The following is a 117,332-nucleotide window of genomic DNA, read 5'->3' as shown; positions in this document are numbered from 1 at the left end:
AAAGCTTCATGAAGCAGTGTTTTAAAATCGCCCATCACTAGATATTGTTGAATAAAGTCATTATTTTGCTGTTGTTTGGCGAACAAAAAGAATTCTCTTCATAACATTAAGGTTGAACCACTGGATTTACATTAAGGTTGAGCCATCAGATTTCATCAAAAATATCTTAATTTGTGTTCTGAAGATGAACGAAGGTCTCAAGACGAGTGTGGAACGACATGATCGTGAGTAATTAATGACAGAATTTTCATTTTTGGGTGAACTAACCCTTTAAAGCAAGGTTAACACTTCATTTTCCAAGGTTAAAGGCAGTGCTAATACAATTGCTTAACCCAGGGTTAAAACTGGCCCTGAAAGAAGCCCTTTTATGTTATATATGCGTTTGTTCTCATTTCTTTATGCAGTTTACAGATTCATTTTAGAAGGTTCTTACGTTCTAAGGCTGTAGCAGTGTTATAGTTTAATTTTTATCTGTAGAAATATTTCTGGACAATGCGATCTGCAGGAGAAAGCTCTTGCTTTGTAGCAGCAGTAATCCCTGGCCTTCCAGAAGATAGATCTACGTTAACAGAACCTATTAAACGCACACTTTTAGTCTTGCAGTATAACATGACAGTGAGTTCATGTGTAGAAGGACTGCATGTTTAACCAAAGTTAGTTAGTTGAATTACTCACTTAATCCACATTTAATGAGATGCATTGAAACACACTGTCTTCCTAGTGTCAGCTAAAACAAAAAAAAGAAAAAAAAGAGCAGAAAAATGTATGCATGTCTTAATTTAGTAATTTACTCATAGGGTCACCAGATTTAGAGCTTCTGCATGAACGGATGAATCTGATTGGTAGGCTGAAATCTGGAGGCGGAGCATCAGGACATATCGGTGTATGCGAAAGAGGCTCTAAATCCTCATCTCCCATCACACAGATATGTGTTTGGCCGTCATCATCACTGGCTCGTGTGACCGCTGTGATCACGGCATGTGTTGACCCAACAGTTTCCTGTGAGATGGTCCAAGTCATGTCTCGTGTTTTAGTAAGTTGGCCGGAGTGCGTTTGCCGCAGGGGGGCTTCTGGGACAAGGCCAGGACACGTGCCAGTGCGGGAAGAGAGCGAGAGAAGGATACGATATTATTGCGATCTTTTGCACAAACTCTTTGAAACATCTTGTACAGTGTCACTTTTTAAAACTAGTGCTGTTCACAAAATTGTTTTTATGCATTTTTTTTAAATGTTTGACACTGTATTTTATACAATGCAACACATAACAGCAGGTTAGAATGTTTTCTTCCTTGGGTATATTGGTATGTATTATATTTATGCTGTATATTGTGAATATTACAAGAGTTAATGCACAACTCTGTAAATTAATAAAGGACAGAATGCTTAATTTACAATGTTGCACAAGATTATTTATGTGAAAATCACTTTATTTCTCTGAGAACCTGTGGAAAACCTAAATGAGACACTTTTTATGTGCCTCCAGTCTTCATGCTGTGGCCATCTTGGTAACTTTCGGGGACAGTACAGCTCCTTTATAATAGGCAGAAATGGGGAAAGACCAAAACCGACTGCCAAATTTAAATGTCAGTAACATCCAAAAGGGATCCAAAAATATGATCCCCTAGTAAATTATTCCTGTTTTGCATTATTTTCTAATTTACAAAAAGGCATCCTAATTTAATGTGTCCTAAAAATAGTGCAGTATTCTTATTCATAATAAAGCATATCTTTGTTTCACATTTTTCAAAATCCTAAAATCTTTTATTTCCAGGTTTACACAAGTTTTGGATGTCTGCCTGCAAATCTGCATGCATGTCAAATCACCACTGAAATATGACAATAATATAATAGATTTGAACTCTATTTAACTGTTTAAACTAATGCACATTGTAGAGTAAGAAAGATCAGGCGATGTTTTTACCAACAAAGAGTTTTGCTTGTTTAAAGCAAGACTTCCGTTCCTGCAGTCACACATGAGTGTTTCTCAGCATCACACACTAAGCAGCAGAGCAACCCCTGCAAGAACCCATTTCGATGGCCTCTCTCTGGTCTTAAGGCTGAAGGTCCAGATATACGTGTTCGCACGCAGTTTGGTTTTATAGACGGGGCATTCGTAGGTATTGCGCGTTTCCTGGCGGTCGTTCGGGATGGCTCGTACCGCTATAACAGGCATGCTGGGAGTCAGTTCCTTCAGACGTGCTTCTGCGATTGTCCCACCCTGAATATCCCAGCGTGCACCTGCAGTCACAAACACTGGCTTTAGAATCAAAAGCACCTAAATAACTCAGATAATATAAAAAAGCATTTTGATTCGCTGAGGATTCTGACTGATGGAAATGATACAGACCCTCCATGTAAAGGCCATAGATGTAGGCTCCCTCTCTGGCCGGCTGGTTAAACTCCTCTTTGAACTTCTTGGTCACATCCACCGTCAAATTCATCTTGTCCAGCGGCCATTCGTTCTTACGTGCCAAACTCTGCATCACGGCTACAAAGGCAGGGAGGGGGGATGGGGGTTTGGAAGAAGTTGCATAACATTGATCAAAAGTGACAGTAAAGACAGAATGTTACACAAGGTTTCTATTTTAAAGTCCCCCTGTGGTGAAAATCAAGTTTTTAATGTTCAAATTCATGTTGAGTATTTTCTGTTTAAAACTGCAGTGATCTAAAGACAGTCTCAAAAACACGGTTTGAAATCGCTGCTGTCTGTGACGTCATAAACTACCTTGTAACCAATCATGTCAACGTGCTGGTGGGCTTTAGCATATCATTAACTATGATCGCTCTGAAGCAGGGGAGTCTCGAGAGAATGTATCCTGGTATATTTTTCTGTTAATATGAAAAATCGAGTAGATTTAGCAATATAACAGGTGTATGATGTATATTACGATGCTATGATGAACTATATGCCTTTTCCACTGACGTTCTGAGTTGTTCAAAGTGTTTGTAAGGATACTGATTGTTAGAAAGCAGCTGTCTGACTCATAAATGGGAACCTGGTTTATGTAACATTATCAACACATTATAAGTTGTTTGATAACATATATTGCTTTAATATATAGCCACAGCAATATCTCTATAATATATATATATGCCCCTTAATGATCAGAAGAGACAAAAACAACCTAACATTAAAAAATAAAAATCACACCAACCCCAAAATTTAGAAAGGTAGTGTATATCTATAATTTTTTATTAGCTTGTATGTGTGTTACTGCACCTGTTAGAAAAGACTGAGGGTTAAATAAACCAGAGATCCAGACCACACTAGGCAGAGAGAGATCATGAGTCCAGCTATCTAACTCTCTACAGCGGAGCAAGACGTCGTTATACCTGATTGGACACACACACAGACATCACATACACATATTGGGATAATAAAACAGTACAGCTGTTATATAGATCCAAAATTTAGTGAGTATAATATCTATAAAATACCTACAATACAATATAAGCTCTCATAATATTCAGTTCAATTCACATTTATTTGTATAGCGCTTTTCACGATACATATCGTTTCAAAGCAGCTTTACAGGAAATGCATGTCAACATTACAATTTAGAGTGATCTGCATTATCGCACGTCCTGATTTTGCTGAGTTAGATCCGTTCCTGGGTCAACATATTTTGTTGATCCTGGAACAACATCCTAGTCTGAAAATTTAGTCTTAACCCTATTCCTACCCCTAAACCTAACCCTACCCATAAGTTATCCCAAAAATCAGAGGGAAATGATAGATGAATAACACTGATGTAGAAGCACCAATTCATCATTTTAAGCCTAAACTTGACATAATCTGTAAACTTGTCCCTCAAATCTGATTGGTTGATTTGAATGTTGTTCCAGGATCAGCAAAAATGTTGACCCAGGAACATGTTGAACTCAAAATCAGGTTCTGCATCTGTTATCAGTGGGGACCAAATTATGTAATAATAATAATTTATAGAAATGTATAATATCCAGCCAAGACAACAAAATTTACTAAAACTTTAAAATTAAAATAAAAACAGAAAATATAAAAATAAAATCTAATAAAACAATATAATAGTATATCAATGATGCGAATACTGCTCACCACTGTCCGAGGCTGTATATAGAGGGGTAGGCCAGTCTGGTCCAGGTATCGGGAACATTATCAAAAAACAAAGCTGTCTGTATCTGCTCCATCTCTGATGAAATTGCCAGCTCTCCCTGCCAGAGAAAATAAGAAAATAAAGTTTAAACTAATAATCAAAAGCCTGGTCTCGCAAACAAGTAGAGGCCGTGACCAAGCAGATTTCATAAATCTGAAATCAGTGCTACCACAATACAATCGATAAACTGACACAGAAAAATTCCAATAATAGCACACCTTCAGCCCCAGGTCCAGCTCTTTGAGTGAGCGTCTTATTTCATTGAGGAGCATGTTCATACGCTCACACTCCTGGAAACACACCAGAATGTAGGGCGAGCGTTCGGCTGTTTTGGACGTGATGTCAGACATGTTGTACTCCTCTGGTAGTTTCTCCAGGATGTCATCCAAGATTGTCTTAACCTGAAACCGCAATGGTTTAAACCTTTGTACAAAGCTATCCATTACCTCAACCAATGATCTGCACCCTTTCAACAGCTCAGAACCAGACCTTCTCTTCAGTGGTCTGTGAGGCTCCTTCACCCATGTTGGCGTCTCTGTACTGCAGCTCCAAAAGAGTGTGGAAGAGGCTGTCTGACATCACTGTAAGAAACTCAATCTCAGCGTTTGGATGAAGCCCATAATGCACTGGGCTTTCGTGGGGCAGCATCTCATCTATGTACACATGATAGCCTTGGTAATCCAAGTTAGAAGGCACAACCAATCCTGGGGCCAGTGACAACTTCCTGTCAAACTGGAAGGACAATGGGAAAAGTGTTAGTTTGTGTGTTTGTGAGATGATTTTTTTATCAGGAGCCAAAATAAACGGGGATCAAATCAAAAATCAAATTATACTAATACAGATAAATATTTTCATGTTTTGGCCAATAAATGGAAGATAATAAAATTCAATAGTAATACTTTACAATAAGGTTCCATTTGTTAGTATTACTTAAAGGCACATTATGTAATTTTCACCACTAGAGGTCGCTTCTTCAAAACAGGCGTAGCTTGATGATGCCTTGATTTCGTGGAATCATGGGAGGTGTTGTCTTCACGTCTACAGCCGGTGGAAAAGAATCTGACAGGACTCGGGCAGAAATCATACTCATGGATGAGCTGATGTATTAAAGATTTTTTAATAGGTGTGGCTGAAAGCCATTGGAGCGGAATGAGGTCGCTGGAGTGACTGCAAATGAGAGACGAGCGCAACACACGGCTCGTGAGCAGCGGAACTTTTATTACGCCGCAGACGAGTGCTTCTGTTTCTTCTGATCATATGTATGTGGGATAACGCAGCACTGTTTATCATATTAGATACATTTGAGTGTTGAAAGTTGTTATTTTGCTACTCTGTGCGTTCGCTCGGCAGCTGCTGTGAGACACTTGTTGCACACTACAGTAAGAAATTAAGAAAACAAGATTTAAACAATAAGACTAACTGTGTTGAGCTATATAACAATGATTAGTTTTCTGTCGATGAATGTATCCAGACAGTTGCTCACGTATCTAATAAAACATAATAAAGAGTCTTTGGTGTTTCCATGGTTTCTACAAAATAAAACCAGAAATCAAGGGTAATGTGGGTGTGATGTCATTGATGGGCGACACGGACACGGTCTGTGTCCTGGTTAAAATTGTTTATTTCTCTGGATTGAACCATTCTTGGAAACATCTGGGATATTATAAGTACACAAGTCAACAAAATATATAACACTGTTCTAGTGGTTTTTGGATATTTTAATCCAAAAATCTTACGTATTGTACCTTTAACATGAGCTAACACTGAAAAATACTTCTAAAGCATGTATTAATCATAGTTAATTTCAACATTATTAAAATCAAAAGTCATTAATATTATTTAATGGACCTAAGCATGTACTAACAATGACTAACTGTAGTTTATTAACTCGTGTTAACAAAGATACATAAATACTGTAACAAATGTATTGCTCAATGCTACTTAATATTAGTTAATGCAAACTAATGTTAACTAATGGGACCTTAATGTAAAGTGTTGCCAATTCAATACTATTTTGTTTTAGTAAATTTAAAATACAACACTAAAAACTAAAATCAATAATTTATAATGCTAAAAATGAATTTGTAATGTAATGGATATTCATTTTGAGGTTTGCTAAAATTTACATTTAACAGTGTTAAATTATCAGTGTTTTGAAAGATTCATTTTAAGTGATCATTAGACAACAGTTAAAGTAACTTAAAGATACATTAATTAAAAAAAGTAATAATTATATTTTATCAATATATAGTCCATCCACACTAAAAACTAAGATCATTTTAAAAGCTAGAAGTGGATTGAAGCATCACAACATTATGTGCATTATAAAAAATAGATAATCCTTTGTAAATGTACACCAACATGCAAACTTAAACGATGATTCTTTGTCATAATATATAGTGCTATTTATTGATATTTTTGCTATTATCTAGCACTAATTTAATCTAAATCTTAAATTAAGTGGATAGAGTCCGAAAGTAAATATCCCACATCAGCTGATAAATATCCAATATGGACTGATCAATCAAATACAATATTACCATGCTGACTTGTATTTGACTACAGTGGTGGTACCCTTGTATAGTGTTTTTCCAGTCATTCAGCGTGTGTGTGTGTGTGTGTACCTGATTAGGTTGCATGTACTCTTCCAGGTAGGTTCTGCATAGTCTCCTGTCCCAGTCATCAGTAATGTGACCTCCATACATGATCTCACCAAACAGGTAACGAAGGTCTTCCCATGGTACCTGGGCAACACAAGTTTGTTAACATACACACTCTCTCACCATATTAGTAAAATAAACATGTTTCCACGTTTATATCAGTTACCAGTACATGGAATCAATACATTAAGATTACACTTTGTTTAAATTAGTAGATGTAGTGAAACCTCTTGAGATTTGAATGGAGAAGTTTGTTTTCTGTTAATTAACAGTTAATTACACACCTGTGAGTTGGCTTCTAGGTAGTTGTAGAGCACATTCACTGATATGGTGAGATCCCCTGTGTTAAAAGGGTACTTCCTGTTCCAGCCCTGTGGCCCAAATTTCCTTCTTTCAGCCACACACGCATGGAAATAACACAGAGAGAACAGGATGGTCTTAAACTCCTGCTCACGGGAACACTGGTCCAGAATGTCCTGCACACATGGACACACACAAACAAATTTGCATGTAATCAAACGAGTTCCTGTAATTCAGTGTTCTCATTTGACTTAATCATACACATAAGCAAAGATTTTTGTGTTACATCTCATCCTAGACAAGTCCGAAGCCTTACAAAATTGTGCTCTTTTGTTCGTCACAGCCTATCAGAACATATTTGATGTTTAAAATACAGCTATTTAAGCAGGATTTTGGACCAATAGCATTTCACTGTGGGTGGAGCCACCAGCACAGCATGATAAAAACAGAAATGTCACCCTGAGACATTTATTCATGTTGTTTACCTGATCAAAGTTGTCCAGAGCAGCATGTAGGTTGGCCAGCATGCCTGTGGGTGGCTCGTTAGTGATTTTGATGGAATTTTCCAGAATTCCCTGTGGAATGATGTGTTCCTGTGGAGTGGGAGAGGGTTCTGCACTCATGAACACTCGGTAGTCTTGGTGACTGTTCTCACAGCAACATTCGAGAAGCTTCTCTAGACTTCCCAGCCACTTTGCCACCAGGTGAATGTTCTAGAAAAAATGCATGCACTTGCATAAGGTATATGCATAAAACAACCGAAATATACCATATACAGATAACATACACACAGACACACCTGTAAAATGACCCAGTGGCCCTCTCTAGAGGCCTTTTCCATGGCAAGTTCAGCCACAGATTCCTGTCCCTGTCCCAGAGACACATTATGGAGCTTCCCCAGGTCTATAGTGAAACCCAGCTTCTTCCCTAAACACACAAAACATGCACAGAAATACACACAGGCTTTCTTCAGTCCACACACTAATTTTTCTGAACTACAGTCTACGGTTTTACTGGGTTATGCATAAGATAAAAGAAGAGCCGGTATGAATTTTTACCCAGGGACTCAACATCTTTTAGGGGGTCCACTCCAGGGGACAGGATGAAGAAAACAGGGGAAGCAGGGCCGCACTCTTTGAAAGAACGTGCAAACTCCATCTTCCTGCTCTCGGTGTACTGTACACCTAGTTTCTCTTCCACAAAGTTCCTACACACACACACACACACACAGGCACATTTGTTTTTGTTTTCATGATGGGGACTTTCCAATGACTTTTATTCTAAGCTTATCCTAACTCCACCCTAAACCTAACCCTCACAGAACCCTTAATGCATTTTTAGATATCCTCCTGAGAACCAGGGGAAAAAGTTTTGTGAATTTTTTTATTTTTATTTTTTTATTGTCATTACATTGTTTGGAGCATAAGAAACAAATATGTATATATACACACATATAATATTGTGAAATATTATTACAATTTAAAATAACTGTGTACTATTTAAATATATTTGACAAAGTAATTTATTCCTGTGATGCAAAGCTGAATTTTCAGCATCGTTACTCCAGTCTTCAGTGTCACATGATCCTTCAGAAATCATTCTAATATGCTGATTTGCTGCTCAATAAACATTTATGATTATTTTCAATGTTGAAAACAGTTGTGTACTTTTTTTCTCAGGATTCCTTGATGAATAGAAAGTTCAAAAGAACAGCATTTATCTGAAATACAAAGCTTCTGTAGCATTATACACTACCGTTCAAAAGTTTGGGGTCAGTAAGAATTTTTATTTTTATTTTTTTGAAAAGAAATGAAAGAAATGAATACTTTTATTCAGCAAGGATGCATTAAATCAATCAAAAGTGGCAGTAAAGACATTTATAATGTTACAAAAGATTAGATTTCAGATAAACACTGTTCTTTTGAACTTTCTATTCATCAAATAATCCTGAAAAAAAATATTGTACACAAATATTTTGTACAATTGTACACATTAAATGTTTCTTGAGCAGCAGATCAGCATATTAGAATGATTTCTGAAGGATCATGTGACACTGAAGACTGGAGTAATGATGCTGAAAATTCAGCTTTGCCATCACAGGAATAAATTACTTTGTAAAATATATTCAAATAGAAAACAGTTATTTTAAATTGTAATAATATTTCACAATATTACTGTTTTTTACTGTATTTTTAATTAAATAAATGTAGCCTTGGTGAGCAGACGAAACTTCTTTTACAAACATTAAAAATCTTAGTGGTTCCAAACTTTTGGACTGTACTGTATATATATATATATATATATGGGTTTTCCCATTCAGTACAATGCATTTATACGTTGTACCTAATTTGTATAATAATGTGTTTTTAGGGCAACATGTAATGAAAAAGAAGCATAATAATGGGAGTATTAATTGGAAACATTTTCATAAGAATATCTAATATTTCATATTTCATCCATTTTTTTTCCATATTCACTCCCTTCCCTATTGTCTCCCAAAATGCCTCATTTACATGCTTTAAGTCCTGGTGTCCACTACAGTGTAAGCGTATGAAACCAATGTCCTATTTCATAACAGAAAGTCATATTCTGATTAGAAGCCCCATAACAATTTCCTGAGATGATGATTTATGATAAAAAATTTAAAAATTAATCAGATTTAAATGATAATTACAAAATATCATATTCCCATGAGAGTGCTAATTCATTTTAAAGGCCAAGGAGAGGGAGTTATGGTGAAACCTCCAAACATTTGGTATCTCTGAAAAGCCCTTAATCTGCTCTTTACAGGACATCCATAAAACTGTGACATGTACATGGTCAGTGAAATTTGCTAAAATATAATGTCCACTACAGTCAAAAGTCTATGCTTGAGTCTCAGGAGGATTTTAAAACATTATTTAGTGTGATTATTAACAGGTCAGTCCAAAAATGAAATTCTGTCATCATCCAGTCCTCGGGACCCACTGCTCTTCACATTTTGTATGTCTCTCTTATATGACACACTCAATTCAGTTCATGCAGGCTCTCCTAATGAGCTGAAGATCTAAATCAGGTGTGTTAAATAAGGGATACATACAAAATGTGCAGAGCAGTGGGTCCCGAGGACTGGAGTTGAGAAACACTGGATTATTGTACTTTATAATGTGTGATATAAGTTTCAGTTGTCTGGACTTTCAATGGATGGACAAAAAGCATAAGAGAATATTTAACTCCATGTGTGTTCTGAAGACGAGCGAAAGTCTAATGGGCTTCAAACGACATTTTAATTTTTCGGTGAACTATCCCTTTAATCTGTTTCCCTACAATGTTTCATTCTGTCTTTATTAAACACATACTGCATCTCATAGACTTACCGGACAGCGTACGTCATCCGGTCGGGCCGGAGAGCCCTCATAAGGATGAGTTTCTGAAGCGAACTCTTGCTTTTCCATTCCTGAGGGAGTTTCTCTTTCTCCGGACACTCCGACTCCACCACTTTCTTCCAGCGTTTGGGGGAACCCTCGATGTCGCGGTCCAGACCACGGAACTCATCGGTGAAGCTCATTGCCTGAAGGAAGACAGCAGGAGTGTTGCAGGTGATAACTGACACCTCCTTGAGCACGTGTTTGTGTGTGTGTTTCTAGGTTTGTGCTTACTTTAACAGCACTCCAGGCGGTGTTGGAAAGGAAGTCGACCGGGCTGACATAACTATGGTCAATGTTGAAGCGCAGCAAGAAGTCCAGCTCCCGTGGATCCACCTCTTTACTCATTAACAACAACTGATACACAAAAACGCCACAAAAATTATGTCAGAACAAAAAAAACACACCCATCCATTATAATGTGTGTGTTTTACCCAGACCGTTAGAGTGTTTAATGACAGTAACTGTTGGTGTGTTACCTGAAATGTAAGCTGTGCTGCGAAGGTGAGCTTGTCTCTCTCAAACAAGCCTCTGTTGATGTAATTAAATGTAGAGAAGGTGATACAATCTATCAGCGTGTTTACACGGGTCTTTACATCTGAAGAGGCATCTGCGTTCTGCACTGCCTTATGGAACACAACGTTAAATGCCTGCAGAACAAAGTTAACACAAACACACACACACACACACACACACACACACACACACAAAAGCAAAGTCAATGGAATTAATGAAACAATAAAATGAATTGATTTCCCTGAAAAGCGTGAGACTGATTCTGTAGTGGTTTTTTTGAACATCACAAACACTATATCAGCCAAGTTGAGTTAGGAGAGGGACTTTGTGGTGACGATAATGGCGCACAAATTACACACCTCAGCTTTAAATATTTCCAGGAAGACCTGAACACCTGTCCTACAGAATGCACACACAGACACACACAAACAAGGCCACACCTTGAGGGAGAACTGGTACATGGGGTTGATCTTGTTAAGGTCATTGATGATGAAGTAGAGAAGGGATGCTCTGACAGCCACGGCCCGGTAGTGTTCACGAGCCTCGTTAATCTTCACCTCATTAACCTTCGCCTCCAACACCTACACAACACAAAAGCTGAATCAGACTGAGAAGAAACAACAACTAAAGAGAGTGTGAGAAAGGGAAAAGAAAACTCTAAATCTCTGGCTTGTCTAATGTTCTAGGGAATGTGGTTAAAAACCAACAATAATAGCTCTGTCCCGAAGCTCAGAGCGCCTATCAACGCTCCCAACAATGAAGACTGTTCAAAATTATGCTACATTATACAATACTTTGTTTGGGCCAATCTGTGACCACAGAACTCAAATATCACAGAACTGATGTCTATTACTCACAAAGTTCTCCACATTACACATAAATAAACATCATGTTTATTTTGTATATTGGCTAATTTGATTATTTTTTTGTGTGTAGTTCAGCAGGGTGAGTGCTGTGGGAGATGAACAAGGCCGCTGGAGCGATTGCTAATGAGAGACGAGCGCGACAAACGGCTCGAGAGAAGCGGAACTTTTATTATGTCGCAGTCGCCGCTCTCACTTCTTCCGGTCAAGTGTATGTGGGGTAACGCAGCGCTTTTTATCATATTAGATACATTTGAGTTGTTGAAAATTAAAATGCCATATTACTGTTACTAAAAATAAAGCTGCATCTGATTATGCTATGATAGCTACTTGACAAAATATTGTTTTTCTCTGAGGCATGGTGAAAACATGCAGTCGCAGAAAATCAAGAAAGGAGCATTAAACAAGACTAAACGTGTTGAGCTATGTAACAATAATTTATTGTTCTGACTATAAATGTATCCAAACGGAAATCGAGAGTAATGCAGGTATGACGTCACTGATAGGTGACGCATGGACATGGTCTATGTCCTGGTTAAAAATGCTTATTTAAACATTCTTGGAAACATTTGGGATAATATAAGTCAACAAAATATATAACACTGTTCTAGTGGTTTTTGAATATTTTAATCCAAAAATCTTACATATTGTGCCTTTAATACATCCTTCCTGAATGAAGAAAAAAAAATTGACCAACCAAACTTTTGAATGGTAGTGTAATCTAATCCCACAAAAGATTTCCTACAAAACCAGTGCAGAAATGACAAAATGTCAGCAGATTCTATCTGATCCTACTCTGATCTTAAAGGGTTAGTTCACCCAAAAATGAAAATTATGTCATTAATGACTCACCCTCATGTCGTTCCAAACCCGTAAGACCTCCGTTCATCTTCGGAACACAGTTTAAGATATTTTAGATTTAGTCCGAGAGCTTTCTGTCCCTCCATTGAAAATGTATGTACGGTATACTGTCCATGTCCAGAAAGGTAATAAAAACATCATCAAAGTAGTCCATGTGACATCAGTGGGTTAGTTATTAGTTTTTGAAGCATCGAAAATACATTTTGGTCCAAAATTAACAAAAACTACGACTTTATTCAGCATTGTCTTCTCTTCCGAAATCCTTTCCACTGAATTGATTCCATTGAATCCTTTCATCTGTCGGCGTTGGTAATGCACTTTTACGTCGCCGTGGTTGTTTTTGGCGATTAGGACATCCGCGACATGCACACTTACGCACCATTTTAAAAAATATAGCAATACCAAAATACAAACAATGTAGAATAGCTTGAATACAGCGTGCGTCTCCCTCAGACTGTGAACAAAGCTTCTTCTTCTTCTTGTTTTACGGCGGTTGGCATCCAGCGTTTTGGTGCATTACCGCCCCCTTCTTGTTCAACGCCGACAGATGAAAGGATTCAATGGAATCAATTCAATGGAAAGGATTCCGGAAGAGAAGACAATGCTGAATAAAGTCGTAGTTTTTGTTATTTTTGGACCAAGATGTATTTTTGATGCTTCAAAAACTTCTAACTAACCCACTGATGTCACATGGACTACTTTGATGATGTTTTTATTACCTTTCTGGACATGGACAGTGCACCGTACATACATTTTCAATGGAGGGACAGAAAGCTCTCGGACTAAATCTAAAATATCTTAAACTGTGTTCCTGTCACGATCACGTCTGTTCCTGTCACATCCCGGACTACATTTCCCATGATCCTCCATTGCTTATCACCTGCACTCACTTCACAATCACTCCACACTAATCACCACACCCAGCTGCCACACATTACCTGGACTATAAAAGACTCATACACACACCACCTCACCGCGAAGTCTTGTTGCCTCTGTGTACAATTCCAAGCGTTTATATCTTGTCTGCCTGTTTCCCGTCTACGATCCTGTGCCGCCTGTCCTGATCTTTGCTTTGTATACTGACCTGTGATTGATATCTGCCAGCCCTGACCCTCTGCTTGTTCCTGACTACGATTCTGCCTGTTCCTTGCTGTACCTGTTTGCTGTTATCTGACCCCTGCCTGTACGACCACGCTCACCTTTTAATAAAGCTGCAATTGGATCCCTGCCTGAGTCCCCATTCGTTACAGAAGACTTCGCCACATCAAGATCCAGCAGCTTTTCTGAGCATGTCCAGCCTCAGCATGGATCCAGCATGGTGTCTCGTCAGCCTGCGTCAAGGTGATTGTACCCTCGAGGCACATATTCAGAAATTTTTGGATATTGCCTACCTATCTGACCTGCCGGACTGTGCCCTCATGGACTTTTTTTGTTATGGATTAAATGAACCATTAAAGGACTATTTGCTTACCAATGGTCCCCGAGGGTCGTTCGTGGAATTCCTGGACTTTGCCCTGTTAACTGATGGTTCACGTTTTACTGTGGCTGTCGCGGAGGATTCCGACACCATGGTAAATCACGCAATGGCCGCCGCACCAAGGAACACGCACAAAATGGCGGCTACCATCACAACAGCAACAGTTCACGCCTTCGCTGATCGCCCAGAGCCACGTCACATCTCCGCTGATCGCCCAGAGCAACGTCACGTCTTCGCTGATCGCCCAGAGCAATGTCACGTCGTCGCTGATCGCCCAGAGCCACGTCACGTCTCTAGATCAGTCAGGGAGCGGAGAGGACTACGTTCCAGTGTGGCTGATCCTCCGCTGACTTCAGCTCGAGCGGCTGGCATTCCGAAGCATCTGCCGGACGCTTCGCTCTCAAGCCTGCCGGTCGCTTCGCTCTCAAGTCCGCCGGACGCTTCGCTCTCAAGCCTGCCGGAAGCTTCGCTCTCAAGCCTGCCAGACGCTTCGCTCTCAAGCCTGCCGGAAGCTTCGCTCTCAAGCCTGCCGGACGCTTCGCTCTCAAGCCTGCCGGACGCTTCGCTCTCAAGCCTGCCGGATGCTCGGAAGCCTTTCAAGAGGCCGCTGGGGGTCCGGAGACCACTCCAGAGGTCTATCCTACTCTGCCCAGGCGCCTCTCACTGCCAGCACCGCCTAAGCTTCTAGCCCTGCCAGCGTTGCCTAAGCTACTTGCTCTGCCAGCACCGCCCAAGCTTCTAGGCCTGCCAGCGCTGCCCAAGCTCCTTGCTCTGCCAGCGCCACTCAGGCGTCTTGCCCTGCCAGCATTGCCCAAACGCATGGCCCTGCCGGCGCCACCCAAACCCCTTGCCCACGAACCCACTACGGACCCCGTTGAAATCCCCAAGAACTTTTTTGGGGGGGGCAGTATACCCAAGGGTGGGGAGCTTGTGGGTGGGGACCATGCCCGGCCACCTTTGGACTGCAACTTATTATGGCCATTAATGGACTCTGACCCACCGTGGTCATCTATGGACTCTAACCTGCCGTGGTTGCCCAAGCCACCTAACCTGCCGTGGTTGCCCAAGCCACCTAACCTGCCGTGGTTGCCTAAACCACCTGACCTGCCGTGGCTGCCTGAGCCACCTGACCTGCCGTGGCCGCCTAAGCCACCTGAACTGCCGTGGCCGCCTGAGCCACCTGACCTGCCGTGGCCGCCTGAACCACCTGACCTGCCGTGGCTGCCTGAGCCACCTGACCTGCCGTGGCTGCCTGAGCCACCTGACCTGCCGTGGCTGCCTGAGCCACCTGACCTGCCGTGGCTGCCTGAGCCACCTGACCTGCCGTGGCCGCCTGAACCACCTGACCTGCCATGGCCGCCTGAACCACCTGACCCACCGTGGCCGCCCGAGGCTCCTGACCCTCCATGGCTGCCCAGGTTCCTGGATCTGCATTGGGGATCTCGTTCCTGTCGACATGCCAGTCTCCAATGCACCCCCCCCCACCCCCCCACCCCCACTTCACAATCACTCCACACTAATCACCACACCCAGCTGCCACACATTACCTGGACTATAAAAGACTCATACACACACCACCTCACCGCGAAGTCTTGTTGCCTCTGTGTACAATTCCAAGCGTTTACAGTCTGCCTGTCTGTTTCCTGTCTACGATCCTGTGCCGCCTGTCCTGATCTCTGCTTTGTATACTGACCTGTGATTGATATCTGCCAGCCCTGACCCTCTGCTTGTTCCTGACTACGATTCTGCCTGTTCCTTGCTGTACCTGTTTGCTGTTATCTGACCCCTGCCTGTACGACCACGCTCACCTTTTAATAAAGCTGCAATTGGATCCCTGCCTGAGTCCCCATTCGTTACAGTTCCGAAGATGAACGGAGGTCTTACGGGTTTGGAACGACATGAGGGTGAGTCATTAATGACATAATTTTCATTTTTGGATGAACTAACCCTTTAAGGATCCGTTAGAAGGCACATGCCTACAGTAGTGAGGCAGCTCACAGAGCTTATGTGAGTCAGTGAGAAATGTGAATGTAAGAAATGTTGGAGGAAGGAGAAATGTTTGACATTGATTTCCACATATTTGGTTTTCCAGGAAAAATGGTTGAAAATATACAAACCTTCATCTCAATCTCAGCAGCTGTATGTTTAGTGCTCTCGAGTTTCTCGACCAGAACGTTGTCTCCCAGGAAGTTATTCTCAGCCGCGGAGAGACGTGTCAATAACTCATCCTCAAGCTGCTTTAACTCGATTTTAAATGTGTTCTGCTGTTTAGTCAGCTCTGACTGCAGACACACACAAACACACACAGATAGCTGTCAGTAACACTTCACTCAAAAGCTTGTTCAGGTCTCACACACACACACACACACACACACACACACACCTTCAAATGTTCGAGGTCTGGTCTCTCCAGGCTGACCACCTCCGCGAGCAGCTGGTCCTCGAGCCCGTCCCGTGTGACAGTAAAGTTGATGAGGGTGGTCTGGGCCTGGATCTCAGGTTTATAGTGTGGGTTTGCCAGCTTAGTGTGCAGAATCAGACGGAAGTCAGGATGAAAATAACATTCCTTATCCCCCACCTTAATACATCTGCAGAGGGGAGAAAAGAGGCATGATGAGGCTAAGATAAATGTTTGTTATATTGCTATAGTTTCGCTATATTGATACTTTTTGTAAATATATTTTGTTGTGTTGTGCTGGTCTACCTGCCCTTCTTGATGGTGTGTCGGCCCAGCAGTGGATCAATAACTGGTTCAATTGTCTCCTCCAGGTTCTCAATCAATACAGGCTCTCCTGAGACCACGGCCTGTTCAATCACATCCACATACCTGCAGCAACACCGACACAGAGTAAATTAAGTTTCTAAAATAAATGACAACACTAAGACAACATGAAATGGCATTAGCAATGCATTTACTTGCATTTTTTAAGTAAAAAGTTATTTATATGGAGATAATGTTGGACAGGCTTTGATTTTATCCATCAGGATTAAATCCATCAAATGTACACAGAGACAGTTATTGTATTTTGTTGAAAATTTCCTATTTTATTGTGCACAAAATCTTTATTTAAAAAACTTATAATAATTATAAATATTCTAAAAAAATATTATGTAATAATTATAAGGTCACTATTTTCACATTGTGTGAAACCTCTTGGGACGTAATTTCTGCAGTATGTTCACCAACCGCTCACCCCTTCTGGCTGAGGTTAATGACCTTCAGGCTGTTGCCATAGCGACTCTTGAGCCACTTGATGCCCTGCAGCTGGGGGTCAATAAGCAGAGGCCAGCGCTCACAGTTGGTCAGTATCGTGGCATTCTGAGTAGATATCTTATCACCTGGCAAGCCCTCGTTATTCCACTTAGCAATGGTGGCACCATCTGTTAACATGGAAATGGGATCTAAGCCCTCAGTCATAGGGATGGGCACCTGAAAGTCATCAGGAAATAGAGAAAGAGAAGATTACAGATTACAATTTTATACTAATATTTATATCTTTATAAGAGATAGAATAACATTCTGTTATTGAATGATGGAGAAGGGCCCTCTACAATGGACCTGACAACAAAGTTGCCGCATTAAGCACACTTTTCCACCGTTGGGCCAAACTGTTCTCATTGCTTAACCGTTCCATTCCGTGCCGATCCGGCCCAGCCGGTACAGATTTGATTTGATTTTCCACTGTGAACAAAGCTCTTTGGAATGTAATACAAATGCATCGGTCGTTGCCTTGTATGAGAGTTTACAGACAGTATGAGAGTTCCGCGTTGCTATTTACATTTCCCATCTTTCCAGTTGCATTTTGGAAATTAAGATATGGATGTCTAACAATTTCCTGTGCTTGAAATATTGCACGTCTACCATCTATGCTGACATTTTCTGTTGCTGAAAGGTTGATTAACTCTTTTGTCTTATAGACTAGTAACTCTTCTCTGTGGAGTTTCCAAATCTTGTATTAACAAACTTAAATATCTGCAAAATTCGGCAGCTAGAATTCTATCTGGGGCTAGGGTTGTTGACCATATAATCCCCGTTTTGGCATCATTGCATTGGCTTCCTGTAAAATGCTTAGAGAAAGCATCTTTTAAAGGTGCTATACAAAATAAATGTATTATTATTATTATCAACTTGTGTTTACTTCACTCAAATAGAACAGGCAACAGACAAGCAATCAGTCTTGAGTGAGTGAATGAATGAATGAGGCATTTATTTAGCGCTTTCAAATGTACTACTGTACACCCAAAGTGCTTTATAATCATATCCGGAGATCCCTCCTTAATCACCACCAGTGTGCAGCATCCACTTGGATGATGTGACAGCAGCCACAGTACAACGGCGCCAGTGCGCTCACCACACACCAGCTATAAGTGGAGAGGATAGAGAGAGAGATAGAGCCAATTTAATGGATGGGGATTATTAGGAGGCCATGATTGGTAAGGGCCAATTGAGGGAATGTGGCCAGGACACACCGGGGTTACACTCCTACTCTTTACGAGAAGTGCCATGGGATTTTTAATGACCACAGAGAGTCAGGACCTCAGTTTGACGTCTCATCCGAAGGACGGTGCTTGTTACAGTATGGGGTGCTAGGACCGACACAGACCACAGGGTGAGCGCCCCCTGCTGGCCTCACTAACACCTCTTCCAGCAGCAACTTAGTTTTCTCATGAAGTCTCCAATCCAGGTACTAACCAGGCTCAACCCTGCTTAGCTTCAGTGGGCAACCAGTCTTGGGCTTCAGGGTGATATGGCTAGTGGCCATAAGTGTCGATGTCACTACACGCCTTCTACCAGCTCGTTTCAGCACGGTTAGATAACCATGCTGAAAATTCCAGGTCAAGAATGGTTTGTAATCGTGCCATGCCATGCCAAACCAAGCTCTAGAGGAAATATAACTGGAACCATTCCTTACCATTCTTAGAACCGTTTGGCCTGATGGTGGAAAAGCGGCTAAAATTGATACTCATTTCACAAACAGGTTAGCCAATTATAACATCATAAGGTAGCTGGCATACAATTTGTAAAGGCTCAGTAGCAAAAACATCCTGTTTAATTCTAAGAGAGAGTAGTAGTATATTCCCTTAGATTTAAATGATTTTTTTTACATTTATTTTAATTCAGTTTCCAAATCTTGTATTAACAAACTTAAATATCTGGTTATTTAGCTAGAATTCTATCTGGGGCTAGGGTTGTTGACCATATAATCCCCGTTTTGGCATCATTGCATTGGCTTCCTGTAAAATGCTTAGAGAAAGCATCTTTTAAAGGTGCTATACAAAATAAATGTATTATTATTATTATCAACTTGTGTTTACTTCACTCAAATAGAACAGGCAACAGACAAGCAATCAGTCTTGAGTGAGTGAATGAATGAATGAGGCATTTATTTAGCGCTTTCAAATGTACTACTGTACACCCAAAGTGTTTACACCCAATTATAACATCATAAGGTAGCTGGCATACAATTTGTAAAGGCTCAGTAGCAAAAACATCCTGTTTAATTCTAAGAGAGAGGGTTAAAATGGTAACAAAAAACTAAACATACATTATGAGTGGGAAAAAATAAAATGCTAGAAAAGTGTCAACATAAATTATTTACTTAAATAAAGTACCCTGTTATTTTATGTAAAGTTTACACTTCAGATTTTTTGCATGGTATTTTTTTTCTTTGCATGTTCACTTGTGTAATAATTTTGTAGTATATTCCCTTAGATTTAAATGATTTTTTTTACATTTATTTTAATTCAGCATTTATTTCATTGTACTTCCCACAGACCCTAGAGGTTTGCAAACCGCCCCTTGGGAATTCCTGGAGCAAGATATGGGTTTTTACAACTGAATGCAAAGGATAAATATGTTTCAAGTCCTTGCACTCTATTCTGATTGAGATTTCTGAACTTGAACAGGTGAAACAATACACATTTTTAGCACCACAATATCATTTTGATATGGAAACAATAACAGAAAATCAGTATTTAAGATAAACAGTTTCACAATCACACACACGTACCTTCTGGGCGCGCAGGTAAGGCATCCAGAGGTTATGGAGTAACTCCTCTCTGTATCTCTTTGAGAATGAGCCAGCGTATGAGATGAAGGCTGCAGTGAGGAGAACGTCTCCACACAGAGTGGATTCCTGCTCGCGGTACTGAGCCACAGAGTGAACCCAGCGTACGTTTTCTGACTGAAATACGAATGCATTTTCATAAAAAAACATTTTTTCCTGATATGGAAGATTTAAATAAATGATTCATCTCTAACAGCAATGCACATTTGGTATGCCTCATACAGAAATTTACCATATCAATGGTAGATATATAATAGTTTTTACAATAACCAACATGATGACTGGTTTATAGCTGCATGTATAGTAGAGTTTTATATTTAAAATTAGTATGACAACATACACATACAAATATTGTCTAAAAGTGTTGTATTCTGACCTCTAAACCCTTGACCAGGCGGTTGGCCAGCTTGATGGTGTTGTTGGTGCGGTTCACCTCATCCTGACAGCGGAGTTTCTCCGAGGTTGCTTTTTCAAACGCAGCTTTCAGTGTGTCCAAACTATCATCCAACTCCTCCACATTTCAAACACACATTTGACATTATACAGTGCATCTTTGTAAAACACTGATGGGATATTGTGTTGGAGAGAGAGAAAGTGAGAGCAAGCGAGAGAGACTTACAGCCAGCTTCTTTCTGATGACTTCTAACTTTTCTGCAGCCTCAGCCAAGTCAGCGTTGGCCTGAGACAGACACATCCTCTTCACCTCCACCTCACAGAACACCTAATTAAACCCAAACACATATTTAAACACACAAACACAATACCAGAACGTTATACTCTGGAGTTGTTTAAGGAGCACTGGATTGTACTGGAGATGGATGATTCTTCGGCAAAACAAAATTATTGGCAGACACTGAAGGTCAACACTTGAAGATTCAATAATAATCACAGGTGACAATAATAATAAGTCTCTTAGGCTCACCAAGGCTGCCTTTCTTTGATCAAATACAGTAAAAACAGTAATGTTGTGAAATATTAGTAATAGTTTTCTATTTTAATACATTTAAAAACATTTTTTTTTTTTTTTTTGTGATGGCAAAGCAGAAATTTCAGAAGCCATTACTCCAGTCTTCAGTGTCACATGATCCTAAATGCTGATGTGGTGCTCAAGAAACACTTATTATTATTATCATCAATGTTGAAAACAGTTGATCTCCTTAATGTTTTTGTGCAAACCTTGATAGTTTTTTTTTTTCTTTCAGGATTCTTTGATGAACATGAAATTCAAAAGGAGGTACATTTGAAATATAAAGTTTTTGTAACTTATAAATGTCTTTACTCTCATGTTTTAATGCATCCTTGCAGAATAAAAGTATTAATTTCTTGCAAAAAAACAAAACATACTGACCTTACAAACCATTCATACAAACTTATGAATGGTTGTGTATAAATCACAATAGACATACCAGGTTCTATATTAATTCCAATTAAATCAGTTTAATAGTTATATATACTCAGTTGGGTGGCGTTGAAATGTTCGTCTATGTTGTTGTATAATTTATTGACCTGAACAAATTAGCAAGTGTTTACTCACATACGTCTGGACAGAACAGCATGGAGGAGAGAAGCAGAAAAACACACTGTAAACAATACAACCACAAAAACTCAATGATAATAGAGTCATACACACACAACAATACAATCTCACATAAGACATTAGCAGCACTCTGTTACCGGTCTTTAGTAACTGAAATCACACTGGCAACTTTTGAGTTTTTGTAGTGTTTATATAGATGCATTCATTTTAAAATCTTGCATGTTTAAACTTGGTGTAGTTACTACTTCAATAGTTAATAATTACATATTACTGCTAATTATAAATAGTTATTAATGCAATTGGACTGCACTGGATCTGATTAATTATGATGTTGTAAGGAGCAGAACCTCATGGAAGCGGATGATGTTAATGACCCAGGCACAGAGACCGGCCGCTGCAGAGGATTTCAGACGGACAAACTCTGGATTAAACTCTGGATCACTCAGATACTCGTCTTTGATCACACGCACTGTGGCTTCAGGGATATGTTCTTTATCAAAATTAACCAGCGCCTGTAAGAAGTCATCCACCTAAACACACACAGAAAGAAAAGGAATAAATATACCCAATTTACCTCTTTGCATAACCTGTCGAGTTACAGTATACAGTAGTTTCGCTACCAAATAATTCATACATCTGGACAATCAATATGCCATTTGACAACTTCAATACTCAACGTTCGATGAAAATTTTTGTGCTCCAATTTGGGCAATCTGAGTACATTTCAGCCTTTTGCTTATAGATGGAATATGAGGTAAAAACCAGATTTCAAGAACATGGCTAAAGTTAAATGTCAGAAACATTTGCAAATATGACTCATGGAAACCATGAGAATAAATCTTAAATGTCAGCTCTACACACACTCACTTTACTCATGACAACTTTAGATGCTTTCCAGCTGCGGTCCTTTGGGATACGGCCGGCAGGAGCCAGCAGCACCAAAACAGCTGCAGACACATTCGATACGATGGCGGGAGGATTGGGAAACGTCCGCAACTCTGTTAGATTCAGCTATACTCAAACACACACATATGCAAACACAATTACTCTGGACAAAACCAATCAAGTCTGCTCATCAAAACAGATCTTTTGGATTGTGAATGAGAGGACAGTTCAATACAGAAGACAAAACACACACTCGTTAATCCCCAAACTATAGTTAAGTACATATATTCGCTAGTACACACCCTGTTGAGCGTGTTGAGCGCTGCATTAGCTGCCTGTAAGGCCGGTTCTGCTTTCGCCAAATCTGCTTCAGTCTCCTGCTGCTGTTTGGTCACTTCTGCTTGGATTGCTTCTACCTGATATTGCAATCATTATTACACATTTTACAATAATTATTATGATATTTACCCATCGATAGCATTTATTAATATAAAAAAACAAGTACGGGGAATTATGTGATATTCTAATATGGCGATGTGTGTGATTTTGTGCATGAGGGTGGGAATATCTGTATGTGCATGTCTCACTCTTTGCTCCTCTGCATCTGCTACGCTCCTCTCCTGACTGAGTTTTTCACTCTGCTGGCCAATTTTAGCGATGAGAGCTTCAGTATCAGTATTTCTTAGCTGCAACTCCACTTCCTGTGTGGCCAATTTAGCCTTTAGATCCTCCACCTGAGAGAGAGAGACAGATAATGTCCAACTTAAAGCTCTAGGACTGAGAATATGGTGTAACGATTAGGTTTATTTAACATTTATTTTAAGGTTAAATTTAATTTTTGCAGCTCCTTCAGGTTGACCTGTGATGCAGTGTTCAGTAGTTTATGCAAGCCGTTCTCCAGACGTTCCATTTTCTGTCTCAATTCTCTTCTTTTCGTGCCCAGCAGGTTGCCGTAAAGTTTCATGAACTCCAGGAAGCTCTTGGGTGTGGTGTAGTTGAAACGTTTTTCATTCTGCTGATACTTTACGCTGACTTCATTCACACTGGTGTGAGCGAACGAGATAAACTCACTGATGGACACTCTCACCTCCGGCTACACAAAAGAAAAGCATGTCTGGGTTAATGAATTTACACTACAGTTGTTTAATGTTACAGATTTTTTAATGTTTTAGAAGTCTCTTATGCTGACCAAGACTGCATTTGTTAGATCAAAAATAAAGAGATAGTTCATCCAAAAATAAAAACAAATTATCCCATGATTTACTCACCCTCAAGCCATCCTAGGTGTATATGACTTATCTTCTTTCAGACACACACAGTCAGAGTTATTTTTAAAAAATATCCTTGCTCTTCTAAGCTTTATAATGGTAGTGAACAGGGGGCATGATTTTGAAGCCCAAAAAAATGCATCCATCCATCATAAATATAAGTTAATAAAGGCTTTCTGAAGCGAAGCAATAGGGTTTTTTTAAAGAAAAATATACATATTTAAAACGTTATAAACTAAAATAACTAGCTTCTGCCAGATGACCATACACATATTGTGCAAGTCGAGTAACCCCTGATGCGATGTATGACGCAGGACATAGGAGTAGCTTAAGCTTAGACGCCTGTCGAGGTTTAAACAAATAGGGCTGTGCAACAAAGTCAAGCTCCTCTTCTCTTACATCAAAATCCTCTGACATTTCTCTAAAAAATTTCCCATTTTAGACGTCTAATTCCTGACTGTTGTTTTGTTTTGCTCTATCTTCTGCGCATCTGCATTCGTCGGGTTATTTTTCTTACAAATACCAATTGCTTCGATTCAGAAGGCCTTTATTAACCCCCTGGAGCCATATGGATTATATTTATGATGGATGCATTTTCTGGGACTTCAAAACACGCCCCCCGTTCACTACTATTATAAACCTTGGAAGAGCCAGGATATTTTTAAATATATCTCTGATTGTGTTTGTCTCTATATATATACACCTAGGATGGCTTGAGGGTGAGTAAATCATGGGATAATGTTAATTTTTGGGTAAACTGTCCCTTTAAAGGTGCTAAGAGGATGTTTTGTTTTATACATTTTTGCAATATTACTTGAAACTGTCTTTACTAACTGATAAAAGACTATTTATTAGGTGCACTGAAAGGAATAATATTAATATACATCATCTGTGCACAAGGTAGGGCCTTAAAAACATCAGCCAATCGTTTACGCGATCATCGCATAAACGATTGGCCATCTGGCTTGTCAATCACTGCCATGACATTCCTTGTGAAAGACGTGCACGGATTGGCCCTCTGGCTTGTCAATCACTGTCATGGCGTTCGTGCGCGGATGCGCGTTCCAGTAACTTTCCACACTCCACAGGCGCCGCATGCAATGTTTTTGTCAGGAGACAGGAGTAACAACTGCAGATTATGAGTTACCTGCGGTGAGTCCGACATAATGAATCCACTAACATGACACAGCGAATGCCGGTGGTAAACACTTGTGTTCCAATACTCGTGCATGAGTTTTGGGAGGCGTTCCCTCGAATTGAGCTGTGAAGGAGGGGGGTTGTTCTTACACATGCGCTCATTTCAAAAACTCACTAACAGTCTTTGGTTTCTCAGTCGACGGAAAGATCCTCTTTAGCACCTTTAAGTCGCAGTTTTTAAGTATATACAGTACTTATCAATCACAGGTGAAATACATCCATTTAATGCACAAAAGTATGCAAATTAGAATGCCACTATGGTTTAGTTATTTTATGTATATCACCCTCGCTGTCCCTTGACTGTTACCTCCAGGTCAGAGATGTTTTGTATAAAAGTGCTGCTGACGGACTGCAGTGCATGCTGGGGCCAAGGATGGAACCAGTCAATGGAGGTACAGTTCACAATGGCCGGAAACTTCCGTGCACGTGTACGAAGAGTGAAGCCAACCGGAGAGAAACACAGCACCACCTACAGTGCAGAAGGGGCATGACATTCACATATTCATACATCATATATACTTAGAATACAGTTTTCTTAATAAGGAAACCAACCTTGAGCTGCCTGCGTATACGATCAATGAAGAAGTTCCAACAGTTTTCACGCGTGTCCAGCAAACCAAGCGCCCTCAACTCCACGCGAATAGAGGTGATGATCATATCAACCTCTTCCTCACTGAAGAGGTCAGGTATGTCCCCTACAAACACATATATAAACACAAACACACTGAGAGCTACTGTCAGGATTCAGAGGAAGAAGAAAATGTGAGAGGAGTTTGCATTGCATACCTGATGCTAGCATGTCGTTGATCAGGACCAGGAATCTTTCATCAGGTATCTGGGCATCTGTGTGCAGGAAGACTGTGCCGATGTTCTTCACTCCCACTTTTATGTACAATGCAGCGATATCACTCTACAAAGAAAGAAATAAGGATAAAAGTAGGACAACTTTTCACAATCTTATTAAGCTTCAAACAAAAAGAGATCATTGAAAGGCAGTGTGGGTGTGTTACCCTCAGGTCGCTGATGCCATAACCCTTCCTCAGTGTGATCTGAAATACTTCCAGGATGCTGAGAAAAGCAGCCAACCGACAGAGACTCTGTTTCCCACTCCCACCGACTCCAATCAGCAAGGCATTCCCCATAGGAGACTCAAGAATACGACTTATCCTACAACTGCACACAAACACGCACATATTACGCTCACAGATTAGAGCTGGGTGATAATATGGTTTACATTTTGCAGTCATACAAGAAATCAGGCTATTGAGATTTATACTATATACTGTAGCATATCGCCCTACGCAAGTATACTGTACGTATGCAGATATAGTTGGGCATACACTACCGTTCAAAAGTTTGGGATCGGTAACATTTTTAATGTTTTAAAAAGAAGTTTCGTCTGTTCACCAAGGCTGCATTTATTTAATTAAAAATAAAGTAAAATTAGTAATATTGTGAAATATTATTACAATTTAAAATAACTGTTTTCTATTTGAAAATATTTGAAAATGTAATTTATTCTTGTGTTGGCAAAGCTGAATTGTCAGCATCATTACTCCAGTCTTCAGTGTCACATGATCCTTCAGAAATCATTTTAATATGCTGATTTGCTGCTCAAGAAACATTTATTGTGTACAGATGTACAAAATATTTGTGTACAATAGTTTTTTTTTCAGGATTCTTTGATGAATAGAAAGTTCGAACGAACAGCGTTCATTTGAAATATAATCTGTTGTTACATTTTAAATGTCTTTACTGTCATTTAATGCATCCTTGCTGAAAAAAAATATTAATTTCTTTAAATTTCAGATAAATGCTGTTCTTTTGAACTTTCTATTCATCAAGGAATCCTGAAAAAAAAGTATACAACTGTTTTCAACATTGATAATAATAATAAATGCTTCTTGAGCAGCAAATCATCATATTAAAATGATTTCTGAAGGATCATGTGACACTGAAGACTGGAGTAATGATGCTGAAAATTCAGCTTTTCCAACACAGAAATAAATTACATTTTATATTATATTCCAATAGAAAACAGTTATTTTAAATTGTAATAATATTTCACAATATTACTGTTTTTACTGTATTTTTAATGAAATAAATGCAATCTTGGTGAGCAGACAAAACTTCTTTTAAAAATATTAAAAATCTTACCGATCCCAAACTTTTGAACGGTAGTGTACATATACAGTACAGTCCAAAAGTTTGGAACCACTAAGATTTTTAATGTTTTTAAAAGAAGTTTCGTCTGCTCACCAAGGCTACATTTATTTAATTAAAAATACAGTAAAAAACAGTAATATTGTGAAATATTATTACAATTTAAAATAACTGTGTACTATTTAAATATATTTGACAAAGTAATTTATTCCTGTGATGCAAAGCTGAATTTTCAGCATCATTACTCCAGTCTTCAGTGTCACATGATCCTTCAGAAATCATTCTAATATGCTGATTTGCTGCTCAATAAACATTTATGATTATTTTCAATGTTGAAAACAGTTGTGTACTTTTTTTTCAGGATTCCTTGATGAATAGAAAGTTCAAAAGAACAGCATTTATCTGAAATACAAAGCTTCTGTAGCATTATACACTACCGTTCAAAAGTTTGGGGTCAGTAAGAATTTGTATTTTTATTTTTTTGAAAAGAAATTAAAGAAATGAATACTTTTATTCAGCAAGGATGCATTAAATCAATCAAAAGTGGCAGTAAAGACATTTATAATGTTACAAAAGATTAGATTTCAGATAAACACTGTTCTTTTGAACTTTCTATTCATCAAAGAATCCTGAAAAAAAATATTGTACACAAATATTTTGTACAATTGTACACATTAAATGTTTCTTGAGCAGCAGATCAGCATATTAGAATGATTTCTGAAGGATCATGTGACACTGAAGACTGGAGTAATGATGCTGAAAATTCAGCTTTTCCAACACAGAAATAAATTACATTTTATATTATATTCCAATAGAAAACAGTTATTTTAAATTGTAATAATATTTCACAATATTACTGTTTTTACTGTATTTTTAATTAAATAAATGCAATCTTGGTGAGCAGACAAAACTTATTTTAAAAATATTAAAAATCTTACCGATCCCAAACTTTTGAACGGTAGTGTACATATATATATAACTTTATATAAAGAGATGTCTTTTCAACGAAATAAAAGCCAAACAGGTATATAAGTATATTTTATAAGTATAAAAGTATAAGTATATACTTTTAATATATTTCTCAGCGATAATATAGATTACAAATGAGGTGCTCACATTTCAGAAAATGTCAACTTTTTTGATTGTCAACTTCAGAAAGTCAAACTAAATATTATATGAGCTGTTTTATGTTTTATTTATAATGTTAAAAAATTATGTTAAATACAGTTTAAAACCTGAATTGTGTGATTGTTATTTTCGAGCAGGCTCACATGTGTTGCATGGCTTCCTCAAACAGCACCAGATTCATGTCCGAGTGCAGCTCATTGTAGTGCTCAAGAGCATCCATCAGGGTCTTCTGAAGCTTCTCCAAGTCAGTCACCTGTGCATAACGTGGCTCGCCCACACCATAAGCGAAATGAGAGTAGATCAATGGCTGGTTGATAAATATAGACTCATCTATACCCTACACAGAGAAAGAAAAAGAAAGAGCAAAAGATCTTTTTAGATAATTGGTCTTCCAGTTCACAGGTGACCCCACCTGGGATTTAAAAAGTTCTGCTCACCTCAAAGTATCTCTTGCCTGTGTCTAGCAGAATCTTGTTGAACAGCTCAACGTCTTTCTCCTCCATCAGTTTGTCTGAGTACACACGAGAAGACTCATGGAGCCATAGGTGCACCAGGTCTATAGGGTACCGCACATGCTCTGGCAGAGCGAAGAGAATTCCCTACACACACAGACAAAATATAAGAACACAGAAAGCATGTCAACACTAATGTGTATAAAGTGGCCACAAAGTAGGCCATAGTTCCATAGACACACACCTGGAAGATGTTAGAGATGTCTCTGAGGTTGAAAATGTAGTGGAACCGAATGGCTGTGGGCAGGAAGTTCTGGCTCATTTTCTGATGCAGACAAATGGCAGCCTGGACGAGTGTGCCGACCATGCGACTAACGCCATAACTGTAGCCACCCTGCTGGAAATGACCACTCAGAATACTGCTGTATATAGTGCTCAGAGCCTCCGCACCAGGGAAATGTACAGCAAACACTGAAAAATGCCTCTGCCAGGGGGAAGAATGAAGATAGAAAGAAGTGGAGAATGTAAAAACATGGCTTTTCTAATGAAATTGTAAGGCAGGCTAACTGTGCTTGAGGGTTTCATGGGAGTTGGTATTTATGGTTACCTATACTCTACTTTTCAGTATTGTGCTGGACTTGTCTGAAGCCTTAAACACACCAAATTTTCCTTTACCGACTTACAATGGGGTGCCTCAGGGTTCAGTACTTGACCCTCTCAATTTCTCGATATATACACAACATTACTGGGCCCTACCATCTGCATTTTATTATCACAGCTACGCTGATGACTTATCAATAATAATAGCATCCAGGTAAGCCAGGAACCAGGAAGCACTGTTTTCCTACAATATCTGAGCATGCTGCACAACTCCTTGTCCAATTCATGTCTACACTGGATACTAGACTGTATATGTATTGGTTGTTATAATTACATATAATCAAGGTTGAAATATTGCTATGGTTACTTTCAGATGAGGGCTGGATATGTATTGGTTGTTATGGTTACCTGTAGCCGAGGGTTAACTGAGAAGCTTCCTGCTGTTGGGTTCATGCAAGTGATGTACTGACAGTTATGAATCTCCTTGAGGACTAGTCTCTGACGGTCATACCTACAAAATAGAAACATTAATTTAATCAAAAGCACATTTAAAAACTGTAAATGTTTCATCAACATGCTTTGATGCACATTTTCTCATACCAGTGGGAGTAGTCCAGGTGCTGTCTGATAAGCGTATGAGGCTGAACAGTGCCATACGCATCTACCTCAGGCATGTTCAGGTCGTCCACAAAGTAGATGAGCTTCTTATTACCAGGAGGAGCAAAGTTCCGCCCTGCCTTCTTCTCCAGAGGCTTCTCCAGTACACCTACAGTGGAAATAATGCCTGTAATTTGTATGATGATGTCCTCCTGCATACCTTGCAAATGTGTCCATGCATTGGCATGCATAAATCTGAAGTGATTTTTTTTAAAATACTGCCGCAAATGTCTCCGTTAGTGTCTTTGTGTTTATGAGAGAATATCATGTGTACGTAAACAACTGTCATCATCTTACTCACGCTGTAACATGGCTGAGGTTGTGTAGTAATTGAACGGTACTTTGGCCACCATGAATTCTTCTTTAAGTTTAGAAATCTTATCCCAGACCAGGATCGTTTTCCCTACACCAGCATTTCCTACCAACATCACTGGCTTCCCCTTCTGCAGAAGCAACTCAATGAAGTATGTCAAGCAGATCGTCTCTGCCGATTGCACCAACACCGTCTGTACACATGAACACAATTTTAAGAGGTGAATCTTTGCAGCTCTTTGATTATTTCTGAATTTTGGTTGAACTGTCCCTTTTAGACTATGCAGGAAATTAAACTGTGTTTTATGAAAACAAAGTATATAAGACAGACCATATTTTCTGTATTCTGTATTTATTTTTTTTCGTAATTGACCTGCAAAGGGATGTCGGGTTCCAGCTCAAAAGGAGGTGTGCGTTCACTCCACGGAGTGAACCGTTTGGTGTTGGGGTCGATGTAGTAATCAAACACTGAACCCTGAGAGGGAAACTTCACAGCTCTCATTTCCTTACACCACCAACGACTGAACTCTGAACGATAGTCTATTAGCTGACAAGAGCCGAAGCACAAAAACAAAGATAGAGTATCACAAATATAGATCATCACAAAGTGATGTGTGGCTTATAGCAAACAGTGTTTATGAATTTGCAGACTAACATGGTCCTGGAACAGAGCTCCTCCAAAGGCCCACACACATGCAAACACAAAGTAGAGCTCATAGAGCTCACGGGGAGAGTCCGGAGGGGTGTTTTCATCAGTCAGCAAGCAGTCCAGCAGACAGCACAGGGTCTGATGCATACAAACAATAGGCACACATTAAAGGAACAGAAAAGTTTGGCTATATATATTTTATATGTAGCCTATGTATGTTGGACTGTGTGTCTCTCACCTGTACCATGCTCATCTCAGGTATAGGTGTGATCGTCTTAAGGTTGCATCTGACCTGCTCCAGACAGTAGGGTACATACTTATCAAACAATATAGTGAGATTTGCTCGCTCAGATTGGGCCTGACGGGTGTCTATCCAGCTTGTCACATACCTGTTAATTAAAGTGAGGGGTTGAGTGTCTCAAACACAAACTGTAGTATTTGATAAAAAACCTAGTTTACCGCTCAAAAGACCCCAAGATCAGTAAGATTATTTTTGTAATAATTTAAGTTTTTAATGCAAGAATGCATTAAATTCACCAAAAATTACAGTAAAGAAATGTATAATGTTACAAAAGATTCCTATTTAAAATAAATGCTCTTCTTTTGAGGTTTATATTCAACAAATAATCCTGAAATGTGTCACGGTTTTAACCAAAACTGTTTTCAACATTGATAATAATCAGAAACGTTTCTTAAGCATCAAATGATTTCTGAAGGATCATGTGACACTGAAGACTGGAGAAATGGCTGCTGAAAATTCAGCTTTGCCATCACAGAAATAAATTACATTTTAAAATATATTAAAATAAAAAAGGTTATTTTAATATTGTAACAATATTTCAGGATAATATTTTTACTGTATTTTTTATGAAATAAAGGCAGAATTGGTGAGAATAAGAGACCTCATTCAAAAACATTAAAAAAATCTTACAGATTCCAAACTTTTGAACGGTACTGTACATTAAGATTGAAATTGGTTTCAGAAATGGGTCAGTGTCACTCACGAACTCCAGCCCAGATCCTGAGGGTTCACGTAAAGAATTCCAGCCCTAGATACTGTAGCCGGTGTTGCAGCCTTCAGGTGGCTGATCTCAAACAGCAAACGCATGGAGGGGGTCAGTGATATCCGCTCGTTACTGGCCAAGGTAAGCACCTAATATATACACATCACATACACACATAAATAAATATAAACAATCACACAGCACACACATTTATGGCACTATTAAGTCATGACAAACAACCTTGTTATCATCCATGACAGTATTCAGTGATTCAATCCACATGGGGTCGATGTCTCCATCTAGAACAATCCACTTCGGTCCATCATGAGATATGGCAGAGAGTTCTCTCATAGTGGAAGAAAACAGACCTGAAACAACCAAGGATCTGTGATCACACAAACACACCTTCTCGCACATTTTTATACACAAACAAAGTGGCCCCAAAAAGTATCTGAACACTTAAACCACACATAAATATATATGAAGTTTATTGCATTAAATACCAAAATAACTGTTTTCTATTTTAATGTTTTAAAATGTGTATAAATGTAATTTATTCCTGTGATAGCAAAGCTGAATTTACAGCATTATTACTCCAGTCTTCAGTGATCTTTCAGAAATCATTCTAATATGCTGATTTGGTCCTCAAGAAACATTTTATATTATTATTGATGCTGAAAACTGTGCGTAATATTTTCTACATTTATGTGATACATTTTTCCAGGTTACTTTGATGAACAGAAAGTTCAAAAGATCAGCATTTATTTGAAATTGAAATCTTTTGTGACATTATAAATGTCTTTACTGTCACTTTTGATCAATTTAATGCATCCTTGCTGAATAAAGGTATTAATTTCTTTCAATATATTTTTTTTTACTGATCCTAGACTTTTGAACGGCAGTGTTTGATTTAAAACATTTATATCAAATGTTTAGATTTAAAGGTGCCGTAGAACATCTTTTTAAAATATGTAATATAAGTCTAAGGTGTCCCCTGAATGTGTCTGTGAAGTTTCAGCTCAAAATACCCCATAGATTTTTTTTATTCATTTTTTTAACTGCCTATTTTGGGTCATCATTATAAATGAGCCGATTCAGCGCGCGGCCCCTTTAAATTCTCGTGCTCCCCTGCCCCCGGAGCTCGCACTTGCCTTAAACAGCATAAACAAAGTTCACACAGCTAATATAACCCTCAAAATGGATCTTTACAAAGTGTACGTCATGCAGCATGTCTAATCACGTAAGTATGGTATTTATTTAGATGTTTACATTTGATTCTGAATGAGTTTGATAGTGCTCCGTGGCTAAAGCTAACATTACACACTGTTGGAGAGATTTATAAAGAATGAAGTTGTGTTTATGAATTATACAGACTGCAAGTGTTTAAAAAATGAAAATAACGACAGTCTTGTCTCCATGAATACAGTAAGAAATTATGGTAACTTTAACCACATTTAATAGTACATTAGCAACATGCTAACGAAACATTTAGAAAGGCAATTTACAAATATCACTAAAAATATCATGATATCATGGATCATGTCAGTTATTATCACTCCATTTGCCATTTTTCGCTATTGTCCTTGCTTGCTTACCTAGTCTGATGATTCGGCTGTGCACAGATCCAGACATTAATTCTGGCTTGTCTAATGCCTTGAACATGAGCTGGCATATGCAAATATTGGGGGCGTACATATTAATGATCCCTATTGTTACGTAACAGTCGGTGTTATGTTGAGATTCGTCTGTTCTTCGGAGGTCTTTTAAGCAAATGAGATTTATATAAGAAGGAGGAAACAATGGAGTTTGAGACTCACTGTATGTCATTTCCATGTACTGAACTCTTGTTATTTAACTATGCCGAGGTAAATTCAATTTTTAATTCTAGGGCACCTTTAAAATAAAATCAGATTTTGCCCCTTTATGAATTAAAGGTCCTCACCATGTTGTTTATTTCAGATCTTTATGGGACATATGGTTCCTCATAGCAATAGACAAACGCAACACACACTCAAAAGTTTAGCGAAACAACCGCATATAAACACATACACACCACAGCTGACAGCTGTCTACAGAGATGAACTTCAAACGAAGAAATTAAACCACACTCCCATAAACACACACACACACACACCATCTTTCCACTCCCGTGTAGCTGGGTGCAGGAAGCCAAACAGCTCATCAGTGGTGACAGCTTTAGGGTTGATGTCAGTCCAGATGGGCTTCAGTTTCATGTTAGAGTAGGTCTTATGCAGTGTCTTCAGAATCTGGCCCGTAAACAACCACATAATTCAACCATAAATAATTAGTTTACTGAAACAGCAACATGACCCACTCAACACAATTGAGCTGGCTAGTATAGGCTCTCTGAATATCATGTATTGTGTATGAAAAACGACAAGCAGCAAATTAGTTAGAAACTCAAGAGCTCATCACAACCTCATTTATCTCTGTGCCTTTCTCTTTATTTCTTCATTGGACTGACCTGACTTTTTCCTGTTCCAGGTCCTCCCACTACAAAAACAGAGTGTCTCACTGCCAACAGCTCCTCCAGCTGGGTCACCTGAAAGTAGAAATGGTGATAAGAAACAGAGGGGGAGAAGATTTACAACTAAGGGGTATCTATATCCAAAACCATGAAATGTTAAAACATTTAAACATTTCTCACATGATCCGACACACATACCTTGAGTATGAAGTTCTCCTCTGGCTGCAGGTGGAGTTCAGAGACTGACTGGCGTACGTTCTTCTCAAGTTCATGGTCTCTCTTTCGTGGGATGTCCAGAAGAGGAAAGAGATCACTTATCAGACCCAAAAATATTGGCACGTCACTCGTCACAACCTTTGGCAGGTTAAAATCTCGCAGAGCACGCATCAGCACCTGAAAAACACACGTACACCACATTGCAGAACAAATATTACTGAATACATTTTAAATATAAAGCAGAGAAATGTCTAAACTACAATTCCCATCAGCACCTGCTCTTCAGGGCGGCTCCTGTCCTCCCTCTTCAGTGACCCAGCAACAACCAAGACTGACTTGATGGCCCTCAAGCCCCAGTCATAATGATCCTACAAGAAACAATGATCTTGTTTAAAAGATCACAGTGGTCTAAAACAAACAAAAGCAATAAGTGTATCAATAAATGTGTGTGTACCTGTTTGGAAAGCAGCTCTTTGCAGAGCGTATAGAGGCTGATGAACTTGCGTGCGAGCAGACGTGCTTCTATAAAACCTTCAGCCACCAACATGATCTCACAGATTAACTCATAATCAGGAATCACCATGGCACATGGCCTGACACACGGGGACAGAGTTCATGTTTAAAGGACACCAAATCTATTTTTCACAAAATCCATTATTATTGTCTATTTCATTCCATTCAATAGCATAACCAGAGCCTGAACCTGAAAAGTGCTTTGAGGTTTTCTGGTAGTTCAGTCCTCCCTGCATATCCAGGATTCAGAGTGATGAAGATCCCAACTGTTGTCCTCAACTCAATCTCCTCCCCCAGGAAGTGGAACCTAATACACAATGGAATGGAGGAGTATGAGATGGTTTGACATGTTATGAGATAGAATGGAATGGGATGGAAAATGAGAACGCACTGTCTGTGAATGTAGTGTCTGTGACACAGAAAGACACGCGCAAGCATCAAGTTCTCTTTCGCCTTCGAACAAACACTAACACACAGAATTATGCCAAAATGCCGTTTTGTTGGATATCCTCATAAAAGCAGTCTTAAATGAGTTAAATAACATCTTAAATGAACTTAAAGAGTTGTGAGAAAATGAGATGCACGTCAGATCCATGTCATGTTCGGAAGCGGCAGCTCTTAAAGTGACAGCAGCCTAATAAACCAGTTGCTGTGATGTCTGTCATTAATGTTAATCAAAAGAATAAAGGTAATAGAGAAAATTGTAGCTTTAATCTATATTTAATTTATAATTTATGCAGTGAAGACTGTATTTCTGACAATTTCTGTATATTTCCTACCTGTCCACATAAATTTATTATAATGGGTTTATGTGAAGATTGTTTTAAGTTGACTTAAATTAAAAGTTTTTTTTTTAAAGTCTAATAAAATGTTGAAATTGATAGCTTTTAGTTATACTGTAATATTGATTGTCTATAATTAATGTTTAAAAAAAATCTATTTCATAGAGTCAGTACCAATATTAGTATCAGTGATACTGGCCTTTATTCATAAAAAGATGTCATTAAACAAATATTTAAAATATACTGTCTTTAAGTTGTTTCTCCATTAATTTGGAGAGTAACTGTGAAATTATTACAAAATAAAAATATTAAAAACTAAATTTTTAATCATGATTAATCATGATTAATTAGTTATTTTAATCGATTGACAGCACTAAACAGAATGTGATGGAACAAGACACGATTGGATGGTATGGAATAGTGTAAGATGGAAATTGTATGGAAAACAATAGAATAGAATACAAGAGGGTGGGGCGAGATGGAATAGAAGAAGATGTGATAGAACATAACGTTATGGAACAGGACAAAATAGGATTTGATGATAATGAATTGTGTGAAATGAGCCGAAATGGAATGAGATTAAACTGACCTCTGTTTCTTGTTGCGGACTGCATCCTGAATGGTTTTTACCTGCACAGCAACCACAGACAGAACCTCCACCGAGATCCTGTTAAACTCATCGAAACAACCCCACACTCCCGTCTGGGCCAAACCTTTATAGATATTACCTATGGACTGAAAGAAGAAGGAAGAAGGAGAAAGAAACAATGCATAAAGTAAAGAGAGTTGTGCCAGTAGTGTTCCTGAGACCGATGTATTGTGGCCTGCACACCTTGTAGTCCATTTGCTCTGAGCAGTTGAACACATAGACCATAATCCCGAGCGATCGGCCCAGGTCTTTGGTGGTTTCTGTCTTGCCAGTTCCGGCAGGACCAGAGGTGGCGCCACTCATGGTGAGGTGCAGAGACTGAGTCAGAGTGATGTAACATCTGCGGGTAAAATGACCAGCATAGTCAAATAAGATCAGGAATAAGATTACTGCACAAATCGAATCAGTAACTATGCGTGACACTGACCGGTCAGTGAGTGGCGTTACGACCAGTCTGTTGGTGTTCCCTAGATACTCATATGAGAACTGAAACTGTGCGTCACAGATGTTGATGTAACAGTGCTTCTGCTGCTCATCCCATCTGTGCCGTAACTGCGACAGCCACGCAAACGCCTGTCCACTGGTCACCTAGGACACATGTCATCATACTTCCTCTTCCCAAGCCCTTATTTTAAGCAACAGAATACAGATTAAATGGTTTGATTACCTTCTGAGATATGAGTTTAGCGACTACATCACGAGCGTGGACATCAATAGTGCAGATGGTCATGATCTTTTGTCGGTCTCCAGGAGTGAGGTCACCCAGTAGCATGTGTATCAGAGAGTTCAGCTGACTGATCTACAGTCAGTTACAAACAACAGTGATTTCCTCAGCTATCAACATAAAGTGAGATGAGTTAGAATTTTTATATTTTTATTTACCTGTTTTCGGTTGTAGTCTTTCAGGGCAGTCTCAAAACCTTCCTCCACCCTCTCGAAGGCAATGCCCACATCTATCGCCCACCAAATTTGACTGCCAGTCAGTGCGACCTGAGAACCAGACACGTACAAATGCACAAACATGTAAAATTAATCTGTTAAATAATTGTTAAATTATTGCTTTCATATAACATTATTTCTTTATATTAAAGTATAGGCCTTATGCACCAGAAAAATCAATCTTTAGAATTTTGTGTTTGAACTTCTGTTTTTGTGCATCTTTGGCACCTCTGTCGAAGAGCAATTAGAAGGTAAAGTGGATCTACTTATTGTAGAGTTAACGAAAGTTATCATGAGCATTGTAATGTTTAAAGTGGATTTCATTAAAAACGTCAGTAGACCAGGAAGTTTTTAAAACGAGCGGTTCATTTATAAATCTGTAAGATCTTACCTTCATGCTGTGAAAATACAAAACAGAAGAGATAACACAATAAGTGCAGCACTGAAAAGGGGCGGGGCTACATAATGTCTTTAAAGTTACAAACTGATAGGATAGCAATCATAAAGAATTTTAATTCTGGTTGTGATTCCTTCTAATGATTATGATTTCTTTTATTGGTTCTTACAATATACAATGCTTAATACAATATAACACTTAAAGGATTAGTTCACTTCAGAATTAAAATTTCCTGATAATTTATTCACCCCCATGTCATCCAAGATGTTTATGACTTTCTTTATTCAGTTGAAAAGAAATTAAGGTTTTTGAGGAAAACATTACAGGATTTTTCTCCATATAGTGGACTTCACTGGGGTTCAATGGGTTGAAGGTCCAAAGAGCTCTACGCGATCCCAGACGAGGAATAAGGGTCTTATCTACCTACTTTTTAGAAAATGGCTGATGGTTTCTCTAGATAAGACCCTTATTCCTCGTCTGGGATCATGTAGACCCCTTTGAAGCTGCACTGAAACTGACATTTGGACCTTCAACCCGTTGAACCCCAGTGAAGTCCACTATATGGAGAAAAATCCTGGAATGTTTTCCTCAAAAACTTTCATTTCTTTTCAACTGAAGAAAGAGAGACTTGATCTTGGATGACATGGGGGTGAGTAAATTATCAGGAAATTTTCATTCAGAAGTGAACTAATCCTTTAATGCATTAACTCTCCTCAGCAGACTACTGCTAAAAAACAGATATCAAACTAGTTATATCAAAAAATTCTACCATTCTGGCATTTTTTAAAACATGGAACTAGTTGTGAATAACACTCCAACTATACAAATCATCTTTAATTTGATTGATCATACACATGAGTTATTATAATTATCTTTTTGTTTTCCTTCATGTTGAACAGCCACACTTTTAACATTAGATAGCAAGTGTATGATTAGATTTAAGCAAAGCTGCCACTGAAAACGGTGAGTTCAAAACTGCTTAAGTTTACCTCAAAGCACTCAAGTCAGTGAAATCATTAACTAAAATGGAACCAAACCCTCACTATCACACCTGTGCTGGGTAGTCAAACAGCCACTGATCTCGTGGCTTGTCTTCATATGCTGCCACAGCTTCAGAGATCTCCTGGCGAACAGTGGAACGCATGGCCTTCTCTAGAGTATTCAGCCAACACTCGGCCTGTTACATGATAGACAGACCAAACGTTTTTCAACTACAGCATCTAAAGATGAAATGTTGTGTATGCGTCATTGTGTCTCACCTGTCCCTCACACACACAGGGCTGTGAGAAGGGCACATACTCTCCCTCTCTACTGTACATTCCCAAGGCAACAGTTGTTTTGGCATCTGTGGCTCCATCATCATCCTCTTTAAAGCTGAGATCAGCCAGATTGTCAAAAAGCTTCAGAAGGTGTCGTGTCACCTGTGCACATTTGCAAAAAAATGCATCAACACACATTCTTTTACAGATAAACACAAACTAGACATTTTTTTCTTTCATTATTTAGCTGCGTGGTGCATTAATGTAGCAGCAACCTGTCTAGGCTGAGTTCCTTTAGAAACTATTTCCAGCAAGTCACTAGCCGAGACAAAGTAAAAGCGTGGAAATGTCAAACGCTTTGTCTCCAAATACTCAGCCAAAGCCTTCTCGCACACTGACAATCTGCAAAACACAGAAACACATCAATAAAATTATTCATGTTTTACAATAATCTATTACGGTGGAGTATTAAAAGGCGTTCACACTCACAGTGATTTGCAATGGCAAAGCATCCAAAAGTTCATTTTTAATGAGAGTTTAACACACACATTACCTTTGTTGAAGAGTCTCAAGTTGCTCCAAGAAGCCTGGCTGGTTAGTGACTTTTATCACATTATTGTTCTCCACGACAGTGATCATTAAACCCTGAAACAAGGTTTTGTGTTAATACATTTCTGATCTCCCTGGCAACTCATGCATACTCTGTCACAATACCTGGAAGTCCTGGTGGATGCCCTGAAACTGCTCTGCATCATGGGCCAGCTGGTTCCGGATGTCCTCAGAGTTGGTGAAAATACTTTGGAGGTGAGCCCATGTGCGCTGAACCACCAACCAAGTACCAATGACCAGATCAGCCACCACCAGTTTCCGCTGCCAGCCGCTCACCTCCACCATGAAATACTCCACATACTTACTCATGAGAATATTCTGCAGCTGAACCTGAGGATCACACATATACACAATGAAATTAACTGAATTGACCTGGACTGATCTGACATGAACAGATCATAACCACACCACACTGAGCTGATTTGGATTTGGACTGAACTAAACTGATCTGAACAGATCAGATCAGTTTGGTTCGATTATGAGCTGATCTGATCATAACCAAACTAAACTGATCTGATCTATATGGAATTTGAACTGAATCGAACCAAACTGAACTGAACTGAACAAATCAATTCAGATCAGATTGATCTAATCTGACTGAAAGTGAACTGAATTGAACTAAACTGATCAAAATTGAACTAACCTGAACAGATCAGATCAGTTTGGTTTGATTTTGAGCTGATCTGATCATAACCAAACTAAATTGATCTGATCTAAATTAAATTTAAATTAAACCAAACCAAATCGAAACAAAATTAACTTAAAGGGTTAGTTCACCCAAAAATGAAAATTCTGTCATTTATTACTTACCCTCATGCCGTTCCACACCCGTAAGACCTTCGTTAATCGGTTCATGTGAGTACAGTGGTTCAATATTAATATTATAAAGCGATGAGAATATTTTTGGAGCGCCTAAAAACACTGATTCAGGAAGCATCGGAGCACAAATGAATCAGTGTGTCGAATCTGCTGTTCGGAGCGCCAAAGTCACGTGATTTCAGTCGTTGGCAGTTTGACAAGCGATCTGAATCATGATTCAACAGACTGATTCGTTTATGCTCCGATGCTTCATGAAGCATTGTTTTGAAATCAGCCATCACTAAATAAGTCATTACTTAGTTTTTTTTGGTGCTCCAAAAATATTCTCGTCACTTTATAATATTAATATTGAACCACTGTACTCACATGAACCACATCACATGAACCGATTTAAATATGTTTTTAGTACCTTTATGGATCTTGAGAGAGAAAGTGTCCATTGCTCCCTATGGAGGCCTCACGGAGCTATTGGATTTCAACTAAAATATCTTAATTTGTGTTCTGAAGATTAACGAAGGTCTTACGGGTGTGGAACGGCATGAGGGTGAGTAATTAATGACAGAATTTTCATTTTTGGGTGAACTAACGCTTTAACTGAACCAATCAATTCAGATCAGATCAGATCAGAATAAAACCATTTGAACTAAACTGATCCAAATTGAACCAAACTGAAAAGATCAGATCAAAATAGATCAAAACTGATTTGATCGGAATTAGACTGATCTACATTGATCATAAGCAAACTAAATTGATCTGATCAGAAGAAAACCAAACTAAACAGAAAAATGTGAAGTGAAGAGAATGTACAGATTTACACTGAACTGATTTCAACTAAACCCAGTTGACTGATACAGGAAGTTACCTGGTTGTCCTCCAGGGTTTCAATGAGGTTCTCATTAGCTTTGAGCAGAGACGTTCCAGTACTTGTGTGCGTCTCATACGACAGAGACATCATGGACCATGTCTGCTGGATCTCACCCAGGATCTGTACACACAACGGATACATTTTATTGTGATCCTGAAATGCCTCAGAGTTTCTGAAAAATATTTTAAATCTCTCTACCTTCTCAATTCCCATCTCTTTGACTGCTTTGTCCACAATGTTCTTTACTTCTTCCTCCACACGGTGGAGCTGCAGCTCTAAGAGATCACCAAGTGTGGTGTTCTCATCCATCACAAAGCTCACCTACAGGGACAGGAAGAGAGGTTAGCTCCTTTCTCTATTACTCACATGATATTTATTAGGCATTAACAGGTATTCTTGATGTCAGATTATGGTTTGTGTTTGTTACCCCTGTTGTGTGCATGAGCTGCTGCCAGTGTCTCTCTCTGACAGCAGAGTTTTGAAGTTCATTGACAGCTCTCAGTGATGTCAACAGATTCTTAACAATGGATTCCAGACCATTGTAGACGTCCCACACACGCACATCTTTATCCAGAGTCTTCATCTCCTACACATTCACACACATATACAGGCACTGTTATTCTATGTGACAAAGTGACAATAAACAGACACTATAAGGCCCCATTTAATTTATCATCTAGATGTATATTAACAAACTCCTTGATAAATAATCAGAGCTTTTGAATTTATTTTTGTATATGTTCAGATACAGTCATTTGTCATTCACCTCATCCAACCACTGGTTCTGTTCTCATTTTTTGCATATGGTGAACACTGAAGACAGACAGAACTTTAGGATGTAAACTATACCTTAGCAAACCTTCTGAGCTCCATATCCATCTGTTCCACATTGATCTCCTTCCATGGAGTCTTAGTCCAGTCTGAGATGCAGGACTACATTACCCATCATTCCGAAGAGGAGAATATTGGGCCAACATTTTGGAAATTTCAACAAAGACTTTAAATTACTTTTTCTGTATGAGTGTATTCTGTGTAAGTGGGTTATTGTGAGTACTTTGTGCTGTGGATCTTGTGTGTAGTAAAGATTACCTTGACAAACATAACCATATCCCAGACTGCTTTAACCAGGATGATGTCTGACCGACACTGTCGAAGCTGTTTGTAGTCAGGGAAACTGACCTCAAACAGATTGGCTGTTTGTTGAAGCTTAGACATCTCACTCTCCAAATGAGCCACCGCACGATTAGTCTACACACAAATGCAGATAAACAAAGACATTTATACATGCACATTTATGTAGAATGTATAACATTCTTTTTTTTTTTTAATAAGCAAGCACCATCTGGGCTAGAACAAACATTTCAGCAGAAAAATAAAACCTATTTAAAACATACACACTCACTCACTCAGACACAAAATAGTTTTTTTTGTGAGAGCACCTTGTCGATGAGTCTATATGGCTCCTCCAGGCTGATAAAGAATATGGGCTCGGTGCGGAACTGTTCCCTGAATTCATGCTGTTTAACCTAGGAAACAAACCACAGATGCTAAACATCTCCACCCCTCTACATTCAGAAGGGCTCAACAATAAGGATTTTTCTGCTGTCTTGAACAAAAACAATTTTACTGGTCACACCACAAAAATAATACATTCTTTTTGAAACATATATTTATATTTTGTATTATTAATATATTCTATATTTTTGTACATTTCTTTGGATATTAAAAAATTATTTAGTATGAATTTTTTTTTTTTTAATTTGCAGTAATATCTGGAAACTGACCATCACAAGTCATTCTTGAAATGTCATGTTAGCCGGCTAGATAATGTTAAAAGGGATAGTTTACTCACACTCATGTTGTTCCAAACCTCTATGACTTTCATTCTTCTATGGAACATAAAAAGATATTTTGAACAATGTTGGTAACCCAACAGTTTCATCTCCCATTGACTTTCATTGTATGGACAAAAAATACAATGGAAGTCAATGGGAAATGAAACTGTTGGGTTACCAACATCAAGTCAAGTCAAGTCGCCTTTATTTATATAGCGCTTTTTACAATGTAGATTGTGTCAAAGCAGCTTTACATTGATAACTGGTACATTATTTTGGCTGCACAGCAGCTCTTAAAGAATAGTGTCAATGCAGGCAGATCAAAGCACTGTTGAATATCAAATGAATATCAAATGGTGGTGAACTATCCCTTTAACTTGGTAACATTTAAATCAACAGAATTTACATTACAGTAATACATTACAGAAAACCAAATGCATCACCAAAACAGGTGTAATTATTGCAATCTTAAAAAGCTTATTATGCTGATGACAGTGTAATTTTCTCTTCATAAGCCCTATTCAGACGGTAATTGTTTCTCACATGGATGTCCGTAAAAATCAATTTGCTTGGCACCTCAGTGCTGAAACTCACGTGTTCAGATGGCAATTTATTCAAGGTGGAAGTGATTGAACCCTGGAACCCACTGCTCACATTGTTGCATTATTGTCTGCTGTAAATAAAATGTAATAGGTTATGCTTGGAATAATACGAATGAATTCATATTTAATTTAATAATAGCAAAATAATATCCTATTTATTATGTGATTATTTCAATCGTCTTTTTAAAAATAGGAAAATAGACACGTTATAGTTTAAATGGTTTTCTGTCTTGCATTTTGTCATTTTAAATGTTGTTAATGCAGCCACTTATTTACATTATGTAAACAACGTAAAACTGTTTGGTTTATATTTTTAATGTATGTATTTGTATATAATACATTGTAAAACTGTATTGCAGTAATGGCCCATTTCAAATGTTTCTCTTTTTCCTTTCGCTGCGGTGGAGCGGTGATGAAATATTGTACTTGAAAATATTTCAGTAATAAAAGTGTACATTTTTAAAATGCATGCAAATTACAGTGAAGCGCAACAGTTATCGTACGGTATTTCGCAGCGAATTTTCACAGCAAATTTTGAATTGATCTCTTATTGTTAACTGGATTCAGGCAGCAATTGAATTACCACATGACCTTGGCGTTTGTCAAAAACAGTAGGTAATTCAATCAGGGATTTTACGTGGGTGGGAGAAAAATACTGACATTCTGGATTCAGACGGCAATAAAATCACAGACTAGCCCCTGTAGTAAATGTTGAAAATACCTTACGTCCCTATAAGAAACAATTACCGTCCGAATAGGGCTATAGTTTTATTGATTTCAGCCCCTCACCTCAAACCGAACACACTTCCTGCGGATGACAGCAACTTCATTGGACTGGAGAGGAGCAACCTCATGTTTTACTGTAAATGCCACCTTCTTAAGATTCTTCCATTTCTCCGGCAGTGACTGTGAAAACACATGGGCATGTGAGGTGGCAGTGTGTATAGTCAAGCAGCAGAATCAGATCCATGTAGGTGAAGTTACCTCCAACAGTATATAAACATGCTCAGGTAGCTGTTGGTTATAGGTTTTAAGCAGGTTTGAGGTAGCTTTGAGGGGTTTGAATTGCTGCTCTGTGCTCAGCTGGCGGTCTCTGATAGCCATCAGGTGGCCCATGATGTCCACCAGTTTGGCATAATCCCCATCGGTTACAGTCTTTGCCAACCCAATCTCTGTATTCTCAATAAATGATCCTAACTCCTGCACACTGAGACAGAGAAAGATGTGATTGGTCGCTCTGCATTATTATAATTGAAACATACATGATTTCCAATGCTTTGATTGTACGATTTATTAGGGAGGTTTTTCAGCAAAAATGTTCAAGAAGTGAATTTTAAGACAGTTTCTGAATAAATATTACCTGGCATTAACATGGTTCAGTAAGTGTTCCTTAAACATCCAGCTCCATTTTTTAATGATGTTCATCAGCGATATTTTAAAAGGTTTTATGTCCACCTGACACCAGCCACAGAATACTCTCTTCTCCTCTAATACACACACCTTCTCATAAAGATCCTCAAACTCACTGATCTAATGAGAAATAAGTGTGAAAGAGAAAAAAATAAAAGAGAACTTATAGTAGATCCATACATGCAATTTGTTTTGTTTGGTTTTTTCCCATTTCTGCCACTTGATAAAAAAAAATATTGAAAGATAAAGTTTAAAATGAAAAATAAAGTCATGTTTTTATACTGTGAAGTATAAAGTTTCAGTTGTGAGAAAGTCAAATTTTGAATAAAGTAGCAGTAATGAGAAATTTGCCTCCTAGAAATCTTCAAAAAGTCGAAATTATGAAAAAAAGTCACAATTACTGTTTTTTTTAAGTCTAAGATTAAAACAAGCTTATATATTTATAGAATTTATTTAAATGACACAAAATATTGTGTATTTTAATCCTCACTCCATGACTGACATCTACCTGCTCTCTGAAGTTCTGCAGTTTGGGTGGATTCTTTGGCAGCTCGTAATCTGCATAAAGCTCCGCCTCCTCTGCAGAGAGGGCGTGTCCATAGAGCAGAAACTGCCTCATAAACTCCACCCTGTCTCCAGTCCAGAGGTAACGATAGGAATCGAAGGAATGTTGGAATTCTTTGACCTTAGCAATGGCCCCACGTGCACGATATCGCACCAGCTGAGCCAACTCCGCCAGCTCAGGTATCTGATCTACATCCGCCTAGGAAATAGTTGACATAAACAACAGTCAGACTCGTTGTCTCATGAAGAATATTTATAAATCTTTCCAGGAAGCACTACTCATTTAGCCAGTTTATCAGGTGACAGGCTTGCATGACAAAAACATTTCAAATCATTCTCTGATAAAATTACCTATAGTTCATACACTGTGAACATGAACATATGTGCAAGACATGCATACAGATATATTGTTACATACCTTGTAAGTCTCAGACTGTTTGCTCTTGGCCACTCTTTTTATGAAAGAAGCCATTTTAAAAATATCTGACACCATCTGGTCAATGATATCATAGAAGTTGCCCTTCTTGGAGAGGTTGAGCGAGGGGTGAAAGGTCATGTCAGAGGTCAGTGTCAGCTGAACTTCGAACAGGGGATCAATGTGGAGTGCTGGGTCCGTGTTCTCAACCAAGTACTGCAGGGAACATCGCACAGCACTGCAGAACCCAGTAAGAATGTTTCTGTCCACATGTTCTGTGTAGGACTGCCAAGCCTCTGAGTCCAAATCAGCACCAAGCAGCTCAGCGTTCTCCTGAACGAGACAGAAAGAAAGAAATCATGTGAGAATCTACTATAAATACGATTACACTAGCAAAATAACAACAAATTGTTTAATAAAGTTGTTAATTTTTTTTTGTTTGTTTGTTTGTTTGTTTGTTTTTTGAGTACAAAAAGTATTCATAATATTAAGGTTGAACCACTGTAGTCACATGGACTATTTTAACGATGTCTTTACTACTTCTCTGGACTTTGAATCTTAATTTGTGTTCCAAAGATGAACAAAGGTCTTACGGGTGTGGAAATTTCATTTTAGGGTGAACTATTCCTTTAATGGCTTGTATATAAAGTAAAGCTGGGTGTAACATGTATAGTCATTTTTGGTTGTTTTCATTGTGTTTAGTTCCTGTTTGCCAGCGTTTCCTTTGCTAGTTTGTCTCCATGGTCATTGATTGAGTTATGCAGGTGTTTCTTGCTACGTTAATTATCTCTGTGTGTATTAGCCCTCAGCTCATTCAGTTCTTTGTTCCTTGTCATCAGTATCAAACCTGGTTGTGTTTTCTCCTACGGTTGTCCTGTGATTGTCTTGTGAATACTGTTGTAGTTCTCTCCTTTCGTCTTTGTCATGCGCTTACACAGCCATAGTGTGACACTGGAAGCAGTATGAAGATATATATTGTGGGGATGATATAAAGTGAATCTTAAGTTTTGCTGACATGTTAGAGTGATTAAAACATACATGAATGAGAAAGTAAACTGCAAAACATGCTTGATGTCAAAGTTATAAAGTACTACAAGCTACAAAATTTCATTTTTACTTTTGATTATTCAATCTCTATAGTATTTCTTACTTACTGTACCTGAAAAACTTAGCACTTTTTATTTCATTTGTATCTTTTTTAATGCCAATTCACACTGCACTGATAGACAGCGACAGCCACTAGATTACAATACATCACTTCTCAGACATTCCACTATCCGACAAATGACGATTCAAAGTGTTCAGCGAAAACAAGCGGAGACCACTGCCAACATAGGTCACCAGGACTAGCATACTGATCTGACAAAACCCGACAAACATATCTGTTGCCATTAGACGCCATCTGTTGTGGCAGTATGAATTGGCATTACTGTATTTGGCCTGTTGTTTGTTATTTGCATCTTTGTTCTTATTTTTTATTTTTTTTTAAATAACAAAGATAAAATAACAAACTATATTATGACATGTATTATCATCAATTTTTGGGGATAGTTACTTTTAAAAGTAACGCATTATAATATTACGTTACTCCCTAAAAAGTAACTAATTGATTTATTAAGTTACTTTTGCATTACTTTTTCTCTCCTGGACAGGGCTTGCTTTTTTGATTTTTAATTACAAAAGAAAAAGTTCTATTTTTGGCAAATGTTAAAGGTGCTAAAGAGGATCTTTTCGTCGACTGAGAAACCAAAGACTGTTACTGAGTTTTTGAAATGAGCGCATGCGTAAGAATTTCGAGGGAACGCCTCCCAAAACTCGTGCACGAGTATTTACCACCGGCATTCGCTGTGTAGTGTTAGTGGATTCATTATGTCGCACTCACCGCAGGTAACTCATAATCTGCAGTTGTTACTCCTGTCTCCTGACAAAAACATTGCATGCGGCGCCTGTGGAGTGTGGAAAGTTACTGGAGCGCACAGCCGCGCACGTCTCGCACAAGGAACGTCACAGCAGTGATTGACAAGCCAGAGGGCCAATCGTTTACGCGATGATCACGTAAACGATTGGCTGATGTTTTTAAGGCCCTACCTCGTGCACAGATGATGTATATTAATATTATTATGCACCTAATAAATAGTCTTTTATCAGTTAGTAAAGACAATTTTTAAGTATTATTGCAAAAATGTATAAAACAAAACATCCTCTTTAGCACCTTTAAGGCCCTTTCACACCAAAAGTGAAATGAATAAGCCTCAGGTTGAAGGAAATGCAAATTCACGCCTGTACAGTAGAGGGCGCAGCTCAAACAAACCACATTACTCCAGATTTCTCTCAAAACTGGGACAGGAGAGCTGTCAGTCAATACATGGGAAAACAAAGTAACTTGCGTTACTTACTTGAAAAAGTAACTCAGATATTTTGTTGTAAATGTAAAAGTAATGCATTACTTTACTAGTTACTTAAAAAAGTAATTACGTAATGATTACATAACTCGTGTTACTTGTAACACGTTACCTCTAACACTGATTATCATCCTGAAATAAAATTTCTATTATTGTGAAGATTTTGGTCATATCACCCACTCCTAATGTAAAGTATGGAACTAACTTAATATGGTAAAAAATGTATGTTATTTTAGGCAATGTGTAACAGGACCCCTGCTCTCTCAATCAACCAATGGTTCCTTGGCCATGCTTCAGAATTGTTTGTCCTTAACAGTGAAAGCAACACCTGCACAAGCTCATGAATCTTCTCTCCTGTGCGAGCGATGAGCGCGTACTGCCGCTTGAAGTTCTCCTCTACATCGGTGAGGTTGAGTAGATTGCCACGACGATTAGTCCTACGTGTAATGCAGGCAGAGTGACTGAAAACTCCCATCAGCCCCTGCAGTTTCTCCAAATTAGCCTTGCTCTTCTGCACACGCTCCGACACACCACGCACCAGATCACGTGTGCTACAAGCACACACGAGAGTACTCTTTAACATAAGCACCTTTACATAGTAGACCAATTATTACAAACATAGACTTTCTGAATTTCTGAGAATATATGTTATATTACATGTTACATTACATGAATGTTCTCAGAACTAGCTAACGTTCTGGCAAGGTTCTCTCAAAGTTATGAGCAAACGTTCTTCCAGTAATGTTAATAGAACGTTCATTCAAAGTTATCTGGTCTTTAATAGTGTTCTTAAGATGGTATTTATACATTGATCATGGAATGTTTTTTTTTTTTTTTCTGAATTGAATATTTTTGTTAGCTGGGTACCTCTTGATGTAGTCAGCGAGGTGCTCATCACTCCAGCGTAGTTCCTTTAACGCTGGCATTAAGGTACACCTCACTTCCTCCAGCTCAGACTGCACCAAACGCAGCTCAACAGCCAGGATTGTGCTGTGTAGTTTATTATGCCACTGAGTGATCTGGAGCAGAGTACTGGTGTACTAAACATGCACACAGAGAGAGAGAGAGGGACAAAAGAATATTGAAGGAATTTAATAAACAAAGCTGTTTTCTTGGCAAATATAAAGGAACAGATGGCCACACAGTCTCACCATGTGAAGAATTTCCCGCTTAGAGTATAGACTCACAGCAGCCTTGGGAATGTTGTGGTCCTTCAGGATTCCAAGATACTTAACTTCCCTCAAAACAGATGTCAACTAAAACAACCACATCACACAGCATGGAGAAAGCATGAGTGTTTGAGTACATGTGTGTTTCTCAGGTGTATTTTGGGGGACAAAATATTTGCGTGACAAAACGTTAGCTAAACCTTTAACTAAATAAATAATTTAGGGACATCCTACAATAAAAAAGTCTCCTTAGTAAGCAGATCTAGATAGCTTACTTGGCCAAATTTAAGAAGAATAGAAGTAAGTTTTTGAATGTTTCTTACAGCAGGGTTAAAGTTCACGCTGTAAAAGCTGCTCTCCTCATCCAATATCAGCAGTGGTTCATTCAGATGTGTGTGGCACAACTCCTCCAATCCAACACTCCAATTAGTGTAGATTTCTTCATCCATCTTATCCAGAACCTCCAATACACACTCACACACCTGCAACACCTGTTGTGCCTCAGGACTGTCTAATGGCCTAACACACACACACACAGTACAGCATAAGTTACATTATTAAATATGGCACCAAAAGCAAATGTATGTGTATTTGTGTGAGTCTTGTACATGTGTGATGTGTTTTTGTTTACATATGTGTAAGCTGGCTGAGGTTACTGCGGTTTGACAGGATCCGTTCTCTGAGTTCTTGAGACCATTTCAGGTTACCAGCCACGGCTGGCATGTTTTTACCAAGGACGGGACAGCCGTTCCTCAGCTGCACAGAAACACAAACAACAGCGCAAAAGCCAGTGAGTATGCTTTTAACCAAAGAAACTTGAAGTTGAGCGCCTTGCATATTAGCATATTCATATTTTGCGGTGTTATAATGTTAGATACAACCAACAGCCAGTCGCGTGCCTCCTATTCATGTAACGTTACTTTGTTTGTACAGTGGTGTTTTATTGCTGACTAAATCAATTATTTTGAATGAATGATAATTCATTGATTCACTGTTACAATGATTCACAGACAACTACTCATTTGTCGCCAACTACTGGCGCAACGATGTAACACAAACAGAAAAATCCTGATCATGCCAGAACTAGCCGTTATATAATTCATAACATAATCAAAAAGAGTTTAATGGGGGGTATGCAACACATAATTTTGGGCCGCCTTCTTCCAGATGAATGTTTTTTGTTTTTTTTTATGTTTCATAAGAAAATGAAATAATGCATTAGTTAACATTAATATTATTTCAAATAACACTGAAATATTTTATTAAGTAACGAAAAGGGTTTCAAGGTTTTAAGTTTAGTTTCAGTTTTAGATTATATTATAGAAAAATAAAATTTATATTTAAATCTGTGAATTATAGAAAGTAAGAAGTGAACATGAGCACGCTCTCGTGTCGTTAACTGCTATCACGAAAGAACAGGATGGATGGAAAGAAGCATCTGTCAGGAGCACAAAAGCAAAAACGTAAAAAAATGATGAAGACATTAAAAGGATGAACGTTCAGACGGTTCTCCACTAGAGGGCTCTGATCTGATCATTGAACCTTCAATGTCCTCTAGTGCCAAACAATCGGAACGATCTCAGAACCGCTGATTCGGGGGGGGGGGGGAAGATTCATAAAGCTTTCGAAGCTTCACAAAGCAATGTTTTGAAAGCACCAATAGCTACTAAAACACATTTTGAAATTCTCCCAAATTTCACTCTGTCATACAAATTATTAGTCATACAAACCCTCTCTCTCTGGGTGTCCAGCATGTGCTGACAGAGGTTTACCTCCTCCTGGAACATGACCAGCAGCTGAGAGTAGTTTGGAGCAAAAAGCTGGTAAACCCTCGGCCTCTCCAACAGAGTACCAAAGATCTGTAGGAGCTACACACACAGGTTTTTCACTGTTAGAGACTGAAAGAGAGGATTTTTGCAAACACACTTATGTAACTAAAGAGTAAAGTCTTGTGTTTGTGTTTGTCAGACTGTATGCAGTCTATTCATTCATTATGGAGCCTCTGTGTGTATGTGTGTGTGATACCTTAAAAGCAGACTGTAAGCCTGGGGAGTGTTGGAAGGCCAAGTTTATCACTGTTCCCAGTCTCTGGTCAAAGTCTCTGTTCTGTTCCATGAATCGATTATAGTCACAGACAAACTCCTAGAAAACACCAGGGAGAGTGTGATTGTACATATATATGAATGTAAGCACATTCACTACTGTCCAAAAGTTTGGGGTTAGTACGATTTTTTTTATTATTTTTTTTTTATTCGGTAGGGATGCTTTGAAAAATTGTCAAAAATGAAAGTATGACGTAAAGAGATTTCTAGTGTAATAAAAGATTTCTATCTCAAATAAATGCTGAATTCTTTTGAATTTTCTTTTCATCAACAAACCCTGGATGTATCATGTGCCATAGTTTCAACAAAAATATTAAGCAGCACTACTGTTTTCAACAATGATATTAATAAGAAATGTTTCTTGAACAGCAAATCAGCATATGCTATTAGAATGATTTCTGAAGGATCATGTGACACTGAAGACTGGAGTAATGACTGCTGAAAATTCAGCTTTGCCTTCACAGAAATAAATTACATTTTAAAATATATTATTAAAATACAAAACTGCTATTTTAACCCTTGTGCGTCACTTTAAAAAGTTACACAGAGGTCCAAAAAGAACAAAAATGTCCATGTCCAAAAACTGTCATAAAAATTTGAAGCTTTGGAGCAAGTTTGGTCTCATTTTAGAGACCCTTGGCAGATTATTGTTGAAGTAAAAAAAAAGTGAAATAAGAAAGACGTTATAGAGGATCAAGTTTATAAAAATGATTTTATATAAAATATATATTTTATGAAACATGTTGAACTCAAAAATTGCTAGAAAATCAAAAGCATAAAACTATGTGTTCCAAATTTGAGGTTTATATCTCAAAAAAATTAGCTTTCAGTAAGATTTTGTTTGGGCGCAGTACCAAATTTTCCCCATTAGATGCCAGTAAAGCTCCACTGGTACACACAATGGTTGGATTTGTGATTTGCAGTTACAGTACAGTAGAGTTATTCTCTCTCAAATATTACACACACACAATTTTTTTAATACATACATGTAAACCACACTCTGACATCCCTACCAAAACAACCACACAATAATAACTGCATAATTTATCAAATTGGCTCTATAATATGCATAAGCAGGATTTACTTTATAGGCCAAACCTGAGAAAATGGCACCACATTTGGTAAAAAATAGTATAAATTTTAAGCCTTGCCTACAGATGAAAGCCTATTAACAAAGACTGCATCATTTTATAGTTAAATGGCCCTGGGATTAAAACCTGCAGTTTTAATGGGTTTCAATGGGTACATTTTTGAGAGGAAATATTTTGAGTACCTAGTTATTAAAGGAAATGGGGGTGAAATAGTAAAATACTAGTGTAATAATAATAAAAGTGAGCCAAAATTTATGCAGTTGGCATTAACACGGGCAAAATGTCCATAAGGACGCACAAGGGTTAAATTGTAATAATATTTCACAATATTATATACCTTGTTGTTGTAGTCAAGTGGGTCATATTTGCTCTCTCTCAGAGTTCTCCAGCTGTCCAGGAACTCGTCGTTCATGCTGTACACCATCTCACTGAGAATCTTCCCTCTAGAGCCGCCCAGCTCAATCCGTTCCAGCTTTAGAAAGTCCAGAGCTGAGGCAAACAACTCCTGAAAAGAGCAACACAGTGATTAATTAAAAAAAAGATTTTATTGACTACCTCTAGATATTATAACAACAGATCATAACAATACAATATTACAAACTCTGTGTGAACAAGTACATTGGGCATTAATGTTTATTTTTAATATTTAATCTCGTCATGCTTGTTTCTTGCGCCAAATATTTGGATTTTTCATGGTTTTTTTCCCTGCTAAAGTCAAGAACAGAAAAATACAAAATTATTTATAATAGTTTTTTTTCAATGGGGATGGATTTGTGCCCACACACCTCAATCATGCGCAGTCTCTCCATGATGCAGTCAGTGCGGTGAAACACAAGCTCAGAGGGAAAGTCCCACGGTTTAACCGTAAGTCCTGGTCGGCTATAGGGTCCAGTGGGTGTCAGTTTGTCTCTGTGCTGCTGAAAACTGCGCTTGAATGTCCAAAACACCTGGATGGCCTTCCGAACCCGGTCCATACCCTCCTCTAACTCCATTTTGAAGAGCTCCTCAGGAATTAGATACACAGATGCCTGCAGAACCATATGTACGCATACACACATTATATGAACATCACATCATACAAAATAATTCAGATAAGAAGTTAATAAGAATTCACATAAGCAAACAAACAAAAGCACCTTGTCGATGAGTAGGTTGCAGAACTCTGTGAGAAGTGTGACGATGCGTGGTGGGCGGCAGTAGAAGTGAGAGTGTGTCCAGATGAGAGCGAGTGTGTGAAACAGAGTGGGAATCAGAGGCTCCAGATCAGTGAAGCTCCGTTCATCGAACGCAGCTATGGGCCGCCGTAAGGTCCTCAAGTGTAGGTCTATGTCCTCTGCCTCCATCACCGCTAGAAAAAAAAATGAGTAGAAAGTAGCTTTCATTTACCAGCCTAGATTTGACAATCTAGGGTCACACTGTTATACAAATAAAAACATACATATAATGCAGTTTACATAAATGTCAGAATGTTAGAATGAGAGCATCTGTACACATTTAAGATGTGATTACCATGGTTGACTTTTTGAATAATGTCATAAAAGGAAGCATAGTAACTGCTCTTGATCCTCCGCAGAATTTCCAGCACCTGATCAACTTTTGGGTTCTGCAGCTGCACAAATAATCCAGAGTTGGATTCGATTTAAATTCAGTCAATTTAAATGTTAAAATAAACATCAAATTAGTTGTAATAAATGACAATTGATTCACTTTTTCAGAAGGAAATACCAGTACTCGCATTAATATTGTAGATTTTTGGTAAACATTAGTTTGTGAAGTTAGATAAGTTAGAGAGGGAGAAAGAAAAAGACTGATTAAAACTCCACTTTAGAAAAATCATATAACCTAGATATTTGATCAAAGGGGTCCTTGATTATGACGTTTGAGCAAAAACAACATCTGCAAAGTTACGACGCTTAAAGTTCAATGCAAAGGGAGATATTATCATTACAGAAATCGCTTTTTAAGGACTACAACAAACAGCTGGTATATACTACAACGAGCTTCTTCCCGGGTTGGTGACATCACAAACCCCATAATTTACATAAACCCTGTCCCTGAGAACACGAAACGAATGGGGTGAGGCCATGTTGGGCTGCTTTAGAGAAGAGGAAGAGTTGTTGTAGTAGAGTGTTGTTGTCATGCCGTCATTTTACGCCGGAATGCTTCACAAACGAGGGTCAATTCAACGCTGGATTTGCACAAAAGACTTACATGACGGCACATGCTAGTCGATGAGTTGAATCAACTCCACAGCAACTACATAAATTTATCCACTAACCATTCAGAAACGTTCAGTTTCATTCTAAAAGTTGTAACTTCTTCCTGAGTCTCTCCATCAGTGTCGACTCCAGTTTGAACAATGTAAGGCTGAACACCGTTACTGACAATCCTCATTTTGGCGGCGTGAGATTCTCCAGCTTGGTTGTTGTTGAGCAACTAAAGCGCAAGCTGTTAAAGCTCCACCCTCTTCTGGAAAGGGGGCAGGGAGCAGCAGCTCATTTGCATTTATTAAAGGGACACATACCATAACGGTGTGTTTTTGCTCACAGCCGAATAGGGGCAAATTTGACAAGCTATAATAAATGATCTGTGGGGTATTTTGAGCTGAAACTTCAGAGAAACACATTCTGGGGACACAGACTTAGATTACATTTTGTGAAAAGGTGCATAATAGGTCCCCATTAAAGCCAGTCACAATTAATGTAAATGTTAGAATGAGGTCGCAAATATTACATACAATCACTGGGGTTTTTTTATATTTTGAAAACCGAACATTCATCTCCAAAGAATGGGAGATTTTAATACATTTCCATTTAGACGACAAAACAAGTAAAAAAGTAAAAAAACAAAGTAAAGATTGTATTTTTAATGAGTTGAGCTGAATTAACACTAGAAAATTATTTTTGTCTTGCAAGCACTAAACTCTGACTTCAGAACATTTAAAATATGTATGAAAACATACACACGACTTTATTTCCACCTGTTTCTGTATTCCTAGTAAGTTTTCTTTCTGTTTAGTCCAGAAACTGAGCTCCACTGTGGGGCCTGGGTGGTCCCCCTGGTGCAGGAGCTTAGACGAGTCCCGCTGCAGCACAGAGCTCATCAGTCGACACCACTGGATCACCATGGTCTCAATGGAGTACAGTAACACCCTGTCAATCAGACAGGAATCCGAGCTACACACACACACACACACACAGAAATGTTATATGATATCACAAACTAAAATGTTAGAAAAAGATGACTGAATGATTGACAGACACTCATTCACACCTGAGCTGTTGCTCGTCTTTTCTCTCCACACACAGTGGCAGGGGCAGTAGCGTTCGTCCTTGTGCTCGCCCTCTCAGTGTGACTGCTTCACTGCACAGATGCTCAAGGTGCCTGCAAATGTCCTGACCGACTACCCGGGGCCAGGCAGACTGATTCAGGGGACTTCCCAGCACTGAGACGAACACCTACACATACATGCACTCACTGGCTGACTGAGGATTTCTATTTAGAGTTATTATGATTTCACTCCCATCAAACTTTTCTATAGGATGGCCTACCTCCAATCAGTGTTGTTAACTAAAACTAAAACTATTAAAAATTTATTTTGTTAATTGAAAATAAAATATTAGATGAAAAAACTTGAAAAAAAAAACATAAATGAAAATGAAAAATAACTACTAGTTTAAATAAAACAAGCTGAAGTCAAAGTACTAATATATATATATATATATATATATATAGACATCATTTTTTTCCCCCCAAAAGCCTTAATAATATTAAAAAAACAAAGATATGACATCCAAATTATGTAAGGTAGTACAACTAGATTTCTTTTATTGAATCCAAAAGGTTTTAATCATATTTTGCTACATACAAGGGTATTTTAAAGATTTTGAAGTGTCTAAAGGTCATTTGGTTTAACCATCCAAAGGTCAATACAGTAATTTAATTTGTGATTAAAATATCTTAAAATGTAATAAATGTATATATTTTTTATGAAGGCATGATTTTATAACATCATATATCAACATAGTTATGGTATTAAAATTATGTGTAAGTTGCTGCTTTGTTATGAGAAAGAATGTCTGGAAAAATTAATTTCATTGATGTCATTCGAAGAAACCGAATATAAAGGGACCGTTTTGGATCAAGTCAGTATCATGTGACATCATTCAGACACCTGCAAAGGACCACATGGTCATGAAGCAAAGTAACCAACTCTCTCTTAATTATTTGAGAAATTCATGTTTTCACTTGGTCATACGCATGCCATGAAACATCAGGTCATTCGGTACAACCGCTATAAAACATGAAAAATATTGTAATATTTTGAAAAACTTGCACTAAATATAAAATGTTTGATTGTCCTTTTGCTAGCTAGCTATATATCAGCCTGTTAACATTGTTTGAAAATACCATCATTCTGTAAAACTGAAATTTTGGTTAAACCAAATGACTTTTTTGGTGACAAATTTTGTCCATCTTCTAAAAAATGACAAAAGCAGTGTTAATTGATTATAAAAACCACATAATCTTATTGTTAAACACTTAATAAAACTTCAAAATATATTATATCTCCATTATGTTTTTTTAGACTTTTAAAAACCTTATTTGTCAATGACCCATATATATATAGATGGGTCATTAAATGCTACACATATATATATATATATATATATATATATATATATATATATATATATATATATATATATATATATATATATAGATAAATAGATAGATAACTGAATTCTGTATAATATAATATAATAATTTTATTATATATTAAAATGATTTAAATGTAATTAACATGAATAATTTTCCATTCTATTCTAAAAGACGCAACAGGCCTGAAAGACTTCTGGTTACCTGAGAGATGAGCACAGGAGCGTGGTCCATGGGTTGTGCTGCAACCTCTCCAAGCCAGAGCTGGGTCCTGAAGGTGGTTTTGGAGATGACTCCCTTCTTTTTTTTAAGCACACACAGAAGCTTGGTCCTCCAGGAAGAGGAGCTCTTTGGGGAGGAAAAGACGGGTGTAGTGCTTTCAGAAGCGAAAGCACTCGAAACAAGTGATGACTTATTTCGAATACCAAAACCCAATCAGTGCACTGAACGTGAGAGACACTTCCAGAAGAAATGCTACACGGCATCCTAATGCCACACATAGAACAAAGCAAGGCAGGTTGATCTTTCTGTTAGTCCCAACATTGAAGATGAGCGTGTATTAGTGTATTTGATATACTCACCTGTTCATCTCCTGCATGAAGAGTTCCTCCTGGTCCCATAAACAAAATGAGATACTCTCGCCAGCCCTGGTCCAGGAAGTCAAGCAGAGCCCTCTGATTCTCCTCCAATCCAATAAAACGATTCCATTTGTCTGTTTTGAGTCGTAGAACGGTGAAGGCCTGTTCCCTTAGGAAGTCCACTCGCTCATCAGAGATGGCGCTCATCTTCACCTGGTCTGAAGGAACACGCACACCGGCCTCAGCCATGCTGAGAGACACGACAGAAAACAGGGGAACTACTCATGCCATAAAGTCCAGGGTAAATTGTCCATTTAAATCTACAAACCTAAAGACTTTATCATATTGTGGTATCAAATCTCTCACCTCTAGCAGACTTCTATTAGCTTTCTGAGTCTGATGTTTCCTGATGTTTTTATATCATCAGTATCTTTCCATCAGAAAAATGGATAATGTCCCACACACTGGGTTGTCCTTTGCCTCCTTCTCCAGTGGGGGAGAGAAACTGAACTCCTCCTGTGGAGTCAGGCCACTATGGTAACAGGGTCAATGGCTTTTGTGTATCTGTACCCACGTTGTGTGAGAGAAGCACACACCTGGTGCTAATGAAACCTGAGTGTGCACTGGAAAAGCCAGCAAAGGTATCAGGTGCACTTTTGCATAGACAAACTGCATAACCTGATACCCACACATCCAGCTGGATAGTTTAAGCTTATCTAATGCACCGTCGTTCATGTAATACACATGTATTTTAAAATTGATTCATAGTTCTGAAGCACATTCAGAAGAGAAATTAAAGTAACAGCAGCCTGTGGTGCTCACAAATTTAAAATATATGTGCTTTGCTGTCATTAACTAGAAGTAGCACACTGCCCTCTACTGACGCCAAAGTTTTATGTCCACAAAAGGTTTCTATGAAGAACTGACGTTTTAGTCCAGCACAATAGGTGGCAGTAAACCATACAATTGTACATACTCATAATCAGAGGTCAAACTGTAAAATGTAAAACAAAGGGGCCCATACAGAAGTCACAGAAATTAACACCATTGAGAAGGGGTTAAAACTAGGTGGTTTAAAATTCTTATTAACCTGTAATTATAGCATAATGAAAATCTATCCTATCAAATTATCCCTTTTTCATAGGCAAATTAATATTATTAGCTTGGTCCCTCATTTTTAAACACAATTTTACACCTCACTCATATATAATTTGGAATAATAAGGACCTATAAACATAAATCTCTTTTCTTTGATAATTGGTTTGAAAATGGAATTATTTTTGTATCTCAACTTTTCAATCAGAATGGTTCAATTTGTAATTATTCTGAGTTCTTAGTAAAGCATGAATTCCTGTTAGATTGTGGCTGATGCAGTGCCACAAGGAGTTCTTATGCTTTTTAAAGGGTTTTCTTTTTCATACTTTTGTCACTCAGTGGATCTATGTAAAACATTTGTAGGTAAACAGTGCCTTTCTTCATCTAAATAAAAAAACAATAAGAAAATTAGAGTCTTGTTTCAGGAGGAATCTGTTTCTATGCCATATATATGTAATTTCTTACTGGAATGGACTTGTAATTGACATTCCCTGGAAAAAAGCCTCACAAGTATCTGATAATTAACAAAATGAGAGAAATAACCTTAGTTAATTAATAGGTTTTACCCAGATAAGCGCTCTCTCAGAAGACTTAAGAATGGTATCAATATCCTCTGTTCTTTTTGTTTAGAGAAACCTGAAACTGCTTTACATTTATTTTGGAATTGCTCTCACACACTGACATTTTGGTGTGACATTTGGAACTTTATTAAATGTTATGTGAATCCAATTTTTAAATTTACATACAGAAATGTAATTTTTGGCTTTCATGAACGTGAAAAGAAAAATGATATTTATTTTATAAACCTTATTTTTCTGTTAGCCAAATATCACATTCATAAATGTAAATTTTCAAAGTGCAAAACTCTTTTTTAAGAGATGAAAGTGTATTTTGACTCTATTGAATCTTCTAAAAACCTGAAAGCTATGAGAACAGTGTCTGTGTTTAAGGACTTGGCACTTAACCTAGACTGAAAGACTGTTGGACTCTGGCATATTATTTTATTGTTATATGACAATGATGATAATTGTTGTTATGGTTTATTTTTTCAAGCATTTAATTAAAAAAAGTCACGTAAATTGAAGTATATTAATAAAAATAGATTTTCATATATTTAAATGCTTTAAATCTAAACAGAAGAAAATATATTTTATTCTTTATATGCAAATATATTTTGAAATATATATTAAAAGTATATTTAAATATTTGATGTTGGCTCATTTTTAATATTTTTCACATATATAAAACATGTAAATATATTTTTATTGGAAATATTTACATATATTTATTTACTTTATATGTAAATAAGTTTAGATATCCATCTATGTGAATGCATTAATTTGCAAAATATGTTCATTTCTAATATTTGTTAATATACTATTTTTCTGTATATATATGTAAATCTATTTTGAAACATATATTCAAATATTCAATTAATGCTCCTTTTTAGTGTTTTAACATGTGTACCTCCATATATGTAAATTCATTTTATATACATTTATAATTTGACCTTCCACTAATGCGAGCAGCCATCTTTAGAATTTTGTCTTTGAACTTCCGTTAGCCCTGTATATTTCGCTGAAGTGGGTTTACTTATTGTTGAGTTAACAAAAGTTATCATGAGCACTGTAATGTTTAAAACAGATGTCTTGTTTGGTTTTCCATGAAGGCACCTCACGAATCTGATTCGGACAGACTTCTGAGGCAGTGTAATGGTTTAATGATCTACAGCAAAATAGTGCGAGCTTTGATGATAAATAGGCGAATATTTAAGTACTAGGCCTACATTAGTAATTTCTGCTAGAAATTACATCAAAAGTGGAAAACAATGGTCAAAAACATACATTTATAAACAAACTGACCACCAACCGCAACTTTCAGACGCCATCTTTATTTTTTAACTCAACTGTCAGAATGGAAAGCGCGGGATTGTGGATATCCAAGGCAGCGAAGGATACATCTTTTTTATTTTTATTTATTTCTTTTTTATTCATGAGCATATTGAACATCAACAAAAAATCAGTCATAATTTAAAGATTTACAAACAAGGATTGAGATTACAATCAGTAAGTTAAAGGAAGTGTTTATCTTTACGTTATAAAACCAAAATCTTCCAGTAAGGAGTACAGATACAATGCTTTGGGATTTTTCATCCCTCTCAGTGTTTCCAGATATGCTCGAAATTCCTCTTTAAAAACCAATAATCGTGGGGGGGTTTTGAAAAATTTACATTTGTGTATGTAAAATTTCAACAAAAGCAACATATTATTTATTACATACCTTTTTATCCTTAATTAACAAACCACATTCACCAGTTTCCCATCCCATGACATTGTCAATCTGAAGGATACATCTATGTTGCCTTCAAAAATCGATCAGATGAAGGCATCTCAGGAGACGGGAAGTGAAGCTAACATTGGATTCGGACGTGCCTTGATGCCTTCCTACCTTGGAATGCGTCCTCCGAAGGCAGCATTTTTCAGTTTTCGGATGCAGCCCTCGTCTGTCACCTCTCATATCTGTCGACGTCATTAACAAGTACCCTAGTTGTTCAGTTCGGTTCCACACACACTGCGTAGTATTTTTGTAAATGCGGTTGTCACTCCCGTAAATTACTTAATTGTGTGTGTACATATGATTAAGAAACTGAAAACCGAATTTAGCTGCAGTGCAGTCAGTGTGTATGTGGCTAGAAGTAGTGGGCAGTACGTACTAAGTATATACTGTGCAGTATTCAGTATAGAGAAAACTACGAATATTCAATTCCAAACATAACCTAGCAGTTCTGTGAAATAAAACGAAACGAAAAATACTAGTGTACTTCTTACAGAATACTGCACAGTATAGACTGTATACTGCCTACTTTATTATAAACAGTGCGCACATTTGCAAACATTTTATACAGCTGTATGCTACAACAATGTTCAATTCAGTAAATAACAGTAAACTATTTTAGGTATCTCAGAAATAAAAATAATTATTTTCATTAAATTGTTAATTTAATCAAACTAATCCCGTTATTTAAAAGTGTACCAAAAATGTAATGTAAAAAATATGACAGCTGATTTACTTATGGGACATTCATCAGAATCATTTTGGGCACATTACATTGTGGGAAACAGTATACTCAGCTGAGAGTTCTCTGTTGTATACTGATTTTGGTTTCTTCAATGTAAGGCATCCAGGTGCATTCTGTAATCCAAATACTGTGCAAATAATAGAAGGCACTATGCTCTTTTTTAAAAGAAAGGAATTATGAGGTATATGAGCATGATTAATTCTCTCATTCAGTGCATACATACCAACACCAAAAAATTAAAGCATATACAAACTTGTAGTTATGAAGAGTCATAGGAAGGTTTCTGACTTTAATTGTTTTCCATTTGAGAAAAAAAAAAAAATTGTTGTACAAAAGTAACATCAAATTTTACACGTTTAAAAAGTAATCAAACGAGGAGTCTTTGATACAACAGAATCAGTATTAGACTACATAAATTGTGGCTATAAACAGCTTGGGGCTGAAGAAAACAAAAAAAAGAAAAATGGAAGATACATTATGAATGTTACAGAAATAATCTGGAGAGCAATAAGAACAACAATACAAGAAAAAGAAAGTTTATTACACGATTGTTTGACTCTGCCACCTGATGTCTTGTTCGAGTTGCATGTGGGCAGCAGAACAATGAAATCAGAAGATCCTCGAACAAGATCCAGAGGACACGTGACCGAGAGCGCAAAGACCACTAACATGACATCAAATAAAAATAAAAGCAAAGAGTGAAGACACATTTGGACGAAGGCCAGCCGAGAGGGAGGAGGATAAAAATGGACAGATCATGAGTAAGTCTCCCTCACAGCAGACTGTGTCCTTCTCCTGCTGTCATTCTCACAGAACAGTCTCACTGTCATCACTCACACACATCCGGGCTTTTCCGTGTACCATAACACAATCACACTCTCTCAAATGATCGTCCCCTGAACATATACATGAGCAAAAGTAAAAACACATGCAACTCCAGCATTTTATACTACAGATTATGATACAAAATAAGGCATTTCTGTGTATGTATTTTTGTATGAGCACGAGTTCTTAATATGAGCATGTGTGTGTGTGTGTGTGTGCGTGTCAGTGGAAACTGGAACCACGTTTAATGTCATTTTTTGCCTTGTTTGTACAAAAGACTGCTATTGAACATTAAATGGATAAGTCATTTTTAAAATATATATATTTATAATATATATATATATTTTTATCATATATATATAAAAATTGATAGTGAAAAGCAGACGAGCTGTGAAAGTGGGCATGATTTTTGGTCACTCCATGACCTCGCTGGCAGACACAGTGACCAACTGGAGTGGGAGGTCGGAGTTTGAAAGGAGGTCCTGGGTGCCAGCCTGTTGCAAATTGGTAAGGATGAGAGTGGCTCCACCCCCGGTGATGATGGTGTCCGAGGGGGCGGCAGCTTCTGTCTGACCTGCCCCAGTGTTGGAGTTTAGCCCTTTTTTGTTCTGGTGAGTTTTAATGTGTTTGGCCAAATGGTCGCTGCGCATGAAACGTTTCGAGCACTCTTGACACACAAACTTCTTTTCTCCTGAAAAACAAAAATAAAACTGTAAAGCCATGTCAACCTCTAGAACTACTACTCAGCCTATTAACCTGGAGAAGCAAACTAAATATACAGCAAGAGTTGGATGATGTAATTCCAGATCCAACACAGTCCCCGTGCCCATACCTGTGTGTGTTCTGCGGTGACGCTGGAGTTCGTCGCTGCGGGTGAATCTCTTGCCACAGTAACTCCACGAGCAAATGAAGGGTCTCTCTCCTGAGTGCCAACGCAAGTGAGCTCGGAGGTGAGACGTCTTACCGTACACCTTACCACACCCGGGGATATGACAAATGTGTTGTTTCTTCTTTCCCATACTTGAACCTCTGAAATTACACACAATTTTAAAGTGTTGTTAAAAAAAATAAATAAATTACACAACCGGCTGTAAAAAGGAACTTGTGCTTCTGCACTGACATGTACATTACCTTCCTCCAGCCTCTTTGCAGTTGGGGCAAGTGCAGGCTACTCTGCGTAGTCTTTTTCCCTCTTGGCCTGTTCCCTCCATATCCTCCTCAACCAACCGCACACGAAGATGTGACAAATCACTGGTGTTCAGGGTGGAATTTGGCCAATCATCTGACTCTGGCTCCTCTTTAATTTGAATATCTGCAAAAACAGAGAGAGAGAGAGAGAATCTTTAAAACGGACTCCAAAACAATTAAGAACCTCCCCAAAGTAAAACAACTGGCAGGTACATAATTTATATATAAAAAAAAAAAAAAAGACCAACTTAATGATTTAAGTTAAAGGATTAGTTCACTTTAAAATAAAAAATTACCCCATGATTTACTCACCGTCCAGCCATCTGTGTATATGGCTTTCTTCATCCAGATGACAAATGGGAGTTATATTAATAAACATCCTGACGTGTCCAAGCTTTATAATGGCAGTGAACGGGGCCAACGAGTTTGAAGTTCAAGAAAGTGCATCCATCAATCACAAACATACTCCACACAGCTCCCCCCCCGGAGGTTAATAAAGGCCTTCTGAAGCAAAGTGATGCATTTAAATATCCATATTTATAAAGTTATAAAGCAAAATATCTAGCTTCCACCAGACTGCCTTCGGTATTCAACTTACGAAGAAAGTGCAAGGCCTCTCGCAGTTCAAAACTCTTGCACTGTTACGCTTTTTCCGTAAGTTGAATACAGAAGGTGGTCTGGTGGAAGCCATATATTTTACTTTATAACTTATTAAATATGGATATTTTTCTTACACAAACGCATTGCTTCGCTTCAGAAGGCCTTTATTATCCCCCCTGGAGCCGTGTGGAGTACGTTTATGATGGATGGATGCACTTTTTTTGAGCTTCAAACTCATTGTCCTGGTTCACTGCCATTATAAAGCATGGACACATCAGGATATTTATTAATATAACTCAGATTGTGTTCATCAGGAAGGAAGAAAGTCATATACACCTAGGATGGCTTGAGGGTAAGTAAACCTAATTTTCCTTTTAGAGTGAACTAACCTTTATTCAAACATGGTTCCCACACCTTTGACCTTTCTAGTCATTCATTATTACTAGATAAGGAATTCAGAAAGATTCAGAAATGCACACAATTGTGCTTGCAAAAAAGCCATTTCAGTGAAGATGACATTTTTAGAGATGAGCATAATTTATTTATTTATTTTTTAATCTCTAAGAAGACTGTGTTTTCCTGCATACCTGAGTGGCTCTCTGTGTTCTCATCTTGCTGGTACTGACCAACGGAGTTGACCGTGACTGTCTGAAGGTTCGGGATCTGCCCCACTGCACCTGTGGTGCCAGTTTGCCCAAGAGAGAGGGTCTGCACTGGGGCGAGGGTAATTTGGGGAGATGAGACGCCACCAGCAGACGGCAGCTGCAGATTCTGCAGGTTCTGAACACCTTGAACCTGGAAGGTCTGCCACTGGATCTGGCCAGTGGGAGAGACGGTTTGAGCTTGGATCAGAAACGTACCAGCATTCAACAGCTGCACGCTTTGTAGTGTCTGCGCAGTTCCATCCGCCGCCTGCGCTGGTAAGAGTTGCACCACTGGTTCGCCGCCAGACGTATGGTTCTGCTGGATGTAAGATGGATCCTGCTGCCCAGCTGATACCGCAGTGGCTTGGGTGAGAACTCCAGTCCCATCTATCGTCTCAGGAAGGGATGTAGTCGTGGAAGAGGTGGAGGTTGGCACAAAGGCATTAGCGTTAGCGTCATTGGCGTTAAGTGGCTCTGTGCATTTGCCGCTTTCACCCTGGTTATCGCTTGTTGAGGTGGTGGGACCGGTCATGATGAGCTGCCCATCAGCGGTAACGCTTGTCGCTATGGTCTGAGCCCCAGCCAATCCCAGAGACTCGAGATCCACGTTACTCAAGCTATTTATCGGCACTAAAGTGATGTTGCCTGGCAGCCCCATCTGCATATTAGCGACAACCTGGCCCTGCGCGCCAAACCCTGAGCCGGCCAATGAGACTGTGGGTATTTGCTGCACATGCCCACTTTGACTTAGTAGGCCCTGAAGGTCATTAGCATTGGTGGCAATGCCTTGCGTTCCATCTGGAAGGATAGCAATGTCAGTGCCAAGCGTGCTTCCATCTGCAGTGGATGCTGCATAGCTTAGTGAAGCCCCATCCGTCCCCTGGAGCTGAGGGATGACCTGGTATTGCACCCCGTTAGCACTGGTGCCATCTACCCCAGCCGTCACAAAAACAGGCTGAGTCTGCCCTGCCATAGTCTGTAGTGGCACCACATATTGCCCGTTGCTGCCCAGAAGTCCTCCGCTGGGTACCTGCACTACTGCTGGCTCGTCTTTCACTGAACTCACAGGCGTTAGAACCTCCCAGCGATCAGAGGAGCCCGTTAACTGGATGGCCGTGAGGTCTGTGGTCTGCTGTGGAGTGGAGATAAAACTATTATATTAGTATAAATACTTCATGATAAATTTGACCATATACACAGACATTTCACAACATTTAGTCTAAAAGGTCCGTTCACAACAATATTCCATTTATAATAAACATGAATGCTTTAAATTTAGCATTACATTTTTTTTTTTTTTTTAATTTAGCAGTTATTCTGAAAGTTATTGTTATAGCTGTGGTGGACTTCACTATTCTAATACAATTAGAGCAATTATTAAAACTTTATAGATATAGTTATCATCCTTGGTGTTAACAGGCCTAAACAAAGATGAAAAATATGGAAATTGTGACAAGTCTTTACTACAATCCCCCAATGTTATAAAGACGTTATAAACCATTTATGCAGAAAATCCAATAAAGTATCAGACCTCAGTGAGAACAAAGTTGAAGCATGAAAAGGAACTTTTGACAATGAACATAGTACTTAAACTTGCAATGAAATTCAAGTGGCGACAGATCTTTTCTTCCGTATTGTGATGTACATCCAAATGTAACAGATTATCGAAGAAAAAAAAAGTAAGAATAAAAGTAGGACAAGAACTTGATTCCATCCATAAGTTTTTGCTTGAGATGTGTGTGTTGCACTCAAAAACGGAGGGAGATGAACACAAGCTTGTAAGAGTGGGGTTTAAACAGACTAAATGATTGGGAGAAGTCTGACGTTCACCCTGGATGCTCTATTTATGACATTTTAATTAAACATTAAGTCAAAACAGAAAAAAAAAACAGATGAAATGTTCACAGTAACATCTATAACATGCATTTAGAATTTGTTTTATTTTCATTTCAACCTGCATTTATTGTTTTAGGGTGTCATTCGGGGCTTTGGTTCAGTTGTCTATTTAATAGCAAACAATAACGTCTTTCAAGCTGTGCATCTGTCATAAAAGGCAAATAAATGATCCGAAATATTTCAAAAGCCAAGTGCACATGACAAAAGGTGACAAAGAGCTTCTGTTTGCCAGGTCTGTGCACGCAGCCGCTCCAGGGGGAATGGTGGAGCTGTGGAAGATATGTGACAGCCTGGGTAGGGGTGGAGGCTTTTCCCGGCGGAGGGGTCCTCCCCTATCGTGGGGGTGACCCGGGATCACCGCAGGTAAAGCGGGCAAGGCGACGGTGGCGAGTCTGTCCGACCCACAATGGGCGGGTTTAAATGGGTAAGAAAGTGGGTGGCCGTACAAAGCGAAGGCTCACAGGAAGTGTTCGACTTTTCCCCTATATTTAAAACGTGTGAACTTCACCAAAACACCACAACACCCCGCAAGACAGCGCCGGGGAAGCGAGAAACCAACAGGGGAATTTCATACCTGGTCCTGGGCGCCGCTGGCCGGCTGCAGAAAGTCGCTCTGACTGCTGTCCACGTCCAAGGCAGCCATTTCCTGCTGTTTCGCTGGCTGTTCTGGGGCTACGGAGACACAGCGAGAGAGAGAGAAAAAAAAAACTCAAAACAAATTCATGCTCAACGAACTCCCACCTCGAAAAGGCGGAGATTAGCCGCCAAACCGCCTGGAATTTAAACGAATCAGGCGGTTCTTGCTGCTTTCCCGTTGCCTGAGCAACAGTCTTTTCGAATGTTTACTTTGTTAAAGTGAGGCTAGCTGGCTAACGGTTAGCGTCGCTGCTGAGAAAGATTAAACACTGAGCTAGCTCGCTTGGCTAATGGCTCTCCAAACTCACCGGCGGTGCTGTGCTTCGATCGGGCTAAGTGTTACGTACCAGTCATAGCGTGAAAAGGTAAAAAATCGGAGGTTTATCTGTTCATTTAAACTCCCAACATGATTGTTTTAATCAAAGGCGGGCTGTGATCGGAGATTCGGGTCGATTTTTTTTCTTATTTTTGATTGACGGTGCGGGAAACACAAAAGGTGGGGCTTCGGAGATTACCAGTGAAATTTGCGTCACGTAAACGGAAGACCCGCCTTTCTTCTACGACGTGATTGGCTGTGTGATTCGACCCCATGGACACTGAGTGGTCGAAGCTTTACGTCTGTCAAATTCACGACACGAGCGTTTCCTGTTTGTTGTGCGCTTCGCAGATGCGGAGAGAGTCTTTGGAAATCTAGCTGGAATTGTTCACGTATGGCAGGAAGTTAGTTGCAACTCTGGTGGCCATTACACTGAAAGCGCTGCAGCAGACGTATTGTGAAATATTCAGTTTGTCACAATATTGTTTTACGTTCACATTCAAACGTTTCACGAAATATCTTTTATATTCCACACATGGTGAAAGATCAGATTGTGACATTTGCTATATATGTAAAATTAACTAGTTTCGTTTTATACCATTAGTACAGCCCTTTAGTGCCTGAGTTTACGTGTCAGTTTACCCACCTGGGTAAACAATGGTTTGCGGAAACAGCTGTGACTCCGGATGTCCTCAGGGCCCAACTGTATCATAATAATCACGCTGCTCATCTCACTCGTCGTACATGACACGTGTAATATATATATATAAAATATAGTTCTGATATTATTATTACTAACAATCCGAGAATACAGTTTGGGAAATTTCGTTCTCAAAGTTGAACTTCTGGATGTCCCTTGTCTAGGAAGAATAACATGCATAAAAGTTTCCACGTTTAAGTTCACATCCAATAAATAAATAAACTTTAAAAAAAAAAAAAAGTACAGTATAATGAGTACACTTTGAGTTACACATTTATTGCTGTAATGCACTGAAAAATATGATACCCAAATTTCTAAAACCTCTTGTTACTTTAAAGTTTGTAATAATATTATTTAGGATGCTAAATGTTTTAATAATGACTTCAATATATTCTTGCATAAATGGTAATTGTTTAATTTTATGGGGCTCTGTGGTTCATATGATAAATATTTGCTTCTAAAACTTGTTACTATTTACAATTAGAATAGATAAATAATGTTACAGATAAGAGTTCGGTATAATATGCTAATTTGAAAATAAAAAGGTAAAAAAAAAAAATAGTAAGATTTAAAATGTTACTAGTAGCTATAGTATTATTAGTATGTTATTAATAGATACTAGTAAAACTGGTATAGTTACAAGTCAGAAACAAATAGATCATAAATCTATAGATGACCACAGAGAATTGTATAAAGTAACAATTATTGTTAAGAAGAATATACAAAATATAAAAAAAAACAACTAGTCACTTTAAAGGGTTAGTTCACTCAAAAATTTAATTTCTGTCATTAATTACTCACCCTCATGTAGTTCCAAACCCGTAAGACTTTCGTTCATCTTCAGAACACAAATTAAGATATTTTTAATGAAATCCGAGGTTTTTTATCTCTTATAAAAAGCAACAAAATTACCACATTCAAGGTCCAGAGAAGTAGTAAAGACAAATAAATAAAGTTAAAATAGTCAACATGACTACAGTGGTTCAACAATGTTATGAAGCGACAAGAATCTTTTGTGCGCAAAAACAAAACAAAAATAACTACTTTATTCAACAAATTTTCCTCTTCATCTTTGAATAAAGTCGTTATTTCTCGTTGCTTCATAGCATGAAGGTTGATCCACTGTAGTCACATGGACTATTTTAACGATGTTTTTACTACTTCTCTGGACCCTGAATGTGGTAATTTCATTGCTTTATATGGGAGATAAAAAAACTCAGATTTCATCAAAAATATCTTAATTTGTGTTCTGAAGATGAACGAAGGTCTTATGGGTTTGGAACTACATGAGGGTGAGTAATTAATGACAGAAATTTAATTTTTGAGTGAACTAACCCTTTAAAATAGCTACTTGTTTGGGGCATTAATGTTTAAAACTTACTGCCATAGGCTTCTAACACAAGCCTCTGTATTCCAGTCACATCCAAATCTCTAATCTACCTAATAACATGTCAAAATAAGGATGGACAAACCACCGATGTCAGTATATCTAAACTAAAGGCCATTAAAAAGATAGAAGTAGAAAACAGTAAAACACACGTTCACTCTTTAGTTCAAGTTTCCAGCTGCGCTGCTTCAAGTCATGGACGGTTTGGCATTGATCATCTTTGGCGCTGGGCTCCTCCGTCTGGCATCCCATTTCACGACATGTCTTGGACTGCCAGTATAGAGATAGATTAATTTCAACATGCATAGTGTGTCCAAAGCATAAGACAAACAATTGGCAGAGTACTAGGCAGACTTTGCCCTTTAAAGCAATGTAATCATCCCTTTATGGATCAGCAAATTAATTCATAAAAGCATGCAGATAAAAGCTCTCACTGTCTTCAAAACAGCATATGCCCGGTAGGAAAAAAATTGTATGCTTGGAATATGCGTGGATGAGCTACATTTGCCAAAATGAGTAGTACACAATAGTGAAAATACTGTGTCCCACAATACAATGCCCAACTTGATCTTCCTTTTATTGTAGCCTATATAATGTCACTAATGGACAAAAATGTTTGCTAATTTAAAAATAAATAAATAAATGTAAATGCATCCTACGTCAATTGTGACTTAAAGGGATAGAAAATTTACTCACCCTCATGTTGTTCCAAACCTGTATGAATTTCTTTCTTCTGCTGAACACAAAAGAAGATATTTTGAAGAATGTCAGTAACCAAACAGTTCATGGATCACATTGACTTCATAGTATTCCATACCATACTTTTTCATACTATGGAAGTCAGTGGGGCCCATCGACTGTTTGGTTACCCATATTCTTCAACATATCTTCTTTTGTGTTCAGGAGAAGAAAGAACTTTGAGTAAATTTTAATTGAGAAATTTTCATTCTTGGGTGAACTATCCCTTTAACATTTTGTCTGTGTGTGGTGGTTGTTGGGTATTTATACATTTATGAAAGGTAAAAACATTGATTTTCTGATTAAATCTCAATTTTCATTGTTTATTCTTAAACATGCTTGTGAACAAAAATCAGTGACAATACCCTAGACTTTGTATAATATAAAAGACATATCCAGCCAGGGATGAATTTGGATTATTTCAATAATGTTTTGATGAAGGACTCATTAAATGAGAATCAAGACATTTTGGAAATCTCAGATTTTTTTTTTTTTTTTTTTTTAAACATATAAATGGTTACTTTTAGATGTTTTGTTTCTTACTAATCTAACTTTATAATTGAAAATGAGCACTTAGCATGTCATGATATTCATATTGTTTTTTCCCCTTCATCCTCTGTAAAAGAAAGTCTGTTTGACCTCATTCAACTCAAATCAGTTGCTACTAATCCAGTACTAGGAATAGTATAGCAAAACTGTATAATTATTTACAGTAATTGACTCTTGAAACTCAAAAGACTACGGCAATCCAACTTTATCTTCCCTGTTTTACTTGACAGCCCTAATTGGTTTGCAAAAACACAAAATTACAATTACCAAAAAAAAAGTAAAGGCCTATTCACACTCTGAATGAAACAACATCATTCACACCAATAGAGAAAGAAATACTTGTTGAGTACTCAATGTACTCCAGTACTTAGTAATGCAGTGCACCTTTGGTTGATCTACCATCCACTATAAACTGCAAAGACGACATCCAAAAGGCCGGCACACACCAAACCAACATCAACAAACGAGTGGCAACAAAAGCAGGCTGTGTTTGGGCAAAAAAAAAGTTGTGCGTGAACACACTGCAAAAACTACAGCTGACAACCAACTAGCATAGACATCCTGTGCCTGTGTGAGAGATAATAACTGTCCACAACAGCAGATGACAGTCTGTAAATTTATAAGTGTCTTCTTTGTGTGCCCTCTAGTTTTCATCATTTGCTTGCTTGGTCACAGCCAATCAGAGTGATCTCTTTTCCCCACGGCGATTCAACATGCTCCATCGGCCAGCAGTGGTCGATAGCCGATCGTCAGCTTGGTGTGTCCCGGCCAAAACAGAAACACTACTTAAACATTTGCATTGTCATAGAACAAAAGAATGATATACAACCACTGAAATATAATATATCGAGATCTGTGTATACAATTAATTAATGTCCTACCTACAACAACAAAAAAAAAGGAAAGAATTCACACTGACATAAATGTTAATTGGCAAAATAGCTTTCAGCCAACATGTATTTTCATTTTCACTTTCTTTTTTGTTTCACTTTCTGTGTGAATTGGCCATATACCTTAAGTTAAAACAGTATCAAAACTGTTTTATAAGCTCTTGATACAATTAAAAAACAAAGACAGCTTATTCTTTTCATCTGCATATTTTAGGTCATATTTTGATATCAAAAAGTGGCGTGGGAAAAGATTTTTATAGCTTAACTCTCCTGCTGTGTTCCAAAATTGGTCCTCCGTTTCTTTGACCTCCATTGGTTTCCATGCAATTTGCCAAGAAATACCAACACAAAGAAAAACACTAAAGAATCTTGTAAAACGGATTTAAACATTTACAGCTTTACAGACACTAAATAATAACTTAGTAAAAATAATATGTGAGAAATTATAGGTACTAACAGGTCAGTTTGACCCACATGTTTTTATGTTCAGAATTAGCACAGAAAATGTTATGAATACTTGCAGTGACTATTTGCACAACGGGGTACAAATAACTAGAAGTAACTATAAATAGCATCTAACATTATTTATACTTAGAATAAATAGTATTTATTGCTACTTGTACTTGTTTCAAAAAGCCTCTGTCGTCTTCTTGTGTCTGCTTATCAAACCCTTGTGAGGTTAAAATGTTTAAAATTGAATGTGGATCAAATTGAACCCAATACAACAAGTACACTAAACAAAAGAGAGCCTGGCAACTTAATTTCAGTATTAGTTGTTCAAAAGCACAGAAGGCTCAATCATGGGGCGTGGAAAAGTGGGAGGATACAGTCAGTCAGTGTGGGAAAGAACGTGTTGTTGAGCCGACAAAACACAGACTTAAAAGGGGAAACGCTTACCAGAAGCTGCTGATTCGGTAAAACTCTAGGAGATGATGTGATGGGAGTTGGTACCGCGTCTTGTTTAAGACTAAGATGACCGCCATAGCCGGAGTTCACTAGTCCGAAGTTTTCATAGCACTCCGGTTTAAAATGCAAGCTACAGACATACTTCCCATACGTGGAGACATTCAACCAGCAACCTGCCGCCTGCAGCCAAAGTCTAGCTCTGACAGGGTCACGGGGGAAGCCATGCAGTACCTTTGTATTATTGCATTGTGGATATAGACATTTACGAGTCATGTCTCTGAATGCTAACAGCGCCGATGTTTGAAAGGCCGCCACCTTTAATATAGAGACGTGCTGGTACTGATGACGTGAAATGCAGTCTAACCAATCACAATTCAGACTGAATTCCTCCGTTGGTAAGCCCACAGTCTCCTTTATAATAAAAGTAATAAAATAGTCTATCATTGTCTTAAATATTCGAGCAAATAATAATAAAATATAAAAAACTATATATAATGTAACGTGACGATTCACGTGCTTTAATGTTCTTCATACAAATTAAAGGGTCATGAAACCCCCTGTTTCAGCAGCACCAGTTTTGAAAAATGCTTCAACAAAAACAAAACAACGGCTTCTGGATTCAGCTTTATTTATTACTCTCATTAAAAAGTTAAATGCATTCAGTTTCACACAAATGCATGCTGCAATTCATCATCACATGGTTTTGTAAGCTAACCGTAATGACACAAATGCATATCATGTGACAGCTATATGATGTGCAACACACACCTCATCAGAAAATGTAGTTTTTAGTGTTTCAAGACGCTTTAAGCATATGTTCCGTACAAAAATTATCATAACGAGCGTTTAACTGGCACAAAATGCAAAACTGTTATGGTAAAATATACATACCGCCTTTGGAGGGATGGAAAAATCCTCAGGACTTGGTACCGCATCCTTGCCTAGACGCAAACTGCCTTCAAGAGCAAGGCCGAAGTCCACCTTCCTCCAATTGTCATAGCTCTCCCGGGAAAAATGCTTGCTACACACAAACAATTTCGACGTGTCAGTAGTTGGTGGCCAACCGACCGCCCGCAGCCAGAGTTTCGCCCGGGCAGCATCGCGGGGAAAGCCATGCAAGACCCTCGAACTCTTACACCACGGAAACAAGCACCTGCGACCCATCAACTCCTCCCTCAACTACTACGTGATCTTACAGTCTGACATGTCTGTCCTAAGAAATAATTATAGAATGATAATTATGAGACACTGACGCGTCATCGACGTACTATAATGATTTATCACGTCACAACCTGTGACGTCGACACGATGTAACGTTAGATTTTAAAACCGGAAGACGAAAATAGCGGTGGGAAGGGGAACTCAAAATAGTTTTCTACAATGAAACTACAGTCTTCTATAATGTCCAACACAAACACCTCTGTTAAAATTACTGAAAATATAGCTTTCATGACCCATTAAAATGTTTTGGAACATTACCCTGCGTCCAAATAGTAGATCAGCAAAGTGTCGAATGCCCAGAAATCACGCCTTGTGTGAATCACAATCCCGAAATTAGTGTTTAAGAACTAATGGTAACGGTTTGGCTCATTTATTTACTTGATTAACGAGACAAATTACCTGTATATGCTCATAGAACAATGTATTTGTGGTTTGCTTTGATTTAGCGTTTAAAGGTGCAGTAAGCGATTTACGAGGAACACCGTTGAAATCAACACCCAAACAAACACCCCCCCTACCCAAGAGAAACACGCCTCCCCTCATTGCTCTGCCCCTTAACGAACACGCTATGCAACATAACTACTATTGCATTACACTGCTCCATTACTATAGCTAATATTACAACAGCATGTCTTGGTACTGTGAAACCAATGTTACTCACGTATCATGCAGAAACAATGCAACCTCAGCGTCCATTTTCAGGCCTTCTCGTTCATTAAAGGATTAGTTCACCCAAAAATGAAAATTCTGTCATTTATTACTTACCCTCATGCCGTTCCACACCCGTAAGACCTTCGTTAATCTTCGGAACTCAAATTGAGATATTTTTGTTGAAATCCGATCGCTCCTTGAGGCCTGCATAGGAAGCAATGACATTTCCTCTCTCAAGATCCATTAATGTACTAAAAACATATTTAAATCAGTTCCTGTGAATACAGTGGTTCAATATTAATATTATAAAGCGACGAGAATATTTTTGGTGCACCAAAAAAAACAAAATAACAAATTATTTAGTGATGGCCGATATCAAAACACTGCTTCCTGAAGCTTCGGAGCATAATAAATTTTTTGTGTGAAATCCGCAGTTCGGAGTGCCAAAGTCACATGATTTCAGCAGTTTGGCGGTTTGACACGCGGTCCAAATCATGATTCGATACGCTGATTCATTATGCTCCGAATCTTTCTGAAGCAGTGTTTTGAAATCGGCAATCACTAAATAAGTCGTTATTTTGGTTTTTTTGGAGCACCAAAAATATTCTCGTCGCTTTATAATATTGATATTGAACCACTGTACTCACATGAACTGATTTAAATATGTTTTTAGTACATTAATGGCTCTTGAGAGAGGAAGTGTCATTGCTGGCTATGGAGGCCTCACGGAGCGATCGGATTTCAACAAAAATATCGTAATTTGTGTTCCGAAGATCAACGAAGGTCTTACGGGTGTAAAACAGCATGAGAGTGAGTAATTAATGACAGAATTTTCATTTTTGGGTGAACTAACCCTTTAAAGTCTCTCCAGCGCTGGAAAGCTATTCCAATATTAACACAGGTCCTAGCTCTTGCCTGGTCATAACACTTCTTTTTCCAATTATATTCCTCTGACCTTTTCCTTGTTGGTAACATCTGAGCTATCTCTTTCTCAGTCTAAAGCTCCGTTTCCACTGAAATTACCTGGAACAATTTGTCCGAAGAATTTCTTTCCCAGGAACTTTTTTCCCCCTCAGACCTATTGTACGGAGCCCCGCACATGACATGCAAGAAAAAAAACTAAATTGTGCGCACAATTTACTAATTCGTTCCCTCGATTTACTAAAATGTGCACATGATTTGCTATTTCGTTCCCTCAATTTATAAATCATAAGCATGATTTATGAATCGAGGGAACAAAATAGTAAATCGTGCGCACGTTTTAGTAAAAAGTATCGCAAAGATAGTCCGGTGACATAGGACTGCATGCGACTTTCCAGTTCCCGCTGGATTTCGTCCTCCGCATATAAGCCTGAACATCATCGTCAGTCCGTCGGTTGTATTTTTTAAACTCCATTGTTGATTCGAATAGCAAACAACTCTTACTAAATCTTACAAGCACCGCAACAGACTTTAAAAAACGATGGTTTAAATAAAATGCTGCGTGAACTGAGCCAATTAGCATGTTCAGCGCCCAAGTCCCACCCCCAAACTTTGAAAAAGTACTACCTCATGATCAGGGACTTTCTTGATTGGGAATTTTTTACCCCGAACTTCATTTAGACCCTGGTTCCTGCAGTCGAAACTCACCGAGTACAACCCCAAAGTTCCTAGTTCCTGCGGTGGAAACGCGGCTTAAAATTGTCCCGCTTGCTCACTCTCCTCCCCCATCATGAGTGTATACACCCCCTACTGCTGATTGGCTACAAGAGTGTTGTGGTGATCGGTCTGATCTACACAACAGACATCTAGCAAATATTCATAAAATTGTTTGTTTGGGTGTTTATTTAATTTTTTTAAACAGCGTTTTCTAGAAATTGCTTACTGCACCTTTAATTGCAAAATGCAGGCACAAAAAGACCAGCAGGACCTCTTGTGTTAAAACATACCAAGCCCAAACCGAGGATATTTTAAGAAAGCCCATTTTGACCCATACTTCTGAATTGTCACAGCAAAGCCCACTTGTCATTCAAAGTATAAGGCCACTCCTTCTTATGAGTACTTAAGGACGCAGTGTAGTACAAAGTCATAAATCCTTATATCATGTAATGCTACTAAATGAAATCAAGCAGCACATGAATGCTAAAAATTGCATTAATAAAAAGTATTTTTCCCTTCCCAAATGATTTCTGTATAGCTAATATATTTGCTTAAGTTAATCTCTATAAATGTGTTTTGTTGTTTTGCAGCAGAGACATCTGACTGATCTGGCTGAACATCTGAAATCAAAGCAGCACATACACAGTCAATATAAATGTGTTAGACGATTAGGAAAGTACCTTGAACAGAAAACACTTTGGTCTGAGGAAGTGTTTTATTAGAATAAACTGCTGTGCGACATGCAGCTTTTGTAAGCAGACCAGCCATTACGTTTATTTCAGCCATCAGCCAAAATAATAAAATAAAAAATAAACCACTAAGGTGTGATCGTTTTGAATGTTCCAAAGCCATAAATGAAGAGACGGTACATTCCATCCAACTGGCATCATGATGATTTCACTTCTTCTTGGGCTGATTAGGTGTGTTGAATTTGAAGAAGATGATGTCACCGTCTTCCACAATGTAGTTCCGTCCCTGTTGTCTGTATTTCCCTGCAGACTGCAAGTATTCGACAACATTATCAGTTTTCAACCTTTAACAATCCATGCTATTTTCTATGATCTTTTCAAGATCTTACTTTAGCTGCGTTTTCACTGCCTTCCTCCTTAAAGTCCACAAATTTCATGACTTCAGCCATAATGAAGCCTTTCTCAAAGTCTGTGTGGATCTTTCCAGCCGCTTGCGGGGCCTTGGTGCCTTTCTGTAAGGTGTTCAAACACATATAATTAAGAGGTGCATCAGTAATCATTTTAAAATATGTCTGTGAACCTGTGCTTTGCTTACCCTAATGGTCCATGCACGGACTTCGTCAGGTCCTGCTGTGAAGAAGTACTCCAGCTGCAAGGCTGCATACCCACACTTTATGATCTTAGTCAGAACACTAAAACAAAGAAATAAAAATTCATAATGATGTCACTACTGAGATTAAGCATGACCCAAAATATGATTGACTTTAGCATTTAGAGAATCATTTTAGTACTGTTGAAAATGCTTTTTTGCATGTGAAAAAGTATGAAGATTCTTAAATTCAGCAAAGAGAGCAAATCCTGACCTCTGTGTTTTGTTTTCCTCGCAATATTTCTGTTTCTCTTCATCAGTCATTTCCTGATACTTGCTCTCAAATCCCCCACTGAACGGGATGACCAGCGCACCTGGATCATGAGTGTCAACCCACTCCTTGATCTTCACCAACCTACAAAAGAAAAAACAGCAAATGTTTTTTGGCTCCCAAACTCAAATTTCCTGGGGACGGAAGCCAGTTCTCCATCAGGGACCAGCTGAACTGTTACGGCACAAATGTTTTTACAACCATGAATACATACAGTTATTGCTACAGTTGTATTGATCGACTCATCTCTCCATTATATACCTAGCATACTGCTCTACAAGTGTACTGTAGTAATGACACCTCAGACTGTATTACTTGACAATTGCAATTCAAGATCAAGCAGGAAGCCATGCCTTGAAAGGAAAAGTCCATCCAAAAAATGAAAATTCTGACATAATTTTCTCGCCCATATGTCAAATATCACAAAATATAAGAAAAGAAGATATTTTGAAGATGTTGGTAGCCAGTTTTGGTTCCCATTGACTTCCATTGTATATTTTGTCCACACAATGGAAGTCAAAGGGAACCGAAACCGTTTAAGAATGTTAGCAACATTCTTCAAAATATCTTCCTTTGTGTTCCACAGAAGACTGAAAGGTTTGGAACAACATGAGGGTGAGTAAATGATGACAGAATTTTCATTTTTGGGTGGACTATCCTTTAAAGAGGCCAGACACATCACTATCAAGCTTTGATGTAACAGGCAATTATTTAAAAGATATACAGCGCAATCAATTAACACATATGACATTTGTAAATCAATTTTGCCTCAGTTGAATGTGCAAAATAAAGTAGCTCGTGTAGCGGTGTTAAAACTAGAAAAGTGGGGGAAAAAATTTATTTGCAACCTGAATTCAAGGATAAACTATTTAAAAGGTGCAGTAAGCAAATTCTGAGAAACGTTGAAAGTGTTACCACAGTACACTTGTAATCAGCAGTAGGGGGCGTATCCACTCATGATGGGGGAGGAGAAAGAGTGAGCAAGAGGGAGATATGAAGACTTTAGAAAGAGAGATGGCTGAGAGACATCGCTTCAGCTATGATAAAGAGACATCCACTCATGCATTGCATGTTCGTGCATTTTGGGGGCGGAGCAATGAAAGGAGGGGTGCGTTTGTTTGGGTTGATTTAAAATATTGACAGTTTTTTCAGAAATCATTTACTGCACCTTTAACACTTGAAGGCGGCATGGCACGCTAGCCAGTAGATTGAGACCTGTTTCACATGGTCCAAAGGATGTGTAATCGAGGAGTGCAGGTATGACATCAATTTTGTAGGCCAAAACGCGGAAACGAGTTAGCATTTTAGCACTTCTGGTTCTATCATGCCGAAGTCAATGGGTTTTTTGAACTCGTGGGACAGTGGTGTGGTTTGTTTATCGCCTACCTTTAGCTTTTTACTTCTGGCAACTCTATTTAGGCTTCAAAATTCATAAAAGTTGTGTTCATCTGTGATCTTGATGGACAAAACATGTAAGTATCATAAACTTTTGTTGATCAAAGAGCTTGTTTTTTGCGATAATCCAAAAGCCTATGGAAAAATCCTATTGGGTTTTTGTCGAGGGACCAGTGTGATGCTAACTGCCGACTGGCCTACAAAGTGACGTCATACCTCACTCTATACCAGCACAGAAAGGATTCACTAACAGAAGTTAAACAGCTAAAATGTCATCTCACCATTTATTCTTTTTCCTGATGTAATCTTTCTCTGAGAGGTTAACCAAGTAGATCATTGGCTTGGATGTCAGGAACAGATACTTATTCAAGACCTCAATCTGAAAAACAATAATAAAAAACAGTTAGTGTATAACCAAAACTTAATCCAAGCAATTTCAGGCAGAGTATCGAGTGCTGCAGGTATGACATATTTTTGTAGGCCAGCCCAGAATGTAGCATCACCCTGGATACTAGAAACTTGCCAACAGGTTTTTCCATTGCCGTTTGAATTATTGCAGAAAATAAGCTTTGTGACCAACAAAAGATTATGATTCTTACACGTTTAGTTCATCAAGATAATCTTTACAAATTAACACATCTTTTATGAATTTTAGAGCCTTAATACAATCGCCAGAAGTAAAAAGCTAGGCAATAAACTACACCACATGACTTAAAATCATCACCACTAAGCTTCCGACAACTCTTTAAATCTTTACTTAAAATCTACAAGTTGGAAAGCTCAAGTTGAAATCTATTGCAAGAGCACTAGTATAAACATAAAACGGCTTTATAAGTGGACTAGTGAGTAGATGAGTTTTCCTGTTTGTGATGTCCACGACAATCTTTGTAGTCCCATTTAGCCACTTGGCATGAAATGGAAGTTGTGATATTCTTTTCCTCCCTACTGTGATTTAATACTTGAGTGAAACGGCTTCTTGAACAAAAAAAAATGTAGGGCAGGAATTTTGTCCAGTAAACACGTCCTCAGAGAAGATATACTACAGCAAGAGGGAGGGGAAGTTATTTTTTAATTAAAGATTACAAGGGCACACGAATTTTAAAAAATACTGATCTCCACGGATAAATCATTTATAATAAATACTAAAATATTCCATAAAAAACAAGAATTGTCTATTTTGATTTAATGGTGACTAACAACCGCTTTTATAAAAACACATAAAAAACATTTTATACAGTGGGTTATAACTGATTGTATTGTCAGTAATATGTACATGTTCATGTATTTTATGTCTTAGAATAAAACGTGACAATATCTTGAGCTTGTGTTAATCACAGACCTTATTTCAGACATTTAACCAAAAATCCATTCAAAAAACACATTGATTTGGGGCAATGGTCGTTTCCAGATTTTAGGACTCATTCCTTCATCTCTTTAACATTAAAAATAATAAAGATTTTAACCTCTTTGTCGTTCCATTCATGGTAATAACGGACATGTTTCTTTTCATCAACCACCCAGGACTTTATTTTACACATGATGTCCTGCAAGGAGAGAAAACACACACACAAAAAAAAGTCAGTGCATGTCTCTGCAGGCTTTCTGTTAAAGTACAAAGTAGGAAGAAGGTTTAAAAATTCTGCAGTGGTCAGATGCATACTGGGATATATAGTTCACTCACATATTCAGGTTTGAGTTTTTTGTCTCCACCCCTGACTGCGGTTTTCTCCAGCTTATCGATGATTGGCCCAATCATCTCTTCATCCTTCATCCTCAGCTCTTCGTGAATGATCTCAATATCCCTCACTGGGTCAACACAACCCTCAACATGGATAATATCTTCATCCTCAAAAGCTCCTACACAGAAACAAATATATAAATACAAATATATGGAACAAAACCTTAGGTTTCCCAGACATTTTGGCCAATGAATTGACACAACTTCCACAATATTTCCAGATTTATCCAGGATACATCTATTTGTATGTCAGATAATCATCATGCTGTAAATTTTAATTTTACTAAATCCATGTTTTTCATCTCTGGATATCACCATTTTTAGGTTTTTATCTGACACATATTGTTGAATTCTGTCTTTCTCACTCACACACACTTTTATTTGCAACTACATGGTAACTTACAGATAAAGAATTTCATAAAATACAAAAAATATCTTCAGAAATGGCAATCTACTCACGCGTCATGTGAAAGATGGAATCACAGGCACTGATGTGGGAGAGGAAGGCGTTACCTAAACCCTGGCCTGCGTGAGCCCCTTTTACTAAGCCAGCAATATCCACCACATTCAGAAATGCAGGAACCTTACTGGAGGGAAAGGTAAAAGAGAAGTTGAGATCATGTCACTGATGACTAGGAGCGGAAAGTGCTGATAATTGTATTATGTGTTATGCAGACATGCAGTGAGCACCTGGCGGGTTTATGGTACTGGCAGAGGAAGTCGTAGCGCTCATCTGGAATGGGCACACGGCTCTCGTTCGGGTCGATGGTGCAAAAGGGAAAATTCTCAGCCGCTGCCTGACTCTTTGTCAGAACATTGAAGAACGTCGACTTTCTGAAATCACAAACAAATTAACGGAGATAAAGGATGAAAACATGGATCACTGACATTCTGCTATGCATAACAAATGAACAAATATTTGATATATATATATAAGATATATTATATATATATGATTTTGGATGCAGCTTGGGTCTCATATATATATATATATATATATATATATATATATATATATATATATATATATATATACAGAGACCCAAGCTGCATCCAAAATCGTACTGTCTAGTATGTACTACATTTGGTTTAAAACTTACTTCACCATTTAAAGAGTAAATTCTAGTATGAATATGGGTAGTATGAATGAAATCTGGATATAGAAGTTACATCTGCCATACTGTCACGGTCACGAGATCTACCAGGCTTTATGGGATAGTAAAGTATACATCAATCGCACACTCCAGAATCTTGCTGGAAGTATTAAATCTGGGTACTTTTTGCCTACTGTTTTTTGAATACATAGTATTCATACATGCTACGTTTTTGGCATCCTATATAGTATGGAAGTAGGCATATTCGGACGTAGTTGCCATTCAAAAACCACTGCCCATCCTGATCTCATAATGAACCAAGATCATGAGTCATCATCCTTCTAATAATTATTTCACACAATGTAATGGGACAAGTTTGCACTAAGCACAAATAAAAAATGTAAAAAATTAAAAAGCAAAACAACTGTGGCAAGCATTCCCACTTTATCAGTCTGACACTATTCCTCCAGCAATGTCAAAATAGAGATACAGCACACATGCATAAAGCCAAAATGCCAGCTTGAAGTAACACGTACCCTACATTTGGTAATCCAACAATTCCAATTTTCAAGGAAGTCCCGAAACGTCCAATCAGGGGGGGTTGCTTTGGTCCATCTCCACCCTTCTTTGGAGGCATCTGTGGAGTAAAAGAATCATTCCCACTTTCAATTTAATGCATTACATAATTATCTGAGCAACTCAAGCAGTCACGCAGCTACCACACCTTTTTAGGAGCCATGGTAAAATATTATCAGTAACGTACTCTCGTGCAATATTACGAATGGAGTATATTTTGCATAATTAAGATCCGGTAGAAGCCACGCAACGTGTAACTTCTTCGCCTGGCTAACTGCAGTAACCAGTTGCCATTTCACGACAGTGAAACTAATGGCACCAGAATCCCAAAATAGCCCCCGCATTGAGTGTAAACTGACCGGCCTTATACACAGTAAGAGAGGCTAAATATATGCCACTCCCTGGACAAGTAAGAGAAGGCATATATCATTTCACTGCTAATAAATCCCTGCATCCCAGCCAAGTGACAGCCGGGTTAGTGGAGTTAGGGGTGCTTCATTACTCGATAGGAAGCCAACAGAGAGACACATGTGCCTCCAGAGCATCTATACCCCCATTCCCAATTCATTACTAGGTGTAGCAGGTTAGCATGCCGGTCATACGAAGGGGACAATATGCAATAAAAACAGACAATTTAAACAAAAATAGCACGTCTAAGCGATGCATATATAAATATGATAAAGCCTGCGCTTACATCACCTTGATATCACACTATATCTGTAAGCAGATGGAGAATTTCGCTGTGCTCAAATGAACACACGTTGCTACACACTCCGGCTGATGAAACGCAAAGAATGTCCATACCGGAAGAGTTCTGAATCCTCACATTGTGATTGGTCGAAGCCAGTTACGATATAATGACGTTAGGGTATGACGAAAACACATTTTGTGTTGTATACCTCATCGTTACATCCAGGATTAAGGACACTTTTTATTTACGATATTGCACATATTTTACCCTGCTAAGCACTTTCTAAGTTTAAACAAGGCATGGATGTAAACGTTTTTGTTTTGTTTATTGCAACCGGAAACTGTACCTCATATTTTCCAACATTGTCAATATACAAAGAGGTTATGGAGATAGAAACTTGTTATTTATAGTAACTATTTTAACAGCTTTGTTTGTACAGTCAGGGAATACAAACAAAGCTGTTAAAACTGCTTTTTAAAATACATTTAAGATTTACTATTATTTTGTATTTATTTTATATGCTATATATTGCTATATATATGTACACCTTGGCAGTTTTGCTATAATTGATGTCCAAACATTATTTGTGCTTTTTTCTCATAAACCTATATATAAAAAATATACACACATTATGTTTCCATGTTTTATGGGGACATTCCATAGACATAATGATTTTTATACTGTACAAACGGTATATTGTATCCCCTAACCCATCACAGAAAACTTTCTGCATTTTTACATTGTCAAAAAAACATTCTAAAAATAATTTAGTATGATTTATAAGCCGTTTTCCTCATTTGGACAAAAAAATAAATAAAATAAAAGGTCGAAAATACTTGTATTACTATCTTTGTGGGAACATTTGGTCCTTATAATATGTGACCCTGAACCACAAAACCAGTCATAAGTCACATGGGTATATTTGTAGCAATAGCCAACAGTACATCGTATGGATCAAAATTATCGATTTTTCTTTTATGCCAAAAATCATTATGATATTAAGTAAAGATCATGTTCCATGAAGATATTTTGTACATTTCCTACCGTAATTATATCAAAAATGTATTTTTGTAAGTGGATATGCATTGCTAAGGACTTCATTTGGACAACTTTAAAGGTGATTTTCTCAATATTTCGATTTTTTTGCACCCTCAGATTCCAGATTTTCAAATAGTTGTCCTATCAAACCATACATCAATGGAAAACATATTTATTCAGCTTTCAGATGATGTATAAATCTCAATTTCAAAAAATGTACCCTTATGGCTGGTTTTGTGGTCCAGGGTCACATATAGGGTTTACCAGGACCTCACACACACGCGCACACACACATTCTTGTACACCCTAACCTAGCCATCACAACTAATTGCCTAACCCGAACCCTTACCCTTAACCTACCTTTTACTCAATTATAACCTGATCCCTAAAACCAAATCTTGACCCTCAAACAGGCCTTTAAAGAGGTCTCAGAAAGTGAGGACCGGCCAAAATGTCCTCATTTTACTCTCTTGGTCCTCACTCTGATGGTCTAAATCTCACACACACACACACACACACAAATGTTTTTTAGGGTGGATCTAACATTGTCTTGGTCTGTCTTGACTATCAACATTTTCTTTTAGGCTGAAACATTGCCCTTTAAATGTATGAATCTTGCTATGCAGTTGCCATTTAATAGATACAGCTTATAATACTGTTTTTGATTTTAATGTATGAACAATACAGAAATTAGACAATTTATAACTGCAACATCAAAATAATGACTGTCCTCCTGCTTTCTAATATCACATATCTAGATATAAAGTAATGACATACTTTGTCACAGAAACATAAATGCCATCACTTGTATAGATTCACACCAGCAAAACAAGAATATACAGTTAGGGAGATTGCACGCTTCAGTAAACATGAAGGTACTTAAACAGTTCTGTAGATTGAAAATGAAGTGATCCATTGTCCTGATTTCTCCTTAGCTAGCTCTCAAAACACAATTGTGTACGATAATTTTTAGGTTTGTAAACATGGCTTGCATTGCTTTGCTACAAGGCCATATAGTCTTGTCATCAAGACAAGGATCAAGTAACACAAAGCATACAATTAAAATCCCAGTCAGAAGTGTTTTTGCAGCACTAGTGTTGACAGCATATTTCATATTTCAGTGTTTCAGTTACTATTTCATCATAATTGATGTAACTATAATAATTAGTGCAGATTCACAGTTCTACAAATGTGTCATTTGCTTTGTTTCAAAACCTTCTAAGGCAGCATCCATGAAAACCCTAAATGACTAATTAGAGACGCAGCAACTCAAATAGGATTCTGCATAGGAGACTCAACTTGCAATAGATTAAAACAGTGTTTAACTTCTGCAAATAATCTAATAAAAATAATACCCATAAATACATAGCACTCACAAATACAGGATAAATTAATTAATTTTTAATTCGTCTCACCATCTTGGACTTATTTTTCACTGAGCTTGCAATAGTACCTTCTGGGATTGCCTTTCCACAAACACATTCAATGCTGCCTTAAAGGGATAGTTCACCCAAAAATGAAAATTGTGTCATCATTTACTCTCCTTCAAGTTGAAGCTGAACACAATGGAATATATTTGGAAGAATGTATGTAACCAAACAGATCCCATTGTCTACCATAGTATATTTTTCCCTACTATGGTAGTCAATGAGGGGCAAGATCTGTTTGGTTACAAACATTCTTCCAAATATCTTCCTTTGTGTTCAGCAGAACAAAGAATTTATGCAGGTTTGGAACAACTTGAGTGGGAGTAAATGATGACACAATTTTCATTTTTGGGTGATCTATCCCTTTAAACTGGGCTAAAATGAGGCAGCATTACCACGTTGCTCACCTATGATGCCTTAAAATGCTGCCTACATAGGCAGCTCACTAGGCTTTGAAACAGAGCAGGTGTGTGTGTGGTTCAAAGGCTGTTGAATGTGCATATATGAGATTAAGAGTTCTGTGCTCTTTGCATGCCATGCATAGTAATCCAAGAGGTACAACACATACTGATACATAAATCAGTCTATTTAGCTCTTGCTTCGGCTTGTGTGACACCACAAAGTGAAGATTCACTGAGCACATCACCCCTATGAAGCGATATCACAGGGTGCTGGAAGCAATACAGATTTGTCACATGTAGTAAGACAACGTTTATCTGAAGCCATGTCCTGAAAGCAAGGCCACACCTTTCTGTCTTTGGCCACACCCACATACAGGAGCCAATGATCCCGCTGCCAGAACACATGTAGGTCAAAGGAAGGATTCACCCACAGGTCCAGTGAGAGATTCAGAAGATCCACTGAGAAGAAAATGGGGGGGACAAACAGTTAAAAGAGGGAAAAAAAGAACAGGGATAGGTCAAAAGGAAGATTTAGGTGAAGTGTGTTATTTTTGCGACCTATTATGCCCTTTTTCAAAGTCTTGATTTTGGGGTCTACTAGAATAGGTTTTCATGATTGAATATTAAAAAACACATTATTTTTCACATATTTTACATTGTTGCAGCACCTCTCTTCCCAGTCTGTCAATAACACTCTGTCACCATTCACTCACCCTCAAGTTGTTCCAAACCTGTATGAACTTCTTTCTTCTGCTGAACACAAAAGAAAATATTTTGAACAATGTCAGTAACCAAGCAGTTGATGGACCCCATTTACTTCCATTGTAATTTTTTCCATATTACGAAAGTCAATGGGGTCCATCAATTGTTTAGTTACCCATATTCTTTAAAATCTTCTTTTGTGTTCAGCAGAAGAAAGAAATTCATACAGGTTTGGAACAACTTGAGTAAATGGTGACAGAATTGACATTTTTGGGTGAACTATCCCTTTAAGAATCTCGCCGGAAGTGGTAGGTCATCTGGGTACTTTTTACCTACTCTTTTGAGTACTGTGAACTCGGACATACTTCTTTTGTCACATACTGTTTATATAATAGGGAAGTATGTGAGCATGTGCAGCCTTTGTTTAGTTCCTCTCTATGAAGCCCTTCCTTCCAAAAAGCATAATGTGCTCTGATTGGTCAGCTGGACCAGTGTTGTAATCGGTCAACCACTTTGAATGTGTTTCGGAATGTCATGTTGAATGTCATGCCCTTTATGATAATCGCAAGTTTCAACACACTACTAACGCAACTCGACAAGTTCTCACCCCTTTTTCGTGTATGCCTCGGCGGGAATTATTTAAATGAGGAATATTGAGTTGTGTACATTCAAGAAAATTCAAGACTACAGTCAAGGCGTTTCAAAGAGTTCAGAAACAGTGCTTACTGATTACCGATTTAGAGAATAAAGACCAGTTCACATCAACAAAGATAACTATAAAGATAACCATATTAGTGTCCACAACACTTGATTTTAAGCCTGCTACAGTTTTGTCGTCTGCTGCTTTAAATGCTCAAGCAGGATGGATTCTGATTGGCTGTCTATGTTTTTATTGTTCATCAATTGGAAAAAAAAAATGTTGTGAAAGTGATTCCAATTGTTTTTGGTGTGAACAGGCCTTAACTCCTTTTAGAGTGACTTTGTAACTTTGCAGACCTTTTTCATGTTGAAACAGCAACATTGCACACTAAAGAAAGTTGAAAATGTAAAAAAGCATAATAGGACCCCTTTAAAACACTCTTGTATCCCATACAGTTTAATGCAGAGACAATAAATAAGCCCTTAATATGTTGAATCAGTGAACGTGATTTCACCAAGTACAACATGTTCCTGGAACAACATCTTTGTTGATCCTGGAACAACATTCCAATCAGATCTGAGGGACAAGTTTACAGTTTATGTCAAGTTTAGGCTTACAGCCAGGGTTAGGTGCTTCCACAGCAGTGATATTCATCATTCCCCTCTGATTTAAGGTATAACTTGTGGGTAGTGTTAGGGTTAGGCATAGGGGTATGGTTATGATTACATTTTCGGGCAGGAATGGTGTTCCAGGATCAACAAAATATGTCTGTGGCACTATTTCGTTTGTTGAAGCATCCTGACCAGTCATTCAAAGAAACGTTGACTTAACAAATGGTGTGAGTGTTGTTATTGCTTTGGTAAATATAAATATACAACTGTTATCAGTTATAACATTTAATAATAAATGTTTGCTTTTTTCCCCATAATTTTCTGTCCCTAATTTACTAGGAATAAAAAAGGGCAAAAAAATCAACTCATAATAATATATGTGTTTGTGATTAGTAAAAAGAAAGTGCAAAGGTGCAAGTACAATAAAAAAAAACACTTGTCCAACTATGTGAACATCGTTAAAAATATTACGCAAGCCTGTTGGCTTCTTATGTTATGTCACCTTTCACTCATTCAATAAAAAAATAATAATAATTATGCATTACTGATACTGCCTAAAATTATTTATTTTTAAAGGTGCCCTAGAATTAAAAATTGAATTTATCTTGGCATAGTTAAATAACAAGAGTTCAGTACATGGAAATGACATACAGTGAGTCTCAAACACCATTGTTTCCTCCTTCTTATATAAATCTCATTTGTTTAAAAGACCTCCGAAGAACAGGCGAATCTCAACATAACACCGACTGTTACGTAACAGTCGGGGTGTACGCCCCCAATATTTGCATATGCCAGCTCATGTTCAAAGCATTAGACAAGGGCAGGACGTCTGGATGTGCACAGCTGAATCATCAGACTAGGTAAGCAAGCAAGGACAACAGCGAAAAATGGCAGATGGAGCAATAATAACTGACATGATCCATGATATCATGATATTTTTAGTGATATTTGTAAATTGTCTTTCTAAATGTTTCGTTAGCATGTTGCTAATGTACTGTTAAATGTGGTTAAAGTTACCATCGTTTCTTACTGTATTCACGGAGACAAGACTGTCGTTATTTTCATTTTTTAAACACTTGTCTTTTCTGTATAATTCATAAACAACTTCATTCTTTATAAATCTCTCCAACAGTGTGTAATGTTAGCTTTAGCCACGGAGCACTATCAAACTCATTCAGAATCAAATGTAAGCATCCAAATAAATACCATACTTACGCGATTAGACATGCTGCATGACGAACACTTTGTAAAGATCCATTTTGAGGGTTATATTAGCTGTGTGAACTTTGTTTATGCTGTTTAAGGCAAGCGCGAGCTCCGTGGGCGGGGAGCGTGAGCATTTAAAGGGGCCGCAGCCTAAATCGGCTCATATTTAATGATGCCCCAAAATAGGCAGTTAAAAAAATTAATAAAAAAAAATCTATGGGGTATTTTGATCTGAAACTTCACAGACACATTCAGGGGACACCTTAGACTTATATTACATCTTTTAAAAAGACGTTCTACGGCACCTTTAACCAAATATAAAATTTTAACATACACATACTCACCCTCTATTGCGAACAATATCCTGAACGCACTGATCTTTGTGGTATCTCACAAACTGTGTACAGGTCAGTCGTATTTCCTCAGGAACAGCAGCAGACTCAAGGCTTTCATCCTGACCAAAACCACACAGAGCAGCCAGCCTACAAACACACAAAGAAGCTGCTGAAACTACATCCAAAATAAACAAATAATATTTAATAACACAAACACGGCTGATTCACCTCTTTTTGAATGGAAGAATAATCAGGTGCTCGTCCAACCCAAAAATTCCAAAGGAAACAAAACCCTTATGGAGACAAAGCATATTTTAAATTTTTATAGCAACTCTTCTCATGTATCTAGTAGTGTTGTCAAAAGTACAGACTGTGATACCAAATTTTGAAATTTTAAAAATTGAACGCTCCTGTGCATTGATCATTGTAGCCAATCACAGGCATATCTGATGAACACGTGAACACAATGGCGAATCAGAGGTGTTTACGAATCCGCTCAACAGCGTTCAAAGCATCACATTTTTAAAAGTTGGTACTTTTGACAACTCTAGTATCTAGATGTTCTAATTTTGCAGTGAGAGTTGTGTGACTGTGATCACCTGTCCATAATTGGCTACAGCACAAAAGAACTGCAGCTCGAGGTAAAGCCGCCCTGGATCTGCATTGAACAACCACCACAGGCAGCTGGACAGGTTCTGAAATAAACAGTCCCAAATGTAAAAGAGGTAATTTGACATTGGAGGATGTTGAGAATAGTGCTCTGAGTACAAACCCGATTCCAAAAAAGTTGGGACACTGTACAAATTGCAATTTGTGAATGCAATGATGTGGAAGTTTCAAATTTCAATATTTTATTCAGAATACAACATAGATGACATATCAAATGTTTAAACTGAGAAAATGTATAATTTTAAGGAAAAAATAAGTTGGTTTTAAATTTCATGGCATCAACATTTCTCAAAAAAGTTGGGACAAGGCCATGTTTACCACTGTGTGGCATCCCCTCTTCTTTTTATAACAGTCTGCAAACGTCTGGGGACTGAGGAGACAAGTTGCTCAAGTTTAGGAATAGGAATGTTGTCCCAATGTTGTCTTATCTAATACAGGCTTCTAGTTGCTCAACTGTCTTAAGTCTTCTTTGTCGCATCTTCCTCTTTATGATGCGCCAAATGTTCTCTATGGGTGAAAGATCTGGACTGCAGGCTGGCCATTTCAGTAGCCGGATCCTTCTTATACGAAGCCATGATGTTGTAATTGATGCAGTATGTGGTCTGGCATCGTCATGTTGGAAAATGCAAGGTCTTCCCTGAAAGAGACGATGTCTGGATGGGAGCATATGTTGTTCTAGAACTTGGACATACCTTTCAGCATTGATGGTGCCTTTCCAGATGTGTAAGCTGCCCATGCCACACGCACTCATGCAACCCCATACCATCAGAGATGCAGGCTTCTGAACTGAGCGCTGATAACAACTTGGGTTGTCCTAGTCCGGATGACATGGCGTCCCAGTTTTCCAAAAAGAACTTTAAATTTTGATTCATCTGACCACAGAACAGTTTGCCACAGTCCATTTTAAATGAGACTTGGCCCAGAGAAAACGCCTGCACTTCTGGATCATGTTTAGATATGGCTTCTTTTTTGACCTATAGAGTTTTAGCCGGCAACGGCGAATGGCACGGTGGATTGTGTTCACGACAATCTTTTCTGGAAGTATTCCTGAGCCCATGTTGTGATTTTCATTACAGTAGCATTCCTGTATTTGATGCAGTGCCGTCTAAGGGCCCGAAGATCACGGGCATCCAGTATAGATGATGATAACTTCAAACTCTTTGCAATTTTTCTCTGAGAAACTCCTTTCTGATATTGCTCCACTATTTTTCGCTGCAGCATTGGGGGAATTGGGGATCCTCTGCCCATCTTGACTTCTGAGAGACACTGCCACTCTGAGAGGCTCTTTTTATACCCAATCATGTTGCTAATTGACCTAATAAGTTGCAAATTGGTCCTCCAGCTGTTCCTTATATGTACATTTAACTTTTCCGGCCTCTTATTGCTACCTGTCCCAACTTTTTTGGAATGTGTAGCTCTCATGAAATCCAAAATGAGCCAATATTTGGCATGACATTTCAAAATGTCTCACTTTCAACATTTGATATGTTATCTATATTCTATTGTGAATAAAATATAAGTTTATGAGATTTGTAAATTATTGCATTCCTTACTTATTCACAATTTGTACAGTGTCCCAACTTTTTTGGAATCAGGTTTGTATAATCATGTGGCTTACTTCATTATGTGTGTGTATATGCTTGTGTTTATGAGGCAGTGTATGTCTTTCTCATAGAGTGTGAGGAGTGGACATACAGCCAGCATGCTGACAATGAGAAGCAGGCAGAGGAGCACATGTCGAGCTATCTGCCTCTCCTCCTGCGCACGTCTGGAACTTGACGCCTCGCTCAGGAAAATCCCTAGAACAGAAACACGCTCTCTTTTACTCCCTGATGAAGCTTGGCAATCAAATGGTATTTAATGACTTGATAATCATAAGAATAAAATGAAAAACATTTCAACCTGCTGAAGGCACTGGCGAGTCATTAAGATGTCCGACTATCATATCTGGCATGGGTTCACAAACATCTGTCAACAAAGGAGAAGTTACACTACATGCACATTCTAGAAATATATCCAGCATTGGGAAATCACTTGGTTTTTGAAAACAACTATAGTCTCCATACCAAATAAGGGAGGTTGTAAAAGGGATAGTTCACTCAAAAATTTAAATGGTCATAATTTACTCCTCATGTTTTTCCAAACTTGTATTTGTGTATGGGAACATAAAAGAAGATAGTGCTTTTTGACCATACAACGACAGTGTTGTTTTGAACCCCTTTTATTATACTAACAAAAACTTTTAGTTGAATTTTCAAATAAATTCTTTTTAAAAAAACTTTGAGAGTCCTGTGCAAGAAAGTCAAACAGGTTTGGAGTAAGTAAAAAGGGTGAGTAAAAGATGAGAATTTTTATTTTGGGGTGAATTATTTCTTTAAAGGGTTAATTCACACAAAAATAAAAATTCTATTATCAATTACTCGCCCTCATGTCCCTCCACTGAAAAATCTATTCACTCAAAACTCTTATGCTTCAAAACGTTCATAAAGAGATTGTAACAGAAATTCATATGAATCAGGCGGGTTAATCCAAGTCTTCTGAAGAGACACGATCACTTCACCATATCTGAGTGCTCTATCTGTGCATGTTTGCTGATCAATGTTCAAATGTGAATAAAAGCCTAAATTTAATTTGTTCATCATGTAAAGTGATCGTGTCTCTTTAGAAGACTTGGATTAAACTGCTTGATTCATATGGATTTATTTTATGTTCTCTTTTTGAATGTTTTGACAGAAATCTCTCAGAATTAATTATAAACGTCTTCAATTGTGTTCCGAAGATGAACAAAAGTCTTACGGGTTTGGAAAGACATGAGAGTGAGTGATGACAGAATTTCTATTTTCTGTGAACTAGTTGCTTTGCTTTTTCTAGTTGTTCTCCAACACTGAATAAATGTACATAAATAATCTATATATAATGTACAAACTACCTGTGTTGGTGTAGGTTCGATCTAGCTCAGATGAGTTCTGGCTCTCTGGCTGGGGGTGTCTCACATCTTCTGCTGTGCCTGTCATGGGGTTTTGATCTAGGGCCTGATAGTTCTGCTCCTCTTGGGCCCCTCGGCTCAAACTCATCAAAGACAGACCACCCAGAATGATGCTGCAGCCCAGAACTACCACAGTACACACAATCTGAGGAAAAAGGTTCAGATGGTGGGGGGAACAGAGACAAATTGTGTTATGATGTTTTGTATAAACACAGTCAAAAATCCCAACCTACCTGCCCCTTGCCGTAAAAGAAGGCGGAGTCTACGTTGTCACTCATTCTCTGTCCTATCATGAGCAGCCCACCCACAATTAGAAAGGGAATTCTAAGACAACAAAATTAAAACACAAAAGGTGTTTTCTCCAATAAATCCGGAATTCTGCTGTATAAATTAAAGCTCAATTTAATTACATTTATTTTAATTTAGAAAATAAAAACATTGAAAGGATTTATTTTGGAATAATAAACGCACTAGCATGCAAACCACACACGCTCACACACACGCATATATACTCACCCCCATCCAAAGATGATGAAAACTATGGGTTTCACTTTCAAGTTTTCATTTCTGCCCAATAAAGTAAGAGCGAACGCCAAAAGACCTATAACACAATATCTACACAACTGCTAAACACCGCTACAACTGCACAACACAAAGGAGATGTATCACAACCTAAATCATACAATAAAAATAATCCTTATCCATCAAGTATTGTTTACTGTGAGTAAGTGTTTGATGATTTCTTACCTGTCCACATGTAGGTGCTGTAAAGAGACCCATAAAGTAATGTAAAGGTGAGAATTTGGCCAAACACTTTCCCCTGCTTTGGCACAAACTTCCACACGATCATCGACACACATGCTAGGAGCTGCATTAGAGACGAAATAAACATAACATGCTTTAATAAATAAATCAAGAAAATATATTTTTACATTTTCTGAGGAAAATATATGTTGAATTAACTTGCTGGGGACATAGCCATTATGTTATAATGCCACTTTTACAAGATGTATTGTAAGTCTCAGGTGTGCCCAGAATGTGTCTGTGAAGTTTCAGCTCAAAATGCCCCACGGATCATTTATTATACCATGTTATAAATGCCTATTTTTGAATGGAAGGAAAAACATGCTGTTTTCGTGCATGTATCTTTAAATGCAAATGCTGCTCCCCACCCCGCTTTCCAGAAGAGGGCGGAGCCTGTACAACTCGTGCTTCAGATACTCTGCCAAAAATGAACAAAACATCTGTTTGGTTTTGATTATCATCTCTATCGCGGCCACGCTCACGTGACATTGCAGGTTTTCTGAGCGCACACATCCAAAGTATGCGCACAGAAAGCTGGCTGTCAGACGGCGCGTCCTGTGAGTATTAAAGGTCCCGTTTTTCGTGTTTTTTTGAAGCTTTGATTGTGTTTATAGTGTGCAATATAACGTTCATGTTTCGCGTGTAAAAAAACACAGTATTTTTCACATAATTTACTTATCTGTATACCGCTGTTTCCACTGTCATAAAAAGGGGCCGATGACTTCCTTGTTCTATGAAGTCCCTCCTTCAGAAATACGTAACGAGTTCTGATTGTGCCAGCGGTTCCTGTGTTTTGATTCGACAGCAGTTTAGCGCTCCTTGCCCGGAAAGGTCACGCCTCTTACCATAACGGGGAGATGCACGCGCTCAGTGTTATTGTAAACATGTCTTTAATTTTACCCTATCAATTTGAGCCGGAATCAGACCCGGTGATTGGACTGCGGGATGAAAATAACAGCGTTCGACGACATGGCGACAAACACACTCTACAAACGCAACTCTTGTGTATTCCTGTGGGCGGAGGTTAGTCAAAAAACTGTTTTAGTGACGTCATTAAAGAAGGAAGTAGAGGGATGTAGTCCAAACTGGCCGTTCGATGTAGGCAACTTCTGTTAAATAAAATATCTCGCTTGGCATTGAACTTTGAGCTTTAAAATTTTACAGATTTTATTGATACTCTAACAACAACATTACACACTAACTAAAGTTTGAAACATGGGATCACGAAGAACGGGACCTTTAAACTGATTTCTCTTACATGTCTTATTGCACTTAAACTGTGTTTTTGACATAACCTTGTGTGTATTTGACAAAGTTCAAAAGTGTGTGGAGATAAACATGGCTGCGGAGATAAACATGGCGGATAAGAACTAGTATGAACAACTAGCAGTTAGTTAGGGGTAATCAGTCTTACTTTTTGGTATCAAATCAGACCAAATTTATGTTACTGACTTAAAGTTATGAACAGTCTGAAAGAAAAAAATGTATGCAGCCAGCCCCTGAGCGCATTTTATTGTGTCACTTGCAGAGATAAGAGGTTTGGAAAAAGTACCACAAATTAAATAAAAAAAGAGAGAGGTAAAGAAACAGGGAGTGAAAAAAGCAAGTGAGTTAAAGAATTATGGATACGTGTGCCTTTGTGCAGGATCATGTACCTGTGCTAAGAACAGATTTGTGGCAAACATATGTGGCAGCCTCTTAAACTTCTTACTAAGTAGCATGACAGCAAGGGTCCAAACCTGCAACACACACACACACACACACACACACACACACACATATTTTGGTAATCCAGATTCTGTAACTCATTGTTTCTGGGATCAGATATTTCATCTCTGTTTGATGTAGAAGCTTTGATTTTTAATCCTCTTAAAATTCTTATGTATGTTCTCTATGGTTACACATGCATGTAAAGCAGGTTTTAAAGAACAGTACAGAATAAAATCAGAAATTAACCAGAAAAAAAAGAACAGAATGAGAATAACACGAATAGAATAGACAGAAATGACCAGAACAGAATAATAATAGAACAAAATAGTGAATAGAATAGAATTAGAAATTAACCAAATGAGACAGAAAACGACCTGAATTGAATAGACAAAAGTGAACCAAAAGAGACAGAAAAGAACCTGAATATAACAGAATATACAGAAGTGAACAGAAGAGAATAGAATCAGAAATTAACCATAATACATTAAAGAAAAGAGAACCTGAATAGATTTGAACAGAACAAAACAAAATTGAATAGACAGAATAGACAATATAATAATTGAATAGAAAAGAATCAAAAGTGAACCAGGTGAGTCAGGAGGACAGAAGAGAACCTTAGAATAGAATAGAATAGAATAGAATAGAATAGAATAGAATAGAATAGACAAAAGAAGTAAACACACACCAGACCTGAATAGAATTGAACGGAACAGAACAGAACAAAGTTGAATAGACAGAATAGACAATATAATAACAGAATAGAATAGAATCAAAAGTGAAACACACAAGACAGGGGATGGGAAAGAGCCTTTAATAGAATAGAATAGAACAGAACAGAACAGAATAGACAAAAGAAGTGAACACACACCAGACCTGACTAGAATTGAACAGAACGGAACAAAATTGAATAGAAATGACAATAGAATAGAATAGAATAGAATAGAATAGAATAGAATAGAAAACCACACAAGACAGGGGGGACAGGAGATAACCTAAATAGAACAGAATAGAAATTGAACCACACAAGACAGGGAGGCTGTAGAAAACCTTATTAGAAATGAACAGATTAAAATAGAATATAATCAAAAGTGAACCACACAAGACAGGGGGACAGGAAAAAGCCTTTAATAAAATAGAATAGAATAGACACAAGAAGTGGACACACACCAGACCTGAATAGAACTGGACAGAACAAAATAGACAGAATAGACAGAAATGACAATAGAATAGAATAGGATAGAAGAGAATAGGAAGTGAACCACACAAGACGGCGGGACAGGAGAGAACCTTAATAAAATAGAATAGAAATTGAACCACACCAGATAGGGGAACAGGAGAGAACCTTAACAGAATAGAATAGAATAGAATAGAATAGAATAGAATAGAATAAAATCAAAAGTGAACCACGCAAGACAGGAGGACAGGAGAGAACCTTAATAGAATAGAATAGAATAGAATAGAAAGTGAACCACACAAGACAGGGGGACAGGAGAGAACCTTTAGAATAGAATAGAATAGAATAGAATAGACAAAAGAAGTGAACACACACCAGACCTGAATAGAATTGAACAGAACAGAACAAAGTTGAATAGACAGAATAGACAATATAATAACAGAATAGAATAGAATCAAAAGTGAAACACACAAGACAGGGGGACAGGAAAGAGCCTTTAATAGAATAGAATAGAATAGAATAGAAAGTGAACCACACAAGACAGGGGGACAGGAGAGAACCTAAATAGAATAGAATAGAAATTGCACCACACAAGACAGTGGGGACTGTAGAGAACCTTATTTGAATAGAACAGATTAAAATAGAATATAATCAAAAGTAAACCACACAAGCCTTTAATAGAATAGAATAGAATAGAATAGACACAAAAAGTGAGCACACACCAGACCTGAATAGAACTGGACAGAACAAAATTGAATAGACAGAAATGACAATAGAATAGAATAGAATAGAATAGAATAGAAAGTGAACCACACAAGACAGGAGGACAGGAGAGAACCTTAACAGAATAGAACAGAACAGAACAGAACAGAACAGAATAGAATAGAATAGAATAGAATAGAATAGAAAGTGGACCACACAAGACGGGGGACAGGAGAGAACCTTTAGAATAGAATAGAATAGAATAGAATAGAATAGAATAGAATAGAATAGAATAGAAATTGAACCACACAAGACGGGGCAGGAGAGAACCTTAATAGAATAGAATAGAATAGAATACAAATTGAACCACACAAGACGGGGCAGGAGAGAACCTTAATAGAATAGAATAGAATAGAATAGAATAGAATAGAATAGAATAGAATAGAAATTGAACCACACAAGACGGGGCAAGAGAGAACCTTTATAGAATAGAATAGAATAGAATAGACACAAAAAGTGAGCACACACCAGACCTGAATAGAACTGGACAGAACAAAATTGAATAGACAGAAATGACAATAGAATAGAATAGAATAGAATAGAAAGTGAACCACACAAGACAGGAGGACAGGAGAGAACCTTAACAGAATAGAACAGAACAGAACAGAACAGAACAGAACAGAATAGAATAGAATAGAATAGAATAGAATAGAAAGTGGACCACACAAGACGGGGGACAGGAGAGAACCTTTAGAATAGAATAGAATAGAATAGAATAGAATAGAATAGAAATTGAACCACACAAGACGGGGCAGGAGAGAACCTTAATAGAATAGAATAGAATAGAATAGAATAGAATAGAATAGAATAGAATACAAATTGAACCACACAAGACGGGGCAGGAGAGAACCTTAATAGAATAGAATAGAATAGAATAGAATAGAATAGAATAGAAATTGAACCACACAAGACGGGGCAAGAGAGAACCTTAATAGAATAGAATAGAATAGAATAGAATAGAATAGAATGTGAACCACACAAGACAGGGGGAGAGGAAAGAGCCTTTAAGAGAAGAGAAGAGAAGAGAAGAGAAGAGAAGAGAAGAGAAGAGAAGAGAAGAGAAGAGAAGAGAAGAGAAGAGAAGAGATCTAACTGAATAAGTCTGTATTTTCTCACTTCTAATCCACTGTAAGCAAATGGTATGTGTTCTTAAACACATCAACCCACACACACTCACCAGGGCTATTAGGCTGACAATGCTGATGTTAAAGCTCACATCCTGTAGCTCCGCCACCAGGGACGTGGCCTCCATCCATGGAATGGTCAGTAACCATGCCAACACATACATGATTGGCGCTGACAGGAAGGTGCTAATGACCATACCAGAGGTCACCTACCACACACAAAATGTTTGTACTGATCCGTGTTGACTAAATGTTTAATAGCAATGATTGAGTCTGGGTGACATTTACAGAAATTCATTCATAGCTTACCACCTCCAGCTCCATGTTGTACTGAGCAGCATAGATGGCCACGCTGGGAGCAGTGGGGAAGACTCCGTAAAGGAAAGCATAATCAGACAGGCTAGAGTGATTCACAGAGCTGGAATTACCAGCGTCCAACAGCTCCACCATGTCCTTACACATCAATGGCATAACTAGCCTGGAAAACACAAACAAAAATTGCATAAATCAGTACTCAAAAATGGTTCAGATTTATGTATTTTAACTACATTTAAAATTTACATTAAAGGGTTATTTCACCCAAATATAAAAATCCTGCCATTTACTTACCCTCATCTCATTCTAAACCTCTAAGACTTTAGTTCATCTTCGGAACACAAATGAAGATAATTTTATGAAATCTGAGAGATTTCTGTCCCTCCACTGACGGTCTACCACTCTGACGATTCAAAAAGTTCATAAAGAGATTATAAAACTAATCCATATGAACTGAGCGGTTTAGTCCAAATTTTCAAAAACAATGGCTCTGGCTCAAACACGCTGCGTAACATATGAAAATGAACCTTATTGGTTCTCGTTATCTCATACATCAAGCAAGCACCATAACTGATGTGAGTTGATGAATGTTTATATGTGAATAAAAGCCTGAATAAAATTTGTTCATCATATAAAGCGATCAAGGCTCTTTGATCGAGAAAATCTGGACTAAACCACTCAATTTATATAGATTAGTTTTACAATCTCTTTATGAACTTTTTGAAGTGTCAGAGTGGTAGTTGCGTGGACTGTCAATGGAAGAACAGAGAGCTCTCAGATTTCAACAAAAAGATCTTAATTTGTGTTCCGAAGATGAATAAAAGTCTCACAGGTTTGGAACAACATGAGGGTGAGTAAATGATGACAGAATTTTCTTTTTATAAACATAATATGATGCGCATATATGTTAGTCATATATAAATGAAACAAGAATGAGATTTATGTAATACTACTAATAAACCGAATGTTTTAAATACACAATAACCAGATTTATATATTTATCATCAATAAATACAATTTATTATACATGTGTTCTCATATATTTTAAATAATTGATTCTTGCTTATTTCACAACTAGCCAAATTTGAGCAGTGTTCTGATTTTTAACTGATTAAATTTAATTATTTTCAGAATTAACAGATTTATGCTGATTCTATGGATTTTAAATAAATAAATTTTGAAAATACTGAAAATTTTGAAAATAGCTTTATTTCAATGAATGAAAATTATTTTTAATATTTTCTTTAGTTAACAATAACAACACAGCTGATGATAGGTATGACACATTGGTCTAATGGTAACCTTTGCTACAACTTGCATAATCATGGTAGCTCATAAACCACCTTGTGCAACCTGTTGGTTAAACACACAACTCTCTTTCACTCACAGTTTGGCAGTGATAAGCAGGATGAGGGAAACCCCAGTGGTACGCGTGAGTTTACCCATCTGTCCCACCATGTTCAGGCCCAGATAAAAGAGTGCCGCCCCTCCGAAAGAGTCTGCCAGTCCGTCAACAAACTCTCCAAGTAAAACAGGGACACGTCCACCAAACAGGAAATGAGAGAGAATTCCAACAATAACCATGAAGACTATTGGGTTCTTCAAAACCTGAAAAGATAGAAAAGAATAACATGAAAAAAAGGCTGACGTCAACAGAAACTTCTGCATGAAGATAAACACACGCACCTGCAGTATGACCGTAAAGATCACGTGCAGTTTGCTGTAGCTGCGGTCATTGGTGTGTCTCCATCTCTGGATCTCACACAAAGCAAATCCCACAGGGTTCAGCAGCATCAGAGACACAGGAGCCACCAGATATATATACTGCACGTACTCTGGGTGCGAACTCCTGTACAGCGCATCCACTGTATGGGAATTATGATCTTATGATTAATGTGAACTGTCTGCATGTGTATTTTAGATATACACTGCCCTCCAAAAGTTTGGAAACACCTCTAGCAAAGTGTGGTTTTGGACGATATCAGCATAAATCCTTATCATTTTTTGATGCAAATACATTAAAGTAACTTGATATTATCATTGAAGACCAGCAAGAATAATTTTCATTTTGATTACATAATAATGGCAATATATACATGTCAAAGTCAGACATGCCCCTTTGCCAGCTGTGATGCCTGGTTACTGGTTTAAACTTGGCCCAGGTTTGTAAAAGATTTTTGGGTCAGCAAACCTTAATAGCTTCAACAATTGATTGCCAATTAAGTTTAGAATACAATGAACCAATTAGAATGAAGTTTAGGTCAGATAGCTGCTAATGGTGGATGTTTTGATGAATCGAAAATTTTAGTTTTTTTATATGTATAAACTGTTTATGTAATAAAATATGTTTTCGTAGTTTGTCTTGTCCCTTATCAGTGCAAAATTATCACACATTAAAAAGGATTCATGCCAATATTGTCCAAAACCCCACTTTTCTAGGGCGTTTCCAAACTTTTGGAGGGCAGTGTATCTGTGTGTGAGGGGATCCTCACCTATAGGATATCCCAGTGCAAAGTCATTGCTCTGAGTGGCAAAGATAGCATACAGCCCTGCTTTACTGAATTTGCTCTCAGGATTTGCCACCAACAGCGTCAGCACACACACCAGCAAGAAGACACACACTTTTGCGATCAAAACGCTCCATAGAAACGACCAGACGATGTGCTCAAACTGCAGCTGCACCATGTTCTTGAAGAGCAGGGCAGGAAGAGCGAAACACGACAAAAAGCTGCCCAGACCATTTACTTGTCCCACGCTAATGATGTTACTGCGACCCGCCGCATATCCGCACAGAATAATGCCAAAGCACTCCAGCAGAGCCGGGAAAAGATTGTTGATAGACATGGCCGGTGCTCCAAGAGGGCTGTGGGTGATGTTGAGGCCATGAATGGTGACATACTGGCCCTCCATGATGATAAGTTTGACAGTGACAACTGAGAGATGATCTAATGGTGCAGACCTGAAAGCTAGGAGGAGATAAAAACATGTCAAAAGACCTCAGTGAGGGCTCAACAAAAGTGCTGCTATCCTATATGACACTGTTTTCCAGCAGAAGTGTGTTTATGAATTTATAGCTGCCATGTTATATAAATTATAAAATTATATTTATATAATTTATATTATATTTATAGATTTATTATAAAATTATATAAAACAACAAATTAATTGCTGAAACTGCAATAACTAAAAAAAAGGGATATGACCAAATTCTACATAAATTATAAAATTTATAAAATAGTAAACCAAAAATATATTACTATGTGATTATTACAATAACAGGAGTTGTGTCATTTCCAACCTGTATATAAATTATAAAATTATATTATATTAAAAACCAAATTAATTGCTGAAACTGCAGTAACTAAATATATAAAATATAATATATAAAATATAAATATATAATATATAAAATTCGACATAAATGATAAAATTCTATAATTATATAGTCAACTAAAAATATATATTATTATGTGATGATTACAATAACAACTTTGTTATTATTTTTAAATGAGCTGCAAAAATCTGGACACTGACGAACTATAATATTCATATATATAATAATATTATAGTATAATAATTAAAAATGTGTTTCTTATGATAAACAAGGCCATTGAATAGCTAGAGTTGACATCTATACTACTATAAACGTTTTAGTCTTACCTTGCGACGAAAACAACAGAAATATAACGGTTGTCGATGACCTTCCATGTGTTCACGTGTCGAGATTATCAATACATGGATTACATAATATCATGTTAAAGAAAAACACGCCCGAAACATCCATGTTTTCACTCTGGTCACAGCAGCATCTCGAGCTCTTCGGCGCTCCGTTACTTTCAATGTCAAATCACTCAATGACTGACGCGTGAGTCCGCCTATGACGTCGTCTAACCCCGCCTTATCTCGTCTGGTCATGTCGCTGATTGGTGGAAGCGTAGACAGTATACAGATATTCATGGAACATTCTCATGTGATTGGCCACCGTCATGCACGCTAGTGGATGGGCGTCATATTGCCTCTAATAATAGTAAAGAAGAAATCTGTTGGGAGATTACCACATCATGGTCTGTTTTTCACTTTAAAACAGAGTAGGTTTCCTTTTTTTTATTTATTAATTTATGAAAAACCAACAAAAAGTGCAATGAAGTGACAAAGAATTAAATAGGATTAGTTCAAATTCAAATTTAAATTTCCTGATAATTTACTCACCCCCTTGTCATCCAAGATGTTCATGTCTTTCTTTCTTCAGTCGAAAAGAAATTAAGGTTTTTAATGAAAACATTCCAGGATTATTCTCCATATAGTGGACTTCACTGGAACCCAAACAGTTGAAGGTCAAAATTAGTTTCATTGTAGCTTCAAAACGTTCTACGCGATCCCAGACGAGAAATAAGGGTCTTATCTAGAGAAACCATCACTCATTTTCTAAAAAAAATTAATACATTTTAAAGCAGAACTAAGTAACTTTTTTACCTTCATAAATAGTTTTCTAAGTCCTTACGATGGTTAATGGACTTGTAGTGGTGTGTTTGAGGCGTGCACTAACCCCCTCTGGCACGTCTACGCCAGAATACAGCACTTGCAAGTTGAGCTGCGCCGACCCGACACAATCTCGCCTCATGTTCACATTCACGCGAGAGTGACAAAATGCTTTACGGTAATTCAAAAACAATGTATATTATGACTTTATAAGACAATTTCGAAAATTACCCACCTCCATCGAGATTTCTTGTACTGTATTTGCAAAACTACTGCGCTGGTGAGCGTTGTAGTCGTTGTAGTCCCTAGCTGCGCTTGGAGTATTTACGACAGTGTGATTCACTGAAGGAACCTGTAGGGGGAGCTTCGCAAATCTTACTGAGTTCCGCTTTAACCATAAATGCTCATCTTGAACTAGGGCTGCGTTCCAGTTCGTTTTCTAAATGCCCTTCCCTTGCTAACTTCCCTCAGTCTCGTTAATGTACGTCATTGCTTACATTGCACGAGTGCCCACTACTGGCAGAACCCTTGCAATGGGCTGAATTGGAACATCCTAAGCCCTTGATCGCTTGGAATCTGCTATGGAGTTGATTTATTATTTAATTTTTCCCCCTTTCAAAATTGTTTAAAGCAGCATTCTATATGTAGGCTATATATGTGTTTTAAATGTTTAAAAAAATAATATATCATAGAGTTGTTTGTGGTGGGGTAAATTAAACGTGATATGCGGTGACGTCACAATCGTGTGGCATTGTGGGTTATGGAGCTGCCTGAAGTGTACATATGAAGTAGACTCGCTCCCTCGGTCAAAATCGAGGGAGCAAGGGTCTGTCCATATAAACTTCCCTCATCCACTTCCCGAAGTGGAACGCACTTCAAAATGGCGGCAGGGATTCCCCCGAGGGGAAGTATTTAGGGAAGTTCGCGAGTGCGTGTCTAAAACTGGAGTGGAACGCAGCCTAGCTCTCTTCTTCTTCTCTATTTGAATTCCAGCAGTGTAGACACTGCCAAGTGTATTACTGCCCTCCACAGATCAAAGTTTGAACTAATTGTTATGTACTTGCACTAGCATATTGTATATGACTATTTAGTTCAAACTTTAACCTGTGGTGGGCAGTACTGCCGGAATTCAAATAGAGAAGAAGAAGAAGAAGAAGAAGAGAGCCAGTTCAAGATGAGAATTTATGGTTAAAATATATTAATTTTTTAATTTTTTTTTTTAGAAAATGAGTGATGGTTTCTCTAGATAAGACCCTTATTTCTTGTCTGGGATCACTGTAAACTAATTTTGACCTTCAACTGTTTGGGCTCCATTGAAGTCTACTATAAGGAGAATAATCCTGGAATGTTTTCATCAAAAACCTAAATTTCTTTCTGACTGAAGAAAGAAAGACATGAACATCTTGGATGACATGGGGGTGAGTAAATTATCAGGAAAGTTGCAATGAGCTTTATAAGAACTGAAAACCACAGAAATGCACAATTATTTGAATGAGAGGCAAAATCCAGCTTTGATCGCATGTTTATTTAGAAAACAACATATTTGGCACACCAGAATAGCAAAGGACTGTTTGTAATAAAGTAAATATACAAATTAAACAACATAGTATGTTGTATTAAACTGAAATGTTCATCTACAGGACATCTAAAGTACCACATTAAGCATCTGGTCACACAACAATGACAGTGACAGTAAACGAGAGGCTGTAAATGACTAATATGTTGGTGGCAAATTGTTGTTTCTTTTCAGCTTGGTCTCCTCTCTGTCTAATTCAAGATGCTTCAGAGGTTATGCTGTTTTACATACATCACTTCTTTAAATGTAATGTTCATTTTAATGTTTCATTAATCTTTTCTTTATGTAAACAAACATAAGGCAGCATAAACAAGCCATTCTTTAGCTTCTTGATCCTTTCAATAAGTATATAAATGAAATAAAATGTAATTCAAAGTTTGATACACTCACTGATTATACTTTTAGTAGTAAAGCGCTTTAGTCAAATATGACAGTACACTTCCTGACAGGCACGTCTACATGTCTGAAAAACAAACATAATGCAACACGATACTGAGCCAACATCGACAAAACAAGCAAGTGCATACATATATCATAAAATATAACACTTCTTAAACACATTTTTGGCTTACATCAACATAGATAGAATCCCATAATACATAGAAACACACTTACATGGGATTTTAAGGCAAAACATTTTTCATTTAAAGATTAGTCCTATACAACTTCAGCTCTCAGACTTGTTTGAATGGGGGTTGACCTAAAGAGCCTTTAATAAAGGACATCCACATTTCCCCATAAACCCAGTCCTCTTTTTTTTATTTTACACATGAGGGACTGCATATGCAATACCATCCACACTGCTACAGGATCAACACAGAGTACTGACAAGACTGCAATTCTGCTCATTGGAGATCATTCCACATTCTGTATAACATGTTGGCTGTTATCACCACATACACATGCACACACAATGCTACTAAAGCAAACACATTCATTTCAGTTTGATATTGTTCTAGTCACTTTACAATTTACCTTTGAAATGTCAACGCTACTGTGTTGTATGAAAACAGGAAGGTAGGGGGCGCCAAAACTCACCAAAAAGTTACCAATGCTTTAATGAGCCATGCACCCAAAGGCATTCCTCCTTAAAATATAATTACATCAAGGATTGTCTAACAAAATTGATGAAGTAGAAGTGAAACATTCAACGCTCTCCTAAAGGGCAATAAACTGCTGCAACAATTCATCTTACTCAAAAAAAAAAAAAACACTCAAAAATAAAGTCAAACTTAGCTGTAGTATCACTGTAGAGCTCATGACTTGACATAGTCATAATAGTAAATAGGTATTAATCTCTAAAACAAACAAAAATGCTATAAAAAAAGATATGTTGTCTATAATAGAACACCATGTGATGATTTTATGGTTACACAACTTTTATATTTTAATAAACTACTCTGGCTGAAAAATATCAGAAACAGGCAGTACCAGAGAAAACTAGATAATCGGGTAAGGGAAGGACTGTCATGCCCTGAGAAAACAAGCAGTTTCTTTCACCTAGGTATGGGGGGGAGGGGAGGTGCACCTCGCTCTTTCTTTCCTGAACCTGAAACAGAGAGAAATATACAAACACACACACAGGCACATAAACAAATGAGAAAGACCATGATTGTGCTGCAAGGGCTGAATGTTATTCAAAGTATTCATTGGCATGTGGAAGCGACAGCTGCGGGTCAGTTTTGTCTATGTGCATAGCAACAAAAACGCATAAGATGAGAAAGCACGGCTGTGATTGGTTACCTCGGTTTTCGTTCCTGGCCAATTTGCTAGGATAGGTCTTCTGACAGGGAATGTAGGGCTCTGGGGGTGGAAGGTCAGATACAGGTCGGAACGTGAAGCGTGATTCCCACTCATCTTGGAGAAATAAATCAAATGCACACACAATTAATCTGCAACATAATACGCATCCAAGCTACTTACAGTGTTATTTACAGCTAAATAGAAGTAAATTGTGACTTCAAAGAATATGCTGGGGTCAATACATGTTCTATTGACATCATATGTGACACTCCGTCAATTACCCCCCAAATACAGCAGTTGCATATTGTTGCACTATTGTTGGTTTGATTGCTTTGGATTAAAGCATCAGCTAAATGATTAAATGTAATCATTTATCCTTCATCCTTCAGTATATAAAAACGACAACAAAACTGTTAATAGTAATGCACTTATAAAACAAGTATATGAAACCAAATAAAAAGTTGATCACAAAAAAAAACAAGTATATGGACTGGAGCAATGCAGAAATGTGAAGTATTTATGTGAAGTATTTATGTGAAAGCACTTTTATTTATTTTTCCATGAATTGAACATGCACTGAACATGCGCAGACAGATTTTTCTATCTGTGCATACTTTATGTTCAGATCACACATGCACCTAAAGGGATAGTTCACCCAAAAATGAAAATTATCCCATGATTTACTCACACTCCTAGGTGAATATATCTTCTTTCAGACGAACACAATCAGAGATATATTTAAGAATATCCTGGCTCTTCCAAGCTTTATAATGGTAGTGAACAGGGGGTCACATTTTGAAGCCAAACAAAAAGCATCCATCCATCATAAAAGTAATCCATAAAGTAATCCAGCTCCAGTGGGTTAATAAAGGCCTTCTGAAGCGAAGTGATTGGTTTTTGTCAGAAAAATATCCATATTTAAAACTTTATTAACTATAATAACTAGCTTCCAGCAGACAACTGTACGTATCGAGTTACGGAGAAAGAGTAACCCCTTTTAAAAAAGTTTTAAATATGGTTATTTTTCTTACAAAAACGCATTGCTTTGCTTCAAAAGGCCTTTATTAACCCCCTGGAGTCGTATGGATTACTTTTATTATGGATGGATGGATGAATTTTTTTGGGCTTGAAAATCTGGACCTAGGATGTCTTAAGGGTGAGTAAATCATGGGATAATTTTCATTTTTGGGTGAACTATCCCTTTAAATTTTTTGCACTAATTTCTTTGTCCACAAGATGGCAACACCACTGCTTCATGCCTTTGTTTCGCAGTCAAAAAAAGAAACTGAGAAGATGGAACAACAACAACAAACAAAGACCACAACAGCAATAGATGCCTGCACTGACAATTTTTCAGTGCTTGTGTGAGGGGGTTAAGAGATACTTGCAACTCTATATTAAACGAGTACAAAGCCATTTTTTTATTGCTCTCAACTTTTGGAGAGAAGAGAAATAGCACAGGACAAAAATTAAACTTTCTATTGCGCATGTATGAACTTCTTGTCTTAGCATATGACATCAAATGCTATCAAGGCTGCAATACTGGCCTATTACATTACATGGCCAAAAGTAAGTGCCCCCTTGTAATTAACAGATTAGAGTGTGGTACTGTCATATGATGCCACCAGTAAACTGCCTGTGAGTCTAGTATGAAAGAATCTAACTAGCCTGCACAAAATTCAGATCTGAACAGGTTTGGGATGAATTAGAACGTGGACTGCAATTACCAGTTTCTTATTAATACCAATGGTTTTGAGACCAAAAGTTCAACAAGCAAATGGGAGTAGTGTACTTTTACCTTCTGGTACGTTGTACCAATGAAAAACACATTACATGACATTAGGGGCAGTCGTGGCCTAATGGTTAGAGAGTCAGACTGGTAACCTGAAGGTTGCGGGTTCGAGTCTCAATACCGACAGCAAAAATGGCTGCCCACTGCTATGGATATGTGTCTTTACTACTCACTGCTCCTAATGTGTGTTCACTAACTGGATGGTTTAAATGCAGAGGACATATTCCATGTATGTAGGTTACCATACTTGGCCTTCACATGTCACTTTCAATTGTTTTTGGTAAACTCTACAAGACACTTGAACAAGCATTTGAATGTCACAATACCTATATGATGCCCTTGACTGTGGTATCCATTCCCCATAGGTGGGGGAGGAGGGGGCAGAGGTCCAGAGGAGGGTCTGTCTGGTGGGAGCGGTGGTCTACTGCCACCACGGTGAGGCTCCACACCTGGTCTGTTTGGCGGAGGAGGGGCTGGTGATGACCTCACACTTCCTCCTCCTGGACGACCAGAAGGAGGTGGAGGTGGAAGAGGACCTGTGGACAAAAACACATTAATGATCAAATGATTGAACACGTGACTTCCAGATTATTCTGCAACAACTTGCCACTCCTCCTTTACCTGTTCGTCCACCCGCATTCCTACCCAATGCAGGCGGTCTTTCAGAAGGAGGTGGAGGAAGGGGTCCGGATCGCCCAGGTGGAGGGGCAGGAGGATGGGAGCCAAGTGATATGTTCCGTTCAGGAAGGCGTGGCATGTGCTCCTCAGGAGAAATCGGACTTGGGCGTCCTGGCGGCAGTGGAGGTGCTGCACTTACAGGTGCCCGCAAAGAGGCGGGAGCAGGAGTCGGAGGAGGAGTTGGTTTACTACTTGCTGATGGAGGTGGTGGAGGGGGCGGGCTGTCCCGAGTAAGTGGCAAAGATGAACGGTTTGCAGGGGGAACAGGTGGAGGACGGTCATCACCTCGACCAGGTGCAGGTGGAGGAGGGGGTCGTCCGGCGTGACCAGCAGAGGGCGAAGGAAACGAAGGAGGACGACAAAATCCAGCTGGCACCGGTGGAGGAGCAGGCTGCCGTCCAAGGGGGTTTGGAGGTGGAGGTGCCGGGGCAGACCCCAGGCGAGGAGCCCCTGGAAGTGAGGGTGGTCCCCTGCTCTGTGCACCACTCTGAAAGGGACGTGGGGCACTTGGAAGAGGTGGAGGAGGCCCTCCAGGTGTTTCAGGACGGGGTGGGGTCATCCGTGGGCGGTCAACGGATTCACTGCGTTGTATAGGCAGACGAGGGGCAGAGCCAGATCCTCCTCCAAAAGGCCGTGGACCACTGCTACGAGCACCAGGTGGCAGAACCGGAGGCCTGACACTACTAGAGTCTGAAACAGAGAGCAAATAATCTAAGAGATAATCTAATAATTGTGAAGTTCTTTTATATATACACATTTTTCTGCATTTTCTGAAGGAAATATTATATTGTATTTCATGAATATATTAAACTGTATATTACAAATATTATTTAATGTCAAATTCTAGATTGGAGCTTTTGTGTGACCACTAGAAAAACTGATAAAATAGTAATGGTTAGCAACTATATCAGCAATAACATAATTGGTTTTGGCCAAAATTAGTGAAGCCCTGGGTATACTTCATTTTTTTATAGGTACAGTAGTTGAACACACAGCCTACTTCACTTGACTCGTATGCATACACAGGCATTTGACACATATGCAGTTTTGAGCAATATCTCGCCACGAGTTACAACCCACATCCCACGTGTAAGCCAAAAACATCTTTGCATTCTTTCATGCTAGAGTTGTACAAATGAGGATACTTTCTAACCTCTTTGCACAATCACTCGTCTATGTAGGCCTCCATTGTCGCTGTAGCTTGCATGTGTTCCGGTCTGTTCTGTTTATGCATTTTTTCTTTGACTACCTTGTGAATCAACGCCCCCAGGGCACGGTTGCCACCTTGCTGATAAACCAATTACTGCCAAAAAAAAATTAAATGCGCGGCTTGCGTGCACCAGTACGCGCGGTTACAAAAATGACCCTCACTTACACGTAGAAAAGTAAACTATACTTTGGGCTCGAGGATGAAGGAACCAGTCAGTGCATAGAACAGCATGTTTTAAATATTTGTGCGTTCTTACCATCTCGAGTGGAGCGTAGTTTCGGCATGCCCCCCTGGAAGAGTCCACCCAGGCCACCCGAAGCTCCACCCCCACCTCCAAACCCTCCCCCTCCTCCACCTCCACCCCCACCTCCCCCTCCAGGCCCACCTCCTCCTCCACCTCCACCACCTTTGGGTTCTGTCAAAAACAAATATGTATTTAATATTTTGGACTGGAGAGCGAACCTGCAACCACTAAGCATTGCTACTCATTTTATATGCAAGAAAAGCCAATCACAACAGAGGGAATTTACATAAGAGTTTTGAAGGTACACTAAAAGAAAACCTGTTTAAATACAGTTATTAATTTTATAATTTGTCCAATTAAATTACAGCTGTTTTGGTACAACATAAAGAGTATCTAACTCCATAAGATGCATGTTCTTACTGTCGAATATGGGGGCGCTACGGTCATTAGTAACAGTCTTCTTCAGCCTTGCTCCTTTGCTGATGTCCGACAGTAGAGCATTCCTGCCCCTCTCCTCTGATTTATTCAACACAGGCTTCTCAGTGTTTGCCTGTGAGCAAAAACAAGCACAGATATTTTCTGCAGAAATCATTAAAGCATTAATGCCTCATGGCTACTCCACTTAAAGCTGGAATACACTACACAACATTTGCCCAGATTTTTGCCCCAATTTGCAGTCTGGAAAAGTCAATACTAGTTTTCAAAAGTTAAATCCAGTCTGCAGATTTTAGGCAGTTGAGTTAACAGATTTGTTAACAGAACAAATTGTTGGATATTTTGAGCCAGGTTTAGAACACACATTGTGTTTTCATTTTTCATGCATCTCCTAGCAATGAGGTGCATGTTTCTGTGAGTTTGTTGTGTTCAGAACAATTTATGTGATCCTTGGTTGTTTAGTGTATAATGCCCACTTTTTTAATGGCTAGTGTTTTAAAGCCTCAGATTTTAACAAGTCGCATAGTGTATTCCAGTCCAGTGTGTGTGTTTATTTTTGTGTACCTGAGAGAAGGTGGGGGTGGGGGAGGGGGAGGTGGAGGAGGTACCGGCATTTTTTCTCCTTGGTGTCACCTCCTCTCACTGAGACCTGACAAACAGAAAGGGAATTTTTATATTTTCAAAAATAAATTGTGTCGCTTCCAAAACTCGTTGCCATAATGCTGAGAGTTTTCCAGAGTGTTGTTATTGCAAGGGTGTTCTGGGTGGTTACTTTGATTAAAAAAAAAAAAAAAAAAAAAGTCAAATATTTTTTTCAAACATATATATTTTTTGAAAACTTTAAGTAGTTTGGAACAATCTTTATTATTATCATTTCTTATGAAACAATACTTTAACAAAACATCTTAACTGCTTATTAATATTTGAAAAACACTTATCCACCAATTAATCAATATAAATAAATATTACCTATAAAAATATATTTTAAAAATGTTTAATTCAATTCACATTTATTTGTATAGCGCTTTTCACGATACATATCATTTCAAAGCAGCTTTACAGAGAATGCATGTCAACATTACAATTTAAAGAATGCATTTAGCAAATAATGTAATAATTTAGACAATTAATTTACAATTACTGTTAGCAGTTTAACTGAAGGTAGAAGCAATGAGCTCCTGGAAAAATGAATTACATATTAACAATAATTAGGATATATAGAAATTTAGCAATGTGCATGTTGATCCAGATGATTGCGTCTTCTGAAGTCCTATTATTAAAAAAATAATTAAAATTTCTACATGTATTCAAGGTGTAAGGAAAATTGAATGGTCGCAGTTGCACCATATGACATTTTTAGAGTAATTACATTTAAACTGTACATCTAAAATGGCACAGAACTTAAGTTTTTCAAAACAATATGAAACCAACATGAAAACAAAGTCTACATTTCTAAGACCTCCGGTGTTTTAAACTAGATTATTAAAATCAGCATGAAACAGAAGTTGCGATAGTCTTTCCATCCCTATTGTGACGTACACCGATCAGGCATAACATTATGACCACCTTCCTAATATTGTGTTGGTCCCATTTTTGCTGCCAAAACAGCCCTGACCTGTCAAGGCATGGACTCCACTAGACCCCTGAAGGTGTGCTGTGGTATCTGCACCAAGATGTTAGCAGCAGATCCTTTAGGTCCTGTAAGTTGCGAGGCTAGGCCTCCATGGATCAGACTTATTTGTTCAGCACATCCCACAGATGCTCAATTGGATTGAGATCTGGGGAATTTGGAGGCCAAGTCAACACCTCAAACTCATTGTGCTCCTCAAACCATTCCTGAACCAGGACTGCAGCTATGCAGCCCCATACGCAACAAACTGTGATGCACTGTGTATTCTGACACCTTTCTATCAGAACCAGCATTAACTTCTTGAGCAATTTGAGCTACAGTAGCTCGTCTGTTGGATCGGACCACACGGGCCAGTCTTCGCTCCCCACGTGCATCAATGACTCTTGGCCACCCTTGACCCTGTCGCCGGTTCACCACTGTTCCTTCCTTGGATCACTTTTGATAGATACTGACCACTGCAGACCAGGAACACCCCACAAGAGCTGCAGTTTTGGAGATGCTCTGACCCAGTCGTCTAGCCATCACAGTTTGGCCCTTGTCAAACTCGCTCAAATCCTTACGCTTGCCCATTTTTCCTGCTTCTAACACATCAACTTTGAGGATAAAATGTTCACTTGCTGCCTAATATATCCCACCCACTAACAGGTGCTGTGATGAAGAGATAATCATTATTCACTTCACCTGTCAGTGCTCATAATGTTATGTCTGATCGGTGTATATCTGAATGTAGCGGCTTCTCGAACAAGAGCAAACGTAGGGTGGAACTTGATTTTGTCCATCAGGAATTGGATCATCAGAGAAGAGATGTCGCTGCAAGTGATTTTGATTAAAGATTACAAGGGCATGTGCAAAAATGATGTGCACAGATAAATTATTTAAAATAAATACTGCAATATTCTACAAAAAAAAAAAAAAAAAACAAGAATTATTCATTATGATTTGGTGAATTTAAAATAATATCATCACGAGCACTCAGTGAACTCACCATCTTTGACCTTGTAATGGTGATAAACAGGAAACCCAACTGTAGCACGAATAGCAACATCTGAAATATCACCACACCTTTTAGGTTAAAAAAATGGCCTGAGCCGTTCACTAAATCACTGGTACTAATCTAACCACACCGCATGACCCTGTTAAATTGGTCTCACATAGCCACAAAGTTTTGAATGGGTTTGACAGTGAGTAGCAAGTCTTGAAATACCCCATTGTGATGTATACCAAGATCTCTTATTGTGCGTGTAATGACAACATGTGGGAAAGACCATAAAAAAAGAAGGTAATTTCTGAGATGTAGAAAGCATATTATTACAGCATATTATTATTATTATTATTATTATTTTTTGTAAACATGCACATGCTCTATTCTATCACATTCTACAAACTCTACTTTTTTTCTCTGAATTCATGTGCAAGTTCAATGAAAGCCCCTTTACTGCTGACATCCGGAAGAGATCATAAACAGGAAGAGCTACAGCAATATACCTCTCACTTCTCATTCTCTCTTTCATAAACACACATCCACATAAGTTAATATTGTCTAGACAAAGATGGCAAAGAAACAATTAAAAAAAAGGTTTAAAACAGAATTAGGAACACAGATGAGACTGATGTGAACAAACATGGAAACACACTCACAGTTTACAAGCTCTTTAAAATGTCTGCTCTTTCATCATCAAGATCTCTCAAGGGTGTCTTACAGACAGCCACATCACACTACTTCATTTCTCTCTCCTCCTCTCTTTCACTTCCTCTCTCTCACCCTCTCCCTCTCTTTCAGGCATTTTTATTTAGAGGTATAAGCAGACATCCGGTCAGTTTGGCTCACTGAAGTGTGCAAACCTCCTTACGCTGTGCAAAAAAAAAAAAAAAAAAGGTCATCATACAAAAGAACGCATACATGCATATCATTTTCATATGCAATTATGTGTGTTTTTGTTATGCTGATCTTGACTGATATGGGTCCTTTTTACTGATAACGCTAACATTCAGCCACTACTTGGAAATTCCAGAAGCAATCCAGTGTAGCAATCATTCATAATCACTTCTAGAAATGTTTGAGTTTCTCATACCCAACAACTTTTTGGGGGGAAATAATCATTGGATTTTAAAAGCGTAATTTTGCTTGGCTGTGGTAGGAAGGGGGGAAAAAAGTTAGTGAAAAATGACCAAGCTTCTGAAATCATTTATCGACAGTAAACACTACACCTACCATTGAACGTTTCATTCATGAGCCATGCTGATTAGATTTATGATGTGTCACTGACTGTACTTGAATGTCTGTTTGTTTGAGAATCCCGACCACGGGTGCATTTCCCAAAAGAATTGTTAGCCAACTATGGTCACAAGTTCAGTCATTACAACATAGTTGAAGGATTCAGTGTTTCCTAAAATACTCAGTTCCGAGTTCCAATGAAGATTCACAAACAGCAATGATGGGGAACAAAAATAGTGAAGTAGATAAAAAATGAACAGCTTCCTGATAAATTAATTATAATAATCTTGAAACAATAAGTTAGCAAAAGTTATTTCTCCACCACCTTTGCATGGTCATTATTCAGTTTTTTGTTAAACAAACGACTGCAGTGCAGCCATGTTTTGGAAAACAGTCATGACTAAGTAGTTAATTTCTTCAGTGATGCAACATAGTACGGTGGTTAAGCAGCAAGTTGATTCGTTGTAACACACCCCAGACCAACACAGCAACACTGACTCAACCAATAGCGTGAGTTTGAATTTTTGATTTTCCAACCAGTGGAGGGAGACTTCAGATAGCCTGTGTGAAAAGAGTCATTAAAGGGGTGGTTGATTATGATTTCACTTTTTTAACTTTAGTTAGTGTGTAATGTTGCTGTTTGAGCATAAACAACATCTGCAAAGTTACGACACTCAAAGTTCAATGCAAAGGGAGATATCTCTGTTTAAGGACTATAACAAGCGGCTGGTAGGGACTACAATGAGCTTTCAGCCCTAAAATTTACATAAACCCTTCCCTCGAAAACATTCAACAAAGTGAGCGAGGCCATGTTGGGCTGCTTTAGAGAAGAGGAAGAGTTGTTGTAGTAGAGTGTTGTTGTCATGC

General features: G+C 38.1%; 5 protein-coding genes across 14 annotated transcripts; all 5 read right to left on the bottom strand.

Annotated features, from left to right (window-relative positions):
• Positions 1-1,950: 1,950 nt before the first annotated feature.
• On the bottom strand, positions 1,951-59,134 carry dnah9l (dynein, axonemal, heavy polypeptide 9 like). Of its 3 annotated transcripts, XM_048200735.1 has the most exons (86): positions 58,864-59,134; positions 58,501-58,747; positions 58,124-58,267; positions 56,534-56,718; positions 56,241-56,436; positions 54,770-54,869; positions 54,397-54,608; positions 54,046-54,288; positions 53,598-53,765; positions 52,093-52,209; positions 51,798-51,935; positions 50,699-50,823; positions 50,391-50,586; positions 50,050-50,154; positions 49,766-49,938; positions 49,227-49,449; positions 46,500-46,829; positions 46,026-46,280; positions 45,468-45,637; positions 45,092-45,314; positions 44,897-45,013; positions 43,110-43,196; positions 42,760-42,918; positions 42,520-42,603; positions 42,098-42,256; positions 41,869-41,991; positions 41,668-41,790; positions 40,092-40,316; positions 39,931-40,022; positions 39,653-39,779; positions 39,378-39,539; positions 39,170-39,295; positions 37,665-37,772; positions 37,450-37,581; positions 37,210-37,370; positions 36,966-37,122; positions 36,723-36,868; positions 35,542-35,658; positions 35,293-35,431; positions 35,114-35,206; positions 34,821-35,015; positions 34,620-34,697; positions 34,269-34,401; positions 32,375-32,502; positions 32,135-32,283; positions 31,369-31,519; positions 31,137-31,268; positions 30,855-31,028; positions 30,471-30,675; positions 30,113-30,278; positions 29,921-30,023; positions 29,157-29,396; positions 28,898-29,059; positions 28,604-28,797; positions 26,180-26,342; positions 25,956-26,079; positions 25,722-25,864; positions 25,477-25,638; positions 23,564-23,797; positions 23,292-23,438; positions 23,007-23,120; positions 22,687-22,830; positions 22,167-22,349; positions 21,817-21,822; positions 20,902-21,003; positions 20,659-20,793; positions 20,226-20,399; positions 17,409-17,644; positions 16,919-17,041; positions 16,598-16,802; positions 16,332-16,496; positions 11,454-11,594; positions 10,977-11,147; positions 10,732-10,854; positions 10,450-10,643; positions 8,152-8,300; positions 7,893-8,020; positions 7,579-7,806; positions 7,078-7,269; positions 6,758-6,877; positions 4,623-4,865; positions 4,352-4,534; positions 4,076-4,191; positions 3,221-3,333; positions 2,348-2,488; positions 1,951-2,238 (listed from the first exon to the last, which is right to left on the bottom strand). In XM_048200735.1, the coding sequence occupies exons 2-86, from the start codon at positions 58,744-58,746 to the stop codon at positions 1,991-1,993; spliced, it is 13,446 nt and encodes a 4,481-aa protein (XP_048056692.1). In that variant the 5' UTR covers position 58,747; positions 58,864-59,134; the 3' UTR covers positions 1,951-1,990. The 3 variants fall into 3 exon arrangements, with proteins under 3 accessions (XP_048056692.1, XP_048056693.1, XP_048056694.1); XM_048200736.1 differs by lacking the exons at positions 37,210-37,370; positions 37,450-37,581; positions 37,665-37,772; ... (30 more) ...; positions 58,501-58,747; positions 58,864-59,134 and having other exon boundaries at positions 36,764-36,868; positions 36,966-37,105; XM_048200737.1 differs by lacking the exons at positions 22,687-22,830; positions 23,007-23,120; positions 23,292-23,438; ... (57 more) ...; positions 58,501-58,747; positions 58,864-59,134 and having other exon boundaries at positions 21,817-21,862; positions 22,167-22,304.
• A 3,813-nt stretch (positions 59,135-62,947) lies between these two features.
• sp3b (Sp3b transcription factor) lies at positions 62,948-75,275 on the bottom strand. Of its 5 annotated transcripts, none has more exons than XM_048200725.1 (7): positions 74,838-75,275; positions 71,016-71,133; positions 68,399-68,496; positions 65,872-67,060; positions 64,628-64,808; positions 64,329-64,525; positions 62,948-64,187 (listed from the first exon to the last, which is right to left on the bottom strand). In XM_048200725.1, the coding sequence occupies exons 1-7, from the start codon at positions 75,108-75,110 to the stop codon at positions 63,910-63,912; spliced, it is 2,334 nt and encodes a 777-aa protein (XP_048056682.1). In that variant the 5' UTR covers positions 75,111-75,275; the 3' UTR covers positions 62,948-63,909. The 5 variants fall into 5 exon arrangements, with proteins under 5 accessions (XP_048056682.1, XP_048056681.1, XP_048056683.1 ...); XM_048200724.1 differs by lacking the exon at positions 74,838-75,275 and adding an exon at positions 73,938-74,285; XM_048200726.1 differs by lacking the exons at positions 71,016-71,133; positions 74,838-75,275 and adding an exon at positions 68,976-70,209.
• Positions 75,276-78,152: 2,877 nt separating this feature from the next.
• Positions 78,153-84,721, bottom strand: ola1 (Obg-like ATPase 1). 3 transcript variants are annotated; one of them, XM_048200733.1, is made up of 11 exons: positions 84,568-84,721; positions 83,829-83,929; positions 82,889-83,032; positions 82,658-82,785; positions 82,142-82,317; positions 81,924-82,004; positions 80,742-80,839; positions 79,009-79,149; positions 78,741-78,837; positions 78,535-78,657; positions 78,153-78,455 (listed from the first exon to the last, which is right to left on the bottom strand). In XM_048200733.1, exons 2-11 carry the CDS (start codon positions 83,927-83,929, stop codon positions 78,354-78,356), a joined length of 1,191 nt encoding a protein of 396 aa, XP_048056690.1. In that variant the 5' UTR covers positions 84,568-84,721; the 3' UTR covers positions 78,153-78,353. The 3 variants fall into 3 exon arrangements, with proteins under 3 accessions (XP_048056690.1, XP_048056691.1, XP_048056689.1); XM_048200734.1 differs by having other exon boundaries at positions 84,563-84,679; XM_048200732.1 differs by lacking the exon at positions 84,568-84,721 and adding an exon at positions 84,017-84,167.
• Positions 83,903-104,663, bottom strand: gpr155b (G protein-coupled receptor 155b). 2 transcript variants are annotated; one of them, XM_048200730.1, is made up of 18 exons: positions 104,124-104,656; positions 102,956-103,429; positions 102,150-102,328; positions 101,851-102,071; positions 100,458-100,626; positions 100,202-100,357; positions 97,034-97,117; positions 95,322-95,442; positions 95,091-95,175; positions 94,808-94,898; positions 94,518-94,719; positions 93,491-93,556; positions 93,284-93,387; positions 91,519-91,614; positions 91,148-91,212; positions 90,929-91,066; positions 87,772-87,884; positions 83,903-83,929 (listed from the first exon to the last, which is right to left on the bottom strand). In XM_048200730.1, exons 2-17 carry the CDS (start codon positions 103,371-103,373, stop codon positions 87,836-87,838), a joined length of 2,244 nt encoding a protein of 747 aa, XP_048056687.1. In that variant the 5' UTR covers positions 103,374-103,429; positions 104,124-104,656; the 3' UTR covers positions 83,903-83,929; positions 87,772-87,835. The 2 variants fall into 2 exon arrangements, with proteins under 2 accessions (XP_048056687.1, XP_048056688.1); XM_048200731.1 differs by lacking the exons at positions 83,903-83,929; positions 87,772-87,884 and having other exon boundaries at positions 90,990-91,066; positions 93,207-93,387; positions 104,124-104,663.
• A 1,783-nt stretch (positions 104,664-106,446) lies between these two features.
• On the bottom strand, positions 106,447-114,624 carry wipf1b (WAS/WASL interacting protein family, member 1b). Its single transcript, XM_048198475.1, has 8 exons — positions 114,619-114,624; positions 113,185-113,253; positions 112,606-112,735; positions 112,198-112,356; positions 110,675-111,421; positions 110,380-110,589; positions 108,262-108,375; positions 106,447-108,067 (listed from the first exon to the last, which is right to left on the bottom strand). The coding sequence occupies exons 1-8, from the start codon at positions 114,622-114,624 to the stop codon at positions 108,015-108,017; spliced, it is 1,488 nt and encodes a 495-aa protein (XP_048054432.1). The 3' UTR covers positions 106,447-108,014.
• Between the last annotated feature and the right edge of the window lie 2,708 nt (positions 114,625-117,332).

This window comes from Megalobrama amblycephala, linkage group LG8 (genome assembly GCF_018812025.1).
Source record: "Megalobrama amblycephala isolate DHTTF-2021 linkage group LG8, ASM1881202v1, whole genome shotgun sequence".
NCBI lineage: Eukaryota > Metazoa > Chordata > Actinopteri > Cypriniformes > Xenocyprididae > Megalobrama > Megalobrama amblycephala.
Note: the sequence above shows the minus strand (reverse complement) of the source record. Positions and strands in the feature narration are given on the sequence as shown.

What these genes read in the sequence shown, in the direction of transcription:
- dnah9l (XM_048200735.1), bottom strand. Translation starts at nt 58,746, where the DNA reads ATGGCTGAGGCCGGTGTGCGTGTTCCTTCAGACCAGGTGAAGATGAGC. An exon ending in GGAAGTGTGTTCGGTTTGAG is followed by an intron (nt 43,197 to 44,896) that starts GTGAGGGGCTGA and finishes TTTGTTTCCTAG; the next exon opens with GTTAAACAGCATGAATTCAG. An exon ending in AACCTCAAAGCACTTTTCAG is followed by an intron (nt 35,432 to 35,541) that starts GTTCAGGCTCTG and finishes CCCGTGTGTCAG; the next exon opens with GCCATGTGCCATGGTGATTC.
- sp3b (XM_048200724.1), bottom strand. Translation starts at nt 74,219, where the DNA reads ATGACTCGTAAATGTCTATATCCACAATGCAATAATACAAAGGTACTG. An exon ending in GAACACAGAGAGCCACTCAG is followed by an intron (nt 64,809 to 65,871) that starts GTATGCAGGAAA and finishes CTGTTTTTGCAG; the next exon opens with ATATTCAAATTAAAGAGGAG. An exon ending in TCACCGCAGAACACACACAG is followed by an intron (nt 64,188 to 64,328) that starts GTATGGGCACGG and finishes TTTGTTTTTCAG; the next exon opens with GAGAAAAGAAGTTTGTGTGT.
- ola1 (XM_048200732.1), bottom strand. An exon ending in ATCAGGAAAAAGAATAAATG is followed by an intron (nt 79,150 to 80,741) that starts GTGAGATGACAT and finishes TTTCTTTTGTAG; the next exon opens with GTTGGTGAAGATCAAGGAGT. An exon ending in GCAGTGAAAACGCAGCTAAA is followed by an intron (nt 78,456 to 78,534) that starts GTAAGATCTTGA and finishes GAATACTTGCAG; the next exon opens with TCTGCAGGGAAATACAGACA.
- gpr155b (XM_048200730.1), bottom strand. Translation starts at nt 103,373, where the DNA reads ATGGAGGGCCAGTATGTCACCATTCATGGCCTCAACATCACCCACAGC. An exon ending in TTCATCATCTTTGGATGGGG is followed by an intron (nt 94,899 to 95,090) that starts GTGAGTATATAT and finishes TTGTTGTCTTAG; the next exon opens with AATTCCCTTTCTAATTGTGG. An exon ending in GATATTGTTCGCAATAGAGG is followed by an intron (nt 87,885 to 90,928) that starts GTGAGTATGTGT and finishes TTTTCTTCTCAG; the next exon opens with TGGATCTTCTGAATCTCTCA.
- wipf1b (XM_048198475.1), bottom strand. An exon ending in ACTACGCTCCACTCGAGATG is followed by an intron (nt 111,422 to 112,197) that starts GTAAGAACGCAC and finishes TCTCTGTTTCAG; the next exon opens with ACTCTAGTAGTGTCAGGCCT. An exon ending in GGCCAGGAACGAAAACCGAG is followed by an intron (nt 108,068 to 108,261) that starts GTAACCAATCAC and finishes TCTCTGTTTCAG; the next exon opens with GTTCAGGAAAGAAAGAGCGA.